This window comes from Tursiops truncatus, chromosome 11, assembly GCF_011762595.2.
Source record: "Tursiops truncatus isolate mTurTru1 chromosome 11, mTurTru1.mat.Y, whole genome shotgun sequence".
In the NCBI taxonomy this organism is placed as follows: domain Eukaryota; kingdom Metazoa; phylum Chordata; class Mammalia; order Artiodactyla; family Delphinidae; genus Tursiops; species Tursiops truncatus.
Genome location: NC_047044.1, coordinates 16,094,821 through 16,238,999, shown reverse-complemented (window position 1 = coordinate 16,238,999; position 144,179 = coordinate 16,094,821). Strand labels below are relative to the sequence as shown.

The window sequence follows — 144,179 nt, the reverse complement described above, 5'->3', positions numbered from 1 at the left end:
ATATGCCAGGCAGCACAGCAGATTCCAGGGGAACAAATACGAATAAGATATTGTATTGGTTGTCGATTGCCCCAGAGCTTAATGATTTAAAACAACGATAATTTTATGGCTCCCGGTTCTGTGGGTTGGCCAGGTGGCTCTTCTGCTGGTTTCAGTGGGGCTCACTCACGCAGCTGCAGTCGCCTGGTGGCTTGGCTGTGGAGTGCTCAGCTGGGACAGCTGGGAAGGCTGTCTTCCACGAGAACAAGCACAAGAATGTACCAATCCTATGTCTGCATCGTGATTGCCAGCATCCCATTGGCCACAGCAAGTCACATGGTGAAGTCCAGCATCAGTGTGGAAGGGGACCACACAAGGGCGTGGCATGGATACCGGAAGGAGAAATTCCTTCAGGGCCCTTATTATAACAACTTACCCCAAATATCTTTTATGCCCTTAAGAAAGCTGTCATCTTGCCCGCACCAGATGTATCACTTTCCACAGCCCACCTTCCCTGGTATCTCCCAAGGAAACATTGAGAAGAGAATCACCCAGTGAGCTTGCATAAAATTGCATAAGTCTGACTTTCCACCCAGACCATTAGGCATTATTATATCCATCTCACATCATTAGATCACTCCTATTCAGATCCCGCTGGTCAGAACCCAGTCACATGACCCCAATATAACTGCAAAGGAGGCTGGGAAATGTAGTCTTCCAACAAGTTCTAAAACTCAGAAATGGCTCGACCCTCACAGAGGCTCTTACACTTATGTTACTTCTGCCTCCACAGGGCCCCTCACACTCTGGGAAGCTCACAGTGAGATCCTCCTTTGCCCTTTGGCTTGACTTGGCTGACAGTGGAGCAATGGAGGGGAGATGGTATAATCTGTGGGGCTTGGACTGCTGGCCTGAAGTAGGATAGGATGGCTCAGGAACATCCAGACATTAGCCCATGGTCTCAAAGTCCTGGGCATAAGCCGCTTAAATGGACGCTGGGTGGTCCGTGCAGCCCTGTAGAGTGTGCCTCTACTTACCTTCCAGGACGACAATGTAGGTTGGGCAATGGTCTGCTTTTCTAGCAAGGCAGCATTTGGTGAGTTGTTCCTCGTCAACACCAGGAGTCAACTAGGACTCCTCCCAGCACACGAAGGACAAAGCCTCACCCCTCCCTCTCAGGCCTTGGGGTGAGCCCCAGGTCTCCAGGAAGTGTCCCACATGGGGCTTCTTCTCCCCCTGTCCCCTACTTCTCTTGTCTCTCCTTGATCCTTCAATCCTCTCTTTAAGCCCTTCCCTAGATGGTATCTCCGCTCTGATTTTTTTCTAGACACGCCAACCCTCCTTAAAGGTTGGGGGGTGGGGACATCTCAGAAAGAAGGTTGAATTGAAGGAGCTGAAGGAAAGCAGGACCATGGGGAGACCACCAGGCTAATAAGACTCAGGGGACAGATAGAAAAGATACTTAATTGGTAGAACCAGTAGAACTTGATGATGTGGGGCTAAAATGTGGGCCTCATTGGGCTTCCCTGGTGGCGCAGTGGTTGAGAGTCCGCCTGCCGATGCAGGGGACACGGGTTCGTGCCCCGGTCCGGGAAGATCCCACATGCCGCGGAGTGGCTGGGCCCGTGAGCCATGGCCGCTGAGCCTGCGCGTCCGGAGCCTGTGCTCCGCAGCGGGAGAGGCCACAGCGGTGAGAGGCCCGCGTACCGCAAAAAAAAAAAAAAAAAAAAAAAAAATGTGGGCCTCCTGTTCAAAGTGCAGAAATGCCCTTAAAGGTGTTAAAATATTAAATTTTTTCTTTCTTCCACAGTCTCTCTTGTAACTTTTCATGGTCCTTTTTCTTTGCTATTTAATGTCATTCTAAGTAAAGAAAAATTAAAATTTTACAATTATTAGCACAAATTTTTTACCATTCATCTTTATCTTGTGCAATGTCTGTTTTAAATGCAAATATAAGAGCACTTAACTCATACACAGAATCATCAAAAGTGCACAATTCTTGTTTCAGAGCTCTTGCATGCCTATGTATTTTGTTTTTGCCAGAAGAGCAGAAAATCTGCACAAAGCTAACCCAATTGTTTTCATTTCTTAGTAATACATGCACATCCAGCAAGAATGATGAGGAAGGAAGGAAGAAAGGAAAGGAAAAGGAATTACAGGTTGCCCTATGTTTCCCTTTCCTTCCCTATCTTCATTTTCAGCCTAAGCAAGGGTATGATAGGGTTCCTTGGTTGTTTGTTTCTTAGAACACCACTGTCTTCTTTCTGTGTTCCAAGAACATTCTGTCTAAAATGGAAAGCATGGCCTCTTGGAGTGGTCAGTGCCTCTACTTAGCCGTCCATAGACATAACACACTTGCCTTATACACTGGTTCCCCCTTATCCGTGGTTTCTCTTTCCACAGTTTCAGTGACCTGTGGTCAACCGAGGTCTGAAAATATTACATGGAAAATTCCAGAAATATATAACTCATAAGTTTTAAATTGCACGCCATTCTAAGCTGTGTGATGAAATCTCACACTATCCTGCTCCATCCCGTCTGGGATATGAATCATCCCTCCGTCCAGCGTATCCCGCCCGTTAGTTGGTTGGTCACTCAGTAACCATCTAGGTTATCAGATCAACTGTCAAGGTAACGCAGTGCCCTTATTTTGCTTGATAATGGTCCCCAAAGGACAAGAGTTGTGACGCTGGCAGTTCAGATCTGCCAAAGAGAAGCCATAAAAGTGCTTCCTTAAAGTTCTCGACTTAATAAGGAAAGAAAAAATCATAAGCCTAGGTTGCTAAGATCTACTGTAAGAACGAATCTTCTATCTGTGAAATTGTGAAGAAGGAAAAAGACATTTATGCCAGTTTCGCTGTTGCACCTCAAACTGCCAAAGTTACGACCACAGTGCATAAGTGCTTAGTTGAGATGGAAAAGGCGTTACATTTGTACAAGATATTTTGAGAGACCACATTCACATACCTTTTATTATGGTGTATTGTTATAATTGTTCTAATTTGTTAGTAGCTATTGTTGTTAATCTCTTCCTGTGCCTACTTATAAATTGAACTTTATCATAGGTAGGTATGTATAAGGAAAAGCAGTATTTATGGGGTTTGGTACTATCTGCGGTTTCCGGCATCCTTTGGGGGTCTTGGAACATGTCCCCCACAGATAAGGGGTACTACTCTATTTATCTGGAGTCTCACTGAACCCCTCCACGTCATGAGTCCACTGAAATTTGTGCTCAGGACATCACAAATACTACATGTGAATGGGGCAGCGAGGGCCGGCAGACACGTGTATCAGGCACGTTTCTTCGGCTCACACACACGCTCCATTGTCCAATCAAATTTCACACACAAAACTCAAGTTCAAATGTTTAAACATTTCAAGATGGCAATTAAATCAAGCCCAGGGCCCGTCCTCTGAGTGCAGGGTCCCTCACATGCCCATGCAGCTGAAATAGCTGTTTGGAATTTTCACAGTCATCTCCAGCTAAACACATCCCAAACTGATGTCTTCAACTACCCACCACCACCAACATCAAATATTCTCCGCGTCTCCTCCTCTGCCTCTTGGCAAATTGTTCTTGCTGACATCACACTCCTGTGGACACCTCTCTTCCTCACCACCAGCCCCTCGCCTCCACCACCTCCAAGCCACTGCCAAACCCTGAGGATTTTCAGCTCCAAAATATCTCCCCAATCTGTCCCCTTTTACTTATCTCCACGACTTGGTGTGTAAGCCACCATCAACTCTTGTCTGCACCATTGTAATAGCCTCTTACTTGGTCTTCCGGCTTCCAGTTTCACCCCTTATGCTCCGTTCTCCACAGAGTTTTTGGATCAACCTAAAATGTAAAGACTCCGTTCAACCCCTGCTACTGAAATCCTTTCATGAACAGGGTCCTTCTGACCCTTCAGATCTGAGCTCGAATGTTACTTCCTCACAGAGGCCTTCCTGGGGCCCCCAGTACAAAGTGGGCCCGCCCCATACCCAGCCCATTCTTCTCTCTCTGAAAGCCAGTTCTTTTCCTTTGCCACACGTATCACAACTTGAAACTATATATTTGGGGGTGTTTCTTGAGCTGGAGTATACATTCAAAGACAAAGACTCTGTTTCATTCACCACACTATTTACCCAGCAACTAGCACAGTGCTTGGTCCTTGGTGGGCACTCGATTTTTTTTTAAGAAATGAATAAAGGGATTTATGAGGTGAAGAAGAAGGAGGGGTCTAGGTTAACACCAGGGTCTCTGGCTGACATGACAGGGGCCAGTGGTGGCACACAGAGGGAGGGGCAGTTCTGCGGGGAAAATAATGAATTTGGAAAGAGAACGAGGTGCTGCACGTGGGCTTGCTTTGTGAGCTACAGACCTTATAAACGTGCAATAGTAACAGAAGCCAAGTCGAGCTAATGTGAGCTGAGGTCACAAATCCTCAAGACCAGCACACTTGAAGAGCGAATGAAATAATTATGCTTGGATCACAGGCATAAACCAGTACTGGTCAGCCAACAGGACACTTGGTCACCCTAGGAATAGATTATATAGACATAAAGACAAATATAGACACATATAGGCTGTGTCACAAGGCCCAAGAGCAAGAGTGCAGGGGCACCTCAGATCATTCTAGAACTGATAATTAGAAAGTGCTTGGGAAAAAGGCAGTTTCCTCTCTCTCTCTCTCTCTCTCTCTCTCATTCTCTCTCTCTCTCCATCATTTCCAGTTCCAACTTCCCAGGGAAAAGCTCTAACTGGCCCAGCTTGGGTGGTGCCAGCCCTCCAGTTCACTCTACTGGGACCAGGAAACAGGAGACTGCTTCACAGACGTGGTTTCCAGGTAGGACATGAAGCTGGGCAGACTCTCAAAAGTGATTAACCACAAAATATAAATAACATTATGGTATTCCAGCTCAGCTGGCAAGGTGTGATGTCACATCAAATAAGTGGTAGAGTCAGATATTGTGCAAAAGCTCCTAGCAGGGAAAGATAGTCAGGGAAGGCTTCCTGGAAGAGGTGATCCTTGAGAGATTGGGAGAGTTTGGATGGAGGCAGAGGAACCAGAGAAATTTCAGGAGACGGGAACGGCATGCACAAAGACCAGGAAGCAGGATAAATGATCATTCGTAAATTGGTCATTCTCATTTGTCTTTTGCTATTCCCCTATTTAGCCCCATGGTTTGTTATTGTGAAGTCTTGTGTGGTTTTTTTGGTAATAATTTGTTTGAGGACTTGCAACCTTGCTCCCCGTCATCCTCTTGCTCCTCGTAGGTGGGCAGCAGTGAGCAGCTGGCCATAACTGGCATCGTCTACAGGGTCCAGGCTGTAGGATTGAGGAATAAGTGAAGCCATTTTATGAGAAGCCATTTTTTTACCAAAATTTCTGTAACAGAGCTTTCCTAATCATGCATTAGTGGGTCAACCAGTGTTTTTTGTTTGTTTTTTTTTTTTGCTGTACGCAGGCCTCTCACTGTTGTGGCCTCTCCCGTTGCGGAGCACAGGCTCCGGATGCGCAGGCTCAGCGGCCATGATTCACGGGCCCAGCTGCTCCGTGGCATGTGGAATCTTCCCGGACCAGGGCACGAACCCATGTCCGCATTGGCAGGCAGACTCTCAACCACTGCGCCACCAGGGAAGCCCTTGTTTTTTTTTTTTTTTTTTTTGTGATTTAATACAGGAGAATAGTACATATTAGAATTTATTGCAGGAAGGAAGGGTAAATATCACTTCATGAAACTGTTTCAGTCACATTTACATGGATGTGTGGGTCATGGTCAAAAATATTTCAGAACATTGAGTCACACTCTCCTTTTATTAACTTCTACTCCTGAGGAATGGCTTTATGGGAGAGTATGGAGGTCAATGATGTTTACTGGATGCTCTCCTAAGATTTCAAATGCGATGGAAGGGAATCCTCTGGCTTTGGGGTTTTGTGGGGTGCAGACATGTATGTCATGCTCAATTATAAAGTGCTTCTCTTCCCTTCCTCTCCTTCTCCACTCCCATCCTCCTTCTATCCATGAATAGGTCCATGGACATGGAGCTGACAAAAGAGGAAGGGCACAGGCTGATACGTAACAGTGACACGTGGCACGGACAAGAATTTGCAGCTCATCAGCCTTCATGTGGGTCCCTCTGACGGGCAGCTCATGGAAATGCCTTACTAGTGACTGGTCATGACCCTGGGACTGTCCCACTAAGATACAAAACGACCAGACTTCCCTCCCATCCACGAACAGATCAACCCAAATCTTCAGACGGCCATGCCAAGCATTCAGGTTCACCAGGTTGCTCAGAGTGGACCAGCCCCTGAGGAGCATGCTAAGCAAATTCCCAGGGGTCCAGCTACAAGGTCAAGATGTTAAGAGCCCACAGATTCTGCCCTACTCTTCCCCACCCACGGAAAAGTGCAGCCTTTGGGTCACTGCACAGGCCACTGAACAAATGCCCATTTGGCCCGTGAGCCAAGACTTGCTTATTGCACTGTGGGAGGTCAGTTTCCTTTTTCCCTAAGAATCCAACATTGAGTTTCCCAGTCGCTCTTCTCGTTATACATTCCAGCTGTTTCCGGCAGCCGCCTGCTGGGTGAGAGCAGTGGGCTGGGAAACTGCCTCCAAGACCAGCCTCCAGCACTCTCTAGCCATAGCTCGGCTACAAATCCTCTGTCCTCCTGGAGCTCTGTTTCTTCATCTGCAAAATGGGAGAACCCTTCCTGGGCTGCCCTGCAGGGCTGTGGATGGGATCAGATGGCACGATTGCCACTTCCCCTTCTGGAAGCCTAAGGTAGTGGGCATACAATAAGCCACTGTCCCTGATTGCAGTCTGGTGGGAGTCAGAGGGGCAGGGAGAAGGGAGAGGCCGGGGTTGATGCTCAGACGAAATGCTGACCCAGGGACACCTTCATTGTACTTGGCCCTTGGACCACCCACAACTTTCCCAGCAATCTTGCCTCACCTTAAAACCACCCAGCAAGAAAAGGGGGAAACTACTTCCCTCAGTAAAGCCCTCGGGTCCTCCTTCTGAAACCAGAGCTTCGGGGAGAGCAGCGAGTGAGTGGAGACCCAGTGTTTAGTCTGTGGCAGTTCATGTGCATAGGACCCCTCAGGAGGGTCTAGCTGAGCTACCAAGGCCACTCGGAGGAGTCTGTCTGGGATGGAGGCTCATTCGAAGGGCAGCTGAGCCCAGGACAACTGAGGCTGAGGTGAGATGCTGGTCCAGAGTGAGTGAGGACGGAAAGGTTTAACAGGCTGTCCTCAGTGTGCAAGCTGGGGTCAGGATGGGATGGGCTGCGGTCAACCGGATGGGCTTCCAGGTGGAGGCTTCTGGAGTAATGTGAGGCGTTTTGGCAATCTGAGAGCTTCTTCCGCAGTAGATCCCTGAAAGGGAATGTAAACAGCATGTGGTCTCCTCGGGGGGCCCCGTGCGTGACTAAAGCTGGGAAGGGAAGAGCCCGGACCCACCTCCCACTTCCGTCAGGCTCCCCACCTTGAACCCTGGGACAAGCCAGCAACGGTACCCCCGCGTCTCAGCCCCTCCAGAGGTGGAAAGTATAACAGGAGAAACATCTGCCTCTCTTCATGGGAGTAAAATGGCCTCCGTGTGTGCGTCTCTGCTTCCCCCTCAGGCCTCCCCTCTCCCATCTCTCTTTCTTCCCGACTTTTATAAACATCATATGCGATGCCTGGGCTCACAAGCCAAATCCCTGAGATACCTGGGTGGTTCTGACATGTGTGGTTCATTTTCTCCCATGAAGGCCTGGCTGCCAGGTCAAGACACGTCCCTGAAGAGAAGCAGGGAAGGAACAGGAAGCGGGGATGAGTCGGAGGTGTGAGGAATCCAGGGAATGAAGGACAAGCTAGACTCACCCCCTGGAGGTGTCACCACCTTCTCAGCCCATGCACTTAGTGACAGCTGGGGACACTTTGATTTGTCCCTTCCTGACATTGAAACCTCCTTAGTCCCAGGCCATGCCTTCCACCTGCACCTTATCTTGTCCAAAGCTTAATGCCAGGACTCAGCAAGTCATAAATACTGATAAAATAAAGAATATCTAGTGGATGTTAAATTGTTCAATACATCAGGCTGACTGGACATCTCCCGCTCTAACTGAAGGGAACAGGGACAGCAAAAGCAGCTGTTCCCTGCTGCCTGCCAGCCACCCAAGCCTGCGTTTTGACCAATATTCAGATCAAATGTGAGCACCCGTAATATTTTTTTCCAGCATTATTGCAAAGTCCCCCCTCTCGGGTTTTCCCTTTTATCTCCCAGCCTCTCTTTTCCTAGACGCATCAGCCCATGTGCTTCGTAAGAGACCAGAGATACTCATGCTGATGAATTGCTCTGGATATGGGGAAACAAGTTCAGGAATACAATAGTCCTTGTGTCATAGAAAGAGAGAAGATGCTCCACCCCCTTTCTCCATAACACTTCATTTTATCACTGCCTGACATGATAGTGTATGTGTCATATATATCTTCTGGGTCCTCCACTCCAAGATAAGCTCCATAAGGACAGAGACCTTGACTTTTAGGGTCAACTGCTCGCTACTGTGTCCCTAGTGCCTGGGACAGTGCCTGGAACATTGTAGGCATTCCGTGAATATTTATTCAATGAACAGATGGTTGAGTGAATCTCTCTGATCAGATTGGATTATGAATGTCTAACCACACAAACACAGTGGGCACAGATATGCAAGTACAACCACACACAGGACTGGGAGGGTTTGTGCATGAATATGATAATGATAATATTAATGGCTAAAAGTCATGCCTTTCTATGCCAGGGACTGCGCTAAGCATGTACAAGCCCTGTCTCAGTGAATATTCACACTGTTTTGTCCTACTTTAAAGATGACAGACCTTTCAAAGAGATTAAGTGACTTGGCAAAATCAAGACTTAGTTAAGAGCAGAACCAAGGCTGAAGGCAGACCCATCTGCCTATAAAGTCCATGCATTTTAACCATGATGCTTCCTCAAAGTCATCATTTCATTCATGCATTCATGGTGTCCAGTGAAATATTATTATATTATTGTTTGATTTCTCACGGATGCCTAACCTCCATCACTAAGTTAGAACTTCCTAGAGTTAGGGACTATGTCTTATTTCCTTATTACATTCCAAGCAGAACCCAGTACTATGAGCTGCACAGAGCAGATACACAACACAGATCTATCCAATTAATTAATTAATATAACCATAGAGGACATCCCAAAAGAGAACTCAACTATAGATTACTTTCAAAGAAAGAAAGAAATGATAAGACAGAGGTGTCAAAATGGCCCTTCCCGGCTGGAAACCTCTCCTGGTTAGGGTCAAGTTTTATTTCTGTTTGTATTTTCAATGGTTCACAAAGTTCTTGGCATCACGCTTGTTGCCTGAATTAAGAAAAACTGGTTCATAACCTGGGGTCTCACAGAGTGGTAGAATTGAAGAGTCTTGGGGATATTTTATCTAGACTTCTGAAGGTTTTGATGGTTAAGCACCTCCTGTGATGTCTAGCATACAGAAAATACTCAAACAATTCATTGACTAAATCAGTAGTGGCCTCATAGTAACTGGCCCAGTATCTGATATAGAGTAAATATTCAACAGCTGGTTACTAAATTATATGATCAAATGATTTTTGCTGATTGAATAAAAAATAGTTTCCATTTATTGAGCCAGGCACTAACTATTTTGCATGAATCATCTCATCTAACCCTCACATTACTCTACGGAGTAGGTATTATTATAACTTGTATTTTACAGGTAAAGAAACCGAGGCTCAAAAAAGGTTAAGTAATTTGTCTAAGGTCCCACAGGTATAAGGGGTGGAAATAGGAATTGAATTGTTTGATTCCAAAGGTTTAGCCATGATGCTTGGCCCTGCCCTGTCAGCTCCTTCTGGCAGAGGCACTGTGACCTGACAACATGATGGTCCTGGAAAGACCTAAGTCCATGAGCCCGCTTCCTGGAAAGAACTTCAGGTACATGGCACAACCTTAAGGGGGCGCCATCTTCTGACTTCCCCAGTGGCCCACAGCCAGAATCCCCTCTGTTCTCCCTCCCTTGCGGTAACAACTTCAAGGCTTGAGTAGGAACATAAAAGAGTTGAGGGCTCTTGGTCCACACGGGGTGTCCAGTATCCAAGTTCTTTGCTTCCACTGTGTGATTTAGGTGTCTCAAAACCATGTGACGTAGATACTGATTTTATTCCCATTTTATGGAGGAAGAAACTGACGCTTAAGGAGGTTGAGTTTACTTATCCAAGTTCACGCAGCTGGGAAGTGGCAGAGCTGGGTTATGAACTCAGGTCGTCTGGCTTCCCAAGCTCTTAACCACCATGCCTGCTTTATTTACATTTGACAGTGTCTAGGAACTACCAGTCAAGACATTACTATTTTTTTAAATTTTACTGAAGTATAGTTGATTACAATATTGTATTAATTTCTGCTGTACAGCAAAGTGACTCAGTTATACATATATATATTCTTTTTCATGTTCTTTGCCATGATGGTTTATCACAGGATATTGACTACAGTTCCCTGTGCTATACAGTAGGACCTTGTTGTTTACCCATCCTATATATACTAGTTTGCATCTGCTAACCCCAAACTCCCAATCCTGCCCTCTCCCACACCCCCTCCTCCTTGGCAACCACAAATCTATTCTCTATGTCAAGACATTACTATTGATATAATAATTATAATCATGACATAATTATAATCAGACAGCAAGTGCTTACTGTGGGCCAAGCATTGTTCTAAGAGTGTATTCCTTATTTGCTCCTTCTGCCAATGCTACAGAATTAGGGCTATTAGCCACATTTACTAACAAGAAAACTGAAGCTAAGGCAAAGAAGTAAGTGATAGAGCTGGGATTTGAATGAGGCCTGGCTAATTCCAACAGTTGGACACTTCCAACCCCTCCTGGTATCCATGTCCTTAACCATTAAGCTTTCTGGTCTTCCTATTTTGACTTCACTTTTGCCTTTGAGGTTGTACTACATACCTCATCAACTCTATGTCTTGTGCTGTATATTTCTTGGGAGCCTTCAGGGAGATTACAGGAAGTACAAAGACTTGTTGATGACTCTACCTTCTACTGTACCAGTCAGGGCAGCCCTGGTTTTCTGCCCTTTTCTACAAAATCATCAGGGTAACACTCTCATAGGACAGTAAAATAGATGGACATTGGAAAGATGCTCCTGATCTGCTAGAATACATTTGGTTAGAAAAAATGTGTGATGGGGGAGGGGGGACATAATCTCATTCATGAGCAGAAGGGCCTCCTCAAGGAGAATCTGTTTGAAATCGTCCCTTTAACCAACTGCTAAGCAACAGAAAGAGAAGTAAACCTATGTGCAGAGGAAGAAATGTAGATGCTAAGTGGAATGCCATTAGCAGGTAGGTTTAGACCCCTTCAAATTACATTGCAAAACCTATAAAAACCCGTTGGAAAATGAATAATTCAAAGAGATGGCTCTAGGTGTTTTCCAGAAATAAGTGTATAACATTGTTATCATTAGAATCAACATTGTCAGAGCAAGTCTTACACATTAATTAAGCTGGCAAATGCTTCTGAGTATAATTTAGGCAATCAGGGAGTGATCGGCATAACTCCTAACATCCGTATGAATTCATGGTGTTCAAAGCTTTTTCACATATGTTGTATTGCTTTGTCCTTACCATAAACCACTGAGATCTACAGGATTTCCATTTAGAATTAAGGAGACTAAGGTTCAGACTTTAGGTTTCCTGAATTCAAATCCATTGTTTTTTCCATTACTCTTAAATATAATAATAATTAATAATAATGGAAATTAAGGGAATATCCAGGCAAAGCAGATATGTTCCCCTTTCACAATTCTGCCTGGGCCTTGCGTGACATGTTGGCTTCTTGTATTTTATAAGAGATGATGAACAATGAGTTAAAAATGGATGCGATTCCTCCCTTCTGGATGATTACATTCAGGTAAGGTAATGGTGCTGCCCATCTAAAGAGTAAGCACTTGTGCATTCATCAAATGCAAGGACACAGGGCTTTGCTGGCACATGACGAGGTTTTGTGCAAATTCCAGAAAGGTGCCTCAACCTCTGAACTGACATGACCCCAGGCGAAGACACAGCTACTGACCAGCACAGTACTGGCTGGATTTAGCTCCCATTTGTCCTCCAGGCCAGACACCTTTGTCCAGTACACATATTGCACAACCAAAGGCAAAGACTCACACTCCAGAGGAGGTGAAGACGTACATAAATGGACCATTGCAGCGATGTAATTAATATCATAAAAGATTTAAGAAAGGTACTTCAAGATGATTAACTAGGAGTTCTGCTGAAACTTTTATTTTTAATACTATAGTTGACGTTTGAGAGAGCCCAACTGTTCTTTTTCCCTGACCCTAAATCAATTGAGAGATAAAATTTAAAAATAAGCTGATATTAGAGAATGTGACTTTAAGACTATGGGCAAGTAGACTTTTCCATACTAAACCTCAGAATCAGACGAATTTACCCATCTGGTCAGTTATATACCACATTGGGTTTTCACTACCTACAGCCTAGCTGGACCCACCATGGGGCCTGGCCATGTCAAACTCAATTTTCAGAGAAGCCAAGCAGAATGTATGTTCTTACAAAGTGGATTACATACGAGAAAGAAGGAAGAAAAGATTGAGATACCCATTCCCAGTTCCTTATCCCCAATTCAAAAATTCAAAAGGCCAGGAATTATAGAAGAGCTTCTCCCACATGGAGAGAAACATCAGAAATGGGGAAGGATTCCCACTCTACCCTTCTCTCCATTTAACAAATATGAAGATGTTATCCCTTTCTGTTCCCAGCAATAGACCATGCGCAGAGACCATATCTGTTCTACTCTCCTTTTTTTCTCCAGTACCCATCACAATACTTGGCATGTAGTAGGTACTCAATAAACATATTTCAAAAAAATAATGATTAAATGTTGACTGAAAAGCTCAGAAAAGGCCTCCAGAAAGGAAATGACATTTGAATTAAGCCTTAAAGAATCAGTAGCAATTCACAGGCATATTCTACCAAACATTTAGAGAAGAGCTAACACTTATACTTCCCAAACTCTTCCAAAATATAGCAGAGAGAGGAACACTCCCAAGCTCATTCTACGAGGCCACCACCACCCTGATACCAAAACCAGACAAAGATGTCACAAAAAAAGAAAACTACAGGCCAATATCACCAATGAATATAGATGCAAAAATCCTCAACAAAATACTAGCAGACAGAATCCAACAGCACATTAAAAGGATCATACATCATGATCAAGTGGGGTTTATCCCAGGAATTCAAGGATTCTTCAATATATGCAAATCAATCAATGTGATACACGATGTTAACAAATTGAAGGAGAAAAACCATATGATCATCTCAATAGATGCAGAGAAACTTTCGACAAAATTCAACACCCATTTATGATAAAAACCCTCCAGAAAGTAGGCATATAGGGAACTTACCTCAACATAATAAAGGCCATATATGACAAACCCACAGCCAACATTGTCCTCAATGGTGAAAAACTGAAACCATTTCCACTAAGATCAGGAACAAGACAAGGTTGCCCACTCTCACCACTATTATTCAACATAGTTTTGGAAGTTTTAGGCACAGCAATCAGAGAAGAAAAAGAAATAAAAGGAATCCAAATTGGAAAAGAAAAAGTAAAGCTATCACTGTTTGCAGATGACATGATACTATACATAGAGAATCCTAAAGATGCCAGCAGAAAACTACTAGAGCTAATAAATGAATTTGGTAAAGTAGCAGGATACAAAATTAATGCACAGAAATCTCTGGTATTCCTATACACTAATGATGAAAAATCTGAAAGTGAAATCAAGAAAACACTCCCATTTGCCATTGCAACAAAAAGAATAAAATACCTAGGAATAAACCTACCTAAGGAGACAAAGGCCTGTATGCAGAAAATTATAAGACAGCGATGAAAGAAATTAAAGATGATACAGATAGATGGAGAGATATACCATGTTCTTGGATTGGAAGAATCAACATTGTGAAAATGAATATACTACCCAAAGCAATCTACAGATTCAATGCAATCCCTATCAAACTACCACTGGCATTTTTCACAGAAGTAGAGCAAAAAATTTCACAATTTGTACGGAAACACAAAAGACCCTGAATAGCCAAAGCAATCTTGAGAAAGAAAAACGGAGTTGGAAGAATCAGGCTCCTGGACTTCAGACTATATTACAAAGCTACAGTAATCAAGACAGTATTGTAGTGGCACAAAAACAGAAATATAGATCAATGGAACAGGATAGAAAGCCCAGAGATAAACCCACGCACATATGGTCACCTTATCTGTGATAAAGGAGGCAAGAATATACAATGGAGAAAAGATAGCCTCTTCAATAAGTGGTGCTGGGAAAACTGGACAACTACATGTAAAAGAATGAAATTAGAACACTCCCTAACACCATACACAAAAATAAACTCAAAATGGATTAAAGACCTAAATGTAAGGCCAGACATTATCAAACTGTTAGAGGAAAACATAGGCAGAACACTCTATGATATAAATCACAGCAAGATCCTTTTTGACTCACCTCCTAGAGAAATGGAAATAAAAACAAACATAAACAAATGGGACCTAATGAAACTTAAAAGCTTTTGCACAGCAAAGGAAACCATAAACAAGACGAAAAGACAACCCTCAGAATGGGAGAAAATATTTGCAAATGAAGCAACAGACAAAGGATTAATCTCCAAAATTTATAAGTAGCTCATGCAGCTCAATATCAAAAAAACAACCCAATCCAAGAATGGGCAGAAGACCTAAATAGACATTTCTCCAAAGAAGACATACAGATGGCCAAGAAGCACATGAAAGGATGCTCAACATCACTAATCATTAGAGAAGTGCAAATCAAAACTACAATGCAGGGCTTCCCTGGTGGCGCAGTGGTTGAGAGTCCACCTGCCGATGCAGGGGACGCAGGTTCGTGCCCCGGTCCGGGAAGATCCCACATGCCGCGGAGCGGCTGGGCCCATGAGCCATGGCCGCTGGGCCTGCGTGTCCGGAGCCTGTGCTCCGCAACAGGAGAGGCCACAACAGTGAGAGGCCCGCGTACAGCAAAAAAAACCCCAAAAAACAAAAAAAACCTACAATGCAATATCATCTTACACTGGTCAGAATGGCCATCATCAAAAAACCTACAAACAATAAATGCTGGAGAGGGTGGGAATGTTGGTGGGAATGTAAATTGATACAGGCGCTATGGAGAACAGTATGGAGGTTCCTTAAAAAACTAAAAATAGAACTGCCATACGACCCAGCAATCCCACTACTGGGCATATACCCTGAGAAAACCATAATTCAAAAAGAGTCATGTACCACAATGTTCATTGCAGCTCTATTTACAATAGCCAGGACATGGAAGCAACCTAAGTGTCCACTGACAGATGAATGGATAAAGAAGATGTGGCACATATATACAATGGAATATCACTCAGCCATAAAAAGAAATGAAATTGAGTTATTGTGGTGAGGTGGATGGACCTAGAGCCTTTCATACAGAATGAAGCAAGTCACAAAGAGAAAAACAAATACCATATGCTAACACATATATATGGAATCTAAGAAAAAAAAAAGGTCATGAAGAACCTAGGGGCAAGATGGGAATAAAGGCGCAGACCTACTAGAGAATGGACTTGAGGACATGGGGTGGGGGAAGGGTAAGCTGGGACAAAGTGAGAGAGTTGTAGTGTATATATGGACATATATACACTACCAAATGTAAAATAGATAGCTAGTGGGAAGCAGTCGCATAGCACAGGGAGATCAGCTCGGTGCTTTGTGACCAGCTAGAAGGGTGGGATAGGGAGGGTGGGAGGGAGGGAGATGCAAGAGGGAAGAGATATGGGGTATATGTATATGTATAACTGATTCACTTTGTTATAAAGCAGAAACTAACACACCATTGTAAAGCAATTATACGCCAATAAAAACGTTAAAATAAATAAATAAATAAATAAGAATCAGTAGCCAAGACAAAGCAAGGTTGGAAGGGAATTGCAGGGAATTCAATAGGGGCAGCAGGATCTGTGAAAAGGGAAAGATGGGAGGTGACACAGGAGAAGCCAGATGGTAAAGTGTCTCGTGTGCCAATCAAAGCAGTACTGGAATACAAAGAAAAGTAAACACGGATGAGCTGTGGATTAGTGGAGTAATGTCTGTGTTAACGTGACAGAAGCTGAGACCTTCTAGATATGCCTTCTCCAAACCTCCGATCTAAATGCCTATAGAGATGCACCAAAAGACAAAATCATCCTCAAGGGAGTGAACAGAAGATAAACAAAGGTTGTCAATTATATAAGTTGTGGGAGAAGTTCCACCATCCACTTCATGAGAGGAGATGCTGCTACAAAGTACATTCTAGAGCTTTGTCTCACGTGCTCTACCTTGAACCAGAATAGCAGAACCCCCCAAAAGGCAGAAACCAACACTCTAACCCACTCACACTGCCTCTCCCTATGGGCCCAGAATCCAAAGAGAGAGGTGCCCCTGCCCCAGGTACCCAGAAACTGTCTTCGGAGCCAGCCAGATCCCTGATCCTCTTCTTGCCTACATCAGCGCCTTCATTTATAGATCCTTCTAGAAAGCACTACTCCCAGCATAGAACATGCTACCATCTCGGGATACTTGGGTGCATTGCAAATGAAAGGAAACAGAACTGAGGCAAAAGGCAAGGGCAAGGTGGTGGGGGGACTTCTCATGGCCTTCAGTCCTTAAAAGTAGCTACAAAGTGCCTATAACTCAGAGAACCCATTGGCGGGAACAGGAGATGACTGGTCTCCCTCAGGCCTACCCACACTTGAAGAAGGGCAAACCTGTATAACATGCAGTTAATAGGCCAAATAAGATAAGAACTAAGTGACCATTGGATATGGTCTCAGTTAGGCATTAGGGATCCTAACCACAGTTGTATTAGTGGAACGATGGGGCAGATTGGAGTGGACTTAAGAGAGAATGGGAGGAGGGGATGTGCAGACAGAGTACAGACAACTCTTTGAAGCAACTTGGCTACAGAGGGAAGCAAAGAATAGAAAGGCTTTGGGAAAGTACAGTCACAGAAACTCATTTGTTTTTAAGATGGAAGGGATAACAGCACGTGTGTATGTTTGCGGCTTTTGTACAAGAAAAGGTAAAGATTGATCATGTAGGGGAGAGAGGGGAGAATTGTTGGAGATATCCTTGAGTGGTTGGTTTTAGATTGAAATCACATTTACAGTAAGAAGAGGGTAGGCAAAGAGGGTGGGCATGGGTACTGGTACAGCATGGATGGGAGACAGAATTGTCACAAAATAAAAGATTGGGAACATGGGCACTAGCTAAATAGATTAAGGTACATAGGAATAACCATTGCACATATTTTAACTCAAAGCCCTAAACTATAATGAAAAATAAGATGTACATGGTTTAAAGTACATAATAAAATAAATATAATGAAATAAGAAAAGTAAAATAGTAATAAACTTCTTATAGTAAAATAATAAGAAGAAGCAGCAGCAGCTGGATCTATAACTCCAGTTTAAAGATTTAAAAGACTAGGAAGGGCTTCCCTGGTGGCGCAGTGGTTAAGAATCCGCCTGCCAATGAAGGGGACACAGGTTCGAGCCCTGGTCCGGGAAGATCCCACATGCCGTGGAGCAACTAAGCCCGCACACCACAACTACTGAGCCTGCACTCTAGAGCCCGCGAGTCACAACTACTGAGCCCACGTGCCACAACTACTGAAGCCCGCGTGCCTAGAGCCCGTGCTCTGCAACAAGAGAAGCCACTGCAATGAGAAGCCCGCACACCGCAATGAAGAGTAGCCCCCCCTTGCTGCAACTAGAGAAAGTGTGTGCGCAGCAACGAAGACCCAAAAGTAAATAAATAAATTTTTTTTAAATTAAAAAACAAATAAAAGACTAGGAAATGAGTGGTGGGGGAGGCAGAAAATGGAAAAGTAAATCCCTCAGGTATTCAAGGATTAAGTCATTGTTTGGCCCTCAAATCTGATAATTAGGGAAATATAGATTTCAAGACATTTCATAATCTCAAAACCCACAAAAATCAGTAATAGAATATAAAAACAGAATGCTTAGCTTCCAAATCACTACCGAAGATAAGTAGCAAACAAAACCATCTATATCACCTGGAAAAGATGAGATGAGAGGAAATAGGAGTATGTAAAAATCAGAAAGGATAAATAAAATTACACATGTAGCACCAAAGCATCAGTAAGATCGATAAACTAAATGTGTTAATTAACCCTATTAAATGGCAAAGACTTTTAAGGGGCATAAAAGAGAAAAAAGAAAAATATTGAATTATGTGCTGCTTATAAGAGTTTCACCTAGATGAAAATGGCCTAAAATGATTAAAAACAAAAAGATGGATGAATACATTGTTGACCAACTGACATGCAATGTCTGGGCTAGTGCTGGTGGGAGAATCCATTCATGAATTCTCAGTTTGACACCATGGCAACTAACTCCAGAGAAAATCATAACCAGAGCCAGTAAAGTCAAACTACCACAGTCATTACTAATCTTTTCATCTCCCTCCTGGCTCCTTTCTTTGATTTCTACTGCCTGTGTGCCTCTTACTTGCCCCCAGGATCCAGACCTACCCGGGCATGCTGTCCTACGTTTAAGGTTACCATCGAAGCTCATTGACTTAGAACTGGGCACAAGATCTTCCTTGAACAAGGCCATCCTCCTGTTCTACCAGTGTTCTTTTGGCCACGAAAGATCAATGAAATGTGTGGAAGTTGTCCAACCTCGACTTTTTTCTGCAAATCAACCTTTTAAATACATGGTCCAGTGCAGAACCCCTGTGTCCTCAGATATAGAGGCAGACATGAACAAAGAGAAAGCAGGGGTGCCAATAACCAGAGGATAAGAAAGCAAAGCAAAAGTGCACTGTATATGGGACAAAGAGGGTCATTTTTGACTGATACAAGGTAAACGCCACTGCAGTGAAATCACTAATTTTTATGGACCCGGTGACAGAGCATCAGTGTTCATAAAGTGAAAACTGCCATTGCGTTATCTCAGAGCCGCTCATTTCTATTTGTATTCTGCCAGCCTCCCAGTTGGTCTCCCTACCTTCTCTCCTGCAACTCTCTAAACTCTCTCCCTACTGAAGACAGAACGAGATTTTTATATGCAGTCTGTGAGTGTCAGGGCTGTAATAGCAGGGATTACACCTTATGCTGTTCCCTTCTGAACACTCAGCACCCAGTGCCTAAATGTTTTAGAGTAAATGAGAGAGATAGAGAGTGATGCGGGATGAGGAGGTGGAAGAGGAAGGAAGGAAGGAAGGGAGGGAAGAAGGAAGGGAGGAAGGAAGGAAGGAAGGAAGGGGGGAAGGAAGGAAGGAAGGGGGAAGGAAGGAAGGAAGGAAGGGGGGAAGGAGGGAAGGAAGGAAGGAAGGGGAAGGAGGGAAGGAAGGAAGGGGAGAAGGAAGGAAGGAAGGAAGGGGGGAAGGAAGGAAGGAAGGGGGAAGGATGGGGGAAGGAAGGAAGGAAGGAAGGGGGAAGGAAGGAAGGAAGGGGGGAAGGAAGGAAGGAAGGGGGGAAGGAAGGAAGGAAGGAGGGGGGAAGGAAGGAAGGAAGGGGGAAGGGAGGGGGGAAGGAGAAGGAGGGAGGGAGGGAGAAAGAGGGAGGGAGGCAAGGACCACTTGGAAGAGCCAAGGACAGAGAACTAGTAAATGTCTTCAACAGGAGGAAAGAAATGGAGTAAGACCTCACTGGAGAGAAGGCGAGAGTCAGTAGCTGAGTGTTTTCTGAGTCTTCTGTTGGGGGAGCAGGGAGTCTGCTCCCAGAAAGCTTCCAAGAGGAACAGGACAGACCCTCAAAGGGATGGAGCAAAGCCAGGAAGGTCTGTCAAGTGAACCAAGTATCTGAAACCAGGACATCCTAAAAATCCAGGAATTCTGGTCACTAACCAGATAACCCACATGGGACAGACTGAAACCGTACCTAGAATGAGACCCCAGAAATTCAAAGGGCTCCACTAGAGAAGCAAACTAGCTAAACAGCCTATTTTACTTTCATTTCTCCTTTCAGGGGACATGAATCATTTGTGAGATTTGCAAATTTGAAGAGAAGCACCCATTGGGTAAATAAGGACAGGTCCTGTCACCTGGTGGCCACCATCATTGCAGGCCAGGATCGTCATCTTGGGGCATCCACGGAGGGCGGGCTGCAGGGACATTTGTGCTCCTTCTTAAGGACAGGAAGAAGCTCACATTCCTCCTCTCTGCTCCAGTCACCCTCCCTTCATCCCCTTCTCCCCCATCCCTACCCCTCCCTACACACACACACACACACACACACACACACACACCACCCAGCCCCACTCCTTCCCTACAAACAGCTGTGTTCTCATGATTGGAATGATATGAGGTCTATTGATTTGGGGTTAAGAAGAAAATGTTTATAATTCACAAAGTCAGTGAATGGTTTCCTAGAAACTTTTTATATAACTATTATGAAATAATATTCTTTCGCTTTCTCTGTTTCTGTCTCTGTCTCTGTCTCTCTCTCTCCCTCCTTCCCTCCCTTTCTCTCTCATATCCTCTCCTTGACCACCAAGGATTCTTTTTCTGCATTAAATAACAGAACACATTGAGGGTTTTATAAAAAACTGCAAATCTCTCCCTAGAAAAACACATGTAAATAGATACATGTTCACTCACACTTCTGTACATACAGCACGAGGAGCTCATAGCACCCTTGAAACCTACCCATGGAACTCACTTAATAACCCTTTCCTACACAGGTAACATCCCATAAGTTTGATCCCTGTCTCATCCAGGCAAGAAAAAAAATGGCCATGGGGTGGTTATCCCTGCAAAAATGTGATGAACTCAGCTTACTTCAAACTATCTCCTCCACCCATCTCCAGCATTATACATTCTAATCCCAAAGCATCAGTTCTCCTGCCCGGCAGTATCTCATCTGCCTGCTTCTCCCTGCCTCCCCACAGCTAGCTAGCCAGCAGCTAGGAAATGTGAACACACTTAATGTCCGCCTGAGGAAATGCCATTAACACAAAGCACCTGCAAAGCTTTCCAAAGTCCAAGACGCGTGGCATCAGTCTCCTCTGTGGGCTTCATTCTGCACCAGCCACCACTGGGCATTGGCGAGAGCCATAGCCAGGTGCAGATGCTGGGATGCTCTCCTCTCCCTCACCTCCAAACACAGCCCAAGGTCGACTTCACTGCTTCACGAGACCCAGGAGCCTCATAAACGTCAGCTGGTCTGGGGATAGCCTGAGGTTCCCGATCAGGCTTCAGTATCATCAAGTTGGAGCATGTCCTTCATCCAGTCCTTTATAAAATGAGAAAGAAATGGAGTAAAGGAAGATATTAACAATTATCTCTTAGTATTTACTATGTGCCAGGCACTGGGTTAGATGCTTGCCCTACATACCCTTCTTTAGTTGTCATAAAAACCTTCTAAGGTGTCACTTCCAGGAGTCAATATGGTGTGGGAATTAAACAGGCAGCCTCTAGAGACAAAGTAACCTGGTTGGAAGCCCATCACTGCTACCTACAAGCTGTGACTTCGGCCAAGTTGTTCAACCTCTCTGTGCCTGAGTTTCTTCCTCTGTAAGAGGACTCTCCTTTTACGTTCTTTACATTATTATTCTAATAATGTTTTAAAACATCTCTGTTAGAGGGGTGTCATGAGGATTAAGTGAGCCATTGCATATAAGACATTTGGAACAACCTCTGGCAATAGGTAAGCACCCAATAAATGTAAGCCAGTACCAATCTACCCATTTTGCAGATTAGAACACAAAGCCTGAGAGAGGGGAAGTGACTCTCTCAAGGTCGCATTTCTAAACTGCATCTCTAGCAAGTGAGTCTAAGGCCTGGAGTCATAAACACTCTGTGATGCCTCCAATCTTTCTCGAACGCCAAACCCTTTGAAATGCTCACCTTTTCGAGGTCAGTCTTTATGACATCACATCATTCCTGTGATATTCCTGTCCAAAATGCAAACCTGCATCTAACTATAAGGAAACGTCAGATAAATCCAAGTTGTGGACCATTCTAAAAAATAACTGGCTCATACTCTTGACAAATGTCAAGGTCATGAAAGACAAAGCCTGAGGACTATTCCGTGTTACAGGAAACTGAAGAGACTTAACAATTACATTCAACACATGAGCCTGGAATGGATCCAGAGCCAGAACATTTTTTTTTCTTTTGCTATAAAGGATATTAATTCATCAATTGGCAAAACTGAATAAGGTCTGTGGATTACAAATAGCATTATATCAATGTAAATTGCCTGATTTTGATCACTCTAAGAGACTGTCCTTGTTTTGGGGGGAAATACACACTGAAGGATCTAGAGGTAAAGGGACATTGTGTCTGCAACTTCCTCGCAAGAAGGTCAGAAAAAGAAATGATAATATGTATAGAGAGAGGGAATGATCAAATGAATGTGATAAAATGTAAACTTTTGGGAAATCTAAGTAAAGCATATTGGGAGATCCTTGTACTATCCTTGCAACTTTTCTATAGATCTGGAATCACTTTGAAATAAAATGTTTCGGAAAAGGAAAGACAAAGAACCAATCTTTTCACTGTCCATGCCTGCCCTGAGCATACTAGCTGTGAAGCATATTTTCTTACGGTCTCACCTATAGACACAGCTTCATTCCAGAGAAGGCTTCCTTGTTGCTGTTAAGACAATAGATTTGCTTTTCTAAGAGGGAAAATACTCCTAAACCATCCAGTGGGCCCTTTACATTAAAAAAAAGACTTTTAAAATTAGAAGGCATTGTTCTCTCTAGTCCAGGAGGATATAGCAATTCCTCACCCCTTTCCCCACGCCTAAGAAATGTTCATGGCTACAGTCATCATCTGACACCCACTCACAAAACCCTCTTTTGTCTGCCAGATTTTCACAGGCTTCTAAAGAATGTGGTGAATTTGCTGTTGCTGAATGTGGTTCATTTGTGTAAAATTCCTCAGCCCCTTTTTTCCATCCTCACTTTCATCATCCCTGCCCTTTTCTCCAATAGGTCACTTAAAAACAGAACCAGAGAGTGAAGGGTGGAAAGGCAAAGGCGACGGGAGAGACTGCAGTTCATTCAGTCAGCAAGCATTTGTTTAGTGAGCACCTACTATGTGCTGCCAGCCGGGCCAGGGACCCAGCAGGGAAGGAAGCAAGCCTGACCTGCCCTCATGGAGCTTGCACTGGGAAAGTGAAGTGGGAGCGGCTAACCAAAGCTTGGAGAATGTTCCAGAAAGGGAGGTACAGGGTGCCGGCAGGGCATGTAGGAAGGGAGTCAACTTACTCTGCTGAGGTCCAGGGAAATCTTATGCCTGAGGGATGATCACATGTCACTTAGTTCAGAGAGAGTTGGGTGGGGAGTGGGAAGGAAAAAGAATGCCTTTCACTCATAAAAATAAACACCCATACTTTCTTAAAGCAAAACAAACAGCCCACAGTTAGTAGAAGGAAGGAAATAATACAGATCAGAGCAGAAATAAATGAAATGAAAAAAAAAAAAAAACAGAAAAGATCAATGAAAGTAAGAGATGGTTCTTTGAAAGACAAGATTGATAAACTTTCAGCCAGACTCACCGAGAAAGAAAGAGAGAGGGTCCAAGTAAATAAAATCAGAAATAAAAAAGAAGTTACGAAATGACACCACAGAAATACAAAGGATCATAAGAGATTACTAGGAACAATTGTATGCCAATAAATGGACAACCTAGAAGAAAGGGATAAATTCCTAGAAACGAATATCAAAACCTCAAGTTCTAACCCAAGCTGAAGTTTCTCCCTCCACACCCTGGCCCTTCCCAACCACTCAGTTCAAGCCACATCCCAGCTAGGAAGCCTCCAGTGAGCGGTGGGGACAGAAGGGTCTTTTCTAGCCCTGCTCCAGCTCCTCTCTTACTGGCTAATGCTGTTTCTTGCCCCTCCAGGGCAGAGGGAGAGCAGGTGTGAAAGGAAAACCCGATTTGGTTGGTGCTGGAAATGTGGCCATCTGTGCAGCAGATGAGGATGCTTTGGTGGTTATTGGAGACTCTCTCCTTTGTACTTCCCGCTGTCCCCTTCTCTGGCAAAGGTGACCTACCCCGGCTAATAACCACCACCTTCTCCCATACACCCCACACAGCCCTCACCTTACCTCAAATTTCCACGCAGAAGGGTGAATCTGCCATGATGATCTGCCATGGGTTTCCCATCCCTTCCCTGCCACTGTAGCCCTCGCCCTTTGCTGTCCTGTCAAGTGTCACTCAAGCTAGTGTCTCGCATTTAAACTTCTCCAGGCCAGGGTCTGGCAACAGTCCCTGGATTTCTCCAAACATCCAGGCATCCCAAAGTTCTCCCAAGAACTCTCTGACTACACTCAACTCCATCCCAGTGGAGGCCTGGAGGCCATGAGTTTGCACAGCCCAGCCAGTGGGGGGGGCAGTGATGGGGACATATTTGTTTCTTCCTGGTGGCCTTCTCTGCTCTCTGTGAAGGGGAACTCCCAGTCTCTGACAACTTTCTGCACAGAAATCCTCCCTCCCCTTCATTCCGTGACCTGTCTCACCTTCTCTTAAACATTGGCTGGAGCAAGTGCTGGCTACAGATCACAGAGCTCGTTTGGGACTACCCTGTACGTGGACGGTCTAGCACAGTGGGTCTCAACTAGGGGCGATTTGGTGCCCCGTCTCCTCCACTTCAGGGACATTTGACAATGTCTGGGAACACTTTAGGTTGTCACACCTGGAGGGGTGTTACTGGCCTCTAGGGGGTGAGAGGCAAGGATGCTGCTAAACATCGTATGATGAGGGGGACAGCCCTTCATAACAAAGAATTATCTGGTCCAAAACGTCAACAGTGCCAAGATGGAGAAACCTGGTCTAGTACCTCCCTTTCTATAATGTTGCGGGGGAGTGGAGAGGCGCCTCTAGTTTTCAGGTTTGGGACCTTGGTCAAGAGTAGGAAAAAGCCCCATTAGACATCTATCCCTTATTATTTGTATTAAGAGCTCCTGAGGGAGAGTAGCTCTAGACTGGATTAATCTAGCATCTCAACTGTGCTTCAAGAGCCTTTGGCGGGGTGGAGGTGGGCTGGGGGGTTCACGGTGTCATGCTCACTGTGCTGGCCCATCCGCTTAGCCTGGCTCCCCTCATGTTCCCAAGATGGCTGCTCTACCTCCAGGTATCGTCTGCTGACTCCAAGGTCTAAGGGCAGAAAAGGGAGTGATTCCTCCTTACCTATTTAATCCACAAGGATAGCCATTCCCAAAGCCCCTGCCGACACGCCCTCCTAACTCCCTGCCAGCACTGCATCATCTAGCCACACCCAAACCTGCAGTGGCAAGTCGAAGTAGGGCTCCTTGACTGGCTTTCACCAATCAGGATACGAGGATGGGTAAGGGCCAGCCTCTCCAGAACAATACAGTCACCCATTACCTAAGACTGAATTGTTGTCCTGCCAGCAAGTACAAAGGCAGAAGGAGAGCTGTTGGGTAGGAACCCAACGGCGCCTGCTACGTCCTGATCCGACGTACCTGGCCTTCCCCTCTCACAGCTTAGACAACTTGTTCACACAGCGGCTCTAGGGCAGTGCTTCTCCAACTTCAACACACATCACTGCGGCCTCGGGACAGAAGCTTCTGGACTTGGGACCCTTGCAGATTTTGCCTTATGTACCACTTCATCTGGCTGCTCATTTGTATCCTCATCCTTTAAACGGTAACCATTGAGTATAGCAATTTCCTGAGTTCCATAAGGTCATTCTAGCGAGTTATCAGACCTGGGGCGTAGGGATCGTGGGAACCCCTGAATCTGTAGCCAAGTCGGATAGGATGTGGGTAGCCTGGATTCACATTCCCACGATCACATAGGAGGAAACTGTAGAGTCCAAATTTACACTTAGATTTGTACAGCGCTGGGGGTACTGCTAACATTGTGTTCATGGGGATGACCCTCCTGCCGCTGTGCATCGTTGTGCAACGAACAAGGGCACTTCCCCAGTGCTGGCCAGACTCTCCCGACCGTCAGCGTCACCTGGGGCATTTATACAATAGGCGTTCCCAGCCTCACGCCCCGAAGATGCTGATTCAGTAAGTTTGGGGTGGGGCCTGGGAACTTTTATTTTTAACAGGCTCCCCCGGTGATTCTGACAATCAGGCGGTTTGGCAAACACTGTGCTGTGCTGTGTTTACCAGCCTCCTCACTCAGATGTGTCCATCTGCCCCAGAGCCCAGCCCTTCTGTTGCCTAGTTTGGGTTGAGGACCTGACACATTCCTGGGCAGAGTCTCTAAGAGCAGGATATAGTCTTTTCCAATCTCCACACTGTTGCTCAGTCTTACGCTGGGAAGAAGTTTAATGAATCGGGCAATGTGAATCCCACTCCGCAAAGCCATCGACGGCCCCCCTCCTGCTTCCTGCTCTTCCTCCTAAATTCCCCACCTTGGCAACTGACCCACCATTCACCCAAACGGAGGAGGCGGGAATGTTAGGCACATCCTTGCCCCACTTTCTCCTTCACACCTCATTTCCTGATCACCACTTCCTAGCGATTTCTACCTCCTACGTAATACACATCAGTCTCTCCTTTTCTTCTCTTCTTTCTTACTGCCTGTATGATACCCAGCTCCTCTTTTCACCCAGACCGGCTTGCTAACAAGGCTTTCCGCTTTCATCCTTTGCCACCACCCCACAGGAGGCAGATTGTATAGTCCAAAGATGGTTACAGAATCTCCCATCTCATGTATTTTTCTAGAATCTTGCCACTATCCATCAAAAGGTAGGGTTTAATATCCCTTCTCTTGAATACGGGTGTGTTTTGTGACTAATTCAATCAATAGAGTAGGCAGAAGTGATGCTACATGACTTTGGCTAATTCCTAAAAGGCGATTCAGATAACACTTTGCCTACTATGACACTCACTCTCGATACCCTTGGTCTCCATTTATGCCTCCACACCAGCAGTCAACTGCCCTGAGACCACCATGCTGGGAGGAAGTCCAAATTAGCCCACGCAGAGAGGCCACATGAAATGGTCCTGAAACTACACAGAGAAAGAGAGGTGCCTGACCAGCCCCCAGCTGCTCCAGTCCTACACCATTACAACTCCAGCCACCTCTGACTGCCACTGCATGAGAGACCCCCAAACCAGAATTGACCAGCTGTGCCCCTCCCAAAATTCCTAACCCAAAGACATCATGAGAGATAATAATAAAATAATTGTTTTAAGCCAGGAAGTTTTGGGAATGACTTTTTTATGCAGCAGCAGCTAACCAGAGCCCCATTCGATGGGCACACAGTGGCCAGAACCGTATGAAACAGAGCTACTCAAAGTGTGGTCCCTGGCCCGGGGCTGGAAAGTGAACTGCATGTTACCAGTTAGTATAGAAATTGAGTAAGTGTTTAGAAGCTTTCACAGGGTGATTTTATGTTTGTTGAATCTAATAATAAAAAAAAAAATTGGACTTACGTTTTGTCTGGATTTGGTCAGACCTGGGTTCAAACAGCAGAAGGGAAACCACTTTTGATTGGTTGATCAGACACAGCCCCTTTTGGAAACTGCAGGGCATTGAAAAGATGGAGTGAGACCTTGGGTGAGGAAGGGGAGGGGAAAGTGGACCAGGCAGAGACATGAGTATGAGGGGAGACCCTATCTAACGCAAGAAAAAGAGTGACATGTTCGGTGGACTGAAAGAAAGTGACGTGTCTTTAGACCAATGCTCACCTTGCGAATCCCTTCTGCTGCAAGTAACAGAAAACCCTACTACAGTGGCTTCAGGAAATAGTGGTTTTTCTGACTGCATCAGAATCTTGTGGAGACACCCCCATATCCTCTTGCCAGTGGACACTTCTGTGCACACTAGCCAGTCTTCCAAAGGTCAGAACGTACAACTCTTCGGGAGCTTTCTCCAAAGTCGCCGTTCACTCTGCCCTTGGGGAGGGATGAGAAGTGCTGTTCTATATGGGCTCCCACGACCCCAAGCAGGATTAAACTCCGGGCGCCCAGAGGGGTCATTCCTAATAACTCACTCTTTATTGCCTTTCTTCTCTTCGTTGTCTCCTGCCCCATCTCCCTCGTCCACATTTCCTGGGATCACTTACTAAATAAACTACTTGCATTCTGCAAAGCTACAGCAGCCTGAGCAAGACAGAGGATGGTAGGTGGCAATGCTGGAAAGTAGACAGGGACCAGAGAGGTAGAAAGGTGCGGACTTGCCTAAAGACAGACAGAAGTAGTGACACAGCCGGAATTAGAAGATGCTCCTGGGATGGCGGGTCTGTGCATTTCATGAGGCTGCGCTGTGCTCACTAAGAAGTCAGGAGCAAAATCGCCAACCTCAAGTTGCCTCCAAAATGACCCCGGTGATTCTTCCTACAAAGGACCTCACCCGAATTCTGGCTTCTCATGGTTTCCTCTAGCCAAGCAGCACCCACCTCAGAGCATGTCTGATACTGAGGCTCTGAGACCAAAAAGAAACCAAAAGAGGCTCGGAGAGACTGGGAGTGCCGCTACAAGTATATCCACATCAGTCAGCTTAAAGTGGAAGAAACGGAGCACTTGAAGTCACAGACTCTGCTGTGCGTATGCCTCCTTCATCTGCTTGCTGTGTGACTAAGGGCAATTTTCTTAACGTCTCTGTGCCTCCCCTGTAAATAGACATAAGCTCATAATGCTACCTTGCTGAATCATTTCAAAACAAAATATAAAACATGGAAAAGTGACTTTAAGTCGTGCCTGATATACAGTAGGTGCTCGGTAATGGCCAGTCTCCTCTCTTCCCACACACTCTCTTTCACAACAGAACGAAAAATCAAGCAAAGATGTACTGACCAAATAATCAACTGCATTTGTCTGGCATTTCTCAGCCCGCTTGCTTTGCACGATTGTTTCTATGAGGCTAATACCTCATTACAATAACTCTACACTCTAATACCAGTGGGCCCATACACAGAGGCCCAACTTTTAAAAAAAAACCCATTATAATCATGGCTAGTGGGCTCCCCGGTGGTTTGACCGAGAGCCAGGCCATAGTCAAATAATCAAACTGCAGATGCTGGGATAGCAAATCGGCTTAAATGTAAACAGTGGCAGAGACTCAAACTACAGAGGGGAGAAGCGAAGAGGAGGCTTGCACAATGTTGGAATTTCCCTTCCATGTCCTCCCAAGTTAATTGGCCCATAAAATAACCAGGCTTGTTAATGAATAATAAGCTCATTCCTGAGAGGCACCTGGGTCAGGCGGTCACTCGGGGCCCGCTGGCTGTTGACTCTGCTCTTTGAGCTGAAAGGAACCCCAAGGGTGACGTGAAAGCAGAGGCACTGTGATCTCCATCCTACTGACTGCTCACGGCTACTCGGCTAGTTGGAAACAGGATCACAAGTCGCAGAACCAATCAGCAGAGGGAAGAAGAGGCAGATCAGTTTGGGGAGCCTGAAGCTTATACTTCGGGGTGGGGGGACCTTTTTGAGAAAAATCACACAAAACTATGCCTATAAAATATGCCTGGCCATCCAGTACCGCCTTGAAGGAAAGAGTGGTCACCCCAATACGACCTAGCCCAAGGAGTGTGAGGGGAGAGGGAGAGAGGAGGAAAGAGACAGCAGACTGAGCCCACTGCAGCTGAAACCGCTTACAGAAACACACGGCCAGGTGAACACAAAGCCAGGGCCACCCCAGGCAAGTGAGGGACCCCAAAGCTTCAATAGCTTCATTGATGGAGATGGAGAACTACGACCTTGAACTCCTGCGTTTTCCACATTTTGCTTCCTGATGTCATTCCATCAAACCAAGAACCTGATGCTATCTAACTTCAGAGCTGGGCTGCCAATAAGGGCGTGGTTTAACTAGTCCTGGTGGGCAGGGCAGAGGATACCCAAGTGTGAACGAGGGCACCTGAGATCGTTTCCAAAACCAAACCACCAAGGGCTTTTTGATTCCCCAGGCTGTAGTTCTCTCTTCTATCCATAAGAAACTATTTCAAAACTAAATACTTCAGGAAATAGGCAGACACCGAAGCCCAATTCTTCCAAGGAGCCTGGACATTCAGAGAATTGTGGTTTAGACCCTCACCGGGGTAGGCTTTCAGTGGCTGAGAGCATCATGGTTAAAGGTGTAGGCTTTTAAACTAGGCAGATTTGGACCCGAGTTCTGGCTCTGCCGCTTACTAGTTCTGTGACCTGAGATAACTTACTTAACTGCCTTCAACCTCGATTGCCTCTTATGTAAAACTGAGGTAAAGATAGTATCTGTTTCATAGAGGAGGAAGGGTTAATTAAGATAATTCACATAAAGCCCTTAGCTCAATTTCTGACACATAATCATAGGAGACAGATTCAGTGGGATTAAGAATAAATTTACTGCCCCTTCCTCTAGGCTGAAAGTTTGTTTCCCCCCAAAGGCGGGAAGCCCCAGCCCCCAGGGGAGATAGGGCTTTAATGGAGGTAATCAAAGTTAAATAAGGTCATAATGTGGGTATCTGATCCAATGGGATTATGTCCTTGTAAGAAAAGACATCCACCAGACAGCTCTCCACCATGTAAAGACACAGGGAGAAGGCAGTTTTGTTTAAGCCATTAAGAGGGCTCTCACTAGACACCAATCCTACTGGACTTTGATCTGGGACTTCCAGCCTCCAGAACTATGAGGAAATAAATGTCTTTTGTTTAAGTCACTCCATGCACTATCTGGGCACTGCCAATCCCCCCACCCGCTCTTCCAGTTAGAGGGGTGGTCCAGGAATCCAGGATGGCCAATCAGAACACTTTATCTCTCCAGCCACAGTGAATGGACAAGAAGTGGACACATGACCTGAGCCAAGCCAATCAGTCTTCACTGAGACTTTTCTGCTAAAGCAACCTGGGAAGATAACTTCCTGTTTATGTTGGTTCTTGGGAGGATGTGTAGTTATGGCTTCCAGCGGTCGTCTTCCTCCATCACAGGGAGTTAACCTGTCTATAGGAGGAGAAAATAAAGCCAATACAGAGAAGGAAAAAGAGCAAAGAGATGAAGAAAAAGAGGGCACTCTGAAGATGAGTGTGGCCTGGATCCAGCTACGCCTGAAACCTACATTGGACTTCCCAGTTATGTGAGCCAACAACTTTTATACCTTTTCCTGAAGCTAATTTGACTTGGGTGGTTGCGGGGTTTTTTTGGTCACTTTTGTCAAAAAGAATCCTAAGACACTTCCCATGATATGCACTCTGACTGAACATTTTTGGCCTCATTTGGTCAGATGGGTCACCACTGGGCAGCATTCTGCCACAGTACGTCATACTGAAAAGTGGCCATTCTCCCTTGCCACCAAGTGGCATGGATGGCATCATGCCTACAGACCTCTGCAAAGCACATGGCTGGCCCACACCACAGCATTTAAAGCAGGAAAAACCAAGTCAGGCTGCTCTGCTTAAATCTATTCCAGGAAGCTTTAAACCTACAAGTGCAGTTATCTGAGAGAAAGTTAGAGGAGTCTGCCAGCCGAACAGGTTCAGCCAGAGGGAGTGGTCAGAGTTTTCCTGCCTCTCCCCAACAGGTGGCTTCCAAAGCTGGGACCGCATGTCCAGCATCTGCTCTGGAGAGAGATGCAGTTTGTCAGTCTTGGCTCCTATGTGCTGATGGGGTCGGCGTAGGAGGAGCCGGCACTTCTATCCACAGGATACAGAGAAGTGAAGCCAGCTTGATTTGAAGAGTGTCCAAGCCATCTGATGTGGGATCAGAGGGCACCGGCTCCTGGGGAAAGCACATTCCCACGTGTTTTTCGACAGCCCAGTGCAAATGGAACAGAGCCACTGCTGGGCCGCCACATCACTGCCCCAGCCTTGTGGGTGACAGCCCACCTGGGAAACAAGAAAGCAGAGCTTGAGAGCATTTCCTTCCCTCTCAACCTGTAAGAGGCTTTCACAGATGTCAGCTCATTTGAGTCTCCCTTCGAGCTTAAGGACAGGAGGAGGGGACAGGGCAGGGGTGAGCCTCTCCCATGTTTTACCTGGGGACACTGAGGTTAGAAGGGATTAAGTTGCTTCGTCAAAGCCACACTGCCAGTCCCATGCTTCAGTTTCCCTGCCTCAGCCTTTTCCAACTGTGCCTTATCCAGGCCCACTGACCCATCCTCCCACAAAACCCACGAAGGCTTAAGCGATCCCTGCATTGTCCTGCCTGACCTGCTTGGAATGAATCAGAAATTTCCTCAGTACACAGACAAGCACCCCGACACATGCACACATTCTTATGCATCTACATACACACATGGGCTTACACTCATTCACATGTTCACAGGCATGTACATATGCTCATACATTCATGCGCCCAGGCTTATCGCAAACACATACACAAATACCAAGGCAGGATACACAACAAAAAGACACACACATTCACTTATGGTGTGAATGTACCCTGGCGCCCCTTGAGGCAACTTCACAACACTGACCCCTAGAACTGATGCCTGCTTTCCTCTGTTGAGCTGAGTCTTCCAGCCTGCGACCCCCTCCGCTACACCCCCTGATTCTAGTGATTTTATCCAGGACCAAGATCTGAGTTTTCTTTACTTACAGCCTCTCACTGATGCTCCAGGGCTATAGATCCGTCACGACAGCTGGAAAAAAATGTGTCACTAACGTATGTGGAAATGCAACAGAGAGGAGGTATGATCCAGTGGCAAAACCAGTGACTGTGCACTCGTGCCGAAACTAAACAAGGAGAGAATGCAAATAAAAAACCGTACTCCATATTCACTAAAACAGATGATAACTTCCAAATAAATATTAACAGATCAGATTTAGCACTGTAATAAAAGAAATACAAGAATCGTGAAGAGAGACATGTATCATTGTAATTCATTACATTAACTCACTCAAAAATACTTATTGTATTGTTTGGACATTTAACTCTTTGCCAATGTAGTACTGGCTCAAGTACAGAGCAACAGAACAAAATAGATGGATGAATATGATTAAGCCTACAAGTATAGTACTGGAACAGGAGATTCCAGAGACAGATCCATATCTAGACACTTACCATACTTTTGAGATAAAGGTGACAATTTAAGAAAGAAAAAGACCATCCAATACATGATATTGACACAATTTCTCATTTACAAGGGAAAAAATAAAATTAGATCCTACTCAATGCCATTCAAAATAATATATCCCAGATGCTTTAGACTTCAACATAAAAACCAAAACTACAGAGTATCCCCCATAACAAATGAATTCAGATATAGCACGACCAGTGATTGGCAACTAATTCTCATCTTCAGCACTGGAACACCAACCCCACCTCCTAAGTGACAACGTTTTGGGCCCCGCTTCCAGGAACATAATGGGGTTTTAGTATACCAGGAGAGAACTTGCAAGAATATTTTTACAACCTTGAGATGGTGAGAAGGCCTTTGTAAATAAGACACAAAACTCAGAAGCTGTAAAGGAAAGATTGACAGACACAACTACATCAAAATTTAAAGTCCTGTTGCATTAACACCAAGTGAAATTCAAAGGTGAAGCACTAAAAACAAACCAAACGTTCTCAATAGAGTAATCACTAGTAAATTTGATTACATAATTTACCCTACAGCCATTTTCTACAGGTGTAGAAAAATTTCCAAGACATAGAGCTAAATGTCAAAAATGAGCCACAGAACTGGATAGAGGGATAGATAACAGATGATAGATCTCACTCACATTTAAAGAGCACGGTCTGGAGGGGTGGGATAGGGAGGGTTGGAGGGAGGGAGATGCAAGAGGGAAGAGATATGGGAACATACGTATACGTATAACTGATTCACTTTGTTATAAAGCAGAAACTAACACACTATTGTAAAGCAATTATACTCCAATAAAGATGTAATAAAAATAAAAATAAAGAGCATGGTGAAAATTATTAGGGAAGTTCATAGAAAATGGGCAACACTCATCCATAATGAATTATGAACAGTTGTTATCTCTGAGGAGGAGAGTAGGGTCAACAGATAAGGGACACATTTTACTTTTCACTCTTCAGCTTCTGGTTATTGAGTTTTTACAAAAAGAAAGCATTCGTGAATTTCATGTACTATGTAAGAGACAAAGAAAATCATAACATGTGGAATCAGTCAGGCTGCCATCCTGGCTCCGACGTCTATCAGCTTTGTGAGCTCTGGCAGTTGGCTCAGTCAAAATGGGGCAATAACATCTTCCTCCTAATAATGTTCTGATCACCAGATAAGTTATAACTACTGTTTATTGAGCACCTACTGAATGCCAGGCTCATTAAATGCGCTATTGCCTTTTAAATACATTATCATGCTGAACTATAGTGGCAGCCTCGTAGCTACTGTGTTTTGCATGTAAGGAAACTGAGGCCCAGAGAGGTGAAGTCATTTGCCCAAGGTCACAGAGCTGGTAAGGAGCAGGCAGAGCTGGGAGAAAACCTAGATCTTTTGGATGCTAAGATCAATGCTGATTCCTCCCATATTTGCCACTAGAGGTCCTTTTGTCTTCTCTCAGATGGGTGGTGCTTACACTGGGCTTAAGCAACACTCTAGAATAAATCTTAGACTAGCTCCCGGACAGCCCCCAGCCTAGACCCTGCAGAAGGGGGACCAGGAATTACTGACTCATAGCCGCAGCCGATTGCTCACAGACAGTGTCTGGAGGCGCCTATCTCCCACTTCCTCTGAAACAGATAACAATGGCTATTTTAGTCTGAATTGCCCCTGGCATAGACACACAAAGAGTAATAAATCTGGACTGAAAAAAAAATCCTTGTAAAATTGCAGTCAGGGACTTGCATTTTAAACTCCCTTACCCTGCTACAGCCAGTTGGGACACCCACTCTGGGGACCGCCTGCCAAAGAAAGGAGAGAAAGAAGACCAGGAGACAGATACCACAAACAGGGGCAGGCTAATTAGAACCTTTAGTGGCAGAAGCTGAACAGATGTAATTAGCCAGGAATGGCTAGTTGGCTATTTGAATTGTTTACAGCAAGGTACAGATTTCCCTCTGTGAACCCGAAATTTTCAATATACCTACAAATATTAACCTACCCCTTTTAAGGACGTATTACATGCCAGGAACTGTCCTAGGAATTTTCACAAATTAACTCATTTAATCCCCACAACAAGTTAATTATTATCTCAAATTTCCAGATGAGGAAACTGAGGCACAGAGGAATTACGTAAGTTGTCCAAGGTCCCGAAGCTTGTAAGTGACAGGCCCGGGCAGTCAGACTTCAGGATCCATGCCCTTCACGGCCGCGCCACACTGTCTCTCAAACACTTGGTGGGCGGCAGGGTTGGGTGGAGTAGGGAACGTTGCTTTGCATTGAAATCAAAGTAGGAGCTGGAAGTCAGGTCGGGGTTAATGTAGTTCAGAGAGGTTAGTCTCAAGGCAAAAATGGCTTGGAGGATGTCAAGAATATCCAGAAATCTGGAGGAGAGTGCTGGACTGCCCGGGGAATGGAACGAGTATTCAAACCAATCTTATCTGGATCTCAAGGGTTCCAGAAACCCAGCTGTTGTCTGAGTTGTGTTTCTGAAGGACTTGACCATTTTCTCTCCCCCAGATCTCTTTGGGGGTCAAGGATTCCTACTGTGTGCTGGGCCTGGCGTCCTCGGGTCCTTGGCAGCTGGGCCCCTCCCTTCTAGTTCCCCTTTCGGTCCCCAGTTCTAGTACACCCTTGTCCTCGCTTGATTGTGTTGGGAGTTGAAGGGATCCATCTCCCCTCTGCCCCATTGCCCCCAGGGCAAAATACCTCAAGAACTATAAACACAGAAGTCAAATGGAGGATAAACTGCCAACTTGGTGTTGTCTGGCTGGAGAACACGGCTGATACCCGCTGGCTGATGCGGTTCCTATGACTTCCCCCAGTGTCCAGCCCAGTGCCATCCAATCAAACTTTCTATGATGATGAATATGTCCTGTACCTGCGCTGTCCAATAGGTAGCCACAAGCCACCTGTGGCTCTTGAGCAGTTGAAGTGTGGCTAGTACAATGGAGCAAGTGAATTTTAAATTTGTGTTTAATTTTCATTTTAATAGCTACATAGGGCTAGTGGCTACTGCTGCGAACAACACAGCTCTAGACCTTGGAGCGCAACTCATGAAGAAGAGCCAGACACCATGGCAGCAAGAAGGGGAGCTGCTGTTTAATACCAATTGAGTCTGTATTAGTATCTACTGCTGCTGTAACAAATTACCAAAACCTAGTGGCTTCAAGCAACACACATTTTTTATCTTATAGTCCTGAATGTCAGAAACCCAACATGTATTAATTTCACTGGGTTAAAACGCTGTGGTCACAGGGCTGTGCTCCTTTCTGGAGGCTCTAGGGGAGAATCTTTCCTGCATTCCTTGACTCACGGCCCCTTCTTCCATCTTCAAAGCCCCCAGTATAGCATCTTCAAGTCTCTCTCTTTCCTTATCACATCACCTTCTGTCTTATAAGGATGCTGTGATTATATTGGACCCACCCAGGTAATCCAGGATAAGCTTCTCATCTCAGGATCCCCAACTTAATCACATCTGCAAAGCTCCTTTCACCATGTAAGGTAACGTATTCAAAGGTTCTGGGGATTAGAATGTGGACATCTTTGGGAGTAGGAAGCCATTATTCTGGCCACTAACACAGCCCTATCCTGGGACAGCAAGAGATGCGCTTCCAGAACTGCCTCTAAAAACTGTCTGGAGCCCTGACCCAGAGGTGTTTACTCCACTGGGGGCTGGAGCTGGAGGCGAATGCAGGGCTAGCAGCTTGCCCAACTCTAGGGAGTGCCATTTGCCCTCATTATGCAAAGGACCACGTGGAGTTTTGCAATGCACAGCATGAGCAGCTGCATGTGGGGACCCTGGGAGAAAACTTGCTCTATAGACAGACCATCATGAAGGAAGAAAAAGGGGAAGAGGTGAGCATGCATATTCACTTCCTTCTCCTGGTTTGGCCAGTCAGATTAGATCCTCTTCATCCCTTGGGGGAAGATTCAGTGAGCAAAGGTAGGAAATGCATTACTTCCAAATACTTTCACCTCCTGGAAAGTGGGGCAAAAGTTCCTCATGGAAATGTGAGAGCAGAGGAAAATGTTTCTCCTAAAGGGCTTCCTGGCTCAAAGCGTCCAGACTCTACTTAGCCAAAGATTCCTCTCCACGTCACAACACACGCCCGCCACCTTCCCACCCCAAACGCTCCTCGGACTGATGCAGCCAGAAGACGGATAAACCCAAAAGTCCCTCATGACCAAAATCACCCTTTACAGCCGGCCCACAAAAATGTCCTGTGGGGTTGGCCTTTCCCCACTGCGGAGGACCGAGTGGAATCAGCATTCCTTAACACTCTCTCGGCCTCAGTCCAGTTAACCATACCCCACCTCACTTAAAGAAGAGGATTTGTCATTTTAGCCACAGTTTTCCCCTCTACCCAGTACCGGTAACAAACAGAATTTCTCTGGCTCCAGACCCACACAGTCAGGGGAGATCCAACCACCACCAGATTCCCCCCAGCGACTTGTGGGAGCCCTCGGCAGGGCTCAGATGTGCTCACCAATGTCGCCTCCCAGCCACCAGGTAGCAACGGCCACTCTCTTTCTCCTACTCCCACGATGGCATCTCCTGGCCCTCCTGGTGTCTGGGGGATCACGTCCTCTCTCTCCTCTGACTGCATTATAGGCTGGGGCAGCTCACAGCTCAAGTCACTCTTTGTTCCAGCCCCTCTCTCAAAGGCTACAGTGCTGAGTTGCCTTGAGTCACTGGGGTCTGACAAGAGCTACCGACATGGTCCTCTTAACATCTCCCCCTACTTTGTTACCATGGCCTCTTTCTGGGGCTCTGCCTTAGACAGTGATGAGTGTTAGGAAGATGATGAAACAGGGAGATAATATACCTGTGACTTGAGGGCAAGGGAAGGGCAGGTTGAGGGGTGTGGGCATGATGTCTTCTCTGAGGAACAAGATTTGAGCTAAGACCTGAGGATGGGAAGAACAGCCATGCAAAGGACTTGGAGAAAGAGTGCTCCAGGCAGAAGGAAAAGGTTGTGCAAAGACCCTGAGGCCGGGACAGGCTGGCTTTTGTCTGAGAAACAGAAAGAAGACCAGTATGTCTGGAGCTGAGTGAGAACAAGACAGCCAGAGACAAGGTTGGAAAACAGAAGAGTAGAAAGTGGTCAGACCATGTAGGGCTTTGTCAACCATGGCGAGACATTCGAATGATTCCTAGGTTTGGGGACCTTAGAAACTGAAGAGATGGGGTGCCACTTACTGAGGTGGAGAAGTGGAGGGGAAAGGAGTAGGCTTGGAAGGATTGTGAGATGGAGTCAAATGTTCTGTCCAGGGCTTCCCTGGTGGCGCAGTGGTTGAGAGTCCGCCTGCTGATGCAGGGGACACGGGTTCGTGCCCCGGTCCGGGAAGATCCCACATGCTGCGGAGCAGCTGGGCCCGTGAGCCATGGCCGCTGAGCCTGCGCGTCCGGAGCCTGTGCTCCGCAATGGGAGAGGCCACAACAGTGAGAGGCCCACGTACCGCAAAACAAACAAACAAAAAAAGTTCTGTCCAATGGAGACAGCAGGGACTGACCGTCAGAACACTGGACACTTGGGATCATTTGCCCAGCAAGAAAGGTGGTTTGAGCAAGGTCGCCCACTCTCTGCCGTGATGTCCGTCTAGAAGTGGTCAGATAGCATTCTGGCTGCAAAAATAGAATGAAACCCACAGATGCACGGATAACTGAAAGGTTCACTCACTTCACTAGCACTAGCCCCTCACTCAGTCAGCTAACTACATCCAAAATCTTAAAGCAGCCACAACTTAAGTTGTATGGTCTTGTGCTTCCGCTAAAAATCTTCTAATGGTCTCCCATGCACTTAAGAAAAAAAATTCATGCTACTTATCCAGATGTTAAGGCAGCTCTAGCAGCTGTATCAAGCACCTCAGTGACAAAACCCAACAGAAGTTTAATTCTTACACTTGTGCTATGGACTGAATGCTTGTGTCCCACCTACCCCAGACCCACCCAAATTCATACGTTGAAGCCCTAATCATCAGTGTGATGGTATTTGGAGCTGGGGCCTTTGGGGAGTAATTAGTTTTAGGTGAGATAATGAGGGTACAGCCCCCATGATGGAATTAGTGTCCTGCTAAGAAGAGGAAGAGACTAGAGCTTTCTCTCTCTCTCTCTCTTTCTCAGCCATCAGAGGATACAGCAAGAAGGCAGCCATCTGCAAGAGAGCTGGCACCCGATCTTGGACTCCTCAGCCTGCAGAACTGTGAGACATAAATGCCTGTTGTTAAAGCCACCCAGTGTGTGCCAATCTGTTATGGCAGCCCAGGCTAAGACAGTGTCTAAAGTCCAAACAGGTGTTCCTGGTCAATGGGCAGCTGACATCCAAGTAATGATTCAGGATTCGGGCTCCTTCCATCTTATGATTCCACCATCTTAAACATGTGGTTAGTAAACCACATTGTGGTTGAAGAAAGAGCATCAAGCACTGGGGAAATGGAGGTGCCATTGGCTAGAACTCAGTCATGTGACCACACCTAACTGCAAGGAAAGCTGGGAAATGTAGTCTAGCTGTGTGTCCAGGAGGGTGAGGAGGACATCTAATGGACCTGCCCTCCATGCTTACAATGTCCCTCACAATCTGGCCCTTCTCTACATCTCCAACCTTATCTGCCAAGATTATCCCCTCACCCAATATGCCTCAGCCTCCTTTCTGTTTCTTGAATACCAACACCCAAATCTCCCAAGTTTTTCTTGCTATGGAACCTTTGTACAAGTTGTTCATCTGCCTAGAAGCTGTTCATCTTCTCCTGATCTCTCATTGGCTGAATTCTTCTCGTCAGTTTCATCTTTATTTAAAGGACACTTTTGCCCTAGAAATTCCATGGCATACGACTTTCTGATATATTAGCCAATTTCCTAAGTCCTTAACATATTTCATAACTTTTTTGCACAGCAGGCTACAATTGCAAAACATCAGTACTTCCAACCAGACAAATAAAAAGAAATTATATGGACAAATGTCCTTATGGTGGTGACTGGGAAATGGTATGGATTGAATTGTGTCTTCCCCAAAAACTTATATCAAAGGCCTAACTCCCAGGACCTCAGAAGGTGATGTTATTTGGAGACAGAGTCTTTACAGAGGTAAGCAAGTTAAAAGGAGGCCATTAGGGTGGGCCCTAATCCAATATGACTGGTATTCTTAAAGAAGGGGGAAATTTGGACACAAAGACAGATCTGTAAGAGGGAAGATGACGTGAAGAGACACAGGGAAATGTTGGCCATCTACAAGCCAAGGAGAGAGGCCTGGGACAGAGCCTTCCCCAACAGCCGTCAGAAGGAAACAACCCTACTGACACCTTGATTTTGAAATTATGGCCTCCATAGTATCTTGTTATGGCAGCCCTAGCAAGCTATTATGGGAATATCTTAGTTCATTTTCAAATTTTGGACTGAAACTAATCATGAGTTTTTCTTTATTTTTTTAAATTTGGCACATGATTTGAAATCTGTCTACCATCTTGGGTAGTACAATAAAAACTTCACAGCCATAGCTATAGAAAAATGATTAATAAAGCAAAATATTCCCATCTATTACCAAATGAAGTTTGGAGTCAAATTGCCAAGGTTTAAATACTGGCTCCATCACTTGCTGCTGTGCCACCTTATTTAACCTCTCTACGACTCAGTTTCCTCATCTCTAAGTCGAGGATGATCATATTAATACCTACCTCATGGTGTTATTATGAGGATTAAGTAAGCTAGAACATACGAAGACATTAAAATAAAACCTGCCCATAGGAGGTCCTCTATAAATATTAGCTATTACAATTAGTAGTGCAATTTGATTTCATGTTTGTAAAAATCACTTACATATATATATGTAATATGTATAGGTAAAACTTACAGGTGTATATATATGTATAGGTATTTATTTATTCATTTATCTATAAATATTTTTAAATCTTTGATAAATAGCAGTGATTAGGTCTGGATGATAGGATTACAGGTGATTTCTGTTTTCTTCTTTTTCTTTGTATTTATTAACTGTTCTACACGAGGCATGTGTTACTTACATAACATATTTTTAGGGATTTTTTTATTATTTTAGAAATGTCTTTTGAGACTCCAAAAATTATATTGCAACACGGTGATATATACAAGTTGATCACCAGCCAGTGAACAAAAGAACATTTTCATCTCTGCCACCTGGGCTTGGATTGTTGGTTTCAGGGAGAGAGAGACCTGCAAGTTTGCTGTTGGCAGGGTTGAACACTTCTTCCTGTTCTTGGACTGGTTAGCATGGGGAGGAGAGGTGTAGGGAAAAAAGAAGGGTCCCTAGACCACAGCCCAGGAACAGAGGGGAAAGCTAACCCTTGCAGATGGTGATCTGACTTTTGATGATTGCTCCCTCCATATATGATGTGTGTCTACACTAGGGATGTCTCAATGACTTACTAACTTATGTTCATTATATTTATGAATTCAAGAAACATTTACTAAGTACCTACTACACACCAGGTCTTGTGTTGACAATAAAACGATGGTTCAGATGTAGTCCCTGCCTTCAAAAAGCTCGTGTTGCTCTTGACATTTTGTTCTTTGATAGTTACACAACCAGCTGAGGAGACGAAATCAGACATCTGAAAACAGAAAACATTCCAGTCCCACAAAATGCAAGCATTCCGTCTGACACAGGTACACCCCTGCCAGGTTAATAATAGCTAATAAAACACATGTATAAAGCTCTTTGCAAATTTGATAAAAGGCATTGTAAAAGAGCCTGGCCAATGTGGAGAGGTACATAGATGATCAATAGCAAGCGGTAATAATGGGATAGCTTTCTATAAACTCTCTCTAGACTCTCAGGCCTCAAGCCAAGAAAAACCTGCAGCTTCACGTCATTGTTTCCCAAAAGCCGAGCTGCCTCCTTCTGAAAGCTCTTCCTGTGGATTGCTTTCTTTTTGACCTGCACTGCCTGTTATCCTCAAGATGCCTGCAAGACACAGGGAGAGGCTCTGCAGCTGAGGAAGTTCAGAAAAGAAAAAAATTTCTGAAGCCTGGGAAGGAGGAGATGAACAAGTCCTCATCACCTCCAATGTCACTGCCAGCATGACCATCATCATTCTCGTCTCCAGGAGATTTTACTGAGCACCAGCTACGTGCCCAACATGAGTGAGGCTACAGCATGAGCAACACAGAGGAGGTTTCTGCCCTCATGGAGTTTCCATCCTCATGGAAGAACGACAATAAAACAATTCCAGAGAATGTCAGATAATGATAAATGTTATGAAAGAGATAAGACAGGGTCACGTGGTAGAGAGAAGCTTGGATCCTTAAGGGGGAGAGAGCTTAGATAAGAAGATGAGAGGAAGCATCCTTGGAGGTGAGAGCCTAGAGATAAGAAGGAGCCATAAGGCTGAAAATTCATGCGGACAATTCTCCATGCAGAGGGAACAGCACATGAAGAGGCTTGGAACTTGCTTGGCATGTTGGAGGAGCCAGAGAAAGACCGGTGTTTGCACACTGTGTAATAAACCACAGGGAGGGGAGAGGAGACGGGATGGGAGAGATCTGAGGGGCCAGAGCACGTGGGGCCTGCAGACCATGTCGAGGAGATTGGATTTTGTTCATAGTTTTACTGAACACCTATTATGTTCCAGGCATTTTACAGACACTCGCTCTTTAAATCTCAGGGTAACCACACAAGGTCCGTGTCATGACCGCCATGTTATAGATGAAGATGATACAATGCAGAGAGGTTACAGGATGTGTTCTATATCCCACAGTAAAGGGCAGAGCTGGGATTTAAATCCACATTTGTCGGACTGCAAAGCCCGTGCAGCTAACCACTGCACCACGCTGGGTAGAAGGATAGGATTTTAGTGGTTACAGTGCCTCTGTGTTTTCCCCTCTCCTCCCTCCTCAATCCCCCCACCAACTCTTTCCCTCAAACATCTGTGGTATGTGAACAATTTGAGGGCTAGGGCAAGGCAGCTTCCCTAGAACCTTCCATGAATCTCAGAGCCCAGGACTCTGCATCAGCAAGCAATTCTGACCCTTGAAGGGGAAACTTCCTCTCCCGCCCCTGGAGTAACACTCTCAGCTTCTCCAGCCCCTCTCCCACCTCTCCCCAGGGAAGAAGGGGGCACTTAACCTGATAGGTGAGGTTGAAAGGAAGCCCTTTCCCCTCCCCTCCCCTCCTCTCACTTCTCCTTTCTCTTCCCGTCTTCTCAGGACCATGTTGCCCACTTGGAGCATTCATTCTGCTCTCCCACCTCCCAGCAGCTCTGATCTCACTGGGTAATCTGGTGGAAATCTGTCTATTCCAGGGTTAGTATTAGGACGCCCATGAGTCTGCCATCTGATCCAGAGCTAACTCATCTCCTGCTGTTTTTTGAGGGACAAATGGGGGGAACACTTTGTAGGGGGACCATTAATGCTCAAGGTTGTGATGCCATTATTAGGCACTCACTGCACACCACTATCATCAATGGGCCTCTCTGCTCAGGTCCCCTGGGCTGTGGTTGTCACATCAGTAACAGTTGAGTTAATAATCTGAGCTCTGGGCTTCCCTGGTGGCACAGTGGTTGAGAGTCTGCCTGCTGATGCAGGGGACCCGGGTTCGTGCCCCGGTCCGGGAAGATCCCACATGCCGCGGGGCGGCTGGGCCCGTGGGCCATGGCTGCTGAGCCTGCGCGTCCGGAGCCTGTGCTCTGCAACGGGAGAGGCCACAACAGTGAGAGGCCCGCATACCGCCAAAAACAAACAAACAAAAATAATCTGAGCTCTGCTTACCTCCCTGCATTATTGTGAGGACAAGCTGAAACAAGATAGTGAAGGCAAGGTGGTCCCTAAAACCACAAAGCCCTATTAATAAGGGTGGAGGGAGGAGAGCATGATTAATACATATGTACAGACCTCCTGAGAGTAAAAGTAGGATCTCAGAACCAGGAGTAGCCGGAGAGGGCAAGAAGCATGCGGTGCAGCATGCCTTCAGAAGTAAGTAGCAGGCAGGGCGGGGGCTTTGGAGTTAGGGGGACCTGAGTAAGAAGCTCGGTGGCTCTATTTACTGGCTGTGACTTGGGCAAGGGACTTAACCTCTTGGTCTAAGTTAGCCTCAGTTTCCTCATCTGTGAAATGGATGCATCATCTCTTCTTCTGCAGGCTCAGCATCCATGGCCCCTTCTGGATATAGGCTCCTGAGTTTCATTGCAAGACCACCCGCCTCCAGTCTCAGCCCATGTTGTGAAGCTGACCTCACCCTCAGGTCCAAGTTTGGCATCTGACAGAGACCTGAATGATTTGAGCATGAAATTCCCATAGCCACAGCGAGTTGTTCAGAAACCACCATGTGAACATGTGAACCTATTCTCATTCTGAGAACTTTATCGGGAAGAGAGAATCTCTTCAGATTGTGAAGTGGGTAGATTATAATAAAACTGGAACTTCTAGAAGACGTGTTGTCACAGTAGGCAGCCTGGTTGAGAAGCAGATCCAAGAGATGCAGAAAATAAGAGCAGGACTCGATGACATTTTCTGAATCCCTGGATCTAGCCATGCATGAAGCCAAGACTTTTCCAATGCCAATAAATAAATTATCTTTATTTTGATGAAACCAGTGTAAGATGTCACCTGTTGCCAAAAGTCCCAACTAATAGAGCATTTAATTGAATAATACATATATTCCAAGGGCTTAAAGCCATGCCTGGCACACGGTAGCTACTCAGTATCTGAAGACCGTTATTCTCAAGCTTACATGACTCCACCTTGGTGATGAGGTCTGAACTGAAGGTCTTAGGGAGGCCTGTGTTTTGGGAAGCAAAGGAGACACTAGCCTCCTCTGGCTCCCTGCCTCCCTCCAGGAGCCTGTGAAGTATCTCTGATAGGAGCCTCTGGCTGCCTGCCTGTCTGCCACACTAAAGTTCACATCATCCCCAGGACACTGAAGGAAAAGTCTCACCCCTTGTCCTGCCACAAAACAGATGCAGTGACTGCCTCCCCCATTATATCTAAGCCAGGGTTTCTTAACCTTGGCACAAGTGACATTTTGGACCAGATGATTCTTTTTTTGTTTTGTTTTTACATCTTTATTGGAGTATAATTGCTTTACAATGGTGTGTTAGTTTCTGCTTTATTACAAAGTGAATCAGTTATACATATGTTCCCATATCTCTTCCCTCTTGCGTCTCCCTCCCTCCCACCCTCCCTATCCCACCCCTCCAGGCAGTCACAAAGCACCGAGCTGATCTCCCTGTGCTACGCGGCTGCTTCCCACTAGCTATCTACCTTACGTTTGGTAGTGTATATATGTCCATGCCTCTCTCTCGCTTTGTCACAGCTCACCCTTCCCCCTCCCCATATCCTCAAGTCCATTCTCTAGTAGGTCTGTGTCTTTATTCCTGTCTTACCCTTAGGTTCTTCATGACATTTTTTTTCTTAAATTCCATATATATGTGTTAGCATACGGTATTTGTCTTTCTCTTTCTGACTTACTTCACTCTGTATGACAGACTCTAGGTCTATCCACCTCATTACAAATAGCTCAATTTCATTTCTTTTTATGGCTGAGTAATATTCCATTGTGTATATGTGCCACATCTTCTTTATCCATTCATCCAATGCAGCTCAATAACAAATAAACAAACAACCCAATCCAAAAATGGGCAGAAGACCAGATGATTCTTTATGGTAGAGGCATTTCTGTGCATTGTCGATATGCAGCAACATCCCTGGCCTCCATTGTGACAACCAAAAATGTCTCCAGACATTGACAAATATCCCCTGGAGGAGAAAAACAGTCATCCCAGTTGAAAATCACTGATCTAGACCAAAGCCATGAATGTTAAATCCATCAAGTAAACTTGGTGGTGAAATGTACAGCCCAGAGACCCCAATATTTTCAAGGGCACAGCAGTGTGAGGTTTGGAGAATTTAATAGGCAGCTTGGAAATGCAACTTACGTGATAGTGGTGAGGGCAGCAACATAGGTAAAAATTAAAACAAAGCTTCTAAAGGCATCATCTTCTTCTTCATCATCGCCATCATCACCATCATCTCCTTCATCACCATCATAACAAGTTGGCATGTATTATGTGCTACCAGGCACCTTTCACTTCTTATCTCTTTAAATCCACATAATAGCCCCATCATATTCATAAGAGGAAGGACTATTAGAGGTGAATCACAGACGAGTAAACAGAGGTTTAGAGATACATATGACCTTGTATACTCAAGGTCATACAGCCATCAAGGAGCAAATGGCAGGTCTGGGATTCAAACACAGAGTCTGACTTCACAGAGCGAAGTTTTAACCAAGATACTATACTTGGATTTTGTCTGAGATCCTGTCAACTGAATCTGCTGAATTTATCTAATAATAACCCTAGGTGCATCAAAGGAATTCCTGAGATGTAAGCCTAGATAGATAGATAAATAGAAAGATAGATAGGTAGGTAGATAGATAGATGATAGATAGATAGATAGATGATAGATAGAGATAGATAGATAGATAGATAGATAGATAGATAGAGAGATGATAGATGACAGAAAGATAAAAGCAGAAATATGGAACCAGAAAAGTTCTTAGATATTATTGAGGTCTGTCAGTCCCGTCCTGGAGACAAAGTATACCAGCACTACTTACTAGATACCGATTAGAAGCCCTGATTGACTATCAGGGCTATCATAAGAATTCCTAAAATGTGATTTTATTATATTATAGTTAGAAATATTTATACATCTGAATCATAAATAGCAGAAAAAGAAAATTGGTTATTATTTAACAAACAGTCTGTTCAGAAGACAATATCTTTTAAAACACAGAGAGAAAAGGAATTGGAAAAAAGTCCCCAGGCATTGACAAGTGTGAGACCCTACTCCAGCCCATCTTGTTGCTTCTAATGAAGGTGGGAAATTATGGGAGCCAAGTTGGACAAAACTGTCAAAGAAAAACTCAATTTTTCTAAATTCACAGTCCTAAGGACATTGCCAGAGGAAGATGTGCCGGTACAAATGTATTTCTTTTTTCTAACTATAAGTGGATTGAACTTTCCAAAGAGCTTCTTACTATGGCCGGTGAGTTGGCCAACATTTCTAGATATGGAAACATTCCCAGAGAACCTCATTAAATGTTCATGTGACCAGCAGGGGAATCTAGAGAAGACAAAAGAACAAAACCACCAGCCTCCTTCATCCTGCTCTGACTTGGGCAAGAGTAGGAAGAAAGGCTGGCTTGGCCAGTTCACACAGATCAGCCATGTGACACGTGCTCATTTGCAGATGGAAACAGAAATCCTGACTGTGGCCATTTGCTTATTTACTGATCTCCCCTCCCAAGACTATAACCTCCTCTTTGTATCTCTAGTGCCCATCATCTTTCTTGCATGTAGTAAGCACTCCAAAAATGCTTGTTGAATTAATTCATTTTTTTTTATAGAATAAGGCATTAGCAAACAATGATTAATATGGACTTAAAAGACCAGGTCTCAAATCCTGGCTCTTACTGGCAAACTTTGTGACCCTCCCATCCCTGATCTAGGTCTCATTGCCTTATCTGTAAAATGAGTAAATTAAAAAAGTAAAAACTCTATGCCATGTTGGTGGAAAGGTAAACATTTCAGAAACCTTTCCAAAAGCAATCTGTCAGCCCTGAGTGAAATTAAATGTGTCCAAGTCCTCCTGGGTATGTATATCCCAGAGAAATTCTGGTTCACAGTAATGCTTTATGGTAATGGTTGGCGCCAGGGGAAATTACAAGTTAAACATAATGAATGTGGTCTATGGAACACAATGCTACAAAGAGAATCGACAAAGTATACATCCCTAGAGCAGCGTGGATAGACTTCAGAGGGGCAGTATTAACATGAAAAATAAGCAAGCAGCCAGAAACACAGAAAACACCTACACCCTCACTCATAACAAGAAAAAAAAAAGCCAATTAAATCTATAGTAAGATACCATTTCTCACCTATTAGATTGCTACAAACATACAGGTATGATTTCACTCTATTGGCAGTACTGTGGATTAACTGGCATCCCATGCATTTCATCATGTAAAGGATGCAATCGCTATGGAGGGGATTTGAAAATATCTCATAAAGGGATAGAGCATTTGTCCTTTGACAAATAAGTCCATTGCTAAGAATCTACACTGGAAACGCACCTCCCTAAATACAATATATACCCAGGGTTATTCATTGTGGCATTGTCTGTAACAATAAAAAATGGAAGCAACCTAAATTTCCAACAATAGAAAACTGGTTGAAGAACTATTGTACATGGTCACAATGGGTTTCTATGCAACTCGAAAAAGAACAAAGAATTGAGACTTCCCTGGCTGTCCAGTGGTTAAGACTCTGTGCTTCCACTGCCAGGGGAGGTGGCGGGGCGGTGCGGGGGGTGGGTCGTGAGATGCAGCCAAAAAAAAAGAAGAGCTCTATATACTGATTTGGAGTAACTCCAGGGTATATTATTAAGTGAAAAAAACAAGGTATAGAACACCTTGTATAGAACATGTTTATACATGTACTATATTTCACGAAATGAGAAAGAGAAATAAGAATATATATACGTGTACATGTATATGTGTTTGCTTTTGCCAAAAAAAAAAATTTGCCAGAAACATAAACCAGAAACCAGTAATAATAGTTACTCTTACGAGTATGAGGACCAGAAATAGGATGGAAGGGTACAGATGGAAAGGAGACATCTCTGAGTTCAACTTATAATTTGGTTTTATCTTTTGAACTATGTGTCTTACATATTCAAAAAATAAACTGAACCGAAAAGAGGGGGAAAAAAGACATACTCCAAAATTGAAAACAAACTTTTGAGCACAATATCCTAACTATTCATCCTTAGTGGGATCTATTCTAAGAACCAACACAATAAAAAAATTTTGCAGAGAAATCTTAAACTTCACTCAGCAGCTTTATTATTAATAACAATATTTGTGTGTTTTTTTTAAAAAAAAACATGTATTGTGTGAGAAAATAAGGAAAGAATAAGATTTATAGCATAATACTATTTGTGAAAATTAAAAACACATACACCAGCAGTATCTCTCAAGGACACACCCATAGGTAAGAATATATCACATTAGAATGAGTACCTATTGAAGGGAGAGAGAATGGACATGGGTCTTAGGACAAAGGAAGGAAAAAATAAAACAAAAGAGAGGTTTTGCCGGGACTAATTATGATAATGTGCTATGAGCTGAGAGGTGTGACTTCCAAAATTCTCAGACCACGAGGGAAATGTAGTACAGATACTACCTAAATAAAACGAATGGGTTGACTTTAGTAGTTGCTGAGGTTTCTCCTAGCTCTGATCTAAATTTCAAACAAAGAGAAATTGACAAGACCATGAGCTACATGTTGCCATCCTTTTATTTCCAGAAGCCAGAACAATGTCTAGCTTGTAATAGATGCTCATTAAATGTTTACTGAATAGATGCATATCAGTTATGAATTGCATTTGACTGTTACTAACACAGATGGAACTTCATAAGAAAGAAGTTTACTTCCCTCATACCTAAAAGTTGTCTCGAGGTAAAGAGTCGAGGGCAAATATGGTGAACCCATAGTCACTGGGTACACGGGCATCTGTCTTTCTGCTCCACTGACCTCACTCTATGGCTTAGGCCTCAAGGTCACATCATGGTCCAATATGAATGCCACAGTGCCTGTCATTTCATCTGCATGACAGGCCAAATGAAGGGGGAAATGTGAAAGATCAAAGGGAAGGGAAAACAGTTCGTCCCCTCCCTTTTAAGGAAACTTCCCAGAAGCACCAAACAACGCTTTTGATTACATTTCATTTGATATAACTTAGTCACTTGGTCACACCTAGATATAAGGGCTCAGTAAGGGAAGCCAGGAAACGTCATCTTTTATTCTAGATGGTGTGCCCAGCTGGAAATTACTGTTTGTTACTGAGGAGAGAAAGTTAACAGGAGCTTGGCTAGGCAGCTAGCAGTGTCTGCCATAGGAGAAGGAAAATAGGGTTTTTGAGCACAAACTACCTGCCAGGTATTTTAACAGACTTTGCATGTCTATTACATGGCCATAGCGCATGAGATATGCTCATATTAAACATTTATTTCTGGTGTATCTGAAATTCAAATTTAATTGTGCATGCTATATTTTTGTTAGTGAAATCTGGGAATCCTACCCCCTCAGGTGGTAAAGGCTAGCGATTAGGTGGGAGACTATATCGTTTAGCAGCAAAGCAAGCCGACTCCGGTGTCTGAGTACGAGGGTTCAATCCCCACGGGTGATGGGACCTTGAATAATAGTGTTTCTAGTCTCTTCTTATGCTTCGGTTTCTTTGATTGTAAAATGAGGATAATCATAGGCTCTCTTAGGGTATAGTTGTTAGGATTGGATGAGCTATGTGAACAAGGTACCTGGGACAGGGTGTGTCTAAATAGATACGGGAAGCGGGTTTTGGATAAAGAACCCGGTCCATTATCTTATCCCTCTTGGCTGTCACCCCAACAGGCTATGGTCCAGAGAGCCTCTGTTACCATTGACCCTCTATATTTCACAGTCATTACTATTGCGAATTATAATGATTAATCGTAACAGCAGTAATTTTAATCATGCACCCGCTGTGCTTTACAAGGTATGAAAACAATCTCCCTCATATTAGCTCGTGCGCTCAGCCTCCATTTTCTCATCTGTAAACGAGCAGCTGATGTAACTAGAAACTGAGATCACGTGTGTTGAGTGCTTGGCACATGGTAGGTATTCAACAGTCCTTGTGCTTTGTTACCGTGCCCTACTGCGTAGCCCGAGGTGTGCACCAAATATCGTGTTTATATATTGAATCTTTATTTCATATATATTTGGATATTGAATGTATATTAATATCTGCATTGAATATATAGGTTTATATTGAATATTTATCATAAATAAATGTCTAAATGAACCAATCCTTGTCACTGCCACTAGTCATCCTCGAAGATAACTTTTACAGGGGGAATCACCCGAGGCACCTTTGAACTGGGGGTCCCTCTCTCGGGTGTCTGAGCTTAGCTGTTTCCGTTTAGCCTGGCCCTCACGCCAGTACAGTAACTCAGACCTTTTTTTAATCACTGTCCTGCACCTGGTCGTGCTCCCAAAACCCCGAGTCAGAAAATAGGCTCCAAATGAGAGGAGGTTTTTGTTGTTGTTCTTTCTGGTGTTGGCCTGGCTCAGAGCTAAGAGAACGTGGGGCAGGAGAAGAGAGGATATGGTAAGGATGCTAGGTGGTGCCTGGGGTGCTGAGCGCACCAGGTGGGGCCCGTGACCCACGGAATGCTGTGACTGCTGGCTCTTCCTGGGTGAGTGGGATTCTCAGGACTCCGTCCCATTTCCTGGCGATGCCAGGTGGAGAAAGACAACGAAGGGGACGGGAGAGCTGGTATCTGGTGTGGGTGGGCAAGACAGACAGAAGTCTGAGGCTTCCCCATGGAGTTCTCACCAGAAGGGCCTCAGACATCCCTTGTCTATATTTGAGGTTGAGAGAGGGCAGGCCGTGTCACACAATCAACAACAACCAAAGAGGACTGACTCAGAACAGATGTTAGAAGGCGTATTGCACCAAATAGGGAAAATAAAGTTCTGCCACACCCAGGCCTCACAAGCCAATGGGTCAGAACTGTATCTGGCCAGATACAGTTCTGCCCACATTCAATCTATCTACCCAGAGTCCTCCGGACCAAGGACCAAATGGTACGTACCTGCCTCATCTTTCCTCGGAAGGGATCAGAACCTTGACTTTCACCCAGCTGAAGTCACAACAGGGAGAACCCAAGTGATGGGCTCAAGACTTTGGTGGCCTGGCTTCAAGTTTTAGCTCTGCCCAGTGCAAGCTCAGGACTCAAGAAAGCAGGTTCACCTCCCCAGGGCCTCAGTTCCCTCACCTATTAAATAGGGATCATAGTAACCCCCTGCTGGGTTGTCATGTGGATGAAATGAGTCGATGTAGGATAATTTGTCACTAATTGTGAGTCATTTTGTGGTTTCCCAGCATCGGAAACTTCTAGGCCTATGACCCAGGCCAGAACAATCAGACACACCTGCCCAGGATCTCAAAACTCAAAATAAGGATCCTCGGAAGCAGGGAAGGGGGAGAATTCATTTTAGCAGCTCTGACCAGGGCCATTGCCTTTTCTAGGGCAGCAGTGCCCAGTGGCCGGAGGTCAGACCTGGCTGTGGTGGCAAAGCCAGTATGAGGGCAGTGTCCAGCCGTGGCCGCTACAGTCTTCTCAGCAAACAGGCTCTGTGGCCCAATTTTGGCTGAATTCTGGCCACCTTGCTTCCTTTATATCCCCAAGCTTTCCGTTTTCCAAGACTTGTTTCCCAGACTTCCTGGTGATTCTGGGAGCTGCCCCATATTCTTTCATAAATTCCTTTTCTGCTCAGATCAGCTGGAGTTTCTTTCCGTTGCTTGCAACTCAGAGCCCTGTCCCCGGCACAGCAGTGGGAAGGACTTGCCGCAGTGCCTGGTCGGCAGCAGGCGTTCAGCACATGCGCCTCTCCCTCGGGATTAGTCTTCTGGTCCTGTTAGTTTGCCAGGGCTGCCAGAACAGAGGACACCAAATTTAGGAGCTTAAAGCAACACCCAGTTGTTCCCTCAGGGGCTCAGGAGACTGCAATCAAGGTGTTGACGGAGCTGCATTCCTTTCTGGAAGCTCTGGGGAAGAACCCACTTGCAAGCTCATTGAGAGGTTGACAGTTCAATTCCTTGCTTCCGTAGGACTGAGGTACGGGTTTCCCTGACCTGTGGTCTCCTCTATCTACAAGCCAGCAACGGGTATTGAATTCTTTTCGTACTCCCGATCTCTTTGACTTTCCCTTCTGCTTTCTCCTGCTGTGAAGGGTTCGTGTGACTATTTTGGGCCCACCTGGGCCCATCTTCCTACATTAATGTCAACCGATTCTAACCAAAATCACATCTATGAAGTCCCTCTGCCATTAGGGCTGGAATCTTACGGGGGCTGTAATTCTGCCCATCACCCCCTCGCCCCCCAACCCACTCTGCCATGCCTCAAATTTCTCCCCTTGCTAATGAAACAGCAGTAAAACATTGACCAGGTTAACGGGGTTTGCATCCTTAAATGGGTTGATTGATTAGTCAAACCTCGAGTTATTCTACAGAGACAGCACTGCACATGTACAAGACGGGAGGCCGGGTCTCCAGGATGACCCGGGAATCTTCAGTCCACAGAGCTCAAAGAATAGAAATGCTGCCACCAGAGCCCTTCACTAAGCGAGAAGTGCTTCAATAAGGAAATTCTGGCCTCCAGCAGCCCGAATAGCTAATACGGACGGATTGGAGACTAGCCAATCAGCCTCCAAGTTTGAAATTCCCCTGACCGTTTAAATTTCGCCCTGGACGCTGAATCGGGGAGATAGGTTTGCGAGCTTCGCCTTCTGTCTCCTTACCAGTGGACCTTGCAATACAGCTCTTTCTTTTCTCAAAAGCCAGCGCCATGATATTGGCTTCTTTGCGCATCAGGCAGCGAGCCCCTCCTCAGTAACACTAAGACTGTTGATCTCTCCCAGAAAATGTTTTCAAGCAAGGTCTGATCTGCATTTTAGAAAGACGACTCGGTGGCAGTGTGTACGAGGGAGTGGGGAAGGAAGAAAGCAGTCGGGGAAATCAACTGGTGTGGGAGAGAATGAGGGTGAAAACCGGGGGCCTGGCAGTGGAAGCAGACGGCATGGAGAGTGATGGAGAAACCATCTGGTAAACGGAGGTCGGGAGGCGGGTGGGGAGGAGAAGCCAGGCCGAAAGAAGGCTGGTTCTTCCCAGTTTCCATCCTTCTTATCTGGTGCCATTAAGCAAAATGGGAAACCAGGGAGGAAGAAAAGCGGGTTTGATGGGTGGGAAAAAATGGTTTTAATTTGAACGCATTGCATTGGAAAGGCCTAAAGAATATCACAGTGGGGCTTCCCTGGTGGCGCAGTGGTTGAGAGTCCGCCTGCCGATGCAGGGGACGCGGGTTCGTGCCCCGGTCCGGGAAGATCCCACATGCCGCGGAGCGGCTGGGCCCGTGCGCCATGGCTGCTGAGCCTGCGCGTCCGGAGCCTGTGCTCCGCAACGGGAGAGGCCACAACAGTGAGAGGCCCGTGTACCGCAAAAAAAAAAAAAAAAAAAAGAATATCACAGTGAACATGCATCCCCAGGTCCCGGGAGGAAGCAGGGGGACCTTGAGAAAACAAAAGTTAAAGCCAAAAGCAGTGAACACAAAGACAAGGGAAGGCGGAGGAACTCAGAGGGAGTGGAAAGTGCAGTCACGGGAGGGAGGATAAGAAGAGTCTCAAACATACTGACAGCGCTGCTAAGGAGTCAGAACCTGCTGGCTGTGCCCAGTCCGACCTGTGATTTTGAAGTCTCCATCTGCTGCGGAATCATGCACGTTGTCTTCCTGCCCCATGAAACAGTGGAAAGATCATGGGCTCAGGAATCCAACAGACTTAGGTTAGTACCTTAACCAGCTGTGTGGGCTCAAGCAAGTTACTTAACCTCTCTAGGGCTCAGATTCTTCACACATAGAATGAAATCAGTAATACCTGTCTCAATAGGCCTGTTGCAAGTAAATTGCCTATTACAGTGCAGAGTAGAAATCCAATCGATGTCAATCCCTGTCCTCCAGCCTAGCACACACGCCTGTGGATCTCTTTTCAGAGGCAGTTAAGGTACAGCCAAAGGCCCCAGCGCCAGAATGACAGCGGTGAGCACAAGCTTTACGGTGAGAGGGACTGAATTGCCACCTGTCTTTGCCACTTCTTACTAATATAACCTTAGACTCATTATCTGACCTCTCTGAGCTTTGGTTTCCTGGTCTAGGAAATAGAGGCAGTAGTAGCATGTGCCTCTGCTGAGGATCTGCCCTGAGCCCGTCCAGATGTACTCTCCACCTTTTGCCATCTGCTCTGAGCCCTTGGAAGGTGACAATTACATCAGCAGATATCCTTGCCCGCTGGCTCCGGTTGAAGCTCAGCTGAGGGGGCGAGCTGGCAGATGAGAGGAAGGGAGAAGAGTGACGTGGCCATTTCCAAGTTTCCTCCCTGCAGGATCAGTGTGGAGCAGAGTATGGTGCCGAGGTTGCCAGTCCCAGGGAAGGGTTCTAAACACTTCTGCCCACTGCATCTTGGTGCCAGAGTCACCAAGAAGAACACGACGCAGTCAAGTACTGGTTGGAGCAAAGCTTTACTGACACAGAAAAGAGGCAGGACAAGATCAGCTTCCAACAGTGGGTGTGGGTCTCTCCTGGCTGGCAGGTCTCTCCCAGTGGCTGATGCAGGGCAGTTGGCCTACGTGCACTCCTCTGTGCCACCGTGGAAGGAAGGACAGCTACAATAGTGGGGCTGGCTGGGTGCCATGTGACACACATGCTGTTAGACAAAAGAACACTCATTGTGCCTGAAGCAGGGAACGCTAATCCCACCCAAAGTGGTAGGCCCAGCGCAGGTGGGGTGGGCCCTTTCTCTCTCTGTAAGGTGGGGTGGGCCCTTTCTCTCTCTGTAAGGAAGCGGTCCTTAGGCAGCTGAGCGGAGGCTGAAAGACTGCCGGCCAGAGACTAACTTTCCCAACAGTCCCCTCAGGCTGCTGCTTCCCTCGATGACAGCTCCTATCCTTCCAGAGACAAGGACCTGCCCCCTTCCTCACATCATCCTCACTATCGCTCGCTACTTCGGAAACTGTCCTTTTATTAAAATCTCCAGGTGTCCTGTTTCATACCAGGACCCTGCCTAAAGCTGATGAGGAATGAATTGATAGATGCCAAGGGCTTAGAAAAGTTTCTGGCATAAACACTAAATGGTAGCTCTTACGTTATTTCATAGGGTTCTCATGAAAATTGAATGAGATAATTTTTGTAAAATGCTCGGTAGCGTGTCTGACACAGAGGAAGACCCCGATTAATGGCAGTACTAGGAGAGTGTTTATTCCTTTCGTGTTGACAAAGGGAGAGGAACTCCTTTTCTACTTAACAGAGGGAATGTTAGAAAGAGGGACACATCTCATCTTTCTCTTCCCACTCTCTCCTGCGGCACAGAGTGATCGATTGTCTAGCTGGTGAGACCAGAAAAGGGGCACAGGGCAAGGTCACCCAAGGCCTTTTGGGGTCACTCTCTTGCTCAACACCCATCCACAGGAGTCCCAGCTTCTTCCCTTGGTCCCAGGTGAGGTACCCTACGTGGAGGAGGCTTCTCTGTCTCTGACAGCTAGACAAGTTCACCTGAAGGTTAGGAACAAAAAAAAGCCGCCTATGGCCGAAGGGCCAAGCTGTAGTCGCTAATTTTGCCTGATCATCAATAAAGCTAACACCTGGGTCGGTTTCTCAATGGAGTTAGAACCTGGCGCAGAAAAAGTGAAAATTGTTATCCTATCCTACACTAGAAGTTGATTTGGTATCATCATCATCATCACCATTATTATTATTATTATTCTACCAAAAGATAACTTGCAAACAAAAGAGAAGCAGCATTCATTGCTTGGCTTTTTGAGGAAATATGCCATGTGAGCCTGTTTTGCAAAGTCTGTCCGACCCGGGTCTTCCTATACAGCATACACCACAGTTCTTGTAGTTGGGGCTGAAGATGCTGTGTGTTCACACTTAACCTTCCTTAATATGGTCAACACTGTGGATATTTGTTATCCTGGCTGCCGAACATCTCTGAACGCTCATCCTTTGTCCAAAGAAGTCCCCATCTTATGAGGTTTAGTGCAAGGTAGAGGTTACTGTAGAAACCAGATAGTCACTTCCCTTGCCCCTAGGGTACAAGCATGTGACCCAATCCCCACCAATTAGACAAACCCATGCCCAGCTTTGACCCACGGGCAGGCCCCACGTGTAGTCTATTCTAGGAAGGGCAGTGGCAGGTACCTCCAATTTTCAGTGGCATCTGTGACAAATATTGTATCATTAATGGCCTGCCCCCAGCATCACCCTGTCAGACGTTGGCAGGGCAAGGGACAATGTCTGTGACCACTGGGGCTGGCGGGGTTGTCTCCCCCTAACGAAGTCTACAACAGAACCGTTTCTGCACTTGCAGTCTCAATGTCTGAGCCTCTTGAAGGTTCTGTGTTTACTAAATAGTCTTTAACAATTTCCATTTCTTCATAAAAGAACCAGAACTTGTTTCTAATGTTTGAAGCTAAGAACTCTGACTGATAGAGCCATTGAACTGACAGCCCCTTGGACCGTGAACAACATGAGGGCAGAGGCCAAGTTTGCCTTGATCACCATTGTATCACTAAGAGTTCCCTTTGGCTTTATCTCCCAGGTTATGCTCAGAGACTCTATCAGTCAAGAATTCTTTGGTTGCAAGTGACAGCAATCCAAAGCAAACTAACTAAGAACCCCCTAGAAAGGGACTGACTCCCATAACTGTAGTCTTGGGTTAGTGTTTGCTCTAGGAACAGCTGAACCCAGCAGCGCAAACGATGCTACAGTGCATATTTCATGTACTTTCTTAGTTCTTTTTCTTTTTTCTCACTTGGCTTCATTCTCAGGCCATCTTTCTTATCACTTGGTTATAAAGCTGCCCCCATTAGTACCTCTAGGTTTCCCTCATTCTCATGATAATTCCAGAAAGCAAAGAAAAAGAACACAAACCTCTCTCTCCCAACATTCACACCTGATCACCCAAATGGCACTGATTGGCCTTGTTTGTGTTTTGGAGTAAATCCAGGACCACTCACTGGGCTCAGGAGAACAGGAATTCCAACCAGATAGAATGGGTAAGGAGCTTACCCCTGCAGTGTAGAAGGCAATGACAGCTGGGTGACGCCCCACTGGAGTCGCGTTGCTTTGGGCGGGACTGTTCCCCAGAGTGAGGCAGAAGTGACAAAAAGGGCAGATTTCCACCTCGGAACCATAAGTAGCACAGAGTTTGTAGTCAAAAAAAGCTACTAGAATGGAAAGGAAACATCTTCTCCTAAGATTAATACAGTTCGCTATCTCTCCTGCCTCACTGGCCCACATACACACACAGAAGGAAGAGGATTCAAACAGTTCTGGGGGCCCTGGAAAACGGCAGAGGAGCAATCCCAGTATTACTTAGGGGACAAAGCTAACGTCTCTTGTTACACCAGGAGGGAAAGGAAAAACCACGAACTGAAGCATAAACTTCCTAACTGTCAGGACCACGTCTGGCAGGCAGTGAATACCTCATCATTCTCAAATAGACCGTAAGCTTCAGGAAGCCTTCAGTAAATATCCTATTATATTGACAGGAATAAAGTTGAGAAGGCGTGGGCTATGTTTGAGGCAGTAGAGGCTGAAAGAGAAAAGAAAAAATCCTTGTTTCTGATGTCCCTTTGTATCTCACTCATATCCAGATACTGAAATTGAACCACCGCAATGAGCCAAGTATCATATTCCCAAAATATCTGCCAGACATTCTTGCCATTTCAGCCTCATTGAATTACTGTGTGGTGCAGCCTTAGAAATATAAATCATGGAGAAGCAGGAAATACATTTATTTCATTAACCCATCTAGGCCTTCATTTAAGGCCTGCTTAAGCCTCTCTTAGAAACAGCTCTGCAACCTCACCCTGCAAATATTGGGTTGGCCAAAAAGTCCGTTTGGGTTTTTCTGTAAGATGTTACAGAAAAACCCAAACGGACTTTTTGGCCAACCCAATACATTGCATTTTGTTTTCCAGCAGCAGCAAACCTGGTGATAGACTATCCTTTAATTCCTGCCTTTCCTCAAAAGTCCTCTCTTTCCAATATAGTTGCCCAAATGGAGTGCAGAGCTTTAAGATGAGAACATCTTTGTATGGTTTTGTTTGTCATTTCTTGGTCTCCCGGGCAGTCGTTGGCCAGACTTGCTTCTCACTTCCATTCCAATCAACCAGTCACAAAGGGGAAGAAATTATTCCCAAGATTGGCAACAAACATCTGGATGGCATGCAAGCGCCCAGATGACCTTCGGCACAGAACTTGGTGCTCCGTGGAGGGGTTGCACAGACAAAATGTTCAACTGATCGCACGAGTAACGAAGACAGATCATTCGGTCATAGCAAGCAACTTTGCATGCTTAGATGACAGAGCAGATTTTAGGATCAGAGGCCCTGGAGTTAGATGGCCTGAGCTCAGATTCAGGCCATGCACTTACCAGCTGGATGACTTTTGAGCCCGTGACTGCCCTTCCCTAGCTTCCATTTCCTCAGCAGTATTAATGTTTACCTCCAGGGACTATTGAGAGGCAGCCTCAAGGAAAACCTGTGTATAGGGGGAAACTATAACCTACAAAACATTACTCACTTTGTTATTATTATGACACCCAGACCAAGGAAGGCAGGAGACACATACTTCAGTGGCTCTGCTTAAGGTAACATTTCAGAGTATATCCTTGCCACGTTTCCTGTGAGAATTCCCTTGCTTTCTCATCCTGTCCCGTTTCCCAAGAGGCCTATGTTGTTCTTCATTCTTATTCTCAGCACTTAATACGTTTCTCCTAAAACATTCATGGCTGGCTCAGGCTTCGTGGCTTGATGTGTGATTCCTCCCAGGGGTATTGACGTTTAATAGGGAAGGAGACCCTAACTTCTCTCCTAACCCCTAGAAGCTTCACCAGGGTCCTGGGAGACATCCTGAAAATGTCACCATCTGGGCCTTTCCCACATGATCATGTTAAAGGTTTGGGAGAGTGAACAAGGAGAGGAAGAAGAAAGCAAAAGAGAACCCGTTGGGAGTGACTTCTTGCTCCCCAACGTGAAGAAGAGCCTGGTGCCTGGAACGTGATAGCTGTTCCATAATCTTGACTGGATGAATAAATGATAGAATGAATGAACGAATGAACAGATAAGTGAAGAGCTGCCCCAATAGATTCTTCACTCACAAGGAAAACATCAGTGCAAGCTCACTTTGGCAGGGCACTTCTGAACAGTAGCCAACTACAATGGCAAACGCCCTGACTAATCCTTTTTAGGGGAATTACTAGTAAGCAGAATAACTGACTTGCCTTTCACTGATTGGATTTTTACCTGCCTTCTTTCTGGAATGTGTTTTTAAAAAGAGGATGGGGGTGGTGAGGAAGAACACGATTTTCATAACAGTGAATGGCACAGGCTTTGAAGTCTGTCATATCTGAGGCTAAGACCCAGTTCAGCCATGAATTATTTCTGTGATTGGGCAAATGACTAAACTTCAACTTTTGCTTCTATCCATGAAGGAGAAACTCCTGTGGGATACTCCTTTGCCCCACTGTTTTTAAAAAAAAAAACCCTGCAAGACAGAACAAAAATATTAAACAGTTGTTTTCAGACATTAGACAACAAGCAACATAGGACTATGATCTCCAAAGGAAAGGAAAAAATGAGGTAACAATTTAACCTGGAGGCAGTTTCTGGTGAGAATCACAAGGAGGGGGAACCCAAACAGAGAAAGTGACAGCTATCAGGGAGACCAAGTCAGCTAGATTTGGGGCACAGAGTACTGGAGAGGAGGGCTCTATGCAAAGAAAGAGCTCCAGAAATCTGCAGAGGGATACCTTGAGTTTTTAAATACTAATCTGCTAATGTGTAGGGAGAAAGTCTATGAGGCTGAGCAAAGAAAAATAACATAATAAAGAACTTGCCGAGGAGCAGCAGGCCAAAGGACTTCTGAGATCACCCAGGGCTGGAAATATTCAAACTCCCACCAGCCAGGATACAGAGATATTGCTGAATTCATATATGTACCCAAGAGAACCTTTAGAGATGAAAATTTCACTGGATGGAATTAAAAGCAGATTAAATGCTACTAAAGAAAACATCAGTGAACTTGAAGACATACCCCCTCCAAACAAATCCAAAACAAAGCAGAGAAAGAAAAAAAGACTAGAAAAAAATGCCAACAGAGCCTCATTGTCAAAAAAAAGAAAATGTGAACAATATCAAGCAGTATAACCTATGTAACTAGAGCTCCAGAAAGAGAAGAATAAATACGAAGAGTATTTGAATACATAATGGCAATTTTAAAATCCAAAATTTGACAGAAACAATGAACGTATAGATGTAAGTAGGTCAATGAACCCAAAGAAGGATAAACACAAAGAAAACCGTACGAAGAGAAATCACAATCAAATCACTAAATACAAAGTGATAACTAGAAAATATGAAATGTTGCACAGAAAAAAAGACATACCATACATGGAGAACAAAGAGGAAAATTTTCACAGACTTCTCATCAGAAACTATGAAAACCAGAAGACAGTGGAATGATTAAAGAACAAAAGATAAAAACTGTCACCTAAAATGTTATAACCAGAGAATATCTTTCCAAACTGAAGTTGAAAGAAAGATTTTTTTTCAGACAAACAAAAGCTGAGAGAAGTTGTCACCAGCTAATCATCACTAGAAGAAATGTTAATGAAAGTTTTTCATAAAGAAGGAAAATGATAACAGAGAGAAACTTGGAACGCAGAGGAGTGAAAACACAGCAAACATGAAATTATGGTAAACATAAAAGATATGGCCTGATTTTTAATTTTTAAGATAATTAAAAACAAAAACAGTAATAATGTATTGTGGGGTTTAAAACATGTAAAAGTAAAACATGTGAAAACAGTAGCATAAAGAACAATGGGGGAAATGAAAGTTTTAATGTTACATATCAAGTGGCATAATATTGGAAGGTAGACTGTGATTAAAGATGGATGCAGTAAACCCTAGAGCCATCAATTTACAAAAATAAGAAGAAAATCTGTCTTCACGCAGCTATGTAGTTGCAGAAGGTCTGGGGGATTTCTAGCAGTCCTCAGACCGTACCTTGCAAACTGCAAGAAAAAAAATCTCTCCATATGTTCCATAGTGGGGTTCTGTGGCTTAAGATGCCCCAGCTACCTCTTTACATCATCTCTAGCCATTCTTCCTACTGCTTCCTCTGCTCTAGACACCTGGGCCTTTGTTGTTTCTTGAGCCCCTCAAGTGTACTCCTTACCCGAGGCCTTTGCACTTGCTGCTTTCCTCTGGCTGAAGACTTTTTCAATACGGAGCTGTAGGGCTTACTGCGTAAGTGTCACCTAGTCAATAAAGTTTTCCCTGTTGACCACTCTACCAAAACTACTGCCCCTCATCCCACCCCCATTTCCTTGTCCTGCTTTATTTCTTCCATTGACTTATCATCATCTGTCATATTATTTATTTGAATGTTAATTGCCTGCCTCCTCCCACCCACCACTATTCTGGATCCCCGAAAGACCTTACCATGTGATTATGAGTTGTTTCTCTCAAAGGGGAGGCATTTTTCCATGCCTCTTAGTTCATCATCATTATGCCCAAAATGGTGTTTATGAGAAGTCAGCCTAGGCAGCACCCACTACCACGGACCATCTGTACTTCACAGGGGTTAAACCCACAACCATGTCCTCTTTGGAGCTAACCAGCAGGCCTGGTTCAGAGGTCTGTATCGGGCTTTCTGCTTTGCACACATCCTTTTGTGTAGACTCCAAAGTCTGATGGCTGAAGCTTCTGCAAGACCCTAGGCACTGCTGAATCAGATGTTTTTCAGCTTCAGTGATTCACAAGTTCCAATTTGCAGAACTTTCTCAAGATAGCTATTTTGGGGAGCTCTTTTTCTCCAGCTACCTCTGAAATGAACTGTTCCCCACACTCAGTTTCACCTAACAGCAAGGTGTTCCTCTGGAAGCCCAATCTGGGGCCATGCCTGTATAATGGCCCTGCTCTAGGCCTTGAAGACATGGCGATGCTCTGTGTTTAGTGTGATAAAAGTTGTGGTTGCAGTGCCTGACCCCAGGCAGGTCCATGCAGCCAAGCCTGACATCCTGTGTTTTCATGTAGCTCCAAGAAGTTGCTTTGTGCTCTCAGCTCTCCAGAAGCAGGGTCCCCTGAGGCACACCAGCACAGGAAAGAATTGTAGAGCTCTCTTGGGGGGTACATGTGAATACACAGTTTTGGACAGAAGGGACCCAGCCACTGAAGACCTACTGTCCCATCTACTGAGTTCTAAGACACAGCAGGTTCTCAGGATGGGGAAAGACTCACTCTTCCAACCCATTTCACTCTAGGGTAATTCAGAAATCTGAATCAACTCTGTTAACTCCATCTGCTGAGATTGGGTCTTCTAGAAGCTGATACCAATGGGGTGCGGGGGGACGGTTGCTCTCCTGTCCATGTTTGTTTGGAGAATGCACAGACTTGGGCCAGTGTCTTCATTCCTCATGCTATCTGCTTAGCTCCTGCAGGAAAATGCCACTTCCATGAACAGGGATGGTGACAGGATGGGGCATATGATCAAGGAGCCTGACTTGAAGAAGGATCATCCCGGGCGCACAACAGAGCAATTAAAATCCTGGGCTCAGAATCCGGTCAGCCCACCCTGTATTTGAATCCAGCTCCACATTTAACCGTTGGATGACCTGGGCAAGTTACTGCATGTTTCCAACACTGTTTCCCCATCTTGGAGGTAAGGGAACACGAGGAACATTAAAAGAGGCGATGTATTAAAGGGTAGGCACACCGCCTGCAGCTCAGTCAGCACTTGGTAACTATTAACAATAATGCTTTCTGTTTATGCTGGGACCACCACCCGCCAACCCACGGTGAACTGACAGAAGCTGTGACAGGCATTGTTATGTGCCCATCTGATTCCATTTTACTTCTCACTTTCTAAGTACTATAGACTTGAAGACTATGCAGGAAGTTAGGTTGGGGTCAGGTGACTGAGTTCTGGCCAGTGGGATTTGAGCATAAATGATGGATGCCACGTACAGCCCTGCTCCTTAAAAGGCCCTGACTTGTGCTTTCTCTCACCCCCATTGGCACAGCTGGAAATGAAGGACCTCAAGAAGGCAGGACCACAGGATGAAAGAACCGCAGGATGAAAGTGCCTGCATGGAGACAGCATGACAGGAAGAGCTGCCCAAGCTGTACTGCACTGGGTGAGAGTAAGAAGTAGTCGTTCACCATATTGTGCCCCTGACATTTCAGGGTTTGTTACTTTCACATAACATAGCCCATCCAGACTAATTCAGAAATGAAAACTAGCTCAGGGAGTGGATGGAGGAAACTACTGGTGAAGATGCAGTGGATATTCCCAGTCAGGTAGAGATGGGCAGTGTAAATTTTCATCAATAAGAAAATAATTGTCATAATTTTCAAACAAAATTGATTGCTAATTTTCTATACAATTCCCTACTGGAACCAGAAAGTTGTAATATCATGGGGCAGGTTTTATGACATGAAAACCTTAGACCCCACTTTCTGGTCTTTACAGAGCATCACTGCTGCTCCATTTCCATACCCCAAACTTCACAGGATTCTGAGGATTAAAAACATCCTCTCCATAAATTTCAGTAAATTAGCAGTGAATTTCTGCAGTGAAAACATATCCTCCTTTTAAAATTGCATGTGTCTCATCTGGGGACCACCTGTCAAAGGAAGCAGCCACTTGTAATTAAGGATACACAAAATCATAAATGATCACAGCCAGTTCATGTTAGAATGTGGCCACAGATGTTTAGCAAAACACCAGACTTCCTGGACCATGATTGTCATATACAGATGGACCAGATATTAACCCTGTAAAGCTCTGTTTTGAAGACATCAAGGCCTTTGCATGTACTGTTCCCTCTGCCTGGAACGCTCACTCTTCATATAGCTAATTCTTCATCTTCAGACCTCTCCCCAAGGGTCCCTCTTCAGGTTTGCCTTCCCTGACTACCCTTTATACAAGAGGTATCCCCTCCCTTAATTCTTGACTCTGCACCCTATCCATTTCCTTTATAGCACTTACACAATCTGTAATTTTCAGGGATTTTGTTTACTTGTTTATTATCCATTTCTCCCCCTAGACCTACGTAACCATGAAATCCACCATTATCTCTGAAATTCCAAATATATGAGCTAATAAAGCCCCTGTAGTGTTTAAACCAGTTTCAGCTGAATTTGCTGTTACACCTGATTTTTACAGCTAAAAATCTTCCTAACAAATATCTCTCCTTTCTATAGTATATTTCCTGATCTTTTGTATATAAATTAAAAATCTTGTATGTGTCAAGTCCTGTATTAAGTGATTTACTTAATCTTCACAATAACTCTGAAAGTTAGGAATCATTTAATGCTACTTTATAGGTGAGGAAATTAATGTCCAAAAGTTGTAACTAACATGGGTTACTTTTTGTCAAGCTTGCATCCCTTCTTTTGGGACAGGTGCCCTCCCCAACTCTGTGATTCTGAGGGAGTTGTCATTCAAGTATACCACAAGGGTAGGCATAGGATCGAGGCTAGCCAATTGGAGCATCTCTCCACCTGGACTCTGTGACTGGGCCAGAGGGAGACAAATGACCCAAAAGAAGCCAATCACAGTCCTTTCTTGGCACATAAATGCTAGGATAGTAAGAATCTCTCTCTGACTCCAGGATCACACAGTAAGAAGACCTCATAACCCTGTTACTACCGGGAGATCTCTTGCTGCCATGCAGAGAGAGCCTGCCTAAGAATGAAGCCCACATCCAGCGACAGTGAGTGAAAAAGAGGCCAAGGGCATCACTTGAACTCCTGGATCCAGCTGTGCCTGAGACATACATCTTGGACTTCTCAGTTGCAAGAAGCAGTAAATTCGTCTTATTACTTAACATGGTCTAAGTTGGGTTTCTACCACTTGCCACTGAACAGGATGAAGTGAGCACCATGTAGAAGCTCAATAAATATAATTCTCTTGATTTTCCTCAAAGTGACCACTTCCCATTAACCTCACTGACCTATCAGTTGACAACATGTCAGCTGTGCCAATCCAGCCACCCCTATTTCCTCTCTACCCCTTACATGTCACATTTGGTCCAGCCTCTAGAACAGGCATATGCTATTCCTCCTATCTGACTGCCAAATTATGCCTTTCTAAAGGGGTTCACTTTTATTTTTTTATTTATTTACTTTTTTGTTGACGTATAGTTGATTAACAGTATTGTGTGTCAGATATACAGCAAAATGATTCAGTTTATTTTTCCAGATTCTTTTCCATTCTAGGTTATTATAAGATATTGAACATAGTTCCCTGTGCTATACAGTAAATCCTTTGTTTATGTACTTTATGTATAGTAGCTTGTATTATTAATCCCATACTCCTAATTTATCCCTCCCTCCCTCTCTTTTCCCCTCTGGGAGCCATAAGTCTGTTTTCTATGTCTGTGAGTCTGTTTCTGTTTGTATTATTTTTTTAGATTCCACATAAAGTGATATCATGTAATATTTCTCTGAGTTACTTCACTCAATATGATCATCTCTAGGTCCATCCATGTTGCTGTAAATGGCAATATTTCATTCTTTTTATGGCTGAGTAGTATTCCATTGTGTGTGTGTGTGTGTGTGTGTATATATATATATATATATATATATATATATATACACACACACACACACACACACACACATATGTCACATCTTCTTTATCCATTCATCTGTTGATGGACACTTAGGTTGCTTCCATGTCTTGGCTATTGTAAATAGTGTTGCTATGAACATTGGGGTGCATGTATCTTTTCAAATTAGAGTTTTCACCTTTTCCAGATATATGCCCAGAAGTGAGATTGCCAGATCATATGGTATCTCTATTTTTAATTTTTTAAGGAACCTCCATACTGTTCTCCATAGTGGCTATACCAATTTACATTCCCACCAACAGTGTACTAGGGTTCCCTTTTCTCCACACCCTCTCCAGCATTTAGCCAAAGGGGTTCACTTATAGGTGAACTTCCCCTTAGTCTCTTATCCTGCATGACTGACTGGCCCATTTGCTAACAGCAGTAGAGACCAAAGCAAGAATTAAGAGTCTCCAGACCAGGCAGATTGTCTCAAACGTCCTATTTTAAAAGTCAGTGAATACCGCCCTGTAAAGAAAGGACTACAGTTTCCCATTCATGATGAGTTTTACTCTCAGGCTTACTTCACAGAAGTTCTCTCCTTCCTTCTTCAAAGCCCTGTTAGAGTTTGGCAAAGGTAGCAATTAATATACCCACGAGTCAGATGAGAAAACTGAGGCCCAAAGAGGTGAAGAAATTTGACTCAGTAGCCATCATCATGTCTAAACTGGAAAGTTGCACTTTCGTTGGAAAGTCCGACTTCTCTTGCTTGGACCCCTAACACTGATATTCAGTGCACAGCATGACTCTCTAATATTAGAGACTAGGGGTAGGATTGAATGTCATTTGATATCATGACGGGGATCCAGGAACTCCTCAATCTTACCCTGTTATTCATCCCTCTTTCCAAGAGCTTCCTGAGGGTCTGTCAGCACAAAAAACAATGGCAAATGGGACTAAGGACGGCATTTTATTATAGGCAGAGCAGTGGCCTTCCCCATTAGGAAATATGGCCCAATGATTTGGACTCAGAGCAACCATATGATCGCTTTGTCTGCCCTTGGGATAGAGGGAGGCCGAGGCAGGGGGCAGGCAGAGGAAACTGACATGTGGGGAGCAAGTGTGGCTAAGGGTTAACCTTTGATGCCACCTCTAGTCCAGACTGTGGGAAAAGGGTCAACTTTTTGGAAACCAGAACTGAGAACATGTAAATTTGGAAGCTATGGGGTAAGCCAAGGTGGGTCATAAAACCAGGGAGGAGAAAGTGAGGCTACAGAAGGAGAAGAATGAAACTGGCATGCAAGGAGGAGCAGAAAAGAGGGACTGGGTCCTACTTTTCCAGTTTCTGGTTGCAACTGCACGGCCAGCTACATTTCCTCTTCTGGGAACTTCGAAGAAATTCCCCCTTTGTGCTTAAGCTAACAGGTGGGTTTCTGTTACTTATACCCATTCTGTCATTCTCTTAACTAAGAGAAAAACAACCAAATAAAGAAGCAACGTCCCAGTTCAGTTCAGTTCATGGCAATTTATTTAATTTAAAAATAAAAACAGAAACAAAAACAAATCAGTTTCCAATGAAAATACAAACACTTTGGGTGGTTATCCAGCTTTTTTTTTTCCCCTGTAGGCTGTCCTGGGCTCAAACCAATCAAATGAATGAAAACCAATTTTGACTGGAGACATAAAGCATGTTGCACCGTTTAAATTACACCAATATATTATTATAATACCTTTGAAATGCCTTTCAGACCAATAAATAAAAAAAGACAAATTCAAATAAAAAAGTCAACTTTTTATTACCAAAAAAAAAATAGAAATTAAATAAAAGTCACAACACGGATTAAAAAAAATGTGCAGTCAAGTTTCTCTCTTTTTTTTTTCTTCTAGGAATGATACCATGCCAGTAAATCCCTACAGAACATTTCCAGTTTGGCAATAAGCAGTCAGTCAGTCATTCACATTTGTACTCAAGACCGCAGGCGTGGCCAACACTCACCAGAGTCTCACCCTGAAAGATGCACCTTGTCATCTGCAGAAGCAGCACCTTGTAACAGGGATGGAAATTCAGAGAGTACTTGGCATTTTCATTTTGCCTGGGGTCTTGAAGCACTTCCTGAAAACTGATCATGCCTTGAAATTTACCTGTAACAAGAAGTATAAGTCTACTCCTTTGGCAGATGTGTAAACTAAGACACTGAAAGGCCCACAGAGGCAAGGAAAGGACCAGGAGAGCTGACCTTGAATCTCCTGCTTGGTCCACCAGGTCATCAAAGTGTCTCTCACTTGTAATTCCATGGAAATGAATCAAGCATAATTTCCTTGGCTGGGATTGGCTGGAAGGGATGATAGGACTTAATCAGGAAGCAAGGGAGCTGCTTTGAGGGCCTGTCCCTCTATTCCAAGTTTTTCCTTAAAAGGACAGAGTCGGCATCACGTCCAGAATCAGAGGATGTTAGCAGAATGTCAGAACTAGGCAAGGCCTGAGAGACCAGCTAATCTACCCCTCCAGCCCTCACTGAAGGGAAAACTCAGCCCCGGAGATACTGCAGGTGCCTAAGGCCACCAGCACACCAGGATTAAACTCAGGGTCTCTTCCTCTGAGTGGAGGACTGTCTTTACCACAATCCACTGTCTGGTTCTACTGACAAAAGAGAACATACATGTGTTTTGGGGGTGGGGGTAGAATGACGTTCCTTAATAGTGTCATTTTTACTTGAAGATTGTAAGGATGGAAAATACCAAACAGACACAATCACTTGGGCAAGAGGAAAATACACCAACCAGTAGGTAGGTGTTATACCTAAGTCATACTGACAGCTACCAACCAGGCTGGCTGCCATGCGTGAGGGACCAGCAGTGTGGCAGTGCAGGCTGTCCAGAAAAGGTTGCGTAAAATGAGACAAGGAGGGAGCTTTAGAGATTGCAGAATGCCCTCCGCGCACCCACACGCCCCATACGCAGTTTGCTAGCTACGGAATTTTTTTCCCTTTGAACCTACCTTGGAGTTCAGGAAGGAGGTGGAATTGAATGAAGGGAAACCAGAAAGCTTCCCATATGACACTACTCAGCTCAACCCGAAGGGACGCACAAGCCAAAGCCCCAGAGCTGGTGACAAGGGGAGAAATGGAGCCACATCTCCTTAGGGAAAAGGGCAGTTTCATTCTAATCAATGTTCTTAGTACCTGAAGGTGAATGCCTTCTCTTCTCCCCATGAACTATTATCTGTTGGTTTTCCCCAAAATACCCCCAAGACTAGTTCTCCTTAAATGTCTAGCTGGCTTTCAGAAGTCAGCCATCCTGAAACAAAAGTTTCAATTAGCTGGGGCCAGTAGAACCTGAAGTTGTCCCAAACTCCCAAATAAGACCATTAATTCCAAACTCGGTATCTGAAGATGCCCCACTGTGGGCGTGACATCTGATCACCTGTAATCCGGGTGTCTAGAAGTTACACTATGTTAGCTATGTTACTTTTCAAGCTAAGAGTCCTGTCACACCTCTTTTCTGCCTCCTCCAGAACCATCTGGAGGACTTCCAGGGAAGTGTTCCCTCTCCGCTCTGCTTCCTCCCAACCCACTCTGCTCTTGAAGCACCTTATTCATCTGAGTGGCTGGAACGCTCCTCCTAAAGCCTAGGAGTTCTAGGCAGGTAGGACACAGAATACCTAGATTCGTACGGGGAAACACCTTCTGCCTGACTTACCTTTCCTCATCCAAATACCCCACCTACACACTAACTCCCTAGAAGGAAACTCGCCTACCTCTGAGGATTCTACCCTTAGTGGATGGGGAAACCGTTTGCTACGAGTAAACAAGGTTAATGGTTGAGCGAGTTACTCCTTTGGGGACTATGGACGATATCACATCCAATTCAAAACATTCACACAGGTCAGAACCCACAAGGCAGCATTCCAGTTAATATTGAGATGTTAAAGAAATTGACAAGTTGTCCCCTTGCTGGTGTGGATCAACTTCCACTCATCTGCAAAAGATCACAGAGGGTTCCAAGCTCTGTTATACACCATAGTTTTGACCTCTGACACCACCTCTTTTTCCCTGTCTACCCTTGGAGGTTGTGCTGAAGAGCCAGGAAGACACCAGGAAAGAAGAGGCAGACAACAGAAAGCCAAAAAATCACCATGGGCTGGCTCTAAGTCCTTAGCAGTGTTCAGAGCACTCTCTCTCTGACCAAGGCCCTGTCTTCCATTCGAGGCAGAGTAGCAAATTAACAAATGCCATACCAGTGGCATGAAAGAGATAACATAGATCCCATGGGATCTACACTAGCACTCCCAGGGCTTAGCCAGGTCAAGGATGGCAACTACACGGCAAGAGTGCTACTGCACCCCTTCCCATCCCCATGGCAGCCATTACTATTCAATCACAGCACTCCTTCCCACTGTCTGGGCTACTCAAACCAGCACACCCAGCAGCCCCTATCCATCGATTACCGATTCAAGCTCAGATGAAATCTACGTGCCCACCCCCTGCAGGCAGACCAAGCCTGCTAACGCAAGGAGAGAAGGAGCGAGCTCTGAGTTCACTCAGAGCAGATGGCCCCAGTCTGTCTTGCCCTCCTCCAGAAGCACGTGGACGACTTCTAGGGAAACGTTTCCTCTCCCATATGCTCCCTCCCCACCCGCTAAGTGCTGGCCAACACCACCTCCCCTGGACTCTAGGAGGTGCCGTAAAGCAAATGCCAATGAGGATCCCACTTCTGACTGGCAGTTGGCAGGACTGGCCAAGAGCCCACTTCTCCCTCATATGCACTGGCTCAAGGCTGCAAATTTGGCCAAAGCAAGACAGCACCGATCCTTTTTCAGTCTGTTGTCATGGCCAGCAAAGAGGTAACCAGCTCTGTCCATAGCCCAGTCACCACTCCCACTCCTCCCTTGTACCCACCCCGACCCACCCCTGCACCCTGGGGAGCTAGTTGAGTTTGTTACAGATCTCCAGCGCTTTCTTGTAGACCTGAGTCACATCGTCCATGTCCGTGAGGAGGGAGAAGCTGCTGTCTCCCAGCCGGTTCCGGTACCGCTTCAGGTACTGGGGCCGGGGCCGGTTCTGGAGCCCCTCAAAGTCCTGGATCTGGAGGAAGTTTTCGGCAGAGACGCAGCTGCGGATGCGCTGGCGGGCAGGGCGATTCTCCTGCAAGTCGAGCAAGTCGAAGGAGTCGCTGGACAGGACGCTGTCGTCGCTGATGACGCTGGAAGGCCGGCTGTAGCTCCGGGAGAGGCCCTCGGCAGGGATGCCGGGCTCCAGCAAGGATTCCAGTGTGGGCATTTCGGGGCTGGCCAGGGCCGGGTCCATGGTGCCCTCTGAGTACTTGCTGCTGTGTTTCAAGATGCCCTTCCTGTGGCAGGAGAGGCTGTGGGACGTCACCCTGGCCGGATCCGGGGGGCTCGGGGAGGGGATGCCGCCACCCAGCCCATCATTACTGTCCAGCAGCTCCGAAGACTCGCTGCGCTCCGGGGACGAGTAGTAACCCGATTCTCTCTGCTGGGTCTTTTTCAAGATGCCTTTCTTGGGCATCGTGGCCGACTGTTTGGGGCTGAGTTTAGCGGGCACCTCCGCCTCGGGGGCGCTTGGCAGGGGCACGGCAGTCCGGCACAAGTCCTGCTCCAGCTTGAAAGCGGGGGGTAAGGCGGGGCTGACGACGCCTTCGATGAAGCCGGTGCTGTGAGAGCGATGCTCGCTGTTGCTCCGCTTCTTCAGGATCCCTTTGGGCCGCTTGGAGCTCACCTTGGATGGGCTCTCAGGCACCGAGTCCTGGCCGGACTGAGCAAAGTCGTTCTCCTTCTTGGACTTCTTCAGCGACCGCTGCCGCTCCAGCATGACCTCGGGGGCCCCGGGTTTGGCCAAGCCCTTAATTTTGGCTTCGGCCTCAGCCTGTAGCCCTGTGGAACGGTGGTGCCAGTCGATAATGCGGGCCAAGAGTGGGGACTCGGCGCTGTGAAGGGCATCGCAGTCGCAGACGCTGCTCTTGTAGCCCCAGTTCACCCACCAGTGGTTGGCAATGTCCTCGATGGTGGCCCGGCGGTCGGGGTTCACCATCAACATCCACCGAATGAGGCCTCGGGCATCTGTGGGACAAGAAGCAGAAGGAACGGTACATTTTACGGGAGTTTTGGGCTTTCCAAAGCTGACGCTCTGGGGGCGCAAAGGAGACACACTCATTTGAGGAAAAGGCCAAATGGAGCCCTGGTGCAGCCACGCCATGGAGCAGGAAGCCGTAGCCTTCCAGACTGTCCATCAGGAAGCGTCATCAGGACTCAGAGCCACAGGCCAGTGAGCTATCAGAGCCCGGCATGTTTCTCCACGCTACTGACGGAATGTCAGACTGCTGACTTTCCGTCAACTCAGATCTGTATAAAATGGGGAAGGCCAGGTAACCAGGAAAGAATCCAGACCTGACCCCAAGCAGGGCCCCACCATTCCTTTGGTGGATATCATTTTACTAAATGGGAAAACAGGTATAGATTACCATGGCTTTTAGTCCTCCAAAGTTAGGTTTATATAAACACACAGCACTCAGGTCACCAGGAAAATGTGTCAGCACAAAAAGGAAATTTAGGGCTGAGACGGCAAGGAAAAGGCTTCTCATCAGAGAGGGAGAGACAGAGAAGGATGGAGAGGTGTTCACACCTGGCACGCCTGGGCCTTGAGAGGGGGCCGTCCCCAAGGCTGGCCTGACTCGGGCCTTGGCCGGGCTCTGAATCCCACACCCAAGTGCTCACCTCCTGTCCCTCTCTGACATAAGCCATAGCCTACCAAGCTGTCAGATCAGGGAGCTGATCTCTATCTGCTATCCGTTTATGGCCTGTCTGAAAAACTCCATTTGTCAATTTCTGCTGCCAAAGAATTAGGGGAAAGCCCCAAAGGGATGTTGAGGAGGCCACAGGAACCAACAGACTCTCACAGCTTATAAATCGCCTTTTAAGATCAAACCGTGCTCCCCAAATGGGGGTTGAATTATATCCTGGGAAGGCGCCACCTCCCCTCAGCTACTTATGTAGCTAATGAGTAGCTGGCCGGGACCTGGTGATGGAGCCAGGGGTGAGCTGCAGCCCTGAAAAGTAACAGGATGTTCATTCATTCAGTCAATAAATATTTTCTGAACCCCTGTAGTGTACCAGAAACTGTGTTGACACAAGTTAGCTGGTCAGGCAAAAAGGCTGCCATAGATTTCACCCTGAATTTTCTAAAAACAAACAAACAAACAAAAATACTCGGGTTAGCTTATTGAAAAAATGTACAGATATAGATATCTGCATATCTATACCTGTTTATACATATGAAATACTCAGTGCTCATTATTCACAGATTCTGTATTTGTAAATTCGCCTACTCATTAAAATGTATTTGGAACCCCCAAATCAATACTCAAGGTGCTTTCCACGAACTGGCAAAAAATGTGAATTACCCCCCCACACAATGCACATGTGTGTTCCCAGCTGAAGCAGAACCAGGTGACAAGGCACTGCCTTCTTGTTTCTGCTCTCATGCCGTAAGCAAGTGTCCTTTTCACAGTCCGTTTAGTTCATGCTTTTCACATATATGCGCTTTTTATTGGTGATTTCACTGTTTAAAATGGCCCCCAAGCGTGGTGCTGAAGTGCTATCTGGGGATTCTAAGGCCAAGAAGGCAGTGATGTACCTTACGGAGAAAACATATGAGCCAGATAAGCCTCATTCAGGCACGAGTTAAAGTGCTGTTGGCCGTAAGTTCGATGTTCATAAATCAACAATATATTTTAAATGAGGCGTCTTTAAACAGAAATATACATAAAACAAGGATATGGATTGATCAGTTGACAAAAACGTTGTGACCAGAGGCTCCCAGGAGTCGAGCCCTGTATTTCCCTATGAGCAGTGCTTCAGTATTCACAAACTCAGCGTTCATAGCAATGTTATAGGACACAACTGCGGCAAATAATGAGAATCAACCGCGTGTGTGTGTGTATACACATGTGGGATGCGCGGACTGCAATATACGATGTGTCTGTTAACCACATTCCAAATATGGCCACCTGTACACACCCCTTCTGCACTCAAACAATGCTCTCCCATCAAGAGATGGAGCTTATGGCCTTGGTCGCTTTGACCAATAGAACATGGCAGAAGTGACATCATCTGGCTTCCAAGCAGACGTTAAGAAGGCCTGGCAGCTGCTTCTTCCTCCATCTTCGAGCCCTGAGCTGCTATGTAAGAAGTCCACGCTCCTTCCTAGAGAGAGAGGCCTGGGGAGGCAGCTCATGGGGAGAGAGCCCACACAGAGGGGCCCCGAGGTGTCCCCACAATCGGCCCCAACTCCAGCTACCATCTGATTGCAACTGTAGGAGAAACCCAAGGCAGGCCAGAAAAGCTCTAACCAATCCAGGGAATCAAGAGATAACAGCTAATAGATGTTGGTTAAACTGCTGAGTTTGTTTGGGTGTGGGAGCGGGATGGGATAGACTTGCTCTGTGGTAACAGGTCATGAAACAGCACCCATGCGCCACACCCCCCGGCCAGGGCAAGATGTGCAGAAGAGCAGCTGCCACCCTTAGAGTCTACTGAGGGGGTCTCATGTCTACGTGGACTGGAAGGGACTTCACGTAATACCTTTTCCAAAATGTGAATTTACAGTGGAGAAACAGAATCTAAACAGGGTAAGGGCCTTGCCCAAGTTCACACAGCAAGCAAACAGGACTCCTAGCCAGCAGAGTAGAACAACTGTTCTGGAAATATCACAGTGGGAAGGTTTGGGGAAAGCGGCCTAATAAGCCAGCTCTGCCGGAAGGCAAAGATCTGGGGGGAAGAAAGAGGAAAAGCAGGAGTCTTCTTACAGACATGGACACAAAAGCAGAAAGCGTGAGCTGGCCTCGCCCGGCTTAGCCGCCGACCCTCCGTGGGCACACACCTGAGGGCTGCGTGGGCTCCCGGTACTCTCCGCTGCTGATCTGCCGAATGAGGTTTTTGTGATCGAAACCATCGAAGGGCATCGTTCCATACACGAGAGTGTAAAGCAACACGCCCAGGGCCCAGCTGTCCACCTGGAGCAGAGAGACAGACATATAGGAGCTGGGAAGCAGATTCCCTTCCAAACCATTAGCATCACAGACCACGAGCAGCCACCCTCAATGACCCGAGGAATGGAATTTAGCACCTGGCAGACAGGTTCCCACCACAGCCTGACACCTGATATGCAGTGCACCTGGGGCCTGTTTCAGAGCCTGACTTTTTCGTTGCAAACTGAGACCAACGGTTCCAACCCATAGGAGAATTTTCTTGAACAGACGATATTCTTTGATCCTCTCTAATTTTGTGAAACAGGTAGGGGCCCCGGATTATTTTCAGCCCTATTTGGCAGATGAGAATACTGAGGCCCAAGGAAGTTAAATGGTTTCTCCAGAGGCCCCTCCCCATCCCAGTGATGGAGGTAAGACTGGAACATGGGGTTCTTGACTCCTAACCCAGGAATCCTGCACCTTCTTCAAAGGGATCAGGGGTTGCAAACTCAAATGCTTACAAGAGCCAGGCAGACAACAAACGTGAACAAAGAAAGAGAGACGGTGGGGTACCACGTGGAGTGTTGGTTTGAAGACAAACTGTAGAGGGCATTCACCCATCTTACATAGGCAGCCTCCTCTGGCTAGTTGCTGTCACATAGTAATATAGGCCCAGCACTGCTAGATCCTTTGTTTTTTCAAGAGAAGTCAGAAAACGGACTTTTATGTGAAATCTCCCATTTATTAAATGTTCAATTTTTTTTTAGAAAGATGGCCAAATAAAGCACTCTTGCTGGCCAGATCACAGGCTGCCAGCTTGTAACCTCAGAAACGGATCATCGAGGATCAAAGCAGCATTCATTATCTGTGATAAATTTACAGTGTCAGGTTTCTGCAATGTTGTAAATTGGACCTTAGGCTCCTCCCTTACATTCTTGTTTTGGAAAGACTTTCTCCTTACTGCAAGTGATGGAGGCTCTTGGCATCCGTCTCTTTACCCTCTAGCCCTGCCCCAAACACTCTCAAACAGATAAATACTTGGAAGGAAACATTTCAACCCACTGAATGGCTGCTACTTATGGTATCCTGAGTGGATGAATCTCTCTATAAATAGAACTATCTCTTTAAAAATGAATAATCAGTCACAACTCACCCATTTTCAAAACGATATTTTCACATACCTGTGTCTTACAGTGGCCCTGAAAGCTTTAGGCACACAGAGAAAATGTATTTCTCATGAATCAGAAGATGCAATTAAAATGTATTTCCTTGATCAGAAATACATGCTGTCAAAGATACACGCAAAAAGGTTCGCTGCAGAGTGAGGCTGTTTGCTTTCTGTTCTGCTTGTCTTATTACAATAGGGAACAACTGAAAACAATCTAACACTAGGGAAGTGATTAAATAAATTACAGTATATTCATACAATAAAACATCATGTCATCGTTAAAAACCATGTTTTCAGTAATAACAAATTCAGAAAAGTCACAATTAAGTTAGTAATAAAAGGAGAGATGTACACCTATAATAGTGACCTCAATTGTTTGAAATACAAGATCTACACTGGAAAAAAAAGCCTAAGAAGAAGTCACATAAATATTACGTGGTTATCTCTTGTGGGGAGATCGCAGGCAACTTTATTTTCTCTTTTAGGCTGTTCTGGATTTTTCTCCCAGGTGTGTATATTATGGCTTTTATAATCATATAAGGAAACGGTTTTTTGTTTGCTTGCTTTTATGTTTGTTTGGTTTTTTTAAGTATTCCTAGGTTCAGTTCTTTTCTCCTCTCCAGCCCCCCACCGTACACACCAGGCAAGCTGCTCACCTCTGGCCCTCGGTAAGGCCTCCCGTTGACAATTTCGGGAGAGGCATAGAGTGGGCTCCCACAGAACGTTTGCAAGAACTTGTCCTTCTGGTACAGGTTGGAAAGCCCAAAGTCGGCAATCTACAAAGAGGAGCAAGACCCAGGGAGCCTGTTAGCGTTACAGTCAGCGTCTGCATCGGCTCAGCTCACACCACACGGACCAAAGCAGCTGAGGTGCCCCTGCGTGGCTCTGCCAGCTGGGTCACCCTTTTCTTTTTTCTTTTTTTTTTTACTTTATTATTTTTTATTTTTTTAAACATCTTTATTGGGGTATAATTGCTTTACAATGGTGTGTTAGTTTCTGCTTTATAACAAAGTGAATCACATACATATGTTCCCATATCTCCTCCCTCTTGCGTCTCCCTCCCTCCCACCCTCCCTATCCCACCCCTCCAGGCGGTCACAAAGCACCAAGCTGATCTCCCTGTGCTATGCGGCTGCTTCCCACTAGCTATCTACCTTACGTTTGGTAGCGTATATATGTCCATGTCTCTCTCTCGCTTTGTCACAGCTCACCCTTCCCCCTCCCCATATCCTCAAGTCCGTTCTCTAGTAGGTCTGTGTCTTTATTTCTGTCTTACCCCTAGGTTCTTCATGACTTTTTTTTTTTTCTTAAATTCCATATATATGTGTTAGCATACGGTATTTGTCTTTCTCTTTCTGACTTACTTCACTCCGTATGACAGACTCTAGGTCTATCCACCTCATTACAAATAGCTCAATTTAGTTTCTTTTTATGGCTGAGTAATATTCCATTGTATATATGTGCCACATCTTCTTTATCCATTCATCCGATGATGGGCACTTAGGTTGTTTCCATCTCCGGGCTATTGTAAATAGAGCTGCAATGAACATTTTGGTACATGACTCTTTTTGAATTATGGTTTTCTCTGGGTATATGCCCAGTAGTGGGATTGCTGGGTCATATGGTAGTTCTATTTGTAGTTTTTTAAGGAACCTCCATACTGTTCTCCATAGCTTTTGCACAGCAAAGGAAACCATAAACAAGACCAAAAGACAACCCTCAGAATGGGAAAAAATATTTGCAAATGAAGCAACTGACAAAGGATTAATTTCCAAAATTTACAAGCAGCTGGGTCACCCTTTTCTCTGCAGCCCTGAGCTTTCATGAAAGGATCAGTTGGCATAACTGGGCCAGTGATTCCCGACTGCAGTCCCTGGCACCCACTGCATGCTCTGTTACTTAAAATCACTCCTTGCAAGGACTCTATTTTCACGTCAGTGTAGACTTGTCCTGAGAAATACCCACAGAATCACATGCTCGATGTTTCTGATGAACACTACAGTGTGTAACTATTAATCTGAGATCCGTCCGTCTGTGGCCTACCTAAAGTCTCACTGCCTTCCTCCACAGTGGTGTACGTACCTACCTGTGCACTGGACATCACCACCTTTTATAGACCTATGCACCAATCAGAACTGTATTCTGCCCACCTTGGGACCCTAGATGAAATGGACCCACAGCACCGGGTTCTGAGTCATCACACTGCAGCCCAAACTCTGCCACTAGCCATCTGTGTGACATGGAGCAGGTCCCTTAGCTACTCTGAGCCTCTGTTTACCACCAGAAAATGGAAACCCATGATCCCTATCCTCTTCTGGATCACAGGATTATTGTGAGAATGATTAAAAAAAAAAAAAGAATTAATCAAGGTGAACGAAAAAGTGCCTTGAAACTTTGTCTACAAGTTCCAGGCAAATGTTTTCCCTAACCTTGCTTCTCTTGTATCGCACACCCCTTGGAATCACTCTCTTCTCCTTTGGCTTCTTGAAGTGTTTTACTATCCTTTATGGCAGCGCTCTTCTGTGTGTGTGCGCACCTCTTCATATATACATATAATGTATACATGTTACATGCATATATGTATTATCATATATGTATAATGTATATATTATACATGTACATATCATCACATATATCACATACATTCATATAATATATATTACATATGTACTTACATATGTATGTACATATGTATATACAAATATATATATTATATGTATATAAATTCACCTTGCCTACTAGGCTGAGTCCCCCGAGGCAGGTGGCAGGTTCCACATCTGCCCCTCATCTCTGTAACATCCACTGCTTAGCACCTGCCCTCACCCAAGAAACACCTGTCACCAGAATAGGCATTATATTTTGAAAAGCACAAGACAATTAGTAGATAATACAAAATAATAATAGTAAACTTAGTTACCACTTACAGAACAACCTCCAATTATCAGGCATGGTTCTAAGCACCTTACACTCTCTAATCCTATCTAAAATCCCATTTACACAACCATGTGAATGTATTTCATGCCACTGACATGGTACATTTAAAAGTGGTTAAAATGGTAAATTTTATGTTATGGATATTCTATCATAATTTTTTAAAGACCCACTTAACAGATGAGAAAACTGAGGTTTAGGAAAATTAGGTTATTCGTCTCAGGAGAGCTACCTAGCAAGCAACAATGTAAACCGAGTGTCTCTAAAGGTTCAAACCACTGCCCAGCGCTGCCCCTGGGTAATCTGCAAATCTCACCCAGTCTAAGCCAGCCGTCCACGCTGAGCCTCTGCAGACTTCTGCCCTTCCCCAAACTGATTTCCACTTGAAGCTTATAAATAGGATGAGTGATTCACACACAGCCCAGCTGAGGCTCTGTTTTGAAGGCAGCGCCCAGAAGAAGGCTACTTTGTAAAAGTCACCCCTGAATGAACGGAATGGCACTGAAAGCAGCTGGCGCACAACCGCCCTCAGAAAACGCAGTCTCGGAGCTCAGCTTGCACTTAATTGCCCTGAATTCCACTTTCTTATCAAGGACACTGACTGGCTTGCAGGAAGTTGGTTGCAAGCTTTATGAAGTGTGCCCTGTCAATCAGGACAGGAAGGGACCAGCTGCAGCCCTGGAACATCCCGAGAAGTCGGCTAAGGCAGGACACAGCACTGTGAACGTCGGCGGCATCTGGGGCACTGCATGAGCTTCCAAACACAGGCGCACACACACACACACGTGAGAGGCACCCGCCACCACCACGTGCAAAACCCCACACACACACCAGGAGTGCTCGAGTCTGGGCATCCCTGCTTTCTTTGTAGCCCTTCTGAGAAGTGTGTTTATGTTACGGCCCACTCCCATCCTCACAGACTAATGTTTATCAGCCTCTCCCAGTTAAACTGTCATTGTTGCTGACATAAGATTAATAGAAATCTAGATTAGTCCCTGTTCTTGGCACTTCAGTGGAAAAGAAATATTAGTCAACACACACACACACACACACACACACACACACACACACACACAGAGTTCTCCATCCTTGAGCCACTTAAACTCGGGCTGCAGCTCTAAGATTCCACGCCGTACGGAGCTTATATCAACTATAAGACGGGAAATGGCCACTGTATAAAACTTCTCAAAGCCTCAATTTCCCATCTGTAAAATGGAGGTAGGAATAGTATCCAGCCCCACGGTGTCACAGTGAAAATTAAATGATGTAAAGTGTGTGCCAATTACTATTTTAAGCATTTTACAAAGTTGGAGCTCAAATACATGTCCCACCTTTAAATCCACCTGGGTAGCTTTATTAGCTTCATGATACTCAAAACAATACTGGTTTTCCATTGGAGGCAATTATGTAAGGTTTCTTTTTCAAATACACATGATTTCTTAAGTGAATTGCACTAAATAAAAGTATTAAAGTGAAATAGCACAGAAGATACTAGGAAAAGGCAAAATCCATGAAGAGAACAAAAGAAAAGACATTTGGGAAATTTGGGAAATAATGATTTTAAACATAATAAAACAAAAAGGAATCCCAGAAATGGTTCCAACCTGGAAGAGTCGTAAGCGGTGAACTAATCCTGCCCCTCGCTCTGTAAGTGAAGCAACTGAAGGTTACAGGACTTAAGAAGCTCCGCTGAAGGTCACAGACAGAACAGCTACGTGAACATTGGGTTCTGTACGATTCTCTGTAACAGAACATCAGTTGTGTATCGAGGGTGACTCCACCAACGAGGCATCCAGCTTTGCTTTCAAAGTTGTATTTTGCCGACACACTGGTAACCTTTGGAGAAAGGTAACCACTTTGCTGGTGATGGGCTGTTGCCCTGCCCCGTTCAGAACCACCCTCTGTCCTCACACTGGGCTATTCAGTTCAGCCTGGACTCTGAAAAGTATATCAACACTCATGTCCTTAATTTCTAGAGTTTTTGTTGTTTTCAAACCTTTCTACAGGTGTGCCCTGCTGGATGAAAATCAGAGTTATACAAAGTGGCAAGTGATTATTCACGTTTCAGAAGAATTAACCTCACTACAACATGGATGAACTTTGAAGACATTATGCTAAGTGAAACAAACCAGACACAAACCGATAAATATTATAGAATTCCATTTATGTGAGGTACTTAGCGGAGTCAAGTTCATCAAGACAGAAGGTAGAAGGGCAGTTGCCAGGGGCTGGGGGAGGGGGGAACGGGGAGTTAGTGGTGAATGGGCACAGAGTGTCTGGTTGGGAAGATGCAAAAGTTCTGCAGATTCGTGGTGGTGATGGTTGCACAACAGTGTGAATGTACTTAATGCCACTGGACCGAAAACCTAAAAATGGTTAAGCTTTACGTTACATAGATTTTACCACCATTTTTTTAAAAGGGGGTTAACCTCGGATCACTGTGAATAATCCCTGCGAGCTCACCCAGCTTGCTGATGACTAACCACTGGGAAAGGATGCTGATGTGGATGATAATAAAAGCAACGGTCTGACAGTCATTTGCAGTGTCTGACAGGAAGTGCACTGCACAGATCAGAGGTTGTGGAGCCAGAAGCACCTGGGGCTAACCCTGGACTTGGCACTGCTAGATCATGGGTGGGAACTGCCACCAATTTCCTCATGGGCAAAATGGGAATAATAATAGAACCCACCTCTAAAGCTGTTCTGAGGATTGAAGACATGCACGTAAAGCCCCTGGAAGAGTCCTGGTACTGGCTGACTCTATAAACTACAGCCGTTAGGATAACGATGGTGGTTGGTCTACTTAACAATTGTTTGCGCAGAGCCAATGCCCACCGAAGACCCAAGAGAAATGACTACCATTCATTTCCGAAATAAGCACGTCCAGCATGAGAGGCTGCATCATACGACAGGAGAAGTAAGGGATGCTGGGTTTGAGTTCAGATCCTGGCCTCGCCTTCTACCAGCTGGACCAGCAACATCAGCACCAGCTGGGAGCCCTACCCCAGACCTACTGAGTCAGCATCTGTGTTGCCACACGGTCCCCAGGGGATTCGCTGCCCGTCCGTCACTCTGAACCTGTGTTCCTTCAACTGTAAAATGGGGGCGGGGGGTGATGATTATAATGTAACCTACCTCACAGGGCAGATACGAAATCAAATGAATTGATAGATGGAACGTGCCTTAACCCACGCCTTACACATGGTAGGCCTTCGGTCAATGTTAAGCGATCACTACTTTCACCTGAGTCTCAGTTTCCTTTGTTGGAAAAGGGAATTGCAATAGCCTCGACCACACGGTGTTGTGAAAAGCAAAATCAGATTAAATGAGATAATAATAATAACAGCAGCATTGCTACATGCCAGTCATTGTTCTGTGAGCACTACGTATATTAAAACCTAACAACCCAATGAGCAGGGTTCCGCTGTTATCTCCATTTTGCAGATGAGGAAGCTGAGGCCCAGGGCAGGAAAGCGGCTGGCCTGAGGTGTGGGTGAAGAGCTGCACTGGCTGTAAAGCTCCACATTAAGGGGATTTAGTGTTCTCGGGTGGCTGAGGAGGAGACGGGGCTTTCTGTGTCACTCTCCAGAAAGACACACTCCATAGCTCTGTCAGGCCCTGGAGTTCATTGCTGTGGCTTTCCCGTGACAGCCTCGCTCAGGTTGTCAGGAAGTGAAGGTACGGAGTGAAATGGTGAGCAAAAGTGAGTGGGGTCAGCTTGTATCGTCAGATCTAAGGTTACACCTCCTCTCGAGAGAGATGGGAAATAACGGATCCCAAGCCATCTGGGGAAGCTCTTCACTGAGGTACCTCCAAGAAGCAGCCTCTCAGGGGACGCGAACACACAACCACCCAGCTCATTCGACCCTGGCAGCCCCGCATGGCTACTCTGGCCACGGTGACTCAGGCAACCTGGCCATGGCCACCATCAGCACTTGGAGAGTCTCCCCCAGGGACAGCTGTCTGCAGGCTGCCTATATACAAGGTAAGGCCAGCTGAAGCAAGGATGAAAAAAGTGGCCTCCCCTTGTGAGTGTGAGGATGCTCTGTTGGATTTAGGGCAAATCTGGGTGGGTGTAGTAGAGAATTTATCAGGTGCCCGGTCTTTGGAGTCAAATAACCTTAGGTTTGTAAGGCAACCCCATTGCTTATTAGCTGCAGGAGCTTCCTCATCTGTAAAATGGGGGTAATCAGACCCACCCCAGTGGAGACATTCTGAGAACCAAATGAAATAAGGCGTGTGGAAGGTCTGCCACAGGGTTCTGGCTTCTAGCAGGGGCTCCAAAAAGGTTACTTTCCTTGTCTAGCCTCCATGCCCTGCCCTGCTCCTGTGCTTGCTGCTCCTTCCCCTTGGAAGCCCATCATCACATCCCTTTCTATCAAACTCCTAGCCATCCTTCAAAACCCAGTTCAATCGCCACTGCCTCGGCAAAAGCTTTCTGATCTGCCCATAGTTCAGACCCACCACTTCCTCCTCAGCACTTCCACGACAGATTACAAAGGGACTATGAGGCACACAGCAGAGTCACCTGGGCCTAAGAGATGAGGATCAGGGAAGGCTTCCTGGAAGAAGAGGCCTTCAAGCTGAAACTCTAAGGAGGGGTAGGAAAAGAGCAGTAGGAAGAGCATTTCAGGCAGAGGCAACTGTGTGTGCAAAGGCCAAAAAGTCTAGTGGATTTGAGGAGTTGTGTCCTAGGCAAGGGAGCTTCTCTGACTGCCCCCCACCCCCCACCCCCTATAGCTCAAATAACACCTGTCATTCCCCATACTCATCCCGCATGGATTTTCATCACCTCCAGAGAATTACACTACGTATTTGTTTATTGCTTGTGTCCCCAGCTGGAATTCTAAGTCCATTAGGACAGGTACCTTACCCTCCTCATTCACCTCTGTATCCTTCTCACGGCTCATTATTACTGCTGGTTTAACAACAGCTAGATTCTGAGCTCCAAGAAGACAAGGACCTGGCCATCTGGTTCACTATTAAATTCCCAGCATCCAGCACCATGCCAGGTACACCGTAGGAACTCAGTAAATATTTGTGGTCAAATAAATAGTGCTCACGGGAGGTATTCAATTTGCTGAATGGATAAGTGCAGGAATGGAAGAGTGAATGCAGGCATTCATGGATAGGTATGTATACACGCACATACACATAAGTGGACAAATGAACAAACAGATGAATGGATTCATTAATGCATGACTGCAGCATCCTCACATTCATATAGTCAAAGCCCAGAGGCCTGTACCCTGAGCTGCCCTTCTTGGCCTTGTTAAGCCTCGGGGTTTCCATCTTGACTTAGCCCTGGCCATTCAAAGCTGCTCTTCTTATCCACAGCAGCAGGCATTTCCATTGTCATCAGGGGCAACGGGCCATTTCCCCTATGTCCCTCTACTCTGAGCCCCGGGAGCTCACCAAATTCCCAGCCCTCTTTGTGGAGGTCTGCTGACCCTGGTGCCTGGCCCTCTTCTCATTGTCAGGCACTTTTACAGGAGCTGTCTATGGGAATTGTCAGCATTCCATTCTCCCAGAGAGTGGGATGTGAATCTGGCCCATTTTTATTAATTGCAAATTAATGCTGTGCTGGGTGTCTATTTTAGTAGACATGCTTCTCCGCAAAGTACGGAATGCAACCCAAAGAAGCACATTGCTCTCATTCTTTCTGCCGACCGACTGTGTGAATATTTTTAGAAGCCACACCCTCGCGCAGTGGCCAGAAAAATAATTCCCAGTGCCAGATGCGCTCTTTGCAAATCAACATCAGGCAGGGAAGGGGAGAGGAACAAGAGCCATGGCTCACACCAAAACTGCAGCGACAAGTTTCGACCAGTAGCATTTTTATAGGTCTTCTGGGCAAAAGCCCTCCACCCTCGAGATACGCAACATGGACCCACATTTTGAGAAGCACCTCACTGCTCATACTCTGCTGGTTGGTAACAGGCCTTCAGGGTCAGTGGTCCCCCAGTGCAGACACTGATGACATGGACTCTCTTGAGCATGGAGGCCAGCTTGTGGCCATGTGTCTGCCTGCCTTTGCTACGAGTGCCCTTTCTAAATATGTTTCCAGCAAAATGCTGAGTCAGGAAGAGTTGAGCATATGCAGCCAGAAGACAGATCAACAGCAGCTGAAACACATTTTCAAAAACCTTGGAAGTGGGTGTAAGACGATATAAAGAGAATCTGCCTGGAAGTCAAACATGTGAGTTCTAATCCTGGCTGTCACCCCTTCACTCCAGAATCGAATAGCTTAGAGTACCGACTTACGGCAGCGTGTGACAAGCATTGTGCCGCATTCCAAGGAAACAAAGACACAATGACATACTGATTCATTGTGTACGACCTTGCGCAGGCACATCACTTAGACTTTCTGGGCCATAATCATGAAAACAAGGGGTTGGAAAATGACCCTCAAGGTTCTTTCAAGCTCTAGGATTCTCAGATCCTCGTAGGATTCCTTGAACAAGCAGAAGGAAGGAACAGCGTCAGAGAAAGGGGAGGTTTGCGCGCACGCGCGCGTGTGTGTGTGTGTGTGTGTGTGTGTGTTACCTTGGTAAACGCCAGGAGTAGACATTCTTAAGGATTCAGAATCCTAAGGAAAAAGGACCCAACCTTACTTTTTATAATGTTCTATGTATCTGTTATTTCCCTACCTAATGGTTAGGGACCCTGGGATGAAGGACTTGGTCCTGGGAGCTGGGAGGCCCCCATCATTGCCCTTGTGCTTTATGCAAATGAGCCGTTCTCCCAGGCTCCTGCCCATTGTTCCCCGCACAATTGCTCTCAGAATGGTGACCATTCTTCTCTTCCATCGGGGAATTCTATGACTCCGTAGGAAGCTATGTGCCTTATCACTTCTGGGACTACATCATGGGACCATGAGGTCAAGCTGTACCACAGAACCCGATCCCCAAGTGACAGGCTCACATTCCAGGCCTTGTAAAGACCACATTTCGTCTTGAGAGCTCAGGGGCAGGTGGTAGGAAGACTCTGCAGAGAAAGTTACCAGGGTGGATGACACAAACCCTTAGAATGTGCCCCTCAGACCAGAACCCAATTCTCTAGCCGTGGCCTGACCACCGCGCCCCAGCCCCTTCAGAGAGCTCACTTCCTGTTCAGTGCCCTCTGCAATGGCCAGCCTTGTCAGCTGGGGCCTTGGATATTAATAGGTGAGTGCTAAGTGCTTTGACCACATATTGTCTAAAATCCTCACATTTGTCACTGACTGTCCAGGGCTGGCATCCTTACTAGACAGATGTGGAAACTGAGGCTTAGATATGTGAATAATTAATCTAAAACACTGCCGTTAGTAAGGGGCAGGGTTGCACTGCAAACCCAGGCCACGCAACTCCAAAGCCACCGCTCTTAACCTTGACTCACTGCACTGTGCTTAGACAAAGCCAGAGGCGGAGCATCTTGTTCAGTCCTCAAAACAAGCCCGTGGGCATTACCCTCTCCCCATTTTATGGCTGAGGAAACAGGGTTTTAAGTGGCTCTCGCGATGTCAAACAGCTAGTAAACCACACAGGACGGAATTTTCTAACTCTGCAGCCACTGCTCCTTCTGGAATAATCCAACCACTTTGCCAGAAACGGAGAGACCCTGAGATTTCACTTCCTGTTCCTAGAAAGACTAATTTGACCGACTGTTTCCTCCTTATTCTGTGGGCTACGGAGAAATATGTGATCACGGTCAACCTCTCACAAAAAAACAAGAGGTCACCCGGATGTGGCTTCCAGGGGCCTCTCAAAGGACGATGGTGACTAATGGTTGCCACCGTGATCTGCAACCAGAATGCAAACACCAAAGCAACTCCAACTGTCCCAGCAAGGAAACACCTCCCTGTGATGCACTCCCTCAACGGAAAGCAACAACAACAAAAAAAGGGGATGATGCAAGGTCACTCCCATGCTTGGTCCAGGGACCAGGGATGAGGCACTAACGTCACCGGCGGCCAATGAGAGGGACCCCTGGTGCTGGGAGTACTAAGGCCATTTCATAATGAAACCCATGTGGCAAGCTCCAGTTTATTTTGAAACCGTATTTGCTTACTTTGCAGCCATGATCAAAAGGCCATTCGGAGTGCTCTGCAGGGGGCACTTGAACCCTGTCGGCCAGAAGAGCTTTCTCTAGCTCCGTCAGCAGCCCGCATTAATACTCCCCGTGAGAGTCAACCCCATCACTTGCTGGCATGTTCTTTCCCAAAAGCCACCACCGCCACCATTTCAGTCGGCTTCCCAGTTCCACAGCTGGCGGGGGGCGGGTGAGGAGACAGGGGGTGGAAGTGACAGAGAAGTGGCAGGGACAGATAATAAATTGCGGGCCTGCGGGCAAATTCCAGCAGGATGGTTCAAACTTGGGCTCAGTGGGTCAGAGAGACAGGGGCTCAAACCCCAACTCCACTACCTACCACTGTGTTATCTCAGGAAAGTTACTTAACGTCTCTGTGCCTCAGTTTCCCTATCTGTGAAATGATGTAAATAACAGTATCTATCTCGTGATTGCTGTGAAGATTGAATTTAAGTGATATCGGGCAAAGATGCTATGAAACACAAACGCACTAGGTTATTGTCGTTAAGTATTTTGATGGTGATAATTACAGACTATGAGCTTCCCGAGGACAGGGACTGTATTCTAGTCAACTTTTAGGACAATGTCTGGCATGTAGCTGGAGATCGATAAATGCTTGTTGAGTGAATTCAACCACTGGAACTGAACTGAGGGCTCAAACACAGTGATTCTCCCCACCCGCCTGCCGGGAAGGAAGTGGCCGCCTTATTCGTAGGCTGCAGCTTGGAGCAGAGTGTAAGCCTTCAACCAGCTGTAATCCCCAGGTCTGGCATATCAATCAATGAGGCAAGAGCTTTACCTTAATATTACAGTTGTCATCGAGCAGTATATTTTCCAGCTTCAAGTCCCGGTGGACCACACCATTCTGAAATGAGAAGACAGGCAGGGAATTGAATGGGAGCAGTTGGGATGAGAGAGAAAGTGGGAGAGGGGGAGGAAGGAGGAGAGTGAGCAAAGGGAAATCTTTGACAGATTAAAGAAATGCGTCAGCGCCGGTGGTCTTCACCCCCATCCTTCAGGGCCTCTCTCACTGTCATGAAGCTCCCTGCCAGCGACCAGCACAGCACCAGCGACAGGAGAGCATTAGTCACTTGCTGTGTGGTTAAGGGAAAAATGACAGGAATCCATTCTCCCCCAGAGCCTGTAAAACAGCGGGGGGGATTCTTTGTCGGAATGTAATTCCACTGTGTGAAAGCCGAATAGTCCCAGGCAGTGGCAAACATTGTCTGTCTGTGATGCGATTCCCAGGGAAGCAGCAGATTTCTCTGCTGGGGACTCAGAATGTGGGGCTCACAGACCTTGCTTGTCTTGTCTGTCTACCTGTCTCCCCAGTGCCTGGCTCAATCTGTTCTGACCCAGGAAACCATGCAGATCTGTCCTGAGGATAACAGAAGCATTCCCAAGGGTTATTTCCTAAGCAGCTGGAGGCAAGGTTCCTCTCTGCTGGGCAAGACTCAGTGTGGAGTGAACGGTGAAGGTGGGAGAGGCCACTGAGACCAAAGCAAGCTGCCGCCATACGGTGGGACCTTTCCATGCAAGCAAATGCTGGCAAAGCTGGCAGAGGAGCCCAGTGACAAGCAGGCAGACAGCCAGCTGAATGGTGAAAAGAAGTCCTTAACCACCAGGCTGTTGGTCTATACAGCAGTAACAACTGTCCTGCTCAATGCTTTTCAAAACCCCGTGATCTTTTAAGGGGATGGGTGAGCAGGGGAAGAGGAACTGAAAGAACCAGCTATTGGGGCTGGGAGGACGTTTTTAACATCATTCAGCATAAAGGACCTTGGCAAGTGAAGCTGCCCTTTCAAGAAAACCAACTGGCTAGGAATTCTTTGTCTTTCATTCAGGATTTCTTTAGTTCAGAATCTGCATGTTCACAGCTAGTACTTTATTGCTTATTTTCCTTTCTATTTGACAGTTCCTAGTATCTCTAAAGACACTGAGACTGGAGAGGTGAAAACATGTATTTCTACCACTCTTTCTAACCCAAACCTTCAGGGATTCAGAAATGCACAAACCAGGGCTCCTGGAGGAAAGATAACGGAATGCAAGGTAGCTGATTTTGTTTAATTTTAAATATTGGGAGTAGTTTGGTTTACACTGTTGCATTCCCAGTTTTCATAAGACGGAATGAGCACACTAAAGCCCCATTCATACAAAAGCCAAGCTTCACACACTTCAAATAATGAAGACAGGATCTGTGGTGCTTTATGATGACGCCTGATGATAAAATACAAAACACTGTGCGATCTGAATCATCAGTGCCTTTTGAGTCAGCAGAGAGAAGTTAAATAATGTCCACACGGGTGAAGGGTTTTAGATTGTAAGTAATTAGAAGATGATCATTCCAGAGTCGTTCTCAGTTAAGCAGCGTATTTGACAAACCAGAAGGCCCCGTGCTGCAAGCATTCAAATGAAGAAGCTGACTCTATTTTGGATGGCATGTTGGGTTCAAGTCACTACTGTCCTCAAAGTGGAGGACTGTTCCAGGTGTGCAAAGTATGAATGGGATGGAAATCAGGACTAAAATGATAAATAATAATTTGTTGAAGTATGGCTTGGAACTATCTGTGTACTTCATTCCCTTCTCCAGAGACCAAGGGTAGCTAAACTGGCTGGATTAAGAGCACATCCCATTAGTTGTGTTGCAATAAAATTGTACATGTGTGTATGTAACCTCTGTGGATATAACCTACGCAAGGAAAAGAAACCAGGGCATAGAAAAGTTCGGAACCTATGGCCTGCTAATTGCACTTCTGGAATTTCTCTTAAGTAAATTATTCAAATGAGAGAAAAAAGGTTAATGTACAAAGACGTCAATCGCTATTTCTAATAACCAGAAATTAGAACCAGCCTAAGTGTCCAACAATCACAATCATTCCAGAGACTTTTCAGTAACATAGGAAAATGTTTAGATTAAAATCCTAAGTGAAAAAGCAAGACAGAAATGTAAAAATACATGCAATGTGTACCACATTGATTGCATATGGATTGCATCCTGGAAGGGAGAAAGGTCACTGGTGTAAAACTCACGAAATCCGAGTAAAATCTGGAGTTTTGTTAATAGCAATAAATGAATGTGGGTGTCTCCATTTTAGCAAGTGTCCTACAGTCCTGTAAGATGTTAGCATTAGGGTAAACTGAGTGAGAGGTGCATGGGAACTCTCTGTGCTATCTCGGAAACTCTGCTGTAAATCTAAAATGATTCAAAATTAAAAATTTGAATGAAAAATAGATGTGAGGAGCAGGGGGAATAAGATTGGAAAACAACAAACAAAAATGTCAATAGTGGGTTATCCCTGGATTCTGGGTGACGGTGATTTTCTTCTTTCTGGTTTATGAATTCTCCATACATACTACTATGAACAGATGTCCCCTTCATAATATGAACAGAATCACGTGATGCCATGAAAGCTGTCTGTGAGCAAAGCTGTGGTAGGGCCGGCCGTACCTTGTGACAATGGTGCACGGCGGAGACGATCTGCCGGAAGAAGTGTCTGGTCTCCCTCTCACTAAGGCGCCGCCGCTCGCTGATGTAGTCATACAGCTCCCCTTTGCTGGCGTACTCCATGATGATCACAATCTTATCTTTGTTCTCGAACACTGCGGGAGGAACGGCGATACACAAACACCCTGTTTAACTGACAAGCTCGCTAATAACTACAGACGGTGCGAGAGGGGACAACAGAGATGTCGCTGGACAAACAAATCAGTCCACAGCGTCACGAGGAGATGGGCAAGTTTCCCAGCCAGGTGGGCAATGACACCATCGCTGCTGTTACTGGACTTGCGTCTGTAATATCACGGGGAATGTGCCTCTCTCTTCTGAGGACCCCACTACTCCCTTTACCAGGTTCATTTCCCACAAGAGCCTCCCACCAGAACTGCCTCCCTGTAGATGGGGAACAACAAACACGACTACCATTTATTAACCATTTGATATGGACCAGCTACCCAGACCCCAAAACGGGTGGCGAAACTTGTCGTCTCTTTGCTCAAAACCTTCCAGACTTTCCATTTCACTCAAAATAAAATCCCAAGTTCCAAATGTGGCCACCAGGTCCTACACGCCCTATGGACCCCTTTTAGCCCTGTTACATATCTAGTCTGTGCACTTATTCTGTCTACCTCACTAGCATCTAAATGAGGGTTGGTTTATTTCATTCACTGACGTATCCCCAGCACTCAATGCCTTTTGGCAAAGGGGCTCAATTCATATTTATTCAATGAGGGAATTCAAAACTTCACAAATGCATTCTGGACCATTCTACTAAATAACTACATGGCACTCAATGCTTCTCTCTCCCCCAACCTGATATTCTCTAGCAGTAATGCTCAAACTCTGCTTGACTGAGTCCTAGGAGTTCCAGGCAGATGCCCCTGGGGGTAGGTCAGGGGAGATCATGAAGGACAGGCTCTAGGTCCTCAGCTCCACCCCAGCCAAAGCCACTCCACTGCTATCTGCTTTATAGTTGGGGCTTTACCAAAAGACATCCTTTGAGCAAAGACAAAATAATAATTGTGTTGAAATCCATCCTTCCAAGGGATGTGGTATAAAAACGTTGGTAGGGTACCCAAGACCCTCCTTCCCTGAAGGACCCCTGCCTACCTCCCTCCATCTCGTCGGCTTCTTCCACTGCCTGTCAGGCCCCCTGTGCCCACTGATGCCAGACTGTTCACTGTTTCTCCCAATCACACACAAACACACTGCTGTTTCCCACCTCCATGCTCTGCCCTCTGCCTTTACTCCCACCTGTCTTACCCGCCAGGGACACTCCAACTCATCAGTCAAGGATGAACTCAAATCTGATGCCCATGTTGCCTCCCTTCTACTTCTCATAACGGATACTTGCAACACAGCACTTTCGAACTGTGTGGATATATTTGCTGATTTACATATTTATTTCCTCTGCCGGGACTGTGAGTCTGGACTTGGAGAGGTAAAAACTGTAGTTTTGGAATCAGACACTCCTAAGTAGATTCCTAGACCTCCCTCTTACTTGCTGTGTGACTCTGGGGGAATCGCGTACCCTCTCTGTGCCTCACACTTTAGTCAATGGTAAAATGTGAATAATATCAGTAAGTACTCCCTAGAATTGTTGGGAGGGTTTATTGATATCAGGTACGTGAAATGCTTACAACGGGGCTTGTACTTATGGCACACACTCAATAATGTTAGTTATTATTGTTGGTATCACTACTATGGGACCCCAGGGCCTAGCACTGAGCCAGACACACTCGATGAACTGGAACGTGCCCTCAGCCTGGGTCCCCTGTCCTCCCATACCTTGTCACTGGCTGCTAGAAGCTCAGGCTCCTCCAGTTCCTTTCTGGCTCCTTCAAGTCAAGCCAAACCTCTCTGATAAAACGAAGGGAGGGGCTTCCCTGGTGGCGCAGTGGTTGAGAGTCCGCCTGCCGATGCAGGGGACACGGGTTCGTGCCCCGGTCCGGGAAGATCCCACATGCCGCGGAGCGGCAAGGCCCGTGAGCCATGGCCGCTGAGCCTGCGTGTCCGGAGCCTGTGCTCCGCAACGGGAGAGGCCACGACAGTGAGAGGCCCACGTACCGCAAAGAAAACAAAAACAAAATTGGCTGCTCCCGCATCTGCTGGCCTCGGTGTGCCCTGCAGCTTTGGCTCTTGCCAGGAATTTCAGCCTGTTGTGCGCTTTTCATTAACAATAAACTTTGGAAACTGGAAAAGCTGCCTCAAGATGCATGGCTCAGCCTCTAAAAATGATAAGAGTGACAGGTCCTGGAGAGGGCAGTGGGTTTTCTAATTTTAAAAACCAGTGGGGTCAGGGCGGAGGAGGAAGAGGGAAAGTACTTCGACAGGGAAATAAACACGGAGCCTCACGCCCCCAAAGAGTCTGATGCATCCTTGAAGGAGGTCAAAGCCACTGGCCCCTTCAGTGACCCTCAGAAGGTGTGGGTCACCGGCTGCACGCAGACCAAAGGACTGTTTCAGTGACCAGATGTATCCCTTTCCAACCGGCTAGCTTGGTATCAAGGAGATATAAACACAATTCAGTTTGACACAGTTCAATATGTCCAATGTTTTACTAAACAGCCTCCATCAGTAACTCCTTCTGGTCCTACCTCTAAAATAGAGCCTGATCCTGTCCACCTGTCTCACGTCCCCGGCCACCCCCTTCTGAATGATCTCCCCTCTGTTCACTCTTGCCTCTTTGCTGACTGCATTTGGAGGGGGTGCTGGGGAACAGTTCCCAATGCATGTTTCATGGAACACTAGTCCCACAAGACATTCTGGAGGAAAAGAAGGGTTCCATGGTAAAACATAGGTAAAATATTTGGAAAATGCTAATACTTGATCACCCCTTGGAGAACCTAGTTTCTTTAACTCTGAGTTTTGCAGGGCGATTTGGCCACTGCAGTACTCCTACTGAACTAACTGGGAGCCAGTTTGGGAAACAATGGATGAACAAGGCGATAGCCTCACTGTTGCTGGTAGGGCTGGTGGGCAGCCGGGCGAGAGAACTGTCCACGGGGCCAGGCCTGGCTCTGAGATCCCATCCCCCAGTCCTCCAGCAGGAAGCAGCTGGAGTCAGGGTCAAGGCCCTGGTTGCAGCCCTACATTTCTAGACTTGGGGCATCAGTGATTCATCCAGGAGGCTATGTGGTATTATACATGAAGCTTCCTGAGCCCTTCCTAATAACAGCAGCATTTACTGAAGGCCTACTATGTGCAGGCACTGTACCCATGGCATTTTGCATGCATTATTTCTTATGGCTTTGGTCCTATGAGTATCTCTGTTCTACAGATGAGAAAGCCTGGGTACAGCAAGGTTAATAACTGCCACGGCCACAAAGCAAGCTCGAGGCCTGGGCCCACGGTCTGATGGCACACTCCACCCTCTTAGCCCCTATACTGCTATCCATATACATCAACCACTCTGAACCTCAGTCTCTTCATCAGTCAAATGAGGCTAACAACTTCCTCACACGGTAATGGGGGATTCAGTGAGCTCATGGGCCTAGCACCCTGAGCACGGTGCCCTGGCCACTGCTCAGTCAATGGGAGCTATTCTCATAATTACTTCATCTGCCTCTTAGGCAGCTCTGGCAAACAAAACCCTATGACTTTCCTCTCCCGGCCGGCATCACTCTTTAAAACATGCTGTGGCTCCGCAGAATCACAGGATTTTCGAGCAGGAAGAACCTTAGAGATCAGCTATTATTTTTCCAGAATAGCCCAGGATTTATAATGTATAACAGTAAGGCCTTGGGAATTCGTCCTGAAGAATGACCGGCTTCCGCACCCCTGGCCCACGACTCCTTGCCCGCGGTGAGGTCCCTATCCGCCAGGTGACAGGAACACTCACAGCCATTCTTCTGGCAAAAAGGGCTGCTTCCCTTGGGTACTTTTACAACTGGTTATTTATAAGCCCAGAAATCTTGTCTGTGTTTTTGTTATTAGTCACTAAGCAAAAGCTTATTTTCCACCAGTTGGGAAGGGTTTCCTTTCTGAAAAATGAAAGCCTGTGTCTCTTGGCCAGACAGTTCTACCCAGAAGCCCGCTGGCTCCAGAATGGTAGGGAAAACTATGGCCCTTGACATGCCAAGCCTACCAGGAAAATTAAACCCCTGAATAGAAACTGAGCTCAACTTGAGTCAGCCCGCAGCGCAGGGGCCAGGTCCATGTGGTGCAGACCCAGGTTTCTAGAAGAGCCACAAAAACTTTACAAAGCACCCATGACGTGCATGGCGCTGGGGATACTGGAAGAAATCTTTACCAGGGTGAGAAGGGGAGGAAAGGTCAGCCCGGCAGAAGGAGCAACATGAGTGAAGGGGGGAACAGGAGCGCCGTAAGCGGGACCCCCAGAGGGGACAGGTGCCAGGGACTAAGACAAGAGAAAGAAGCAACAGACTATGAATGAAACACAGAGGCCTTGAAGGCCCCCAAGGGGCTTGACAGACACGCAACCAAACATCGCCAAGAACAATAAACATATGGAACAAGGGACAGGGTGGCAGCCAGGATCCTGGACCCATGAAAGAGTGCAGGGCTCACATCACCCCAAGAGCCTCCCCAGTCAGTGATCTCTCCTCTCCTGGAAGGCTGATTCATAATCACCGTAGTTAACACTTACTGAGCAACTACTGCATGCCATGGATTGTCACATCCAATACTAACGATCCTATGAGACATTAATATCACCCCTACTTCCTAAATAGAGGACCAGCGCTCAGATCTAGAAACAATGTGGCCAGCGCCCCCCCCCCCGCACGTCCTCTTCGGTCACTAACCATCTCCCCAAGGATATGTATATAAGCCAATATCATAGATTCGTTTTGGACTTTGAGTTTTCTAAAAATGGAATCATGCAGCATACAGTATATGCTTTCGCGTCTGGCTTCATTCGTTCAATATTATATTTGTAAGAATAATCCATGCCATTCCACGTAGTCAAAGATCGTCCATCCTCGTTGCTGTAGAGTACTCCAAGTTGTGTGTCATGCTAACTTATCCATTCTACTGGTGAGAGACATTTGGGTTGTTTCCAGGTGAGGGTCATTACGAATCATGCTGCTATGAACATTCTTGTGTGTGTCTTTTGATGCTCCTCTGTATGCATGTCTGTTGGGCAGATAACCAGTAAGGATCTGATCCCAAATGTGGCTGACTTGAAAGCTTATATTCTCGCCATGACTCCCCACCACTTTCCTCCATCATAGGTTTACTCTCCTTGCCTAATACTCAGTAAAGATTCTCCTTCATTAAGGAGAACCAACATCACTCCCTTTTCTGACAATGCTTGTTTATCAGCCTATCTGAAGCATTTACCTGAACATTTTGCTATGTGTTAAAGGAGATACAAATGTAGCATAAGACGGTCTTTGTTCTCAAGGAGTTGCTATCTAGTTGTATAAAACTAGTACTTATAAAATAAATCAAATGCTAACCTGTGGGATACAGACTTTAAGTCCCCAGATGAGCAGCGAGAACGATGGGTGAGGCAGCCTGAGTGGGCCTGAGGAGATTCCTAGAGAAAACAGGCGTGGAACTCTCCTTTTGCTTCTACTGTTCCGCAGAAGGGCCTGCTTCCCGGATGCCCACTTGAATTATTCTTCTTGTTTTCTGTTTATTTTCCATTTCAAGGGAGAGTGGGAATTGGCTGCTATACAGTAACAGCTACTTCTCCCAATTAATTCTGAATTTCGTCAGATGTTCAGTTTGACGGTCCAGTTCTGCCTTCTGATTGTCTGGCTTCCACAACCACGCTAATTACCCAACTCCTAACCATTCCCTCCCTTGGGGTTAATAACACAACTTGTATAACTTGAGAAAATGCATACGATAAAAACAGTGGCCTGGCCTGGGAGAGACGCCGATGAGTGAGGAGATCTTGAGATCTCAACCATCCACTGGTCATTTAGAGCCAAATACGAGGCCATGTAGGAAGAAAATGGGCTTGGGGAGGGAGAGGGTGAGAATCAATTAACAGGACGTTCCATGAGAAGCAGGTTATAAAAAATGGAGGCTCTCTTTCTGCTTAACATGGAACCTCAAGAGAGGAAGACTCGTCCGTTGGTTTTAAGTGAAAGGCCAAGAGCCTAGGATGGACCAGTCTGAATTCTCTTCATGCCTTTGCCTTCCATCGACTCCATCTCCTAAATCACTTCCAGGGTGCTGCCACTCGCTCCATGGCAGGGCCTCCTCACATTAGCAGCATTTTTATTCCTTTCCTAAGCCCTCAGATAGAAGCACCGTTCCACTCCTCAGGGTGCTCTCTTATTAAAGTTCAGGAGGATCCTCCCAGAAAGTCATTTTCTCTTTCATTTCAGAAATGGAGTGATCTTTCCTTGGCAAGAACTGTCTGCAGCCTAATTGGGTCATTTAGTCAATACAAGATTCATACTTTAAGAGTTCCCTCCCCAGAACTAAACTTCAGACACCTCATGGGCTTAGACCTTCATAAAATGGTCCTCTAATCCCTTAAGTCTGAAAGCCCAGGGCAGTGAGAGTGAGAAAATTAACCTAGACTGGCAGCTCTCCCATCATCAGTGAGTTGGTCAGAGTTGACCCAATGTGCTTCCTGGTTTGGACACTGAAAGGCTCTTTAGTTCACTCATTGTCTTTTCTTAAACCAAAACTCTTTCTGGATGTCGGCTGGCATGCCCCGGGAGAACCAGAGTCAAGAAGGCCACTCATTGCCAGCAGTGGACTCCACAGAAGGCAGACGAAATGAAAGAAAGTGTATAAGCTGCCCGAGGAAGAGCAGATGAAAAAGGCTGGCCAAGTACCATTTATTAGTGCCATCTGGGGAGACCAATAGCAAACCCTAGGAGGGCAGGGGACGTGACCAGGATAGAGGGGCTGTGTGGGAGAAGGAATCAGGGCGCCATGTAGGACCAACCATTGGACTCCACCCTCCTCCACAGTGAACTTCTGGAAAAAAGCATGCTCCCCCAATTTGCACAGTGAAGGGACAGAAACCCCACCCTCTGTGAAAACAGCCTTAGTCTCCCTCTCCTGAGAATCCCCACAGGTGGCTTTGTGACATGGTTTCACCCCACCCTGATCACTTAGGGTGGAAAAGACAAACTTGTGGGCATCACACCTCTGGCTCTAGCCACTGCCTGACCCTGAGGTATGGCTCAGGACCATCTTGTCAACCCTAAATTCTAGACTGCTTCGCTGGGCAACAGAGTTCAGAGCTTAAGAGCTTGACTCCCGAAGCCAGGCTACCTGGGTGCAAATCCAGGTCCTGCCATTTACCCATCTGAGTGACCCTGGCAAGTTACTTAACCTTTCTGTTGCCTCAGTTTCTTCATCTGTTAAAATGAAGCTTCTATCCTCCTTGTGAGGATTACCCCAGCACGCAGCAGTCAGCAGACATGTAAGTGTCAGCTGTTATTATCAGGCAGCAAATCTTAGCTTAAGAAAGAAGAACAAACAAAGACATGCCTGGCTCAAATCCAGGATTATTATGGATCTGCATTGGCAGAATCCACACTTGCGATTGCATTTGTGCCCTTGAGGGATGGGAGAGGGGTAGGAGAACAGAGGAAAGAGTGAACTAACACAAAGACATCAAAGGACTCCGCAAGCCTGGTTCTCTTAACTGCGGTCCATTCTTCAGTCCCCAGTGGTGTTCCAAAGCACAGATGTCAATCTTGGAGCCGTACCTACCAGATGAACCCACTGTCAGAAGTCACTGGAGGGGGCGGAGCACAAATTCCCAAATCAAAAAACCCTCAAACTCTGCAAGTTAGAAGTTATAGTTCATCTAGTCCAATCCCCCTTCAATATCCAAATCTCCTCTGTAGGGTATGGTCACTGTAGAGACCCCCCCTTCTACACTCCATGAGCCTTCCTAATTTGCATCCTCGGCAAATTAACAGAGCCATCCCAGTTCATTTCAAAAGACCCTAAGTTACATGGCAATACAGTTCCTTCTTTTTTTCTTTAAAAATCAGCTTCAAGTACTAGTGGTGTTATTTGAGGCACTAGAAAATATTGAATTCCAGGAAACCCAAGAGGGCGAGGCAGGACAGCCAGGGAGTAGCATTCGTGTTGGGTTGTTTTATTTCTAATCTCCAGCCTCTAGAAAAATGACTTGGGTGTAATCAAATGAAAACAATGAAAATAATACACTTGAAGGTCAAATAGCTAACTTCATAGGAAACTCATTAGAAACGTGACTGGACAGATTCACAGCCCAAGAGCTTGTTTGTCTGATTATAAGTGAAGAAAACTCTCTGGAGCTGTGTGATTAACGGGTGGGTCCTTCATTTGGATGCAGTCTGAAGAGACTTCATGTGGAACTTGTGAATCTGACAGCAGAGGGAGTGTGTTAAAATGCTCAGCAATTCGCCATGGGTTCAGAAGAGTAAACACAAGCATAATACACCACTTTGCCAAGTTCAACAAACTGTTTCATGGGGCTCTGAGTCCCTGATGAGGGCAGCAACCAAATGGCTGAGGAAGGAAACCCAAGCCCAAAGGTATCGCCCACGGCTCACTGGTGACAGCTGCCAGACACATGTTCTGCTCTGGAATCCACTGATGACAAATGATCGGACCAAGACAAGTTTCTAGAGCAGGGCTCACTTCCTCCTGGTTGGAGGATCAAGCCCATCTTTCTCAGACTGGCCAAATAAATTGAAATCCCTAGGGGTGAGGCCCAGGCATCAGCATTTCTTCTTGCAGATGCCCCATGAGGTTCTAATGTGCATCCAGAGTTCAGAATCACTGAAATGGACAATCTGGCCTCAACCTTCTCTGCTACCACCTCCCAACAGAGGTTTCTATTCCAGCCAGAAAGGACCTCTCAGATCTCTAACTCACATCACATCAAGAATGATCAGTATGGTTTATTGAGTGTGTATCTGGGACCAAGCTTAGCCATTTTATTCATTATCTTAATCCTCACAATCTTATCTATAAAGTAGCTAGCTATTAACCCCATTTTATAGCTAAGGGAACCAAGCCTCAGAGGGGGTAAGTCACTACCCCAAGGTCACACAGTAGCAACTGGCAAAGCAATTGATTAATTCAAATCTAAGCCCATTTGGACAATGCCTACATATTCACCCTGCTAGACCAGTACCTGGCATATAGGTGCTCAATACATCTTCGTAAAATGAATGAATGAATGAATGAATGATTAAGTAAGCAAATGAATAAGAACACGGGGTAGTATCAGTGACCCACAGACCTTGTTAGATCAAATCAGCTGTCCCTTGGCTTCGAAAGAGCCTAAATCAGGATTTGCCTGCTGCCTGAAAACTCTGGATTGAGCCAGAGAAGAAAAATGTTAACCGCTTCCATTGTAGGTATTTCCAAATCACTGACGCTCGCAATGAAGCCCTGCTTTAGTTTCTAACCTACTGAGCAGGGGTTTTTCTAATATGGTGCTTCTCAAACTTGAGTGCATCAGAGTCACCTGGAGGGCTGGTTATCACACAGAACGTCAGGTCCACTTGCAGGGTTTCTGATTCAGTGGGTCTGGGATGGGGGCCCAGGAGATGCTGATGCTTCTGGTCCTGGGTCACCCTCTGAGAATCGTGCTCAAGTGTATTATTCGGCAGTTTATCAGGATCCTGCCATCCTCAAGGGGTTCTCTTCCAGGGGCAGCAAAAGTTTCTCACTCCAGGACCTCTGCTGAGTTCTGTGGAAACAACTTGCACTGGTCTCATTGCCTCTGGTCACAAGTTGCAAGGGAGGAGAAGGCAGGAATGCCCGTCATCAGAGCCTGGATTTTTAAAGCAGTGATTTTCACCAAGAGACAAGAACTAGATCCCCTTCCAGAAAGATCTATCGGAATCTCATAAGGCACAGGTAGCTTAAAAAAGCATATTGTAATGTGTACTTCTAAGAAGCTGGGAGGAGCTTTTAACTGATAGTAAATTCATCCAAAACGTCTCCACAGTAGGAGTTCGGAGAATTTAGTAGAATATGGACTCTTTTACATCTTCTCATGGACAGCAGGTTTAAGGCTCATGGAGCCAGGGCATGAAACTCACATGATTATTAAAAGAAACACATTTGCTTGCTACTGTGTTTCTGAAGTTTGAGAGACTCTCCCAAAGGCAAGAGATCACAGCTGACAAATGCCAAATAGCCATCCTACTTTGTCCCAGAAAGCCAGGCTCACCCTTACCTAAGACAGGGGATGTGATGAAAAGGCTGGCCAGTCTGGCATATCACAATGTAAAAAAGGGCCGAGAGAGAAGATGTAATCTTGCAGGACCAAGAAAAGAGATTTCCAGGAACAAAAAAAAACAAGAGCATAAAAGTGAAGGCACGGTCCAATCTCCCCACTCCCCACCTTTTTGCTTTTACATGCTGGACTGCGCTGTTTCCCTGAAGTGTTTTGCAGCAAGATGCTGGGTCGTGGTTTTGCAGACTGAGTCTCCTGGGCTTCCAAAGGGGAAATGGGGGTGAGACAATGTGCCTTTGATGTTTGAACTTGGGTCCTGAAATCAGACCCCCAGGCAAAAACCGTTTTTATCTCTTCCATCCTAGGCAAACCAAGTTGAAAGCTCCGGGGCACTTCCTTTTCAGCTGTTCTTTCCTTATTGTCAATTACCTCCCTGCTGAGAGAATGGAATTCCTTTGACTGAAAACAGGGGTCCATCCCAAGATGGTGCCAGAGATTTCTTTCTTCCTTTTCTCTCTCGATTAGATTACCCTTATAGCATCACACGCTAGAAGGTGTATGTCTATCCTCTTTTATTTACTTAGCATTAGAAGCCAGTTATGGTTGGTGTGTTTACACAGAGTTGACAAATTTGAGGGTCAATCACCTTCACCTACGTGTCAATAGGAGAGTAACCCCAGGATCTGGTTTGGGAAAGAAACATTTAAGAGGAATTATTTTTGAGATCTGGTGAACAGCAGCACTGATTCAGTGAAGCTGCAGGTTTTATGAGCCTGCAGGTACTGTGAATAATATACAAATAACTTACATTTCCATGAACTGCAGCTTAGGAAACACCTGACCTATGAATTTACTGGACTGGGGACCCAAGCTTCTTCCTAACATGTATGCAGAAATATTCTCTAAAATACCCACCAAGCTGGGATTTAATACTCTCACATATTTAAGATAGTAACCTCTATGAAGGCCAGGAATTATCTGTATCACAGGGTTTAGGACAAGGCTTGCCCCCAATTAGGGGTCGCTGCAGACCACCAAATACCTGGTTAGTATCAGCAGCACAAGCTTCAGAGTGTCGCTAAGTTCAACTCTCAGATCCACCAGTTACTAGTAGTTGGTATAACCTTGGAAAATGCACTTAGCCAACAAGCTGAATTTTCCTTACCATAAAATAGGGATCTTAACAATTCATCTTTCATGGATATAAGGGTTAAATGAGATCATACATACACATATCCTAGCACAGGGTAAACACTCAATAACTCCAAGCTATTATTAGTATTACTTTCAAGTGTTAATTTTAAAATGTTACTTCCTTCCTCAAAACCAGTGGCATCCCCCTACTCCTGGTGTAAAAAATCCATACTCTTTCCTTTAGCCAATGTGGTCAAAATATGGCCCTCTCCAATTTCCTCTCTCCTGCCACCCTATTCAGTCCCTCAGTCTCAGAGGCCCTCTGTCACTTCTCACAATACAAGCTGCTTCCCTTCTCTGAGCATCTGCACATACTGTTCCCTCTGCCTGGAATGCCCAGGTCTTCAAAGGGCTCACTTCTCATTCCATTCAGGTCTCAGCTCAAAAGTCACTTATCTGTTCGCCTGTCTATTCACTAAATTTCAGCTCCATAGCCCAGAGCCTGCCTTGTTCACCTTTGCATTCCTAGTACCTAGAACAGGGCCTGGCACGTAGTGGGCACTTAGTTTTTTTAATGAATGAATTATTCCTCTGGAACTAGTTATTACAATATCACCTGATTGTACAGTCCAAAATGGTGCATTCCCCACATGAAACCCCAGAGGTCCTAAACATACAGGGTTAGGCGCATCATTGCTTTGTCATGTTGCTGCTATTATTGTTATTGCTACTGCTGCTTTTGCTAGGATGTATGTGTGTGTGTGTGTGTGTGTGTGTGTCTGTTTTAAATCACAAAGGTCCTTGTTGAAGAAGAAATTGTAAAGTTCACTTAGCTAATGTCCAAACAGCCAATTAGATGCCTGGGCACTGATTTTTCACTCAGAAAATTAACACATGTCTGAACTCAGCTAAGGCTCCTGATTGGCCCATCAAACGACCAATCAGCTTCCAGGGAGAAGGTTTTACTTTGTGAGCTACAGAGGGACCAGGGTATTAACTCACAGACTCAGTTCCCACCAGCATTGCTACCTCTGCACTGCCCCTGCCACACCCCAGGGTTGAAAAGGAGGGAAAAGGCCAGGCTGAGGGGGATGCCTGGGGCACAGTGGTGGGCTGCAGAGCCAGCAAAACAAGACACAAGGTCAGAAATACAGGGCTGAGGCCTGGCAGAGGGAAAAAAACAAGTGGGGTAAGAAGACCTGTGTGCCAGGGCCACCAACTAGCCAGCGTACCCAGTATTATAAGCTGAATATTCCCAGCCCCACTGCAAAACAACAAACAAGCAAAAAACCCTATGTTGAAGTCCTAACACCTAGTTCCTCAGAACGCAATCCTATTTGGAGATAGTCTTTAAAGAAGTAATCAAGTTAAAATGAGGTCATTAGGGTGGGCCCTAAGCCAAAATGATTAGTGTCCTTCTAAGAAGGAAAAATTTAGACACAGACACATACAGATGTGAAGACGCAGGGAGAAAATGGCAGTCTACAAGCCAAGGAGAGAGGCCTTAGAAGAAACCAACTCTACTGACACCTTAGTCTTGGACTTTCAAGCCTCCAAATCCAAGAAAAAATAAATTTCTATTGTTTAAGCCACCCAGTCTGTGGTAGCAGCCCTAGCAAACAAACACACCCAGGGAGTCATGAACCTTCCAGAGCCTCAGTTTCCACAACTACGATGCTGTCCAATATGGCAGCCACTAGCCAAATGTGGCCGTTGAGCTACTTGAAATGTGGCTAAAGTGTCTGAGGAGCTGAATTTTTATTTCAATTAATTTTAATATCCATCTGTAGCCAGTGGCTTAGACAACATAGTTACATACTTAATTTCAGAGGATTTACAGACCCCCCTGTAGCTCACTCATGAAATATCCTGTCAATGGACCCCAGATTAAGAACTACTTAGGATGATTATGGGGTCTTCATAACAATGACCTTTTTGAGCTTACCAGTATATGTATCATCTCATTTAATCCTACTGACAAACCCTAGGAGGGGGTAGAATTGTTATCCCAATATAGGTGCAGTCATTGAGGCACTGAAAGGCCCACCATCCTGCTCAAAGTCTCAAGTCTGGTGTGAGAACTCAAGCTCTTCCCCGACTCCCTAAAGCCAGTTCTAAGGGTTTTATGAATTGAAGCCCAAGCTCTCACCTGAGGCCTTGGTGAAAGTTATTTCTAGTCACCCAAAGAACTTTAATTCATGCTGATACCCATCTTTAAAGTTACGAGCAAGGGCTTCTCTTCTTGAAGCCTCCAGCAGGGGCTGGACGAAGGCCTTGACCTTGATAATAGGATGTTCTTCCATTGAGGTTCATCTCTGGCCTTCCCTTGGAAGGCGGACAGACTCCTGTTCCCCATTCAGCCTGAAGGATTCCCAAGGTCAAGGAGGGCATGATGCTAGTAAAGAAGTAGGCTTCTTGATGCCAGACTTCTGTGACCACAGACCCGTCTCCCAAATAAAGAACTGGAAACTTCATGCTGGATTAAAACTCTGCTTCCTGGTAAAGAAGCCTCCAGCTCTAGGCTAAGAAATCTCACAGAACTGCACACAGAGCACGTGACCCACACTGGTCCACACTATGCATGATGGCCTTCAGGTTTCCATGGCAACACAAAGAGCAAAAACACTCCACATCTAATAAAATTCACTCTCATCCTGCATTTTGTATCTCAACTCACTTCTCACTTCTGGAAATTCCCCCCAATTACCAGGCATATTCAGATTTGTTTTAGCAGCCTGGAATTCTACTTTTGTCAATTCTTCCTCCAAAAACCTCCTTCAAGGCCCAGCTTGGATGCCATATATTTCCATGAAAACTTCTAAGCTTGGGCCTCCTTGGTCCCAGAATATATTGTTTACATATCTACGGCAGGTCCTGGGCAGTGCCTGGGACTCTGCATTTCTAACAATCCCAATTTATGCTGATGCTTCTGGTCCAGGGACTGCAGTTTGAGACTCACTGCAAGAGATGTTTGTGGAATGAATAAGTGACTGAATAAATGCAGATTTCCCCCTTATCTCTAAGGGTCCCAAAAATGAGCTTTAGAAAGATCAAGATAAAAGATATTACCAGCATTTACTTCTACATGAGGAGCAAAAATAGAAATAGCAGGGGGAAAAAAGCATAGCAAAACCCAGCAGGGAACCAGAAGAAGGAAAACTGAAATATCAGAAAAACTTTAGGGTCACCGTCTGGTTTCCTCTTAGCCCTTACTGTACAAGTTATGATGAACAGACCAGAAATTAAAAATAGGTTTATTTTTCTGACTCAACCATATATTAAAAAATATTCTACAGAAATGTTTAGACTTAGTAAATCCAAGACTAGGGATTTTTCATAAGAAAATAATCAGAAATGAATGTAAACATGATGTACAAGGAGAGTCTTTAAAGCCCTGTTTATAATAACCAGAAATTTAAAACAACTTATATATTTGACAAAAGAAAATAGATCCAATAAATTATGGTATGTCCATAAATGGAACACTATAAAGCCTTTTAAAATGTCCTTATAGTGGAATATTTATTGATATAGGAAGAGATGCACGATATAAAAAATGAAAAAAAAATCAAGCTAAAACCCAGTATAAACAGTATGATCTAACTCTGGATAAAAACCACATTACAGATATAGAAAAGTAGACTAAAAATATAAATATGTATAAAGAGCCATTCATCAAAATGAGAGAGCAGAAATTATTTTTAAAATTTTAACAGTTGTATTTCAATCATTTCTGCCATAAACACATGTTGCTTGTGTAATTTTTTAAAGGATATTTTTTTTAAATGACAGACTGGGAAGTTTATACTCTCCATTTCTTCCCATGAGGAACTAAAGAGTTGAAGCATGAGCACCTTTATAAGCTCTTCCCCTCCCTGTCCTTCTATAAACACCAACAACTCGAACTGCATCTGCAAAGTATCTGTCACACCAACAGATCCCTCTTCTTCCTTGGCATTTCTTGGACCTGCTGGAAGTTAATTCCTAACTCAGAAAGGCTAACTTTGAATAACTCATGACACCACCCCTGAAGCATCAGCTCTGGGGAATGACATTTACAATAGATCCACCGTTACTTGGCCACCCAGAAAACTGCCATTTTCCAGAAACCACGGCTGTCTCACATAGTGGTTTTCAATAAGGTGGGTTGCTTAGCAACCACCAAGAAACGGGGAAGACAGAAGGAGGCACCAGCCACAGCTACTTTATCACCAAAGTGCGCTGTGCTACATGTGTCTGGTTGCACTCAAGGTAACCAAATAAGAGATAACACCCAGCTATTTTTGCATCATGAGGAAAAAATACTTGGCTCCTGCCCAGAAGGGCAATTACCTAAAAATCTTGGCAGGCCCCATGGTATGAGAAATGGTAACTGATACGGGGGTGAAAAAAAAATCACTGACCTTCATAAATACTGATGATATGAGGATGGTTGAGGGATGACATGATCTCAATCTCTCGTCTGATGTGAACCATGTCTTGTTCATCCTTAATTTTGTCCTTACGAATGGATTTTATAGCAACCTATAAAGTCAGGAAATGAAATGTTACTCAGAGAACTAAACAGATGCAAATCAGCCATTGGGAGAGTTTGGAAAATAAATACAGATGTTACTTGTTGGCAGAACTGACAATAACCAAAACAAAGCTTCGAAATACCCCCGTCACATCTTTCATTTATAGCAAAAACACCCTTCTCCAGACAACAGAAAACATCAGGTTTTAACAGCCTGGGTTTGGGATGGTGGCTTTTTTTTTTTTTTTCCCCACAAAGCAGAGGGCTGCTTCACGTGGCCAGATTCATTTACTCTAGGAATCCTGATCCTTTGAAAAAAGAAAAAAGGAGAGCTTGGTTTACAGGGTGTCGATGACTAAACATGGAGAGGTGAAATTAGCATCACTCAGCCCCACCATACAGCTGCCGCAGTGATGGATAGAAAAGGCTTTCCTGCGTGGCCTGTCTCAAGGCCAGTTCTGCTCAAACCTTGGGTTTTAAGACTCCGGCTTATGCTATGCTGATGCAATTGCTCAGAAGCCAAATCCTTCCTACATCCTTCCTCTCACTAAGGCACCTTTGACAGCAAGTGATACGACCAAAAGGCCCTGCTTGAGAAAAGTCAGAGTAAAACCAAGGAAGCTAAGCTAGACTCCCTGCCCAGCCCCAGTTGATTCCAAAAGCTCCGTGCCAATGTTGTCTGCAAATCCAAACTGCAGAGAGTTGCCAGGGCCAAGGCGCAGAGCAATTACTCAAAAGAAACACATAAATAAAAAGACATTAAAGGACAATGGGAATCTAATAAGGAAGAAATATGTTTGCCAATGAATTCATCTCTGCTCATAAACAAGTTGGTTGGTAATTTAATCCGCCTTGGCTCTAAGGGGGGCAAAAACTACTTTGGCAGAGGGGGTTAGCCATGGGTAACAAGGAAACCTGCCAATCGATTTGCTGCCAGCTCTGAAAGCCTGCTTAGTTCCCTCCAAACTGGTCCTCTTGTGACCTCGACCCTCACCTTAGCAACCTTTCCTGGATGAAAGGAAGTAAAACCACCCCTCGGATTGCAAAGGCTCTGGAGGAAAAAGTCCTTGTTAGCAGCAGCCCAGGGCCACACCTCGCCTATCACAGGGTCAAGCACGGGCGGCTGCAGCAGGAATGCACTCACACCTGTGATCATCTGCAGTTTCCGACTGGGCACCAGATCCCCGTGCAGCGCTATACACGGAAATGTCTCTAAAATACAACCGGTCCATCTGTGACGCCACAAGACTTAGGAAGCTCTTATTATTCTTGATTTTGCTCTTTGCTGGTTAAATCAACTAGCAGGTCCCCGGATTTCTCCTTTGCAGACCTTTCCCCAGCTGTCATTAAATCAGTATTGGTGTCATTCATTACCTGGCCCTACACTAGTGGGGATCTTGTTCACTGCTTTCTCTCCAGCGCTTAAAACCATGCCTGGCGCGTGGCAGGCCTGAGAAAACACTGAGTGTGGGCAGGGAGGCAGGTACATAGAGAGGGAAGGGGGAAGGAGGGAAGAAGGGCAGGGGGGCAGGGGTTGATGTTATTAGGTGGATGAGAGGCCAGACCAGGGAAGTGATAGTAGAATTGGAGCAAAAACAGAGGGACCACTCCAGTCAAACAGCACCACCAAGACAGGCACGTCAAGAAGGTGACTTAGGATTTCTTTGGCATCCTACTTAACGTGGGCAATTGAGGAATGGGGAAAGCAAACAGGAAACACAGGACGCCCTGCTGTAAACCCAGGGGCAGGTAGCACCCTCCCTAGAGTGTGGATGGACCACGCATCTGGGGAGACAAGGAGGCTGCACAGAGATGAATGAGCTTCCAGCTTCAAGGCCCCCTTTCACCAGGGTGCCAGGCCCCCCAGCTCCCCCAGGCCCTCATGACAGCCCCATTCAGGATGCAGCAAGAAATGCCTGCCTTTGCTTACGTCAAATGTAAAGACACGACTTGAAGGCTTTAATTTATCTGAGCAGGGCCTGCGATCCTGGGAGCTTGCTCTGGAGGAAGCCGACAGTGAACGCACTCAGGCCATGGAGGATGTGGGTGGCTCTTGGACCAACTCCTACATTCCTCCAGGAACTAAAGATGGGCCGAGTGGTGAAACTACCCCTTTGATTATACAGCAGGCTGAACTTGGCCTTGGGGAGGCCCTATTGTCAAATGACAATAGAAGTAAATTCTTTCACCATCCAAGGTCAGGGGAGGGTAGTGACATTCCGGGGGTTGAGAAAATAAGTGGACTTGTCAATCCCCCCAACCATGCAGCGAGAGGCCAACGGTCCCACGGTGTCTTTGCCAGAGGGATGTTTCCAGCCCAGTGTGAAGAGGAAAGTGCCCACATTCTAATCACACCCCGCTCGGCACTGAGGAGACTAAAAGGGCTCCATAAATGTTAATAGCCATGGTGGTTGTCCCTCCACAAAAGCTTCCCTCTTCCGACAATGAATCTTCTATTGAAAGTGTAAAAGAGGGCTCATTCTGCCCCCTATTTCAAAGGCGTGGTGGGAGACAAATGCTAGAAATCACTGAGAACTGTCAAGGCCAGAGGGGAGACATTCAGTTCAACTCCCAAGAGCGGGAGATGACTCACCCAAGGTCATAGATCCAATGAATGGCCAACCACGAAAGCAATAAGGATAGAAATAATAGCGGCATTCACGACGCACTTAATATATGGTACAGACACTGTGATAAGTGCTTTACACACCACGGATCTTTACATCCTTATCATTCAAGCTTCAGCTCCGTGGTCCCTAAGGGAGGCCTGCCCTGACTCCTCTACCTGATAAGGACACTCCTGGCCTTATACTCTCCCTACACCTTTCCCACACCGTCTGAAATTATCCTGCTTCTTTGTTTGATGCACATTCAGCCTGAGGCCAAATCCAGCTCCCAGGATGTTTCCATAGGAGCCAGATAGCTAAAAATGGTTGTCACATTTTTGAAGAGTTGTTTAAAAAGGAGAATGAGATCTAAAAATGCAGCTTCTGTAACGTAATGCAGTGCCTCCTTTGTGAAGTTGAAGGATAAACTGAGCCAGCACACGGTGAGGCAGCATGATGGTTAAGGACATGGCCTTGAATCCTGGCTAAAACCACTCACCAGCTGTGTGACCTTGAGCAGGTTGTAAAACCTCTCTGTGCTCCAGTTTCCTCATCTGTCAAGCAGGAAAATACAGGACCTGCCTCACAGGGCCCTATGAGGATTAAATGGCTTAGAACATGCCTGGCCCAGGATAAGGGCTTAATAAATGTCAGCCACATTTAACCCGGAGGCAATACCCCATAAATTCCTCCTGCTTCCTCGTGGGGCAGCAAGTGAAGGTCTAGGGAATGGAGACCACATTTGTTCCCAAAGTGCAAAACGGGCAGGAGAATCTCTCTCCTGGGTCTTTAAATTGTACCCTCATCAGAAATGTCTGGAAGCTCAGAACAGCTGAGCCCACATGAGCATCCGTGGCTCCTGAGTCTGAGACCAGACAGGAGGACGAACAACTGGAACCCGAAAAGCAACCTCAGGACCATTTCCCCTTTCTCCTTCCAATAGTGGCCAAAGGCTACCAAAGAGATACACAGAGATGCCCGATATTATGCAGCAAACCTCCTCCCCAGTTTTCCTCAATCCTCACCCACATCTACAAAGAAAGACAGAGGTAAGGAAAGGGCCCAGCAGGAAGCGGTTACCAAATGTCTGAAATCATACACCCTCCAAAAAAAAGTCCAGTTGGTTCCTGCAGGCGCTGGGGAGATTTCACTCTGCCTTCAAAATGATTGAAGCTGGGAACTCAGGTGTTTAAGCCCAATGCACAGCCCAGCCCCTTTGCTAAGTGTTCCCAAGTCTAGACATCACCATGTGCCTTATAAATGAGGCCACCCTATCGTTCAATGATTAAACCTTATGGCTGTGGACCTGCAAATTCTGCCCTGCGGTGCCTGACTGTTTAAGAGGCAAAAAGCCCGGCCAATGCTGATCCCTTGCTAAATATAACAGCCTTCTCTTCTGCAGTGGTTGTTTTTCCTTTTTTGAATAATCACCCAAAACTACCTGCTCTGCAGCCTGCTGGGCTTCCTTTTCCACCGTGGCCGTTGTGAATGTTAAGAGCTCGGGGATCTAGGCAGGGCTACGGGGAGCAGAGCAGTATGATGAAAGCTCAGGCTTTTGCTGGCTGGATGACCTCAGGCAAACCTGAACCTCACAGGTCTCAGTTTCCTCATCTGTAAAATGGGGTCAGCAAGTCCTAACTCTTGGGGCTGTTGTAAGGAGGAGAAGTAAGTACAGTGCCTGGCCCTCAGGTGTTCACTGAATGGCAGTGACTATAACGAGGCCTGTCAGAACGACACGGTGATACAGGGTCTTGGGCCACGTTTAAAGGGGTGACAAGCCCACAGCACATCATCACATGGGCCTCTCCCCTCCCCATTCCTCCCACACACATCCTCCCCTTCCCCACATTTGTACTGAGGCAAGAACAGGTTAAATTTAATATCCAGCCTGCATGCCTACACAGAGCAGGGCAGCCAGCCATCTTCCCGGGCTGCTTTGGGGAGTGGAGAAAATTCCGGGCAGACTGTGTGTATTTGAGGCTCCAACCAAAAGAATCACTACCCTCTTCCCTCCACAGCCACCTCCCACGGTGCTCATGGATTGACATCTGTCAGCTTAAGGGAGGCTGTTCCAGAACAGTGCCTCTCAAAGGGGTCCTGGACATCTGGTCAAAATGAAGATTCTGAATCCACAGGTCTAAGGTGGGGCCTGGGATTCTGGGGTTCCAGCAAACTCCCAGGTGATGCACCAGTGCTGTCAGCCCAGGGACCACACTTTGAGTAGCAAGATCTTAGTGCTTTGTCTTTGGCCTAACAGATCAACATTTTTAAAGCAACGGCGATATTCTTAATAATAACAGTAACTAATATCTAGTATGTGTTAACCATGTGCCAGTGGACTTTATCTCATTTAGTCCTAACTATAACCCCATCGTACAGGGGCACCTAGGCACCGAGGAGATAAACACTGCCCAAAGTCACACTGCCTGGAAGAGATGGAGCGAGGACTTGAACCCAGGCAGGCTGAGCCCAGAGGCTGCTGATTCTCGAGGCTGTGGAAAAAGCTGGGATGGACAGCAAACATGGCAGGTGACAGAATCTCTCAAAGGATCCCAAACAGTCCCCAAAGCCCAGTGTGATGGGCCCCTTCCAAGCAGATGAAGTTTTTTACAGGGTCCCATGTGAGGTCCTGGGAGGTCAGGAGTCGGGGACTGAGCAGCAGGGAAGAAACAGGGCCATAAAACACGGCGTTAGCATCACTTAGTGAGAACAAGTTTGAGTTCTAATCCCGGCAACAGGAGCTGGCAGCTTCCCTGCCATTCACAGGTGTGATCTAATACCCGGCCACGTTCCACGGCTCCACGGGAGCTGCAAGGCACTGAGTCAGAGGCAGCTCAGGGGACCTTTTCTTACCAAGAGGCCCAGAGGCCATCTGCAGTGGGAATGAATGGTTAGCCAAGTCAAGTTGGAGGCCAGCGTAGGGCGTTCCTGCTCTGGCCTGGTTGATGGTCCGAGTTCAAGGCAAAGGCACAGCTCCGCATGGGCCCCACGGGTCCAAAGCTCCCCAGGATCACCAAACGGCTTTCACTTAGAAAGGCTGTGCCCGGCCATCACCACGGTGACACCAGCCAGGAGGCCACCTTGCAGCCAAGGCCCGTGATTAATTAAATGCCCCCCAGCTCTTTGTGAGGAGTCTGGCCAACTCAGGACAACACTCTAGCAAGTTGCCGTGATGCAACGTTCAGCCCCATGGAAACCCAAGGCAGCTCCACCGTGGGCCTCTTCCTCTCTGGCCTGTTGATTCATGTCAATGTGTGGATGTTTCTTCAGACAGAAGCAGGTTGGAAGCCAAGAGTTGTATCAGCAGGCTCTGAGGAGAGGCGTCCTGACGCCAGGGAGCACAGCATATAGAAGAAAGACCTTTTTCTTCAAAGAACATTATCCTACCATTCGCCACCACCAGCCTTTTAACCTTCTAAGAGGTTCTGAACATATAATCCTGTGTAAATCAGCTCTCAATCCTCGATTTCCCAAAACTCCCCATAAGAGATGGTGTTTCCTCAGATGACCCTGATTTTTTTTTTTCTCCTGCCATGAAAAATGTGTTCTATCTCCAGAATTGAAACAGCAAAGCAGATTTTTATTTGACCGGGCCAGGGCCCACTTCGGAGGTCCTCAGAAGGGCCTGGGATGTTTCTATCTACAGATACAGTCATCCCTTGTTCTGGACCTGCCCCCTTCAAGGGCTGAGCGAAGAATGACTTTATTGCATGTGTCGATGCCACAAGGGAAGTGGAATTAATGACTAAGAAACTGCAGGCAGATTTACATTCCCTGTATGGCGCTGAGGTTTGTAAACAGGAGACAGTGGCCAGGGCTGACCGGGCAGGCACCCATGGAAAGTTAGCGCCAGCAGCAATGATAGAGCAAGCGACAAGCCCACCCCGAGCACGCAGTTAGATTCCAGGAGACAGCACTTGGCCAAAGGCTGGCTGGTGTACCACCTGCATCAGATCCTCCGTCTGGGGAGGAAAGGGGGATGCTGACTGCCATAATGCAGATTCCAGGGCCCAGCCCAGACCTATTGAATTCGAGGATGAGGACAAGCTGGGATGGGCACTTTTTACAAGCTTCCCCGGTGATTCTGCGGCACTCTTTAGTTTGACCTTAAACCACAGTCAATGTGGCCGGGATGGCACTCCTTCTGTAACTTAAATACTATGCAGTCATATTAAATGCTCGATGATTAAGGAAAATTCATGAACTGCCCATCTAGAAAGAGGGCAATTTAAAACAAGCTACTTCCTTGAAGGGACTCAGTGACCTGTATTAATTTGCCCCTGAGAAAGGGAAGGTTTGTTCCCAGAGGACATCTGGCTCATCCTAGCCCGAGGCAGGCCTGTGGATGCCCGGAGGCCACGGAAGCTGGCTGCTCATGGGTTACTTCATGCTCTGCAGGCCACCTGGAGCTCCCACGCCTGGTCAAAGTGAATGTGTCCAGAGGAGGAGAGAGGAGGTGAGCTCTGGAGCCCCCCATCCTGCCTGCTCTGTGAGAGAGGGTCTAGCCGGGGCTGTGAGAAGCCCCCTCTTACGGGGATCCGCTGGAAATCTCTTAAGAAACCATCCCAAGGCCCCCTGCAGGAAATGGTCTCCAGTAGCACAAGAGATGCTACACAGGCAACACCAGCATCACAAAAATACTGAAAACGCGAGGCTTGTTCAGCTGGGACTCGAGTGGCCAAGCAGGGGGTTATTTTTGGACTCTCGCATTCCTGAAAGCCAAACGCAACACCAACTCAGAAATCTAAAGCTCAATGACTCTTCTTCCAGGTTTCAATAGCTCTGGGGGGAGGACAGACCAGATCAGAGGGCTGAGGTTACTTCTAAGTTGGACAGCCTCAAGTAGTAGCATCTGATCACTCTGACACTGTTTATACCACAGCTTGAATAAGCTTAGGATTGCGCAACTTCGATTTATCAAGCTCCAAGCCCAGCAGAGCCCCAGCCAGAACTGCTAAGAAAGCCAGCCTCAGCCCCTTGGCCCTGTCATCAGTCACAGGAACTTGGCCCAGGTGCCCCCTGCACAGGGAGGTACTCAGACAAACATGTCACAGCCTCAGTTTCCTCATCTGCAAATAAGGTGACAAGAGCATGGACCCCACGAGGTTGCTGTGGGGATCGTATCAGATTGTGTATATGATGAAGGGCGAGAAGGCATAACCAGCAACATCATCACTGGCAGATGTTAGAGCTACAAGGGCCCCAGAATGTTCTATGCCAGCCCCCTCGTTTTACAGATGAGGAAACCGAGTCCCAGGGAGATTAAAGTACAGGCCCAAGTTCACGAAGCTAACAGCAGTACTGGAACGGCAACAAGCGTCCTGATTCCCACTCCACTCCTGGATACATCATACCCTGGGTGGGGATTCCTAACCAAATTCCAAACCACAGCTAGCAGCAGGACTGAAACTGCCACCCCAAAAAAAAGGGTTTAAATTCACATTTACATGTGAGGCAGTCCCCAGCACAGTGAAGTCCCCAGAATTGCTGCATTATTAATAAACTGAGGTGGGGGCGTGGGGCGGAGGTGACAGCCACTCCTAAGCGTGTTGGCAATTTAGGACCCGTTTCACAGCACGATGCGTGATTTCATTTCCATCTGACGCCAGGGGGCTGTCCTCACACAGACCTGCTGGGGACACTTTTCAGTCCAATTCAGTCCGATCCTTGTTCCAATATCTGAAGCTTGATTTGATATCACACGTGAGTAGGCATACCTGGGCGGTTCTTCTCCCATTATTTCTTAATTCACTGAAAACATTGCTTTTAAATATTAACTTCAGGCGGCCACTGAATCACTGACCTTGGGAACCAATGAAAAAGGGACACAAAAGACCAAAGAAACATTAGTTTTCCAAAGGGAAAGGAAATTAGCCAACTGAGTTTAGCTGATCCAGGTAAGCAGAACAAAGAAAAAAAGAAAGTTTTTTAATTTCTTAAGATGGTAGGATACATGTAACACACACACACAAATTAAAGGGCATGGCTTTAAATTTTATATTTTAACCATGGGTGATTTTAAAGATAAGTGAAAGAGAAGAGTCCTCAGAGGTTATTTTTATACTGACAGAATCCCTCTTAGGCGAAAAACGGGCATATAGCAATTAGAGCGCAAAGACGGATCAGAGAGGGAAGAGATATGGGGACATATGTATATGTATAACTGATTCACTTTGTTATAAAGCAGAAACTAACACACCATTGTAAAGCAATTATACTCTAATAAAGATGTTAAAAAAAAAAAAAAAGACGGATCAGACAGGGAAGGAATAAGAGCCCGGGCTGCAGTCTGTCCCCGCCCCCACCCCCAGAGGCCTCATTCATCATCTCCTCACAAGCAGCAGCTTCTTTTCCTTCCAGGAGAAGCTCTCAGCTCTCAGTGTCCATTATCCCTGCTCCACAGCCGCTTCCTCCCCCGCTGGACCCCCCCATCGCCCTCCACTCCCCCCCAACATCCTCCCCCCACCCCCCCCCCACCCCCCCCTCCCGGCACAATCCATTTGGATGCTTGTCAGCCCGCTAATTACCGCCCGGCCAACCTGCTACCAGGGATGTTGTCACAGAAGCACCTCCAGCTACAAAGGCACAGCCCCCACCCAGCTCTGCCAGCCCAACCCCCAAGGCGCATGCTCAGTCCCAGGTGGAAATTTCCTGCCACCCCATCAGGCCGGTTGCCTCCATGGGCCTCACCCACACCCATCACTCAGTGCCTACCCTCAGGGCGGTTGGGGCAGGGGTCTGTGGTCATTACAGGGACTTAAGGAGCAGCCTGGGTGTGTCCATGCCCCTGGACATTTATGCTTGTCATTTCCTCTGCCCGGATCCCCCCACACCCTACTGTCTGCAACTAACTTCTCCAGCTGACCCCCTCCTCCGCACCCACCCCCTGCAATAAGCCCCCGAAACGCACATATAGGTCCCCTTTCCTAACCTTGCTCACCATTACTTACAGGCTTCATTCACACAGAGACCGTTTCTGTTTTATTCATTGCAACATCTCCACTGCCTGGCAGGTAACTGGTGTTCTGTATACGCCAAAGAGCTGTGGCTGACATGGTCCCCAAGTATGAAGAAGGACCTTTATGAAACCATACAACAGTAATAGGGCATCTGATTCCACCCAACCCAGCCCCCAGCCCCCTGCCACTGAGTCTTCTTTGACCTGGCTAAACTCTCAAGTGCTGAATCCCTGTTTGTCCCAAAATCATTGAGCCTCAACTTGCTCATCTTTAAAATGGAGCAATAATAGTGCCCACTCCAGAAAGGCTGGGAGAGAATTCACAACAATAGCTAGTGGTAATCATGCTAATTCCCAGTTATCAAGCCCTTACTGTGTGCCAGGCAACATCCTCTCAACAGCTCATTCATGAAATTCTTACTAAAAGAGTATTTCTGCTTTCTCAGTGAATTTAAACTGAGTTTGAGGAAGGTGAAGTAACTTGCCCTAGGGCACACAACTAATGAACAGGAGAGCTGGGTCTCGGGAAACCCAAAGACCACACTCTGAAGCTCGGTAGCAACACTGACAAAGCACGTAGCACAGCGCCTGGCGTTTAGCGGGTGTCTGTAAAGAAGGCTGAATCGGAGTCTCCGGAGATGCAGGCGCCACCCAAGCCACACCGCACCGCCTTGTCCCCACCCCAAGTCTTTTCTTATTCAAATCAGTCCCATCTTCAAAAGCACATCCACTGGTGTTTCTTGCTGCTCTCTGCAGGGCCAGGCAACACAGCTGAACAAAAGGCAGAATCAGACCAGAGGGTCCGGGAAGCACATCCCTAAAATGCAACAGTGAGTCAATTCTCCAGCAAGCAATCCTGGGAAATCTGCTCTAGATAAGGTACCGATCAAGGTCCTGCAGATCATGGACCGACCCCTCAAGTTGCTTACAATCCCATGGAGAGGGCAATGGACAGGCTCTCCCTGCCCTGCACCCATTCATCCTTCTACTAGTAGGAGCACCCTGACATTGCACTGGGGCCCACCCCTATCCCACTGCTAAAGAGACTGACAGTCAAGATACTGCACCCTCCCCATGCCAATGGGGAGACACATGACCTACAGTTTGGCCAAGGAGATGCTCTTCCTAGGACTCTGAGACCCTTCCCAGCAAAGTGTTCTTTTGTGAGATCACAGGCAGAAACTGATGTAGAAGTCCTTCCAGGCCTCATTCTCCCATTTCCACCCCCAAGTCTCCCTCATGCTCCTAAGAGGAGAATTGAGTCTCACTTTGCCCAGAGTATGAATTTTCCCATCCCTGACAAGAGCCAGGAGAGAATCTCCCCTGTCCTCTTTGCTCACTCATGTCATGTGCCTTACACTCCATCATCCCCTCCATAAGATGGGCCTCTGACTACTTCACTTGACTGGTACTAGTTGAAATACCGTCTTCAGGACCCATCCAGATTAATTCTTACAATAATTTCCTCTCTCACCCCAATAAAGACATAGTAAATTACTGTGGAATTTGGCCTTTTTTTCTGGCTGACTGGGGGTTCAGTCAGGTTGTTTTGACCAATCTTGCAAGAAAGGTGCAGAAAGTCCAACGATATTCCCTGCCAGATAATATTCTACCCTATAAAATATTACCAGTTGTTATAAACTGAATTGTCTTCCCCTCCCCCCAGCAAATTCAAATGTTGAAGCCCTAACCCCCAATGTGACTATTTGGAGGCAGGGCCTTTAAGGAGGTGACTAAGGTTGAATGAGGTCATAAGGGTGGGGTCCTGATCTAACAAGACTGAAGTCCTTGGAGGGAGAAGAAGAGACCCCAGGAGCACGTGCTCACTGAGGAAAAGCCATGTGAGGCCACAGGGAGAAGGCAGCCATTTGCAAGCCAGGAAGAGAGGTCTCACCAGAAACCAACCCTGCCGGCACCTTGATCTTTGACTTCCAGCCTCCAGAACTGTAAGAAAATTAATTTCTGTCATTTAAGCCACGTAGGCCATGGTATTGTTACAGCAGCCCAAGCAGACTAATATGCCAGTCGTTGTCTGTACTACCTAAATCACAGTCAACACATAATATAACAAGAGGGAGAGTCATTCACGGTCAATACCAGGAATAAGAAGCAGAGACGGCAGGATAGGAACCCTCATTCACCCCTGCGTCCCCAGCAACTAGGGAAGAGTCCAGTCCCATAACAGACATTCAATAAACACGTGTTGAGTTGAACTGAATTAAACATGCTGAATCCCATCAGTCATAATTTTTATAAGAATGTTCACCCAGGGCTTCCCTGGTGGCGCAGTGGTTGAGAGTCCGCCTGCCGATGCAGGGGACGCGGGTTCGTGCCCCTGTCCGGGAAGATCCCACATGCCGCAGAGCGGCTGGGCCCGTAAGCCATGGCCGCTGAGCCTGCGCGTCCGGAGCCTGTGCTCCGCAGCGGGAGAGGCCACAACAGTGAGAGGCCCACGTACCGCAAAAAAAAAAAAAACAAAAACAAAAGAATGTTCACTCATCCACCCACTACCACCAACCTGGGCCAAAATCTACAAGTTGCTGATGTCAGATTCCCAATTCCACTCTGGTCCACGTTGATTCTATACTTGCGGGTGAGACCGCAAACCCGTGTATGCAATACCAAGGTGTGTAAATGGCCCCCCCACCATGTACACAGTGCCATCTCGCTTTATTTTACTCTCCCTACCACCCATGAGACAAATTACTTATTTTGCGGGAGAAAGAAACTGATCCTGCAGAAAGGAACTCTCTGAGTCCCCACAGGTCATAAAGGCAACACCCCAAGTTCCAACCCAGGTACTTGGATTCTGTGGCCAATACTACCTCCACTGGGCCACACCTGTTTCCAAGTGTCGTGAAATCCATGCAACCACGGGGTGAAGGAGAAACACCCCAAGTCCTGGCACTGTGATGCTTCTTTTCTCCATTGTTTAAACCCTGGGGAGAACGAGCTCAGATATCAGACTGTTCAAATGTCGTGGGCGATCTGGCTGGGGAGCTAATCAGAGCAATTTGAGTGCACGGCTAAACGAGGACACCCCTTCCTGGACCAAGCCCTGCCTTTATGGCAACACTTCATAAGAACCATTCCCTTACAATACAACTGTCAAATCCAGCAACCGCAGGCCAGAAACATCCCAGCTGAACCCCGCCAAGCTGCTTTCTGATGTACTGTACACACAAATACCAATATTCCCCAGATGTTCTCCATGTAAAACATTTGGTTTGAGACACAGCCCTCCTTTCCCAAAAACTCTTACATTTGTTTAATGGACTCATACAGTTCAGCTAAAATATCCTGGAGCAGACATCTGAAGCCAGCCAGGCTCTGATGCAAGCATCCCATCTGCAGAAAAGAAGAACAAGTAAATAAGACGGTCCTCCCCAAGATTTATGCTCCCTGCATCTTTAAGCAGGTCATAAAATGTAAGCTATGTACGGATAATAATGCAAGTTGCTTTCAAGTGTGTTTCTGAGTCCATCTCGGTACTAATCTAAGACTGATGTTCAAAAGGGCAGTGGGTCTGGCTGGCATGCTAAGGAGGAGGCCACATTCTGTTTCTTACTCCCTCAGAAAAGAAGTTAAAAAAATCTGTCACTTGAGCAACCTAGATGATTGAGGTGAAGGTAGGTTTTCTCTTGGTTTTCGTTTTCCAAATATAGCAATAGCTCCTTTATTCCAAAGTCACTTGTCCCTCCGGAACACAGGTAAGATGTGGCGAAATGAGAAATGTACTGGACCTTGAATCAAGAGACTCATCTCAGCCACATACTAACTGAGTGAGCCTGGCCAGGTCAACTCTCCCCAGAATGGCTCGTTCTTTTACAAGAGAAAACAGAATCTCATCAGGTTCATTGTCAGGGCCCATTCAGCTCTGAAGACTGTATGAGAAAGGAAACGAACTCTTAGAAAAGCCACCCCAAGAAATGGCATAGACTCCATCCACTGAGCCCCTGAAGATGGTCACCCCATGTTTTCCTGCTGACACAATTCTAACAAGCTTGTCATGGCAAAGCTGCAGAGAAGTGGCATATGGAACTAGAAAGCCACTAGAGACAGCCTCCCTGGTGGAATCAAGACAGGACGACTGGCTTTTACCTTTCGTCTTTAACTTTTCTGTGTCTTGTGAGTTTTCAGTATTGAGCATGCATTATTTTTGCTAGAGGGAAAAGAAAAATGTTATCATTTAAAAAAGGGTCACAAAAAGGCATGGAAGCTGATGAAGGAGCAGATAGACAAACTATAAATAGCAGACATGAGAACTCCAAAATACAGTCCTGAGAACCATTTAGAAGTTCCCCAAAAGACTTCGAGAAAAGGTTTAACTACCTTCAAGGTACTTCGTTTTAAGAAAGCAAGAAAGTGTGCATCCAACTGAGAAAGATTTCCATAAGAAATGGCTACAATTTTCTAAAAGATTGGCTTGTATATAAGCGAGCTTCAATTACCTGGAAAACTATATTTAGAGCTCTCTATTATAACCTTTCAGTATTTCCACTTAACCAATGCATCAGATTAACAAGAATTCTCCACTTTCTTGACTGGGCTCATGTCACGTTGAACCCTAGGGGCCGCTGGGCTGCTCTCTGCTTCTTCCACCCTCTTCTGTTTTACTAGCCAAATCCCCACCACCATCCCAGCCAAGCCAACTGCCCCAATATGGCAGCTTCTATAGTCCATGGAGCACCTCATCCTCCCAAAACGCCAGCAAATCATGGTGTAATTGTAACTTCCTCCATTTGAGGATAAAGATCCCCAGATTCATCACTGCCAAGAAAAGGCAAAATGCAATGAGACAACATACAAAAAATGCCCAATACTGTCCAACATACAGTACGTACTGCAAAGCCCCTTTTAAAATTATTATTATTAACAAATAGGCCACACGCAGAAATGTGTGTAAGAACCCTGCAGTGAGACCTTCAAAATACGAGGTTGAGAGGATGGTGTCAGAGGGCAAAGTGAGACAGGGCTTGGGAGAAGAGGAACAGCTGTAGCCTCTTTTGAAAGAGGACATTTCGGGTCACCCCAGTAAAAGAAGTCCTTCCAAATGTACTTCTGTAACCCCCAGGGAATCGATTTTGCAGGACGGAATTATTTCCCTGAAATAAATAGACACACAAAAGTCGCCACAACTGGAGCCTAACAAGAAAACAAGCCAGCTGCTGATTTACAAGCAGCGTCTGATGCAACAGAGCAAAAGGTCCGCGGCTCAGGTCCAGCGGGATGGCTCTGGACACACCAGCCCTCCGTGGCGGAAGCACACTGGGAGCCACATAGGGGAGGGGCCTCACCTTGCTGTGGGCAAGGTCCCAGGTGGACCAGGCATGGATGGGACACCTTCAGGAGCGCAGACCCTTGGGCCTCCGTCATCACCATGCTCCACCATGGTCTCAGCTCCAGCCGTGCACCTAGGCGTCTGTTTAAAGATGGTGATGCCCGGGCCCCACCCACAGAGAGCGGCTAAAAGGTCCCTATAGGTGATTGTAATGCTCCGCCGGGACTGAGAACAAGCGGTGTAGCTGGAAGAGCCCACAGAGGGGTCAGACAGACCTGAGTTTTTAACTCTGGCGCTACCTTGCTTACTTGAGCAAATCAGTTACCCTTCCTGAGCATCAACTTTTTTAACTGCAAAGTGGGAATAACGGTCCCTTCATGACAGAGCTGCTGTGAAATAAGATGCTGCACGTCAACGGCCTCATGGAGGGTGATTATTCTACAAATGTTCTCTCCTCTCCCTTCGCTCCCCTTCTTTCAAGGTTCTCCCAAGTGGGTCAGGAGTTCTGGGCATCTCCCAACTCTAAGGGGCTTCCTGCCTTGCTAGGTGGGAAAAAAAAGGACGGGAGCGAGGCACATCTTTCCTTATGTTGGCTGTCCCCCATCACACATACAAAATACACGCACTCAGAACCCCTACTGGTGAAGTAGCCATATTATTCTACAGAAAAACTATGCAAAGAATGGAGAGTCACAAGAAGCAAAATGAGGGAACACCTAGCTTGTAAGATTTGCTTTGCTTTTCCTGGTGAGAGGAAGACCTAACCTGGGTGTGACACTTCCTCGGGAAGTCCCTGCCTCTGCCTCTGTCTCTCCTGTTAGCTGCGAGCCTCTTACACCTGGCAGCACAGGGGTGAGGTATAGTAGGCCCAAGGGAATGTCTGAATTAATTATGCTCTTTGAGGCCAGGGATGGGCATTTGTAGATCAACAGAGCTCCTAAGGCCCACACGTGTTAATCTCCTAAAAAGGCATTTCCTAAATATACCTGACTCTGATTCTGAGCAACTGGCAGAAAAGGATATAAAGGCACATTCGGCATTTGGGGGGGCAGCAGCTCAAGGTCTAGTGACAGAGCAGCAGCCCCGCAGCACTTCCACGCTGGCATTCCCCTTCAAGTAGTGCAGACGTGGGCCAGTGACTTAATTTTCTGTGCCTCAGTTTATCCGCTGTAAAACGGGGATGATAATGCTATGCATCTCTTAGGGTTACCATGAGGATGAATTAGGTCAGTGATCCAACGTGCTCAGACTACCACCTGGCACAATTCCTGCTATGTAATTGTTTGCTATTATTATTACTCCATGGGAAAATAACAGGCAAAGAGACCTCAAACTACGGTTCCAATATAAAGGCATGGGGTCTTAGGGCCCTCCAGTTATCACAAAAGGAGGTGAGGACTGAAGAAAGTGGGGGGGTATATCCTCAGACGAATACAACGAGCTTACCATTACTGTGTTTCCCAAGGACAGACCGTGGACCGACCCCATCACCTTCCCTTGTGTTATCTGGTTAAAATGCTGAAGATTCCCAGGTGTCCCTAAGTCGCACCCCAGCCCTGCCGGACCAGGCTCTCTGGGGTGGGTGCCAAAGATGGTGCATTTTAACTGGCACACCCAGGAGATTCCCATGTCCCCACAAATCTAAGAGCCCTTAGGCTGGCTAAGCTCATCAACCAGAGGGTCATGTCCGTTTGCCCACCATCAAGAGAGGCTTGCACATAGTACGTGCTCAACAAATACCAGATGAATCCATTCAAGAGTTACAGCTCAATAAGTAGTCAGTCAGTTGTTTTGAAGGTGGCAGGCACATGCAAAGCCATGCTAAACCAGACAGACAACTTCATTCATTTATTCTAAAAATCCGCACCGTGCTTACTATATACCTGGCACTGTTCTAGACACTGGAGATGCAGAGAAGATGATGAAGGAGGTTGTTTTAGAGATAATTAAAATGGTGACAAGTGCTGTGAATGGAGTTAATAAAGCAAGGAAACGGGTGGAGCATGTCTCTCTGTCATTAAACTCGGCCTCTAGAACAGCGCCACCCTTTAGAACTTTCTATGATAATGGAAATGGTCTTTCCTGCATTGTCGGATGGTCGCCACCAGCCCCATAGGGTTATCCAGCACTTAACATGTGGCTAGTATGCCCAAGGAGCTTAAGTTTTTAATTTTATTTCACTGTAATTAATGTTAACTTTAATAGGCACGTGTGTCCACATGAGACAGCACAGGTCTAGGGGCGGAAAGAGATTAGTAGACTGGAAATTATAACACAAAGCACTCAGTGCTATGAGGGTGAGGGAGGCGGGCAGAAGCACCACGTGTTATCAAATGCCTCTCACCCAATTACCAGATGACCTAACGTTCTCTGGCTCTCAGGATTGAAAGAACAAGGTGAGGTACAAGGCATTGTACTTGGGCTGGAATTTTTATAGGCCATGATCAGTTGGAAGTGGTATGCAGCCCGGCCAAGCCCCAGAGACTGTGGTTCAAGAACACACCACCATCCACAAAGCCTGCCCACAGCTGCCAGAGAGATCTCTCTCTTCCCCATCATTCCGCTGATGGTCATTTTGTCCTTGGCTACAACGTCCCACTGGGCCCTGCATGGATTTTACGAGATTTATTCGCTTCAAGCATAAGTACGGATACAAGCCTCCTAAATTCCACCGGAAAATTGGTGGCTAATCCAAACATTTCATAAAATTAGAACTCATTGTGGGGCTGAAAGGAATTCAGACTGTGCCGCCACCAGAGAAATGCAAAATATTTGTTATAATTTTTTCCTTTGTGAGCTGTTTCAAGCAGCAAGTGCTTTTTCAGCTTGAAGTTAAAGGAGGCGCTGGGGCGGTGGGGGGAAGGAATGGGAGAGTTTTTGTTTTTGTTTTGTTTTCTCTGTGGTTTGCAAAAAGTATCACCAGATGATGAAAAATCGAGGAATCCTGCTGACTCCCTAATCCCTCGGCCAGCAGAGATAATAAACTTTCCCCATCTCGGCTGCACCTTGCCTTTATAAAGATGGTGTTTTTCTTGGAAAATGGTACATCTGCTCCTTAATTTTCTTCTTAGGCTTTAGCCCCAGAATCTTTCCTATGCTGAGATTTCATCAGCAAGAGAGAGACGGCCATCATTCATTCAGGCATGCGTGCAGGCACGTCACCAATACTGATTTGCCAGGCACCATGCTAGGCACTTGAGATAACACCAGTAAACAAAACTGGTGAAAATCCCTGCCCTGGAAGAGCCTGCCTTCCAGGGAAGGAGGACAAACAAGGGAGGAGTTGGTGACTGCCACTTGCAATTTGGAGACAAGACCTGAAGACTCACCAAATGCAGAAATTGGATGGGGCTGGAAAGTAAGCTCCAAATCAGTCCCAGAACTCTCATCTCACAGAGAAATTAGCTGAAGCCGTAGAAGAGGCGTAATTCGCCCCAGGTCACACAGCTCAAGTTGTGGCAATGGTGGGACTGGCCCCCAAGCCTCCTGACAACATCCCCAGACTCCTAACACTCCACAGCCATTCCACAAACATGAGGTGCCTTCTTCCTGTGCACCAGGCACAGAACCAGGCACAGGGAGGACATAACTGAGTAAGACACAGAATAACTGGCTTCATGGAACCAAGTTCCTCCAGCTGCTATTTTCACAAGCCTGGACACAACTTCTCGGAGCAGTAAGTCTGGGTTCAGTGGGAGTCCACCCCACAGCGTGTGGGTGAAGGACCAAAGCAGGAAGCTGCACAAGCCTCCAAGGATCCGCGCCCATGAGAGGCCATGGAGCCCAACGATTACAACCTTGACCCTGAAGTCAGACAGCCCAGCCCTAGGTCCCAGCTCTGTGACTTTGGGCAAGGCTTGTGGCCTCTCTAAGCCTCTCCTTCCTGGTCTGCAAAATGAATGTACTAATAATACAGGCTCAAAGGAGAGGTAGCATGTAAAGTAGTTAGAACGGTGCCTGGCTCACACGCGCCACTCAATAAATGTTTCCTGCTATTACAACCGTTAGGGAAAGGATCCTCCTTCCGCTCTGGACCTTCCTACACATTCAAGAAGGTGGATACGACTCAGTGGAGATTTCCACTTCATTCCTCCCCTCTCCAGGACTTCTGCCACGAGCTGCCTGCACACCCACTCACACACTGGTTCCTTCCCCGAGCATTCCATTTGATTCTGCCTGGGAAACAGATATCAATTAACCACAAGGAAGATGCAAAGCGGGGTTCTCCCTGGAGCAGGTGCATCACTGCCCTGCCTTTCCACCCAAATACATTCACGTGCTGGGCTCTGAGCTCACCAGACCAACCCGAGTATCAGCCTCTTCCCTCCCACGGCTTCTGCTAGTTGGAGAAATAATTCACTTTCTAATCTACCAAGAGCTAGACAAGGTAGTAGCGTTACATCAAGGACCACTGAGAGCTTCTCAAAGTTTGCTGTCTTCTCTTCTGATACTGAGAAAATCATGGTTGCATAATGAATGTACTTGATGTAAAGGGATGAAATTCTAAGAGACCAAAGCACACACAAAAGAAATACAATAGGGAATCAGTGTCCTTAAATGGACCAGCAAGGAGGGGTAAGCGTTGACCACAAAGGCTGGGGATCTAGAAATGACAAGGGGCAGCTGCACGTTCTAGAACCAAGAGGTGGTTGAGCTCCTTTGGGGCAGAGGCTGTTCCCTGTTGCCATTGCCCAGCCCCACCCCACCACCTCCCTGGTGCCCACACAGGGCCTGGCACAGCGGTGGAGCTCAGCAAATATTTGAATAAATGTGTTTAAACGTGCAACCTGGGAGAGGCAGAAGGAAAAATGACAGCTATTTCTACTCCTCCTTGGAAGCCGTCTAGGGTCGTCGCCGAGAGCTCAGACAGATGTGAATTTCATTCCTGCCATCATCCCCCGGTCACAAATAGTGTGTCCCTGGGCCTCAGTTCCCTCTGCAGTAAAATGGGGGTTGTGAGAGCATCTCTCTCACTGGGACGGGGGGTGTCTAAGAACGACCGGGAATTCAGTGAGATGGTGCAGGCAACACACTCACCCCAAGGCCTGGTGAATATAAAGCGCTCCACAGAGGTGAGCTTGATGGACTGATTTCATCTTTAAGGATGAAAGACTAGTAAACATACCGGTCAATTCTTCCTTTTAAGTGAGGATGCCAAAAACATGCCTTCCACTGGGGAGAGGGCCCCTCCTTAGTCTTCTCCTCCTGCCTGGAGTCTTGCCTCCACCCGCCTGTCCCCAGGTAGAAGGAGCTCCCTGGATGCTGAACGCCCCCCTACACACACCCCGTCGATGCTAAAAGCACTGGGAGACCCAAATGCACAATGGAGAGCAGAGGCAGCCACAGGCCTCCAGCCTCACTGGGACCAAAAGCAAAGTCCCCTAAACGCGAAGTCGCTAAGGAATGAGTGAAGATCCCTCCGAGCAGCCCAGCAGGATATGAGTTTGCCTTCCTCTGCATCCCAAATGATAACGGCTAATTTTTATCGAGAACTGGCTACATGTCAGGCACAGTTCTCGGCACTGTCCCTGACAACCCAGGAGGCAGGTTCTATTATCATCCCACTTCATAGATGAGAAAACTGATGAGGTTCTTTGAAAATGAGAACAGTCTAACTCACATAGAGCCTAGGCCAGAACTCACTTCACAGACATGCTTAAAAAGCAATGTCTGCCTTGAGCTGAATGGGAATGCAGACTCTCCTTACACTTGACAAAGCCTGCACCTAACAATTTGAAAAAGGTTTTGGGAGCTGAAGATACTTCCCCTTCCCGCAGCAAGACCTCCTGCCAAAAACCAGGCAGTAGGAAATGAAGTCTACGTTTCACCAGTTGCATTCAGCGAATCCCAGGATTCTCTTCCTATGCGCTGGCAGGGACCTTGGAGAGCATTTTGTCTTGGCCCCTAGATTTACAGGTGAAGAAAGGGGCTTCAACACCTGGGCACCTACTCTGTGATGCCCTGTGTCCAGGCTGCCCAAGGTACAAAGACAGCTGAGACCCCATCCTGCCTTTCCCAAGAGGGCTCCTTCCAAGGATAACATTCTCTGTGGGCCACACACTTTTCTAAGAACTTGACGTACAACTCATTTATCCTCACAACCACTCCCATGTCACAGATGAAGAAACCGAGTCAAGCTGACCATCTCAAATTTACACAGGAGGTTGGAGCAGGGTCTCAAACCCAGGCGCTCAGAACCAGCCCACACTCCCTTTGGATTCCTGGATTGGATCGTCCACTTCCCTTCCACCTTCCTGTGAGTGTCATTGGCAGCTGGGGTGAATCATACATGAGCTGAGCCCAACTCACAATGAAATGACAACAGCCAGCAAGGATTCCTTCCAACCTGCACCCATCAGCCGCTTGTGTGGCTTTCGAGCCACGTGAGCTACAAGGAGCATGACACCAGCGAGAGGGAATTGGGGACTTAAGGAAACACTGACAACGCAGCAGCTCCCTTTTTTTAAGCTCCCTTTGGCCACAGAGTTGCAAGTTGCGCCCTGAGCCATCTGGACACCGCCCTTCCCCTCCCCTTCCAGGGAAGGAGGGAACCTACCACAGCAGCCTCTTAGCACCCTCCCACTGGAAATATCCAGCTGCCTCTCAATACCTCTAATGAAAGTAAGCGAAGTGGCATTCTTTTCTCGAGTTTAAAAGGCGAATCACGATGGTGTTTTTTCCAGACATACATTAAACTCCGCACTCCAGCCGGTTTACAATTCCTTAAGTACTTGATTTACAGCCCAGGGAGAAAATGTTTTGAAAATCTTGCAAATGCATTTCGTGTCTCCAGCTTGCCTGCTCTGCAGAGCTGATCACCGGGGATTCTCAGATGGGGGGCGGGCGACTCCCGGAAGTGTGGAAGTGACCCAAGGAGGCCACAGAGCTCCAAAGAACCACGGGGAGCAGCCGCCAGGGGTGGGAACCGGCTTCCCTCCTCCTCCCTCCAGCCGTTCAGAGCCGCAATGGAGACGCACCTGGCCGCGTGGGCCCTCCACCGCGGTCCACCTGGTGGTAAGGAGAGGGGTGACCCAGAGCAGGGTCACCCAAGGGCCCTTCCCCACCTTCTCAGGACTGCTGGTGCACTCTCGATGCAGCTATTCATTCGTGCATTCATTCATCCATTCATTCATTCTTACTGAACACCTACTGTATGCCTGGCACCCGGCTACAGGCCAGGATGCCGTGGTCAGACAGTGACCCTGCTTCCCTTCTAATGGGGGAGGAAGGGGAAGCTGTATACAGACAAAGCATCAAACCCACAAGCTCTGAAGGAAACCGACACAGGGCCAAGACAGGAGGACAGGGGAGTGAGAGTTTGGACAGCCAGTCAGGACCTGAAGGGTGTGGCAGATTCAGAGTTTAAGTCCTCAGCAACCCATGGGAGGGTTTAAAGCAGGGACAGCCACGACCTGGTATAAGAAGGCCACCAGGTGCTCGACGCTAGTACTTCTCAACACAGTAGTAATACCAGCTCTGGTTTTCAAGATACTATGCACAGGATCTGCGTTGCAAGCTTCCAAATCCTACTTCTCATGGCAATCGCACTTGGTCGGATATTGGTCGCCGCATTTTTAAGACGAGAAAACAAAAGCTCAGAGGAAACGTGCGGCTTGCCCAGGATCCTCCAGCCGCCGAGCCGCAGGGAGGCAAAGGAACCCAAGTCTGCCTGATTGTACAGCCATGACTTCTTTCTCCTCATTTATATACTCCCCTGCATCATTCTCAGACTCTTCCAGATGCGCTCATGACACGCCCCAACTAAGTTCTCGGGACCTCGATGGCAGGTCATATGCTGCTCTGAAACTTCCCACTGTCCTGGGCACTTTAGGAAGCCCTCATGAAATACACCCGGTTTCCTGCCAGATTGAAAGGAAAAGGGGTACCACCCCCAGCGGAGGATGTGTGTTCATCACGGGGAATCTTCAGCCCAGCCCCGGGTTAACATGCAGTTAACAGCTTACCGGAGAGCCTCGCCGTGAAGTCAACATCTGGCTGCTTCTGGACCATTTCCAGAGAATTTTATCAATACAGCCAGACTCCACTCACGGTGGGTCATCTGGCCCAGCCCCTCCTGTGCCGGGGCCTGGGATCTTCTCATTCCTGCGCTGTACAGTGGCGTCTGGGCCAGCGGAATGATAAATGCATTCTGCTTTAAAGCAGATACTTCACAAATCATAACTTACAGATGCTCCAGGACTTTCATGTGGGAAAGACAAATGAGACTTAGGCTGTCTGACTCCAGAGCCACTGAGGACAGGAAGCCACAGCCAGGAAGGCTCTCTCCCCCCTAACAAGCTCATGAGCAAATGTAACAGAAAGAGAATTCGTGCAGGGAAGGGTCTGCCTGGCTTTGCAGACTATGCTACGTAACCCGCCATTCATTTCCAGCCATTGTCTTTCCTTGCCCACAAATCGGAAAGCTCCTTGAGGTCGGGGGTGGTGACCTCCAGCCTCCACACCTCCTAAAACAGTCCCTCGCTCACTGTACTCACTCTATTCCCTTCTGTGCCATCCTACAAGCCTTTGCGCGGGACCTACTATGTGCCTGGCACACTGCTAGGCACAGACAGTAGGTCCAAGACGGTTAGAAGGGGCTTCCCAGCAGCCAAGACACCTCAACTCAATCCTTATCTCCTGCGGCTTCCCAGGAGGAAGTGAGATCAGACGTCCTGGAGTGGGGTGGGTGCATTTCTGTCTGCAGGCCGGGAAGTGAACCAGCTGACCGCCCGAGGCCCCCTAGGGATTCCAGAACCTGAGGATGCTGAAGGCGCAAAGAACAAAGTGTGTGCCCAGGAGGAGAGCTCTCTGACCTGCTTCATTAAAACAGACCCGTGGCCCAACAAGCAGAGGCCTCTCTCCCCCAGCACCGTGCTGAGCCTTATCTTCTCACAGCTCAACTCCTGCGAAAACCTCCAGGCTGGCTCCCTACTCCAAGCCGGCACACCAGACCCATGGGCTCGGAGCCCCCGCTGCGATCAGCGCCCAGCTCAGCCCACCTAGAGGAAGGGAGCTGGCCAAGGTCTCTGCATTCACGCTGCCTGGGTCCAGACCCTGGCTCTGCTGCTGCGTGTGACCCTGGCAATTAGCGAACCCCTCTGTCTCTTCATCTGGGAAATGAAACGATTGCAGGATTGTCACGAGAATTAAATTAGTTAAATGGACCTGGCACATTAGAAGCACTCAAGAAGAATTAGCCGCTATTATTATCATTATTATTATTAAACGGTATTATTATTCCCCCCATCCCATATCACCAACCTTGCCTCCCACTATGTCCCAGCATACACCCTGCATTCCAAGACATCTGGCCTGCTCACCCTGGAATCTGCCCTCTGCCCGAAAGCTTCCATATTTCAGTCTTCGGAAACCCAAATCAAGGGTCATCTTCAACAGCCCCTGCCCTCCTTAATCCTACAGTACGCCCTCTCTCTATACCCTTCCTGAACAAGAAGAAACCCCCCCCCCAGGAGAAAAACCTCCCCATGGCTAATCTTCCGGCACATGAGTGAAACACCGCACCCAAATCCAGAGGTCACCTGCTGTGCATCAAAAAGAAGGTTTTCCACTTCAACAGCAGCAATGGGTCTCAACATAGATAAACCTGTCTGACACTGCCTAGCTATTTGATCCTGGGCAAGTTACTTAACCTCCCCAAGCACTGTTTTCCCCACTGGTTAAATGGGTCTAACAAGAGTGCGCACCTCTTAGGATCGTGGTGACGATCAGAAAATGTCCGTAAAGCACTTAGCACAGCGTGACACACCACAAACTCTCAAAAGTATCCGCTGGTTGTAATAACAGCGGCAGCAGCAGCAATACAGGAGGGGGTGTTCCTGTCTAGCACGGAACTCAATTTAATGAACTGATCTTCGATGAGCTACATTCCCACTTGAACATCTCCAGAAGTAATCAATTCCTGTATAGAAGAGGTACCCATGGCCTAGCAACTGCTCACTCTGTCTCTTCCACCAGACTGTAAGTTCCTCGGGACTTATCCATGTGTATGTCCCAGAATTTAACATGGTGAGAAGCATATGGCAGATGGTAATAAATCTTTGTTGAACTGAGCAGAATTAGCTCAATAGTTGTAAGTACATTTCATCTTTGCTACTAGATTATAAGCTCTTTAAGAGTGAGGCTCGTGTCTTGCTCCAGTAAAGATTTATTAAATGAGTGATGGAAAAATACCAAACTAAGAATCAGGTTTCTTAGACCCAGCCCAGTCACTCACCAGCTGTGCAACCTCAGAAAAGTCACTTAACAATTCTGTACCTTATTTTTCCCGCCTCAAGGATGAGAAGTTTGGACCACGTGTCTGCCGAAGTCCCTTCCCCCCTGAAACTGGGTTTGGGCCTTAGCTGCGACAGGGCACCTCAGCCACCATGCGTATGGCAGCCACGCGCAGGCCAGCTTACTAATTTGCAACCCCGATCTGCAATTTTCCAGCACCAGGCTATCAATAACTTTGGGCCAGTGCTTAAAACACCCGTTTTTAGTCAAATCATCCCTTTGCTGGGCAAGGATGCCCCATCACCCACGCACCATGGGAAACTGGGGGCACGATTTGCCCGCCAGCCCTGCCACTCCCATGCCAGACCCCTCCCGGAGACCTGCTTCCTGCTCACACCACGTCACGTACTGCTCACAGGAGCTAACCTGGTGCAGAGGGAGAGTTGAACTTAGCCCTTGACGGTGAGGTGATCGCATAACACCTCTCCCCAAAACGTTGTTTGTTTTTGCCCTTGAATTTTTTGGCAATGCTCTGTGCAGCCTGAGGGTCCAGGGAGTTTGGCTCAAAGAAAATGCCATGTTATAACATTGGGGCTCACTACACAGCCCTGCCTGAAACTGTATCAAAACAAAAGTTGTGCAATAAACAAAGCCCAAATTCAAGGCCTTAGAAATGTGTTCAGATCCTACCAGAATCTGGCTGACTGTCGTGGCTTCCTACGGGTGCACTTCCCTAATTAACCTGAAAAGTTGATGATTTCTCCTTCCTCTCTCTGAGTGAGTTAACTGTCCAATGCATCATGCCTCTCTGATGGTCTTAAAATCTAAATGAAAGTCCAAGCGATATGAGAAAAAACATCTTTTAAAAGAGGAAAGTAAATTTGCTAATTTCCCTTTTTGAGGTTTTCTATAGGTTATTTTATTCAATTCTCACAACTAGTCCATGAAGTTGGTACTATATTAGCCCATTTCACAGATGAGGAAGTGGAGGTTTCTGAAAGTTACATAGCTTGCCCAAAGTCACAAGGCTAGTCAGGGATCAGTCAGGACTTGAACGTAAGCCAGGACTCTTAGCCCTTCTGCAAGAGTGCCTCCTTTGTGGGGCTTGTTAATCTCTGGAAGAAGCCACTTTGAGTCCTTTCTCGTGGACATGCTCAGGCAGCAGCAGCAAGACTACATTTGGGATGAAGAGGGGAAGATGCCTGGACCACGCAGAGGGCTGGACTAGCCAACTCCAAGTTCCAGACTCTGCAACTCTCTACGGAACTGCCTTTCACGGAGCGCTGATGCTGCATGGTATTTTGCTTGATTCAGAAGGCCCTTGCAGACGTGCAATTCTTATTCTTAAACACTTCTCTGTCTCGGGGGGCTGATTTCACAGCATCTCATGGAGCCTGACACCCAGCACCCGATTTCCGCCACTCGCATTGGCAAAGGAGCTGACAGTCACAGCTCCTCTCGGGAAGTGCTCTGAAGGGCGTGGGGACAAACGAAAATAAAACATCACTTCACAATTCTACCCAAAGACCTAAAAGGTAGAATTGAGACAGCGTGCTCTGAATTCTCCTAAACTGCACCCCAAAAGCGAATTGCGGATGTTTAGTGCATCCTCAGAACCAGAAGAAAACTCCAAGTTCACACTTCAGATGAAAATTCCTTGCTGCTCTTGACAGCTTCTGAGTCACCAAGCACTGTACAGGCAAGAACAACTTGCTGACCAATTTTTTTGATGTTTGTTTTATTTTCTGTCCAGTCAGGCACAGGGAATTTTCCACCTGACAATTCTTGTTTCTCACTTAAGTTCTGACACCATCTGTGAGCAGTGTGCTCAGCAGGGGAAGGACTTGAGGCCAAGGAAGGCTTCCCTTCACCCAACCTCGGTTTTCCCATCTGCTTAATGCAGGGTTTTCACCAGATGATTTTGCTAACATCCTAAGTTTATCTATCAAGTAGAAAGCAGTCTGGGGATTGCCAGTTTCTGGATGTGGATATGCTACCAGATTCAAAATCTTTGCATAATTTTTGAGTAAAACATGAGATGGAGCTGAAATGAATAGCACAATGGGAAACTGAACTAGGACTGGACAATACCAGAGCAGGACTCAAATCTTGCGGCTGTGAAATGAGCCTCTTCCGTTCTCAGGGCGCCCCCTAGTGGCCACTCGGCTAAATCCCGACGGAATGCTCAGAGTTTCTGCAAATAAAGGGAAAGACACCCACCAAAAGAGAAAGGCAGGCTCCCGTCTACTGATGCAATCCCTTTCACTCTACCCTAGTCCGTGGATCAGACAGCAAGACAAATACCTGAGGCCCCAGTGAAGCTCGGAAAGATGTCTGCCATAAGACAAGCTTTCACTCTTGCAGTTAGTGGCAGCTCCCCAGGCTTCTGGTATCTGTGTCCCCTCACAAATCCCAGACACACCCTTACCACTCAACCCCTCACAAGCTCACATCCTCAACCTGCAGCTCCAACTGCGTCTGGTTTTCATTACTCCGCTTTCCAACTTCCCAGCGCGATTCTTCAACAGCTATTAAGACAACATGAGCAAGGAGCTAGGCTTAGTTTTTGCTTATTCAACATCCAGCCTGGGGAATATCACCTCAGACGAAAAGCATGAATGAAGTGCACGTTTCTCAGCCTCCTCTTCCACAGACCTGCAAGTGTGCTCCTCAAAGGTCATCTTTACAAACATCTCCTCTTGAAATTTTTCAACCTACAAAAATGGCACCTGCCCTCTCAATGACTTGCTTGCTATGGAATTTGTTGATAGGCGACAGCTTAAAAATACAAGGTACAATCTCTCAAATTTCCAATTAACCTATAACAGACTTATTTTAGGCTATAGGATAAAGCCGTATCAACCCAAAGAGTGAAGCCTAGAATGAGGGAGTTACCCAGGTAACCAAATATTTGAGAATTGGGGGGCTGAACTTTCTGCCTGATGCCCCATTTTGTCCACAGAACTGTCCCTGCAAAGATGCAAAAGAAAAATACTGACATGAACCTACCACTTCATCCAACAGTCCATTTTGCTTTTTCCCTATGGTCATTTGTTAAGTTTATAATCAACCTGGGACGTGAAACAGCCCCCAAAAGTGTACACAAGGAGTGCCATAATTAGTTCCTGACTTTGGCCCCAAATCGATTAAAATCCATCTGATATGCTGCAAATCAAAGAACCATGTTAATTTCCTGCCACACACCACACAAAATCTTTCTGCAACAGTCAGTCACTTTGAACCCAAACCTCCAGCCACAAGCAGTGTGGATTTCAAGGGCCCCTTCTGCAGAAAGGAAAATGACAACACACCGAGGTTGGGACAATGCAGAGACCCCAAGGCACTCGAGGCGCTACTTGGGGCTGTGTAAATGGTCTTGGGACCCTGGCAGGGTTTCAGCTGTCACAAAGAGTGGGGGTGGCTGGGGCAGACCCCTTAAGCAATGTAGTAGCCCTGCAGCCAGGGCCTGAAATGCAATTGAGTCTGCAACTCAACGTCCGTGTGGCTGTCCATGCCCTAGGCATTTCAGTCCTCCCAGAAGCCAGCAACAAACTGTCACAACCCTCAGGCATGCAGCAGCCTTTACTTTTGTCCCCTAACCTTCTCTCTTAAAAACAGGCAGGAGTGCGTCCTCCCTTGCAGTGACAGCAGCATCGCGGTAACGGGGAGTGGGAGGATGCAGGGGAGGGGGGTCTCATTCATCTACAGGACATGGGGCTTGGGAGACCAGCTCCGAGCTGAGTTTGTGGTTCTGTCTGGAGTTAAAGCAATAAGGCATTCCAGGGAATGAATGCGTGCCCGCGAGGGAGACCCCAACGGTCCCGACGTTGCAAAGTGTTTGCAAATCATAAACACTACTTTGCTGATGGGATCAAAACCCCCAAAATATGCGCAGACAGGATGTAACAAGTGTTTCGGGAGAAAGACACGCCTGAGCCACGGGGAGCTGGGGGGAGAGTGAGGAATCTGTCTGGGGGTTCCCGGGAAGCCCCCTCTCGGACAAGAGACCCTCCTCTGCGCCCCAGACCCCGCCGCGCGCGCGCTGGGTCCCCAGCCGCGTCTAGCCCGAGCCCCCCGGGTTTCCCCCCAACTCACCACTCGGCCCGAAAACCTCTCGGTGGCCCTCTTGACTTTGCCGTAGGTGCCTTTGCCCAGAGTCTCCTGCAGCTCGTAGCGGTGTTTCAAGTTGTGCTTGTGGTGATGCCGCTTCACCCCGTGCGGCTTCCTGGGCTCCGGGGCCGCCGCCGCGGGGGCTGCTGTCGCCCCCGCCCCCGCCTCCGGGGGAGAGCCCGGAGCCCCCGGCCCCAAGTCCGGGCAGTCCCCGGCCGCGGGCGCAGCGGCCCCCTCCATGTCCGAACGCGGGGCGAGCCGGGCCGGAGAGGGCAGGACAGGGCACGGCGCTCGCGGTGTCTGGGTCCCCGCCGAGGGAAACCTGGGCGCGCTCAAGGTCGCCCCTGCAGCATTGGGTAGGCGGCCGGCTCCCGCCCGGGCTGCAGCTGGGTCACTGGCGGCGGCGGGGACCGCACATCTGGCGCCCCCGGCGCGCACGATCCGCGCACCGCCCACCAGCCGCGGCGAGCTGCGGCGCGTCGGGCGAGGTGGCGGCGGTGGCGGGGGAGGCGGTGGTGTTCGCAGGAGGGAGGGGAGAGGGGTGGCTCCGAGCGCAGGAGGGGGAGTGTTATGTGGGGCGCCGCGCCCCCGGACCCCTCCCCGGGAGGACGCGCAGACGGGGCGGGGGCGGAGGCGGCGAGCGCGGGCCGGCCCCGGGGGAGGGGGCGAGGGGCGAGGGGCGGGGCGGCCGGGGCTTCCCCCACCTCCCGGGACCCGGGGCCACCCCGAGCTGGGAGGGGAACGGGTGCGTGTCGCGACTCGCCCTTTGTGCTGCGCCGCCTAGGCCGCGGCGGCGGCGGCCGGCGGGCTTTGTCCTCGCTCGGCCGGGACGGAGACGGGGGATTCCCAGCCCGGGCGACCCCTCCCCGGGCGCGCCCGCCGCAACTACCGCGGGCCCTCCGCCGCCGCCGCCGCCGCCACCGCCACAGCCTCCTCCGACTCCTGCTCCGGCCGCTCGGCCTCCCTTCCTGCCCGCGCCCTGGCGGCGGCGGCGGCGGCGGCGGCTCGCCGAGCCCCGGGGCCGGGCAGGCGAGAGCGCTCGGAGCCGAGGGCCGCCGGGACCCTCTCGCGATCCGGCCGGGGGCGCCGCGGGCTCGGGCGCCCCTTCATTTTCTTTTGGGTGTCGCCGCGGCCGCCAGGCCGGAGACTGGGGAGAGGCTGGGGGAGGGGAGCAGCGCGGGTGTTGGGTTACAGGCGGTGAGTCACGGCCACCCCGGCCCAGCCGCGGTGCGCACCCCCTCCGCCCCACCGGGGCTGGCACCCCCGCCTCGCAGACCCCCGCCGCGGCAGCGGAAGGGCTGCTCGCCCCGGGCAGCTGCGCGACCCCGAAAACCCCAAGAGGGGCGCGCTGAGCCCGGCGCCGCGCCCTCCCCGAAGCAAGGCGGAGTCGGGGAGGGAGGGAGGCTAGGAGGCTGAATCTGGGGCCCGCCGCCGCACTGCCGACCTCCGGCAGGGCGACGGCTGACAGAGGAGGAGAGCTGGGTGCCCACCCTGCCCGCCAAGGCTGCCTTTGGAGGTGGGCAAACCAGGGGCCTCGAATGGAGCAGGGTTGGGGCCTGCTGAAGCCAGAGGTGACTTGCAGGCCTCTCGGCCCCTTGGGCCGTTAGAGTTTTCCTTTAACTGAAATGGCCAGATCCTGGACATGGTACCAGGCACTCTACCCGCCCCCCCAAGCGAGGGTCAGGCAGGAAGGACCTACGTCTGCAGCCAGGCTGCCCCGTTCTTCTAAGAAGGAGCGAGGAAAAATAAAGAAGGCAAAGGGAAAAGAAGCCTTAGGAATTTTTTTTATAAATGGTTCAGTATACCAGACTAGGATGGGAAGAGTGAGGTATGAAGGATGTCTGGTGCGTTCTGCAGATGGCTTGGTGGTTCTTACTTTTTCACCAGTGAGCTGGGCTCGCCCTTCCTCTGCAGCTCTCAGGTTCATCCCTTCTGCATTCCTGCTGTCTTCACTCCTGTCTGTCCCTTATCACCTTACCGAGGACTCCAGCAACAGCATGTCCTCCCCGCAAACCCCCTCCCTGCTGCCAGAGTCATGGCCTATAACACTGCAGTCATCATATCCTCTCTGTGCCACACTCCTGTGCTTGGTATTCTTCTCTGTCCAAACTTCTCTTCTACTGATGCTTGACATAAACCCCGCTGTCCCTTCTTGCCTTCCCCAGGAGCACACTGGTTATCGCTTAATACAAACACAAAGGTCATGTTTATTCAATTCCTATTCGGTCCTCCACGCTTGCAGGGCCTCTCTGCCCCCATCCTGCAACTATTCTGCTTTTATACAAAGTCTGTAGATTAAAAAGTCAGAGTGAGTAACATGCAGGTTGAGCCTGGCTTCCCAGTGGATAGGCTGTGTGACCTTGGTCAAATGACTCAACCTCTCAGAGCTTCAGTTTCTTCTTGTTAAAGTATAGATTAGTGGGTCTGTTTTACAGATAAACAGATCGTGTCTGTAGCGGTAATTAAAACGGTTAACCAGATATTTTCTGGGTCTTTCCCTTCCCAGGGACATGGTAAGAATCTACTACCCCATCCTCTTGAAATTAGATTTGGCCGTATGACTTGCATGGGCCAATGGAATGAGAGCAGTGATGTGCGAAGCTTTTAAGGATCAATGGGCAAATGCCCATGTCTGGACAATCCTGCAAGTTCAGTCTTGGCAATCTTATCGTGACAACCATGAAGTACAGAGAGCCTCCGTCATCCAGCCTGGGCCTCTGTAATGATGGCAGAGCTGTCCCAGTTAACCTGCGTTGGAAAAGTAGTGTGAGCAAATATTAAACACATGTTAAACCAGGGAGATATAGGGGTTCTTTATTATAGCAGCGTAACGTTGCTTATTCTGGCTGATAGAGATGCTCCCAAGTGCCTGGGACTTAATCAGTATTTGTTGCATGAATAACACCTACCATGTACGGAACCTGTTTTATGACAGGAAACCCTGTTTTTGGTTGAGGAAACCATATCAGAAAGGTTAAGTAATTTGCCTGGGATTACACAGGCTGTAAATAGCAGTGCCGGGATTTAAACACTACCTGTCCAGTTCCAAAGTGTATGTTGTTCTTCCACATATGCTGTGCTACCTCTCCTTAAATGGGAAGAATGGAAACAGTACAATGCCTGGCACACAGTCATGCCCAAGCACAGAGAGTTCCTCTCCAGACTGAATTCCTATAGCATTTATAATTTGAACCACACTTCAGCACAATGTTCTCATGCATTGTGCTCAAGTGTTTTCACATAGATAAAGCATTTCCTCCAACAAGATCCCAGGCTCCTTGGTTAAGAACTTGAGTTCTGGAGTCAGACTGCCTGGGTTCAAATCCCTGTTCCACCACGCATAACTGAGCATCTTGGACAATTCTTTTCCTCCTCTGCCCCTCGGTTCTCTCATCTGCAAAATGTCAATGGTAATAACATAGGAGGTATTGGCAGGGGTAACAGTATGTCCCAGGGGGTTGGTGTGAGGATTAAGAGACATAATGTATACACTCAATAAGTCATGGCTATTAATATTATACTTATTTTTCGTCTTCTTAGGGCTCCTACTAGAATTCATGCAGTTACAAGCAGGTTGATCATACTGCCTGATTAGCCTCTGATTTCTGGCTTCATTCTGGATATGGGACAAATGTTGTCACATCAGCAGTTGGAAGCATGACATCCACACTGTCCTACAACATATATTTACATAAGGCTCCCTACTTGATTCTTTACTACACTTTCTATTTTCAAAGCAATTTAAAAGAAAGAGTGTTTGCTCTCTTGAGAAATCTTTGTTCAGAAAACATAGTAATACCAGTTACGGTTTATCTACTGTCTGCCACGACCTTTATATGTATTACCTCTAATCATCATAAAACCGCAAGATGGGTATTATGATCCCCACCTGGCTGTTATGATCCCCCACTTGGCTGTTAACGCTGAGTCTCAAAGAGGTTAAGTTACCTGTGATCGGGCTTTGCTCTGACCCCTGTTCCAAGCTGCCTGACATCCCAGCTCATATCAATGAATGCATATGCTTTGGTTGACACGAGTCTTCCATTTTTCTAGATGAGGTTTTGGAACGTTACCTAAGGTTGTGACATTTCTAACTTGTGTTGTCTGGTAGACGACCTACAATAAAAAGCAACCCAGGCAGACGCTTATTCTTCACAGTGGCGGATTTCTAGATGCCTGCCAAATATTCATGCTTCTTCCACAGCTGCTCCACTGGGGATATATTTCCCAGCCTCCTTTGCATCCCACTGTGGCCATATGACTGGTTATCTCTAGTGAGATGTAAGCAAAAGTGATATGCATTACTTCTAGACCAGGGTGTTGAAAAATGGGTATACCTTCCCCACTTTGCCTAGCTGGAAGCAGAGGACTCCAAGGCCCCAGAAGATGATGGAGTCAGCAAATAAAAGAAGCCTGTGTCCCTGCATCACCTTGAAAAATAAAGTCACTCTCTGACCAGGATATTAGACTGGTGCATGAGTGAGAAGTAAACTTCTTTTGTGTTAAGCCCCTGAAATTAGAGGGTTTCTTTGTTACAGCAGCTAGTACTACCCTAACTAATACATAGAGCTTATACTGTCTGTATTTACATATAAAAAGCAAAATGGGAGATTATAACAACCCTCTGAATAGCTGGAACCCAAAATGCCACTTTTATGTTCTCTGTCCACTTGCTTATTTAAGAAGAAAGCTTATTATTTGGAGCAGGAGTTTTTCCTTTCATTTTTCCCAGGTTACAAGTATCTGTGATCAAACAAGAGTAGTATTCACTAGTCATAAAACTAGTAAGAAACAAATTTAGTCATTCAACAATATTTCTTTTTTTCTCACTACATACCAGGCATCTGGGGCTGAGAATGCACTGTAACGAGACAGGCCTAGTCTCATCTTCCTGAAGTTTCTAGTCTGTGGGTAATAAACACAATTTACAACATTCAACTGACCTCCAGCCACCAAACTTCTTGGGAGAGCCCAGGCTATTTGAATGTGGAATATATACTTAAAATAAAAACTAAAATTTCCTCAAAAATCGAAACAGAAGCTGTGTTTCTCTCTAAGCTAAGTGGCTAGAGAAACAGTAAAAACGGTGGTTAAGAGCGTAGGCTCCAGAATCAGAACCAGCTGAGTTCAAATCCTGGCTCTACCACTTTCAAACTGTGTGATCTTGGGCAACTTCTTTGTTTCTCAGTTTCCCCATCTTTAAAATGGGACACTAATAATACCTAGCTCAAAGGGTTTCTGTTGAGGATTGATTGAGTTAATGCAAAAAAAAAAAGGCATTAAGAACAACACAAGATGACACGAGATAGCGTCCGATAAATGTTGGCTGTTATTATTTTTTGCCATTTTCCCACTGGTATTACATTATGTGTATGAAAGGATACAAGGGAAGACCTTTTCAGGGGGGCTGACAGATGACACCAGGAAACAGAATTTTCAATATAATCCATTGATATTACAAGGATTCAACTGAAATAACCCAGACTGAGATCCTACTTTCCATTCTCCTCATCTCTTTGGTGACTGAGGGGACAAAAGGGTCCTGTTGGGAAAAGCATCACTTTGGGTATCCACCGGAGTATGGGGACAACCAACGGGACAAGTGACAGGGCTCCTGGCCCCTACCGTACCCAGAGGTGGTACTCTGGGCAGGTACCTTCGCCTCTCTGTGGAATCCTGTCATCAGGCGAGATGCCCCTCGGGGCTGACAATTTGCGATCCCTTTTGGAGATTTCAGTTTTACATTCCCGGCACATTCCTTCTTTTCCTCCCTTCTTCATGCACGTGTGAAGAGAATGGGGCAAGTGGACGATTGGCAGCAGCTCCATTTGCTTTGTTTTCTCTGTCCTAAACTTTATACTGAAAAATAAGATACCGGCTTCCTGTGGGAATACAACAGCGGGGATTCGTTGGAAGGTTCTGTTATCGAGAAAAGAAACTGAAATGTGATAAATTCCCCATCAACAGGGAAAACGCTGGCAGGACTCCAGCAGGAGCAAACAATACCATACCACCCTGGAAAGAGTGGCTGCCAGAAAGTCAAGAGAGTACACGTGTCACATGCAGGGATGCACTGGGGTCATGTGGGAAGAACTCTAACTGGCTGCAGTGGAAGAGCCTTTGGGTTTCCTTGAGGTTACATGGGGCGTTCGGGGCAGGTTGGGGAGATACAAAGAATTCTCTATGTTTCGCTCCCTGCATGGGCCAGTGCACTCAGTCACGTGAGCTAAGTGCTTACCATGGGCTCACCGTGATTCTAGGTACTCGGGATACAGAAGTGAACAAAAACGAAGCCCCTGCCTTCGTTTGGTTTATAGATAGACGAATAAATGTATCACGTGTCCGGTAACAGTGAGGGCTAGCAAGAAGAATAAAGCAAGGTAAGGAGGTAGAGAATGATGAGGGCAGTAAGGAAAAGGCTTTCTGATAAAGGGACATTTGAGCAGAGGCTCCAAGGAAGAGAGAGAATATACCATCTAGGTCTCTGGGGAACGATATGGATATCAGGGGAAGACCCTCCCAGCCATAGGGTCTAGTAAGTGCCTTGAGGCAGGAATATCCTTGGCGGTCACTGCGAGTAGAGTGGAATAGGAGTTGAGGCCCGAGAGTTAACAGAGGACTCAATCCTCTAGGGCTTTGTGGAGTGGTGGGAGGACTTTGGCTTTTATTCTTTTATTTTATTCAGGCAGGAAGCCATTGACCAATCTGATGAGAGCAGTGACATAATCAGATTTGGGTTTGAAAAGTCCCCCTGCAACCACTGTACTGAAAATAGGCTTGAGGAGGGAGGGAAGTGATTTGGAGAGGCACAGGGGAGGTGACTCTGACAGGGGCTAAGGAGAGGCACCCACAAGAACTACAAAGCAAGGACTATAGCTCTTTAGGCAGTCTCCTTTCTGCCATCCTTCCCCCACCTGGTCACCATATGACGTTCCTAAAACAAACGTCTATCTGACCCTGTATCTACTTCTACTGATCTCCTATGGCCTTCAGGGCAAAGTCCAAATTCCTTGGCCTAACGTACCGGGCAGCTTGACAGGGTAATGAGAGCATCAGCATTAGCATCAGAAAGACCCAGATCAGAACCCTGGTCCTACCTATCACCAGCTGTGTGACTTTGCCCAAGGCACTCGACCTCTCTGACCTTGGTTTCTTCTCCTTCCTCCTTGTCCTGTAGATTATGACCTTCATGTCTCTGAAAGCAGAGACTTTGTCTTGTTCCCTCTGTATATTCAGCATCTAGAACAATGACTAGCACATAGTAGGTACTCAACAAGTTTGTGTGGAGTCAACGAATGAGCTAATATGGGCTAATACAGGAGATAGCATCTGGCATAGTGGCCGGCACGCGGGGGACCAGCCATGTGTCTTTCTCTTCCTGAGCAACGCCGGCTTCTCTTTCCCTGCAAGGTCTGACCGTAACGACCCTCTCCTGATTCAGATCCACACCACCTCCTTCCACCAAGCGCCCATCGTCTCTGGGGTACTTCTCTCCACCTTTATACGTGCTGCACCCGATGCCTGGGACACCCCCCTTCCTGTCCTCCAGATGACAAACTCCTACTCACCTCGGACACCTAGCTTAAGATATCACTCTGCCTCCGATCCTGTGCTAATCAGAACTGAAGGCTCTCGCTCCAGATCACTCAGTTCCGGAGTCTATTACAGCGCTTGCCTCATGGTAGTACAGTTATTCGATGATGTGCCCAGCTCTGCCCAGTCGCCTGAGAGCTCCAGGGTAGTCAGGTCTAGAACAGCACCGTCCAACAGAAATATAATGTGAGCCATGTATAGCATTTAAACTTTTCTAGCAGCCACATTAAAAATGAGTTAAAAAGAAAAACAAGAGAAATTAATTTTAATCATATATTTTATTTAACCTAGTATGTTCAAAATATTATTTCAATATGCAATCAACATGTATTCAATACAAAAACTTATTGATGAGATATTTTACATTCTTCTTTTGCATAATTTACACCTACAGTAAATCTTAATTCAGCGCTGTTTACAATGGTTAAACTGAAATGTAACCCTAGCAAAAAAATAAAGTTGTATTTAACAGAAAAATATTTTCCACTACTCCAAGGTTTTATAATTTGAATTTTAGTTAATTGCATGAAATTAAAATTTTAGTTCCCCAGTCACACAGCCGTATTTCAAGCACTCAATAGCCACATGTGGCTAATAGCCATTGTATCCAGCGGTACAGAGCTCGATCTTATTCTTCGTTCTAATAGACGTATAGATCTGCCTGATAACGTGTACCATATAAACATCGGATGGATGGATGGGTGGATGGATGGA

At 46.5% G+C, this 144,179-nt stretch overlaps 1 protein-coding gene and 1 long non-coding RNA gene across 4 annotated transcripts in view; both read right to left on the bottom strand.

Annotated features, from left to right (window-relative positions):
* Positions 1–563, bottom strand: part of LOC141275828 (uncharacterized) — a 5,598-nt gene extending 5,035 nt beyond the window's left edge. Inside the window, exon 1 of the long non-coding RNA XR_012324221.1 lies at positions 1–563. This exon is cut by the window's left edge and continues 58 nt beyond it. This is a non-coding gene — a long non-coding RNA (uncharacterized lncRNA).
* A 67,208-nt stretch (positions 564–67,771) lies between these two features.
* On the bottom strand, positions 67,772–136,938 carry NUAK1 (NUAK family kinase 1). 3 transcript variants are annotated; one of them, XM_019918518.3, is made up of 7 exons: positions 135,858–136,934; positions 106,572–106,692; positions 90,861–91,012; positions 88,212–88,277; positions 77,071–77,190; positions 75,159–75,291; positions 67,772–72,340 (listed from the first exon to the last, which is right to left on the bottom strand). In XM_019918518.3, the coding sequence occupies exons 1-7, from the start codon at positions 136,110–136,112 to the stop codon at positions 71,187–71,189; spliced, it is 2,001 nt and encodes a 666-aa protein (XP_019774077.1). In that variant the 5' UTR covers positions 136,113–136,934; the 3' UTR covers positions 67,772–71,186. The 3 variants fall into 3 exon arrangements, with proteins under 3 accessions (XP_019774077.1, XP_019774079.1, XP_019774078.1); XM_019918520.3 differs by lacking the exon at positions 135,858–136,934 and adding an exon at positions 119,511–119,596; XM_019918519.3 differs by lacking the exon at positions 77,071–77,190 and having other exon boundaries at positions 135,858–136,938.
* Positions 136,939–144,179: the final 7,241 nt, after the last annotated feature.

Bases quoted from the DNA above. Each gene is read 5' to 3' on its own strand.
- NUAK1 (XM_019918518.3), bottom strand. From the start codon at position 136,112: ATGGAGGGGGCCGCTGCGCCCGCGGCCGGGGACTGCCCGGACTTGGGG. The intron at 91,013-106,571 runs GTCAGTGATTTT...TTCCTCCCGCAG, and splicing joins TATCATCAGTATTTATGAAG to TGTTCGAGAACAAAGATAAG. The intron at 75,292-77,070 runs GTGAGCAGCTTG...TCTCTGCTCCAG, and splicing joins GGCCTTACCGAGGGCCAGAG to GTGGACAGCTGGGCCCTGGG.